At 43.2% G+C, this 133719-nt stretch overlaps 1 protein-coding gene across 4 annotated transcripts; it reads left to right on the top strand.

The window, feature by feature from the left end:
• Nucleotides 1–26356: 26356 nt before the first annotated feature.
• On the top strand, nt 26357–100856 carry TENT4B (terminal nucleotidyltransferase 4B). Of its 4 annotated transcripts, none has more exons than XM_075008738.1 (12): nt 26357–27072; nt 53161–53284; nt 65660–65706; nt 74547–74667; nt 75994–76101; nt 88214–88342; nt 93733–93946; nt 94581–94707; nt 94792–94895; nt 96001–96047; nt 96582–96746; nt 97994–100856. In XM_075008738.1, exons 1-12 carry the CDS (start codon nt 26558–26560, stop codon nt 98171–98173), a joined length of 1881 nt encoding a protein of 626 aa, XP_074864839.1. In that variant the 5' UTR covers nt 26357–26557; the 3' UTR covers nt 98174–100856. The 4 variants fall into 4 exon arrangements, with proteins under 4 accessions (XP_074864839.1, XP_074864837.1, XP_074864836.1 ...); XM_075008735.1 differs by having other exon boundaries at nt 26361–27072; nt 95860–96047; nt 97994–100855; XM_075008739.1 differs by lacking the exon at nt 26357–27072 and adding an exon at nt 38345–38396 and having other exon boundaries at nt 95860–96047; nt 97994–100854.
• Nucleotides 100857–133719: the final 32863 nt, after the last annotated feature.

The raw sequence follows: 133719 nt of genomic DNA, 5'->3' as shown, positions 1-133719 counted from the left end.
GGTGCCACAGGACTTCTTATTCTTCCTCTTTATAAACTCACTGTGATTTCTATATACTTCATGATCCAACAGTAGCTGCTAGCAAACTCTTCTGGGCTCAAAGACTTGGCCTGTAACTTCCTCTTCAGATTGCTAAAGATGTTTTCTGTCATTTAATAGCATTAGACACAAAAAGAAGTAAAATGTATCTGGTGCCGTTTAATTTAATTTTATAGCTGTAGGTGAGGGAGGTGCTGGTAAATGTCTAATGTCACTGATGTTAGAAATATTGCAAAGATACTGCATAGGAAAACTGAAAGAAGCCAAATATTCACTTGGAGAGCTCGAAGGACAGCCATTGTTATTATTAAATGTCCAAACTGAAAATCCATTGGTTAATTGGATTTGTGATGAAATAAGGAAATTATCTAATGCGTTTAGGTGGTGTGAGTGGAAACAGGGAACTAACAAATCTGTAATTGTTAGCTGGGGTCCTATCATCTCAGTTTAGTTGGGGTTTATATTTATTCCTTCTCCCTTCTCTGAGAGTGGGACGTAGTGTGTAGTCTTATAGTATTGTATACGACAGCATTATCAGAACTAAATATTAAAGCAATTTTGTAGTTATACATCAGTTAATTTCAGTTTGATGTTTAATCACTTGGCTGAGAGGAAAAATAGCTGAAATTATTGCTTCCTTGTTTTGATCAGTCTGTGTGCTCATGGCAGTATTGTACTGAAAAGTTTTATGCCTTTTGATGGCAATCACTCATTGCCAAGTGTGATCATCTTGTGTAGCAGTTGTGGATTCTCAGGTGTCTAATAAGGCCTACCTTGAACCACAAGTTCAATTGCAGCGAGGACAGGTGTTTCCAGGTACTGCACATGGCTGTTGACCATGACTGACAGCCAGTCTCTCCTTCCTCCTGGCCTTCTTGTCCTCCTCAGCTGGTTTCTGGGTAGTTTGAAAATGTAGGGAACCATCATGTAGTATTTCTCTCTATTTTGAGCAATCCTGGGCTAATATCTCCCAAATGTCAGTATCAATATTGTGCTTCTTCAAGTTAGCCTTTTACTGCATGGATTAGACTAATCAATGTGCACACAATTTCTGTTCCTCATCTCATCAAAGCTGTGTTCACATTTATTTAATAAAATATTAGTGTTAAATGGATGATTTACTGCCTCTTTAATCCTTCCTTTGCCTCAAAGTTAAGCTGTGACCACATGAGAGATTTTTTCTAACTTTTTAAGTAGGAGTTGGAGGGGGTGGGATCTCTGTGTTCTTGATATTGTTTTATGTATGTTTTGCTTCTGACCTCCTTTTTTATCTCTGTATTTACTTACCCACTCCTCCTTCCCTCCCTTCTTTCCCTCTCCGATTAATATAATTGTCACTGCTTGGTATTTGCTCTTCAGATTCTCCTTCATTAGCTGATAGAGCTTTAGTCGTTGTTCCTCCCTCTACCTTTACTATCTAAAGAAGCAAAAAGTGGAATTGCAGTAGAGTGCTGATACTCCAGGATAATGCACTTTCTGGATTGGAACAAAGTATTTTAAACTTTGGTCAGATTCTTTTTGAGATTCCTTAGATGAGACCTGTTCACGATATAGGCCTTTCTACAAATCATGTTGTTCAAGAGTAAAATTCAGTCCTTAGTTTCCTTTTAAAAGTTTATGGTGGCACATGTACCAGCTTTCATGCTGTGCTTTTTTTTTGCTCCTATTGAAAACAGTTTTTAAAAAGAATTGTTCAGTTTTTCAAATCTTTGTAACTACAGCATATCTACTACATCACACATACATGTTTCTGTAACAAAAACACCCCTGCATGTGTACATAGCTTCTTCAAATGAGGCTTCCTATCCCCATCTTTAGATATCTTTTCATCTGCAGTTTGTCTTGAAGTTGGTGATATATCACTAGTTTTATTTATAAATGTGTTCCTTTGTATCTGTTTTTAAGTTCTAAGCCCCCATCAGCCCGATAAATGTGTGCTATTTTCTGAATTGAGTGTGTGTCCATTTGGGGTTAAAGCACCAAAAAGTACATGTGGGTTTTTGGAACCTGGAGCTGGGATTCTAAGTTGTGGCTTCCTATTCTCACTTTGGCCTCAGCAATTGTTTAGAAAGACCTGATCTAGCAGTGCAAATATATCCATAGAAGTGTCCACAATTCAGATGTTAAGGATGTAGTTTGTCTCTCAGAGGTATTATCATAAATGGTGTTTGAATCAGGAGTAAGAATACTCTGAATATTACCGGCATGGGTGTCTAGTTCAACACACAGTCGGTCCATAACAGAAAGAGGGTTTTTAATAGTCTGTGCTGCCCCCCATTGCTGTTAATTTGTAAGTCTTCCAATTAGCATGTAAACATCATTATTTGCCCACTTTTATGTGTGGAATAGTAGTATGGTTTTGAGGTATGAAGACAAAAGGTATCTGCAGAACAAGGAACTACTATGAAAATAATGACTGGTACCACCAGAAAAAGAAATTAATGCGCTACTTCCACAATAGCGTAGCCTGCTCCTCCCAGCCTTCACCATCTTCAGTCTTACCTTGATGCTCTAATACCTGATACAGTTTCCACTTTGTTGTTGTAGGACTGATGAGCTTCTAGAGTTTCTCCTTCCAAAAAAGCATCCATATCTCTCTGGGTGAGGGCCCAAATCAAGGGTGAAGACAAATTGCTGAGGCAGCAGCTTTTGCCTATGATTTCTGTTCATCTTTCAGCTTCATAGCCATTCTTCCCATTCCCCCGTGGAGGGTCCTGCTGCCCTTTTCCATGTCCTCCCATGTAAACATTATCTATGGTCTTCTGTGCATGTCCTATATGTCCTACACATCCCCATTTCTGTCACCTTTAGATCCTTCATATGGTCTCATCACTATCTATGGGCTAACTGAACTCTGTCCCCCTTCCTTCCCCTGCAGTTTAAAATTTTTGTATTCAGCAACCCAGAGACTTGCCTTTGATGTTGCACTGGATCAAAGTGTTTGTTTAATCAAATACTGAATATGTGTTCTGGTTTTGTATCAAGATTGGAGGTTTGAACGTTAGAAAATGTGGGTTCTCTCTTTTTGATGGACATTTCAGATTCTATTGGCAACATAGTAGAAAGAAAAGAAAACCATTTATATGAAAGGTCCTATATGCTTTATTATTTGTTGCCCTGAGAAAGAGCAGATTCGTTGACAATGTTCAGTGTTTTACATTTAGATAGTGCCCTTCATTCCAATTCAATTAACAGCTATGGTGGAATGCATGTTTAAAGAGTTGGCTAACTAGTTCAAAAGTTCACCAAAATATTGTGGTGTTTTTGAAGTAAAATTCCATGCCAAGTAAGTGCCTGGGATAGAGGAGAAAGTGAACCTGATCCAACAGAGCTGATCACAAGTTCCTTTCCTTCCTACTGCTCAGAAGAGAGGAGGCAAACGAGCTTTGTGATGCCCCATTAACAAGGGAAGGGGGAAAATGAGAAGGTTTCCATGGCAGTTGAGAGTAAGGTGGGTCTGAAGGAAGTATAACTGACTGAGGAAAGATCCTCTGTGGCTGGGAGAAAACAATGGGAAGTAACAGAGATTGTATAAATGTGGAAAATTGAGGAAAGGATGGCCTTGTGTTTAAGGCCGAGAGTGTGTGGCAGGACTTTGGATTTCAATCCCAATCTGGACACGCTTCCTGTGCAATTTGCCTAGCACCCTATGCACCACTCTCCTTATCCTAGCATATAGAGAGTGGATGTTTGTAAAGTATCCTTAAGTGTTCCAAACACAGTAGTAATTGAAGCAGTGAGGGGAAGAAAGGAAGAGGCTTGGAGAAGAAGCTCACAGAGAGAAATACTAAGAAATCCCCGAGTAGCAAAGTGAGTTTCTGCTTTTCTCTGGACAGACATGCACATGACCACTTTGACCTAGAACTGGCAGTGAACTGTAGCCAGAAAGTCAGTAAAGGAACCTGTTTGCAAGATATTTTGAAACTGCAAAGCAGAACTACGTTAATGACTTTGCCTGCTGAGCTCCCCATATGTTGCTTCTGTCAGAAATGATTTAACATTTCAGGAAGGTGACCTTCTGTAATAACTGCCCAATAAATACTGATATTTAAAACTGTACTACTTACATTTTGAAATGCAGTTAGCTCTTTCCACAACCCTGCCTATAAGCAATGCTTGAAGTGGGCCATGCTACCAAGAGTGTACTTCTGCACCTTACTCCAGACTCTAACCCTGAGCAGTTAGAATGCTGAGCTGAGCAAAATCAACATAGCTTTCTTTTATGTAGGTCACTAATTAAAAGCCATACATGCTACCTTTAAAATACAAGCCTTCCAAGCTATAACTAAATCCGCAAAGAGAACAAAATTACTATCATTGCAATGAGCTACACTGGTAGATTGTGCGCTGTGAAAGGAAGTAATACTTCCCTAGGTTTTTTCTTAAATCTGATGACTGAGAATTTCATTGGTGAACACCTAGTTTTTTTTATTATGGGGGACATAAATACTAATTTCCTAATCATTTTCTTCATACCATTAATGACTTTATAGGTATGTCATATCTAGGGTGACCATCCATCCCATTTGGGTGGGACAGCCCAGTATTTCAGGCTCCGTCTTGGCATCCCAGTTTATTTTGCCAAAGGGGCTATTTGCCCCTTATTCCACTTTTTTACAGGGCAGGTGGCTTCCCCCAGAAGCTGGGCCTGCACAGCTGTCACCTGGGTTCCCCCAGCAGGGGGAGCCAGGAGCCCCAACCTCATGGTGGCGTGGCTGTTGCCCAGCTTCTGCCGTCTGGAAGGAGCCTGATGGCTGGGGCTCCCACACGGCTTCCCGCAGCTGGTGGAAGCTGGAGCTGCGCTCATGGGGCAGCAGCCCCGTTCCCGGTGCCTCAAGTCGTGGGGCAGCTAAGAGCTGCAGCTGTCCCCCATCGCCACCCCAGGAGGGTGGCAGCCCCCACAGGGCAGCCACCGCCTGACTCCCAGGTAGGGTGACCATCTGTCCTGTTTTGGCCAGGATGGCATCATCCCCTGTGTCCCATATTTGGCAGGGGGAGATATGGTCACACTTAGTCCCTTTAGTTGTGGCTTTTCCACACTGAATATTATAACTTCTAAACATTCCTCATATGGAAGTTGCTCATTTTGCTACATGTTTTTCCAATTCTAATATCTTTTTTCGGGTGGAACGATAAGAACCGCACACAGTATTCAAGATGAACACACACCATCAATTTCTACAGTAGTGTGATGATTTCTGTTTTGTTATTTGTACCTTTCCTAATGGTTCCCAGCATTCTTTCAGTATTTTTGATTGCTGCTACAAGTTGAGCATCTGTTTTCAGAGAAAAATCCATGATGATCAAAATGATCCGGGCCTGGGTTTCTCAAACTTTATATAGTTCGGACCCATGGTTTTTTTTTTCAGTACCTTTTTTTGCAGCCCAAAAATATAAATGCATGTAAAAATGAAAAATGAATAAATTTTCACTGTTTATTATATATTCACAATAATAATAGCACATAACGATATTTTGGATATTTTCTAAGGACCAGTATTTTTATCCAAGGGCTGGTACTGGGCCATGGACCACACTTTGGGAAACGCTGATCTGGACAAACTGCAGAAATGATCTGAGATAAATAGGGTGATATCCAACAAGGACAAACGCAGAGTACTCCACTTAGGAAGGTAAAAACAGCTACCTACCTTTTGTAACTCTTGTTCTTTGAGATGTGTTGCTCATGTCCATGCCAGCGGGGTCAGAGGGGGCATGCATGATCTCCAGGAAGCTTTTACACTAGCAGTATTCATAGGATTAGCTGTTGAGCTCCCTAGAATGGCACTGATATGGCAGTGCATATAAGACGGTGCTGACCTTCCTTCCCCCACCCTCTCAGTTCCTTCTTGCTGGAATCATCTGACAGAAGGCATGCGGATGGGATTTGAAATGAACACCTGCAACACATCTTGAAGAACAACAGTTATGAATCTAGTTAACCATTTTTTCTCTTGGAGTGATTTGCTCATATGCGTTCCAACAGTTGACTTACCAGCAGTGCCTTCGTAGGAGGACTTAGAACTCAACTCATGGTCAAAGCAAAGACGGCCCTGATGAAAGCTGTGTCATCTCTTGCGTGTTATGTGGTGGTGTAATGTGACATAAACGTATGCACAGATAACCATCTCCCTACTCGGTGTATCTCCTGAATTGAAACACTCTCCAGGAGTGCACCCACTGAAGGCTGGGCCCTGGTAGAGAGTGCAGTTAGCATCTTCACTAAGGTTACACATCCTGATACAGGAGGTGAGCCAATGGAAGAGGCACTGAGAAGCGATAGGAAGAGCTTTCATCCTCTCTGTGAGTGTAATAAAGAGCTATGACGTCCTAAACTGCTTTCTTTGTTCTGTATGAAACACAAGGACATGCTGAATGTCCAGAGCATGCGGCATACATTCTCTGTCATTGGCATGGGGCTTAGGGAAGAAGACGAGCAAAAATGCAGTTTGATTAACATTAAAGTCCAGAGGGACCTGGATAAATTGGAGGACTGGGCCAAAAGAAATCTGATGCGGTTCAGTAAGGAGAAATGTAGAGTCCTGCACCTGGGGCGGAAGAATCCCAAACATTGTTACAGGCTGGGGACCAACTGGCTCAGCAGCAGTATGATGAAAAGGGACCTAGGGGTTATGGTGGATGAAAGGCTGGATATGAGTAAACAGTGTGCCCTTGTAGCCAAGAAGGCTAACGGCATACTAGGGTGCATTAGGAGGAGCATTTCGAGCGGATCTAGAGAAGTAGTTATTCCTCTTTATTCGGCACTGGTGAGGCCACATCTGGAATATTGTGTCCAGTTTTGGGCCCCCCAGTATAAAAAGGATGTGGATTTGCTGGAGCAGGTTCAGCGAAGGACAACAAAAATGATTAAGGGTCTGGAGCACAAGACCTATGAGGATAGGCTGAGGGATTTGGGCTTGTTTAGTTTACAGAAGAGAAGACTTAGAGGTGATTTAATAGCAGCCTTCAACTTCCTGAAGGGGAGCTCTAAAGAGGAGGGCGAGAAACTGTTCTCAGTGGTGTCAGATGGCAGGACAAGGAGTAATGGTCTAAAGTTGAAGAGGGAGAGGTGTAGGTTAGATATTAGGAAAAACTACTTCACCAGGCGGGTGGTGAAGCATTGGAATGCTTTACCTAGAAAGGTGGTGGATTCTCCATCTCTTGAGGTTTTTAAGTCCTGGCTGGACAAAGGTCCTGGCTGGGATGACTTAGTTGGGGTTGATCCTGCTTGAAGCAGGGGTCTGGACTAGATGACCTCCTGAGGTCCCTTCCAGCCCTGTGATTCTGTGAAAGTGGGAGGCCACTTACAGCCAAAAACATAGGACCATAACTGTACTTTATCCTTATGAGAAGCAGTAGTGGGGGTTCAGAGGTGTGTGCCCAGAGCTCTGAGACTGTGTGCCCAGAGCTCTGGCTGAAGTTATAACCACCTTTCCCGACAGGTATGAAAAGGGGCAAGTGGCCAGAGGTTCAAAAGACAGTCCTGTAAGTTTTGTCAGCACAAGTTTCAAGTCCCACGGGGGAAGGGGCTGTCTGACCTGAGGGTACCGTCTTTCTAGCTTTTCTAGAAAACAGGCCACAATTAGGTCAGTAAATACAGATCTACCTTGGCCTCCTGAGTAAAACACAGAAATGGCAGCTAAGTGAACCCTTATGGAGGAGAGTGCCATCCATTGCTGCTTTAGCTGTTAGAGGTGGTGTAAGATTACAGATATGGAGGTCACCTGGGGCTGGAGGCTCTTGTGATGACACCACAAGGAGAACATTTCCATTTCACTAAGTACGTAGCCCTGGTGGACGGTTTCCTACTCCTCATGAAGGCTTCACAGACTGGGCTTGGGCACCACTGCTCTGTGGGGTTCAACCACAGCTCATCCACACTCTGAGATGGAGGGAGTCCAGGTTGGCATGAGGGCCTCACAGAGGAGTAAAGTTAGAGTAATTGCTGTGGAGAGGCTCAGCAGCAGGTGACTGAGTCATGCCAACACTATTACCGGGTCACGCCAACCTGTATCTCTTGACTTTGAGAGAGACTCTGAATTAGAGGGAATGGTGAGAGGGCATAAAATGTGTGTGGTGTCCAGAGGAGATGAAAGGAGTGCTGCCTAAGGCGGTGCGATACATTGGGCACATACTGTTGGCCCTAGTGTTGAACAGATGTTCTAGGGGAAAACCTCACCTTTGCAAGCTGGGTAACAGAATGTCCAGTTTGAGAGACCATTCATGGCTGGAGAACAAGTGACTGAGTTGGTCCACTGCTTGTTGTGTCTCTTGGCAGTCACTCAATCATGAGTAGGACATCTGCATGCCATCTTTGTATTTGGGAGTCCATTGATAGCTGATCATCCCAATTCTGGAGCTGCATGTCTTATCACAGAAGAGGCAGGTGCTGGTAGCTGTTGGAGAGGCACGGGGCAGTTTTTGCTGCTCTTTTTTTCAAGCTTGTTGTGTACCCCTGGGAACAATGATGCTTGCAGGGTTATGTTGTTGGCAATGCAAAATTCGCACAGCGCCAGGGCTTTGTGGCACCAGGGAGAGAAGTGATTACCACCCTGTTCATTCATATAAAACATTGCTGTGGTGTCATTTGGGAATACCTCTAGGCACATGCCCCTTAAATGGCCTCTGATGACCTGGCAAGCCAGACACATTACCCATAGTCTCCTCATATTTATGTGCAGGCAGATTTTGTTTTTGGATTAGAGACCCTGAGTTTGCAATCGGCTGAGGTGTGCACCCCACCCCAAGGTGGAAGCGTCCATCACTAGTGACTGTGAGGGTCTTGGTTTAGAGAAGAGAACCCCTGCACATATTACGTGGCGATGTAACCACCAGTTCTCTGAAGAATATGGGAGGAAATGACTACTATCCTATCCAATTGGTCCTTTCCCGGTTTTGTGCCTTTGCTAACCAGGTTTGAAGGAACCAGAGACAAAGGCGAGCATGCTTCACAATGTGCTCATGCTACCATGAGGCCCAGCAGCTCCAAGCAGGGTCTGGACATGTTGGTAGGAAATGGCTTGAGGTTTTAAATGAGGAGGCCAAGGACCTGGAATCATACCTGTGGAGTGATGCTCTAGCAAGTTGTGAGTCCACAAGGGTCCCAATGAACTTCGTCCTTTTGATTTGGGATTAGAGAAGATTTGGGCATGTTCAGAATAAGGCCCAGCCTCTGGAACATACAGTACGGTACAGCCAGGTGTTCTGTTGCCTGAGTGCATGAGTCAGCCTTGATGAGCTAATGATCCAGGTATGGGAATAGCTGAACATGATTGTGCAAGAATGCTGCCAAAACCAACATGCATTTTGTAAAGACTCTTGGGACAGTAATTGTAACCCCGCTCTAGCATAAACATTGTGCTCAAAGACGTTGAGTTTATTGGGCTCCTTTGCTTTATGTACAGGTCATATCTGACCTCGGTGCTCTTTGTGGTTAGCTGCCTTCATAACTGATGCACCCAGATGTGGGTGTGTAAAAAAGGCATTCATGGCTGGCAGTGAGGTTGTGGCTGTGCCTGCCATGATCTCATGGCCAAACTGCCAACCTCTGTCAACAGTGTGTGGCCAGACTGCCCAGCCACTCTGTCGGCAAAATGGCCTCCTGCCTCCATCACAGCCCTAACACCTGCACTCCACTCACTTGCCCTCCATCACAGCCTAGATCCCTGCACCCCTTCTCCTGCCTCCATCACAGCCCTAACACCTGAACCCCATCCTCCTGCCTGAGGTCACAACTGCCTCCTGCAACTAAACTCCCTCACAGATCCCTGTATCCCAGTGCCTTACCCCAAGCTCTCTTCTGCATTCAGCTTCCATCCCAGAGCCCACATTTCCTCCATTAATATCCTGGAAGAGTGCAGCCCTTGATCATTTCTCAAATTCTTGGAGTGGCCACCCAACAAAAATTATTGCCCACCCCGCCCTAAGGAATTGCTTGCCACAGCTCTCGCAGGCTTTAAAGCCTTGTGAGCACAGCAAGCCCCATGGAAGGGGAACTAAAGTGGGGGGAAACCCCAGTAACACCCAATGTATTTAGACTATACTACAGAACTATTAACAAGCTATCTACAGCTATATTACACTCAGGCACCAAGATGCTTGCGAAGCAAGAGATCGGAGCTGTTCCCACAATAGGCAAGAAGGAATTGGGGCTGGGGATCGGCAGTGTCTAATATGCACTGCCAGCTCCACAGCCAACCCTGCGGGCACTGCTAGTGTAAAAGCTTTCCAGTGATTGTGCTCATGTACACACCTTGTTGGAATGAACTTGACCAATCCCTCGAAGAACAGTCAGTTCTTTATTATAATCCCAACCAGTTTGCTTGGTACTGAAGTTGGGTTACCAGCCCGTAGTTGCACAGATCACTTCTGAAGGCTTTTTAAAAATTCACTGTTAAATTATCTATCTTCTAGTCATTTGGAACAGAAGTTAATTTAAGCTACAGGGTACACACCACAGGAGTTCTACAATTCCATGTCTGAGGCTATGTCTTCATTACCCCGGAAAATCGACCCATTCAGTCTAGCAAGGATGTGTGAAGTTGACCCCCTGTACTCCTCACGAGAATGATGGGAGAAACTCTCCCGTCAACCTCAGTAGGGACAGCCAAGTTCAGTGTAGCTACATCAGTTCTAGTTATGCAACTGCAGTAGCTGGAATTGTGTATCTGTGATTGATTTACTTTGCCCAGTTGTAGCTGTAGCCTATGTTCCTTCAGAACTCTGGTATGAATAATATCTAGTCCTGGTGATTTATTACTGCTTAGTTCATCAGTTTGTTCCAAAACTTCCTCTACTGACACTTCAGTTTTGGACATTTCCTCTGATTTGTCATCTAAAAAGAAGGCTCAAGTGTGGGAATTTCACTCATATCCTCCATAGCGAAGACAGATGAAAAGATTTCATTTAGCTTCTCTGCAATGGTCCTGTCCTCCTTGAGTGCTCATTTAGCATCTTGATCATCCAGTGGCCTCACTGATTGTTTGGCAGGCTTCTTGCTTCTGAAGTACAGGTTGAACCTCTCTTCTCCAGCACTCTTGGGACCTGACCAGTGCTGGATGAGAGAATTTGCCAGATGACAGGAGGTCAGTATTTTCTAGGACATTATCAAAACTTCCACTGTTTGCTGGGCTCTTAGACAACATTTAGGGGTAAATTACAGCTAAATAACAGCATAGAATACTGAGAGCCAGGACTGGTGGCTGGAAACAAACTTTATGGGACCACAGGAAACTTGGCCACACCCATGTTTAGTGGTCATCTGACTAACTGAAATCATGCCGGATTGCAGAGTTTGCAGGATGAGAGAGTTCCTGATTAGAGAGGTTCAACCTCAAGTTAAAAAGGAAGGTGAGGGCAGACGAGGGGGTTGGGTGGGAGTTTGTGAGTGGGGGGGAGGTGCAGGATGAGGGTGAAGGAGTGGGATCTGGGCATGAGGGAGGGTGCAGGGTTTAAGCAGGAGGTAGGATGTAAAAGGGGGTGAGGGGTTTGGAGGGGATGGAAGGATGGAGCAGGAGATGGGTGGGAGGGAGAGTACAGCAGGAGTGTGTGTGAGGGGTCTGAATGGGAGGAGGTGTCTGGTAGGTGGTGCAGGAGCGGAGCAGGGGCGGAGAGCCTGGTGGGTGGGTGTGCAGGAGCCAGCTGCAAGTGTGGATGCAGGATCTGGGTGGGAAGGGGCCAGGGATAGGAGCACCTACTTGGTAAGTTCCAGGGTGTGTGTGGAAGAGGGGGTTGTATGCAGCTCCGTGTGTGGCAGGGAAGTGCTTCCGGCCAGCACCATCCCCGGCTGCTCCCATTGGCTGCAATTCAGCAGCCAGAAGCTGCTTCCTCCCATTATGCAACTGAACCAGTGGTCCAGTTTGTGCGTGCAGCAGGCAGCCAGTACTCGTGCTCTAGCCACAGCACTCCCCAGCCTGGCTGGAGCACCAGCTTGTGCCCTTAGAAGGGCTAGAGGGTTCCCTGTGCCTCATGTGCCTGATCCAGGCTGTAGGTCCTCCCCCTCCTGCCCCCTGGCGGTTTAAAATTTGTCTTAAAAATATTTCATTAGTGTGTTGCTGAAGATTATAATATCACATCACTAAAACATCACCCCCTCCCCCATGCTGCCATCAGTCCTAGGGGCTCCAGTTTAACAGTACTATGTAGACCCCCATAACTCATAAGAACATCCATACTGGATCAGACCATCAGTCCATCAAGCCCAGTATCTTGTCTTCCAACCGTGGCCAATGCCAAGTGCCTAAGGACGACCTCACTCCTCTTTGCCCTGCTTACTCCCAGCCATGTTGTCAAGGGAGGTGGCTTGGGGGAAGCAGAATGACGTGGCTGAGGGTTGGAGGAGTGGTGCATGGTAATCCCCCAGGCTGCATTGCTCACGGAAGGAATCCAGTGGAGGCACGGCCTGCGGCAGAGTTGGGGCACAGGGGTTGTTTGCGACCTCCTTGGGGTGGACCTGTCTGCACTTGATCCTGAGGTGGTGTACCCAGACAATCCAGGGGTTGTTGAAATTTCCCATTATTACTGAGTTTTCTATTTTCCGTAGTCTTTCTGATCTCCTGGAGCATTTCACAATCACCATCACCATCCTGGACAGGTGTTCTGTCATACAGGATAGTTCTGCTATTACAAGCCTTTGCTCTTTTCTCCAACCACCTCTACATTCTGCAATCACCATTTTGTAACCAGGTCATGAGACGCTCATTTGACCTAGTTACAACACAACTGAGTCCACACAGCAGCTTTTCTCATAATACAGTCAAGCATCAACTCTACTGGTTTTCCACAGCTAGTGTGCTACTGAGCTCTACTTGTATTTGTGCATTGGAGAAAACCTGGACAACTCTCCCTCAATACCACTACTGCCATCAGAGAAGATTATGGATATGTATTTCATAATGTTTTCGCTCTCCCCCCATTCAGCTTGTGGAACTCGGGGCTGGTCCTAGCCAATTGGCGGCCCCTTGAAGATGGTGGCCCCCACACATAACCCTGAGCCCAGCGCTCAACCCCCACTCTGCACCCAGCAGCCGGCCCAATCCTGGAGCACACAGCGTAGCAGTGGCTGCCCAGGAGTGGAACACCTGCCCAGGAGTGTGTGCAGCATGGTGGAGGCTGGCACAGGAGCAGAGTGTAGGCAGTGTGGTAGGGGCTGGCCCGGAGCAGAGCGCCTGCCTGGGAGTGCAGGCAGTGCAGCAGAGGCTGGCCTGGGAGTGGAGGGCCCACTTGGGAGTGTGCAGTGCAGGGGAAAGCTGGCTGCTGACATAGCAGCAGAGCCCAACATGCTGGACAGGGTTTTTGTGGCCCCCTTGAAAGCAGCAGCAGCACCAGGCGACTAATGGGCTCACCAGCCCCTAAGACCGGCCTTGGTGGAACTGATAAGGTAATCCCCATTATACTCTCTTCTCTTGGATACCAGGTTGCACTTCAGGTTCCTGAGTTTTGGAGTTTCTGCTTAAAGTCAAAGCATGACAAATGTTGGTAGAAACCAGGGAAATGAGCAACATGGGAGTTGCATTTCAAGAGAGTTTTGTTCAGTTGCAGAAGCAAACACAGCAAAGAAGGTTTCTGGGCTGAGCAGACCCAGCATTACCCAGTAGTGGTTAAGAAACCTGAGAATGACAAAGTTCACTTTCAACTCTGGTGACATTTAGAGCATCAAACCACTCCTGTGAAATAGAATCCCTGCATTAGGGAATGAGTAGCTGCACAACAGCACTGACTAGTGCTCCCTGGCAGAGCTGTTAGGTGTGGGGAATGTAACATTCTTTATAGAACCCAGACCTGTAAACCATTATGTTAGCCTTCTCTCTCAGCAAGAGTGTAGTCTGCCCAGTTCATCAGCAGACTCAAGAGTCTACCTGTCTTTTCTTTGTCCAGTAACAATCCATAAATCCCTGATCCTGACTGCCCCAGAGACGTCTTTCTGTCGTGTGTTGTCTCTTTCATTGGCCACTTACAAAAATCTATTACATTTGCAGCTCCTAAATTTTCCCAAAGTCCATTGTTTCTGCCTCAAGAACCAAAAAACTTTTTGGGGATGCAGACTCGGTCCCCCCAGTGTGTTCACTAAATTGTCCTCCATCACTTGTTAACTTGATTGTTTTGTTTATCTTACACATAAATATATTTTAGTGTCCTCTGTTGCAGTCAAGTTGGCCTGACAGGTAAATCGACATTCCTTTGTTTAGGGCAGACTTCATTTAGGTACTATTTCCAAAACACACAAACATATTTCATGCACTCATACAGAATTCTTTACATATGCATACATCAGTCAAAGATATTCTGATCAGTGTGTCACCAGGTACAGATGATACCTTGATAATATCCCCCCTGACTGAACTGACTTGATTTCTCTTGATGTTCACAACTACACATTAACTGCTGATAATGGGCCACATCCTCCATAACTGAACAGACCTTGTCAATTCTGGCCTTCCCCTTGACTGAGACTCTCTCTTTAAATTCTTCTCTGAACACCCCCCTCCCCATTCATGCACGTGATGAGGCAGATCTTTGCCCATGAAAACTTATGCTCCAAAATATCTGTTAATCTATAAGGTGCTACAGGACTTATTGTTTTTGAAGATACAGATTAACTCAGCTGCCTCTCTGATACTTAAAAATATGTTTTAGATGAATATTTTGACAACAATGTGTTGGAGCTGGTGATCATGTCAGGTCTGACATGAGTTAAAGTACAATGGGCCTTCTCCTAATAGGCACATAGGGGTCATGGGGAAGCTCATAGTGGCTACGTCTACACGTGCAGCCAACATCGAAATAGCTTATTTCGATGTTGCGACATCGAAATAGTCTATTTCGATGAATAACATCTACACGTCCTCCAGGGCCAGCAACGTCGATGTTCAACTTCGACGTTGCTCAGCCCAACATCGAAATAGGCGCAGCGAGGGAATGTCTACACGTCAAAGTAGCACACATCGAAATAGGGATGCCAGGCACAGCTGCAGACATGGTCACAGGGCGGACTCAACAGCAAGCCGCTCCCTTAAAGGGCCCCTCCCAGACACAGTTGCACTAAACAACACAAGATACACAGAGCTGACAACTGGTTGCAGACCCTGTGCTTGCAGCATAGATCCCCAGCTGCCGCAGAAGCAGCCAGAAGCCCTGGGCTAAGGGCTGCTGCCCACGGTGACCATAGAGCCCCACAGGGGCTGGAGAGAGAGCATCTCTCAACCCCCCAGCTGATGGCCGCCATGGAGGACCCAGCAATTTCGACGTTGCGGGACACAGATCGTCTACACGGTCCCTACTTCGACGTTGAACGTCGAAGTAGGGGGCTATTCCTATCTCCTCATGAGGTTAGCGACTTCGACGTCTCGCCGCCTAACGTCGAAGTTAACTTCGAAATAGCGCCCGACGCGTGTAGACGCAACGGGCGCTATTTCGAAGTTGGTGCCGCTACTTCGAAGTAGTGTGCACGTGTAGACGCAGCTAGTGAGTGCAGTAGAATTATGTGAAAAAAAGCCATTTTTGATTTTCTTAAGTTCATTGTGAATTCAAGATGAGGTGGAGGGATATCTGATGAAACATACCCATTCTATGCCAAGTTTTAATTCCGGCTTCCAGTTAGTACCCAGCACATTTTTTTACCTGGGGTTGGCTCTGGACTGAAATCCATTCCCCTGATTTATACAGGTCCTTGAAATTTGACCCCACTGCTCCTGCTAGGAGCTGTTATTGACAAGTCTCATGGGGGTAGCCATGTTAATCTGTATGTCCAAAAATGATGGGGAGTCCTGTAGCACTTTAAAGACTAACAGATTTCTTTGGGCAGCAGCTTTTGTGGGTAAAAAACACTTTGTCATTTGCAGCTGATGAAGTATTTTTTCCCACAAAAGCTTATGCCTAAATAAATCTGTTTGGCTTTAAGGCACCACAGGACTCCTTGTTATTTCTATTGTTATTGTTACTCCTCCCAGTTAATCTGGTCCATCCATCTATTGTGCCCTCTTACGTAGGTTGTAAGATCTCTGTCACGTGGTCTGTTGTTTTTGTTGCTTCTCCATATGACGTCTAGTGAATGGGGTGCTGATCTTTATTGAGATTCCAAGGCACTCCTGTAATATAAATAACCAGCCAAGTGTGCAGTTTGAAGTGTACATAGGTGTTTTTTTTTAAATAAATGAGAGACTTGAGATATCATCTGCATGGCTACTCCCATTGGATGGTGTGTTGTTGACCTGATAGAGGTGGCATGGAAGAGAATGCAATCGTGACTGTGGCAATTCATGTGGAGAGTATATGTCATGCATATAGGTTAAGATGGAAGAAAACATACACTTTTCTCACTTTACACATCAGTGAAGCGGCTGCTCATTTCTGGTGGAGTGAATGGAGTGACCCAGTGAAATAAATGACTAGATAACTAAGGAGGAGCTAATTCATAAAGGAGCTTTGAGATCAGGATTAGAAGTTGGTTTAAAAGAGGGAATGGCACAACTGGATCCATGAGACAGGGAGATAATTTTTGAAAGCAGCTTTTTAAATAGATTTAAAGTGGTAGGGCTTTGTGGGGACTACAGTGTTCAACTGGTTCCTATATATACTGTGGCTAGGAAAACTAAATTTCAGCATTTAATTTTACTGACAAAAATGTGGGTTTTTATTTTTAATAGAATGTTTTTGTATCACAGAAAACCAGGATCCAGTTAATAATAAGTGGGTCCCCTACCCACAGGAAAGTGGCTCATGAAAGTGAATGTCTTGCTTCGCACGCTGTTGAGCTGTACTAATATAACCAGTACTTGCTACTTTTCATCCATGTCTTCAGTCTGGACATTAGCTTGCACAAATAAGGAACTTGATTGGCTTTCTTCCCCAGACCATAAAAACAAAATACCAATCGGAATCATTCAAAAAATGTTTGGTAAAATACAATTAACTTTTCATGCTTTGACAAACTCAGAAAAGGCTTCACTTATGTACATTAAAGTCAAAGCTTTAACTGATTCAACTGCACATTGCTTCAAATGGCCTAACTTTTAAGTAATATTGGTTGGTTTGTTTATAGGAGCGGTCAACAACCTTTCCGAGGCAGAGTGCCAAAATTTGACCCTTTGACCTCTATGTACGCCCGAGTGCTGGTGATACTTTTTAAAGTCACTAACAGTCCTACTTACACCACCTTCATTAATAAATAAAGACACAGACCTTTACTGTTTAGGTGGTGGTTGTAGCATTAGCTGGTCTTTTGTTAATACAGGGTGACATGGCTTTGAGCAAGTTCATGGCTGCAAAGAGGAGGCGAGGCAGGGCTGAGCGTTCACCGTACATGCTGATAAAAATGGGCTTGCGTGCCACTGTTGGCACCCATGCCGGGGGCTGGTGACCCCTGGTTTGTAGCACGTAATGCACTCTCATTTAAGATATAAAAGTGAGAGCAAATTCAGATGGGATGTAAAGTGGGAGAACACCTCTATTGTTATAAAACTTACATTAAAAACAGAATTTGTATGCAACTGCAGTTCACTGTTATATTTATAAATGAAACACACACCTTGTGGAGCACTGACATGTTACAATAACAAAAGCCTTGTGCTTGAAATTCAAGTTACCTCAATAACTTATTTTCAGTACAGATATTCATGGGGAATTTATAAGGAATACAGATTCTTGTACCTGTTTGTTGCAAATTCAAATCCAGTTCAGGATAGTATCTGATGGGTCTTATCAGATATGAAAGGCTCTCGGTCAACATCATAAAAGTCATGACATTTGACGCAAACAGGAAACTCTTACTGGTAGTCTCAAAAGAGGCAAGAGGACTGACTTGCTGGCTCCCAGAATGCTTCTGCATCAAGATCAGAGCTGAGGCACAATGATGAGTCTGTGTGGGAAAACTCTGTATTTATTCTCTGAATAATACCCTAAGTCAAGGGTCAAGGTCCTTTCAGAACTCCTGCAATTCATCCGGAACACCTGATCTGCACCAACCAATAAGTGATTTCTGAAAACTAAAAACAATTTAGTTTCATTTTGATTCTCTATTTTTTACCCTCATTGTTTAAATTTTGTTTGGTGATAAACAAGACAAGCAATCAAGTACTTTCTGGCTAGGTAAAATAAAATGCGATATGTTTCAGACCCTACTTAATTGATGATATGGAAATTGCAAATCCTACAATATTAGACTTCCACTAATATTTGGATCATGTGAGTCCTGTTCTGTGTGTGTGTGTGCGTGTGTGTGTGGGGGGGGTGTTCACGGGAAAATTACAGAAAACTAATAATAGACCTTATTACCACAAGCAGTAAGATTCATTATTACTTTTCTGTGATTTTCCATGGCTTTTCCACAATTTCAGATGCAATTTTTGGTCCATCATCCTACAATTTAAATAAAGCCTTGAATATGTTTAATTTGCATGCTACTAAATACTTTCTCTTTTGTTCAAGCTATATATGTAATCAAAAAATAAAAACATTATAGGAATTTTGATATACAGAGCTCTTTGAAAGTGTAGCCTGCATTCCTTTGCCTGGAATATGAAAGAAACTTTGGCATAGTTCATAGCGTTTCAGTGAGTTGTGTTGTATAATCTTAAAACTTTGCGTCAAAGAGACCCATCTGATTTGCATGAGACACCTCTTCTAAATAAGGTAAGCAATACTGAGCTGTTTGTTATGATTTCCGACCAGAAAAGGAGTTTTCAGTGGCCTGCAGCAGGAGTAGATGAGCTGAGGATAGGAAGGCCAAAACTTGACAAACAGTAAGAGAGAGGAAGAGTGGCATCTTACTTTAGGAAAGTCAAAGGAAAATGATCCAACTCCTGTAGTACCATTCCAGCTACACTCTGGCTCTGGTTTTCTATTTATGATAGACAGTTCAGTACATTTTATTTAAACGGGGATTGAAGCGCTCTTTCCCTTGTGGAATGTAAGTACTAAGACACCTCTCCTTTGCCTCTAAACAGCAGACACACACCATTTTAAGTATTATATATACGATTATAACTTTTGTGACTGCTAAGAGGATTTTGCTACCTCGAAGGGGCATTTGTGAAGATAAATCCATTAATGTTTTTGAGGCACTGAATTACTATGGTAATATTGGGGGCAGGGTATAAGTGCTTAGATAGATTTAAATGGATTGATGGTGGTTCCATTTTCATGCCTCTAACTGGCTGAAAATTCTCTGGGACTAAAACTTTCCATTCTTTGTTTTATTCCTGATGTGTATCATGTAACATGCCAGCATGCCTGTCTGCCGGCCTAAAGGCCTTAAAGAGCAGCTTGCAGGCCTCAGGGAGCACGAGTGGAAACTTCCATTCTTATAGTGCAACCAAGTTCCCATCCCTCTGGTACAGCCTTAAACCCTGTAAACATAAACCCTGGTTAGCCATATCAGCCCTGACACCTGCATTTGCACTGGGAACCTAGGAAAACAGTAAAAAGGGCAATCTTGGCTTCAGCCTTGTGAGAATGCTAACTGTGGCATTGATCCAGTATGCACATACCCAGTAAACAGCAAAGGGATTAAAAACTTGGGAAGCCCTGCCCTTAGCTGAGTTTCACTGGAGACCTCCAGCCTCAGTAGTACCCCTGCTGGAGCCAGATGCACCAGGGCCCCGATGTGAGGTACTCTGGGACAGGGACTCCCCATGGCAAAGGGGACATAAGCATTCCAAAGCACCTTTTATCCTGTTGAGTACATTGTCCTGTTGCACTTTCTGTTTGCTAACATTTACCTTGTAAATCTGTAGTAGCATGGAGTAGTCGCGCTTAATAAAGTACATGATCCTTAATCAGCTCTATGTTAAAGCGAATCCCAAAATCCTTTCTGTCCTTGGCCTTGTGAGTTGACAAGACAAGGTGAATGGGTCTCTTTAGTTGTTAAAGAAAACTATACTTGCCTTTTTTTTAATTATTTTACAGTGAAAGACATTTTCAGCATTTTTTGCTTTAACTGGTTAACTTAAAAATGGCTAAAACATTCTGCATGCCATTTTGCAAGTAAATCATCTTTACTGACAGGTTGGTCTTGTACTAGATTTGGAATGTGGGTGGGAGTGGGGATTAAAACCTGTGATTGGAAAGTCAGTTCCAAGTGTACTCAGTTTCTTGTATGGTGTTATGTGTTTTGTTTTGTTTTTTGAGGGGGTGGGGGGGAAACATCCTAATGAAGTCTGCTTCCTTTGTGACACCACACTTTTTGGACATCCTGGCTTCATTCTTCCAGAAATAAGGGTGTACTGCTGGGACACCTCTCCAGTGATGGATTTAAAATGTTTTATTAAACACATACAACATTGTTTTTCAGAAGATGCAGTTATGTCCCACTCCCACAAAGGCTTGGGCACATGCATAACTTTATGCATATGAGTGTAAACCCAATTAGTTTGGTTTCAGTGTAAACAAGACTGAGGTCTAAAGGTGCAATTTGTTGTTGTTGCTTACTGGCCTCTTACCAGTAACCAATGATGGAAGGATTCCAAAAGACATCCTGTACGGTGAGCTAGCCTCTGGCAAAAGACCTCCCGGACGCCCCCAGTTGCGCTACAAAGATGTCTGCAAGAGAGACCTCAGAGAGGTAGACATCAAGCTGGACAACTGGGAAGAACTAGCAGACGATCGCAGCAGATGGAGGCAGGGGTTACACAAGGGCCTTCAGAAGGGCGAGATGAGGATCAGACAGCTAGCAGAGGAGAAGCGAGCGCACAGAAAGCACACTAAGGACTTGCCAGACACCCACCACATCTGCAAGAGATGCAGCAAGGACTGTAACTCTCGTGTGGGTCTTCATAGTCACAGTAGACGCTGTAAATGAAGTCCTCAATTGAAACTATAAAGGGCGCGATCCATAGTCTATGCAGACTGAAGGATGCCTACACCCCCTACACCAGTAACCTCAAAGAGTTTGTTTTTAAATTAGGCTTGTTCCCCCTTTTTATCACATGGAAAGAGGGTGAAAGGCGAAGGCAATTTAAAAAAATTCATAGACTCATAGAATCCTAGGGCTGGAAGGGACCTCAGGAAGTCATGGAGTCCAGCCTAAAGCAGATTAACCCCAACTAAATCATCATTGTCAAGCTGGGACATAAAAACTTCTAGGGATGGAGATCTATCACCTCTCCAGGTAATGCATTTCAGTGTTTCACAACTCTCCTGGTGAAATAGTTTTCCTAATATTCAACCTCCACCTCCCATTCTGTAACTTCAAACCTTTTTCTGCTATCAGTCACTACTGAGAACAGCCTATCTCCATCCTCTTTAGAGCCACTCTTCAGGAAGTTGAAGCCTGCTATCAAATCACTCCTCAGTCTTCTCTTGTGCAAACTACATATGCCCAAGTCCCTCAGCCTCTCCTCACAGGTCATGTGCTGCAGCTCCCTAATCATTTCCATTTCCCTCTGCTGGACCCAGAATAATAACTTCTTTAGATCTGCTGGAAATCTTCCTCCTAATGCACCCCAATATGCCATCAGCCTTCCCGGCTACAAGGGTACACTGTTGACTCACATCTGGCCTCTCATTCACTGTAATCCCCAGGTCCTTTTTTGCTGTATTGCTACTTAACCAGGCAGTCCCCAGCCTGTAACAATGCTTGGGATTCTTCCATTCCAAGTACAGGACTCTGCATTTGTTGTTGTGGAACTTCATCAGATTACTTTTGGCCCAATCCTCCAATTTATCTAGGTCACTCTGGACCCCTTCCCTACCCTCCAATGTATCCACCTTTCCCCCTAGCTTAGTGTCATCTGCAAATTTGCTGAGGGTACAATCCATCCCCTCATCCAGGTCATTAATAAACATGTTGAACAATATTGGCCCTAGAATTGATCCGTGGGGCACTCCACTTGAAACCGATCGCCAACCAGACATTGAGCCACTGATCGCTACCTCTTGGACCTGACCATCTAGCCACCTTTCTATCTATCTATCTATGGTCCATGTGTCCAATCCATACTTAATTTATGGACAAGAATATTATGGGAAACTGTAACAAAAGCTTTGATAAAGTCAAGGTATATCACATTCATTGACTTCCCCATGTCTGCAGAGCTAGTTACCTCATCATAGAAGCTAATAAGATTGGTCAGGCATGACTTGCCCTTGGTGAATCCATGTTGACTACTTTTGATCACTTTCCCCTCTTGCAAGTGCTTCAAAAGGACTCCTTGAGGACCCCCTCCATAATTTTCCCAGAGACTGAGGTAAGGCTGACAGGTCTACACCCTGGATTGTTTTTCTTTCCCTTTTTAAAGATGGGCACTATATTTGCCTTTTTCCAGTCACTCGGGATCTCTCCTGATCGCCATGACTTTTCAAAGATAATGGCCAAAGGCTCTGCAATAACATCTGCCATTTCCCTCATTACCCTTAGGTGCATTAAATCCAGACTTATGGATTTGTGTATGTCTAGCTTTTTAAAATAGCCCTTAACATGTTTCTTCCACACTGAGCGGTGCCTATCTCCTTCCCATACTGCATTGCCTAATGCAGTAGACTGGGAGCTGATCTTGTCCGTGAACACACAGACAAAAAAAGCATGGAGTACTTCAGCTTTTCCCACATCATCTGTCACCAGGTTACCTCCCTCATCTAGTAGTGGCCCCACACCTTCCCTGATCACCCTCTTATTGTTAACATGCGTATAGAAACCGTTCTTGTTACCCTTCACATTCCTTGCTAGGTGCAGTTCCAATTCACTTTCCTGATTATCCCCCAGCATTCTCCAGCCATATATTTATACTCCTCCTCATTCATCTGTCCAAGTTTCCACTTCTTATATGCATCCTTTTTGAGTTTAAGCTCACCAAGGATTTCCCTGGTAAGCCAAGCTGGTCGCCTAACATATTTGCTTTTCTTACTGCGCATCAGGATCATTTGTTCCAGTGCTTTCAATAAGGCTTCTTCAAAATACTGCCAGTTCTCCTGAATTCCTTTCCCCCTCACACTAGCTTCCCAGGAGATCCTGCACATCAGTTTTTTGAGGGAGTTGTGGGTCTGCTCTCCTGAAATCAAGGGTCTTATTTTACTGCTCACCTTTCTTCCTTTTGTCAAAATCCTGAAATCCACCATCTCATGATCGCTGCAGCCCAAGTTGGCAACCAATTCTATTTCTCCTACTATTTCTTCCCTGTTTGTGAGCAGCAGGTCAAGCTGCACATGGCCCCTGGTCATTTCCTTCAGCATTTGTACCATGACGTTATCCCCAACATGCTCCAAAAACTTCCTGGGGTGTCTGTGTGCTGCTGTATTGGTCTCCCAACAAATGTCAGGGTGATTAAAGTCTCCCATCAGAACCAGGGCCTATGATTTGGAAGTTTCTCTTAGTTGTCTTCAGAAAAGCTTCTCTACCTGATTGGGTGGTCTACAGCAGACACCAACCAGAACATCACCTCTGCTGCTTCCGTCTCTAAGCTTAACTCAAAGACTCTCAACTGGTTTTTCTCCCTCCATGTACTGGAGCTCTGAGCAATTGTACTGCTCCCTCACATAGAGCACAACTCCTCTGCCTTTTCTCCCCTGCCTGTCCTTCCTGAACAGTTTATGCCCTTCCATGACAGTGCTCCAGGTATGCAGGTCATCACACCAAGTCTCCGTTGTTCCAATCACCTCTTAAACATTGAAATATTGGAAACAACACCTCACTTCTATGATTTTGTTGAAGAACTTGTTGTGGGCGTCACAAAATTTATATTATTAGCACTTGTATTTTACAGGAATCGGGGTATTGAGTATTTAACAATGTCTTCCTTTCTCCAAGATGTGCTATGCTAAAGTCCCTGCACTAGCTCTTAATCAGTTTTTAATGCCAGTTTAAAGGGTTTGGTCCTATTTTTCAAAGCAGTTAATGCATCATGTCACAGCTACATCAGACTAAATTTTGATCACAGTAGCTGTGCTCAACTGCAATAATGTGGATTGCAAAGCTCAGGACAAAACATGAGAGCTGGGGACAAAGCATTCTCTGTTGAGGGGATTCAGCTATGGAACAAACTGTTAGAGGACATCATGTGAAGCCAAAGTCTGATCATCTTTAGGAAATGTTGCAAAGCCTTCCTCTTTGAGAAGGTCTTTTTAGCCCAAGTGACATTTACAATTTAAACACTTCTTTCATTCCCAGACTTCTTCCATCCCCCCACCAAAAAGCCCTAACCTGACTCAAGCAAAGATCTGAGGAAAAAGTGCCAGTAATTCCATTAAATCCACTAAGGTTTTTGCGACTGATTTTATGTGGAAGGCATTACTATAGTGATCGATGATAGCATACAATCCTGTTAGCAGTGTCAAACAGAAATGTAAGGATCGCCACAGCCTCCTTTCCCCTCAGATTCAGGCACCCCCCCTCCAGAGCCAAGCATTCCCCCCATCTTCTCGCACACACTACCAGTGGCTCGCCAGCTGTGCCTGGAGCCGTCATGCCTGGAGCTGTGCTATCAGCTGCCAGAGCCACCACATGTTTGTGCCACCAGGTGGTGTGATGTGTGCACGGGGTGGGCAGAGAGGGCTCTAAGAAGCTTCATTTCGACACACCACGGTTTCCAGTTTGCCACATGTGGTGAACGGAAAGCATACTGGACACCACAGTTCTATGACATATTATGTATAAAGCAAAAATACAGTTAACTAACTAAAAATCTGCTCTTACAATTGCTAAATTTTTGTCCTCTTGACTTTGTGATATTTAATTTTCCAGTCTTCAGAGACCATACAATTTGGCATCCCAACCCACTTTTAGTCACCCAAAAATATGAATCATCTCCAACCAAAAATTCAAAAGCAGCAAAGGTATGAACTTTATTCTATCCCAGGCTTTATCTACACTAAGAAAATATTTTATTGCTAACAACAGGTGTCAGCAACAAAGGCAGTTGAACAGATATTTTACAGGGTTTGGACCAGTGTTCCCGGTAAGCTGCAAGCACTTGGATGACCTCCAAGGAGAGATTTGTGTGCAGCCCAGCTGATCAGCAGGGCACCCACAGTTGGCAGCATGTGTTTCTACTGTTGGTGTACCTCTAAACATGCCTTGCTGTATATAACATTTATTCTGCCCATGGAGGGAAAAAAATAGAGGCAACACTTATTTGGACCATGAAGTAATACTTACAAGGCTTAAGTGAGGGGTAAACTTCATTACATGGTTGGGATCCTACCAGCACGCTCATGCAATACTTTCCTGCAATTTAGCAGTGCGATATTCTGTATTGCCATAAACTGGATTTGTCTGTGTTGAAGATGGACTCAAAAGTTTATGGTTCACATGCAAGGCAAGGACTGGAGAATTCAATTTCTATCTGCAGAGATGCTGTTATAGTCCTATTTGGATCTGGGTTCAGACTGGTTAAAGTATTTTAGGAATGAGAAAGATAGTACTTTCAAAAATCTACCAATCTACATGTATTTACAGAATTATAACAAAGGAGAGATATGAAGTAACTATTAAAGCACATCTTCCTGTATTACCAAAACCAGCATGGCTATAACTCAGCAGTGAGACTGGACACTAAATGAGACTGGAAGGTAAAATAAATATTTTTAAAGGTATTCAATCACTTAAAACAACAAAATACCTTTCTCCTGTTACTGATAACTTAATGAATTATTTTCTTTACAATGTTTTTGCAGTTTGTTTACTTTTCACATTTCATGCCCTTTGTTTTTAATCAGATTCACTTTCTCCCTTTCAGACACTACGGCCTACGTGCCAAGACGGGTGATAGTAACCCAAATAAAGATCTTGATTCTGAGACTGCATCGCCCACGTGGCCCCATCTGCTCAGGGAACCCCATTGTTCAAGGAACCACTTGGGCGAATGCCGTCGGAAGATGAGGCTCACTTATTGTTTTCACTGCAATTAGGCATTTCCTTTAGCGCCTTCTCTTTACGCTATCTAATTTGTCACCTGAACGCCCTAAAAGTTCCGCGGTCTCGGGTCAGGTCAGAGGACAGCTGTTTAAGGAATTGATGGGAAAAAATACCGAGTAACTCGAAAATACAACAGCGGGGGCAGGCTGGGAGAGCAGGGGGCCGGGGCAGGGTGAGGGGTACCGGGGAGCGCTGGCTCTGTGAGAAGGGCTGGGGTAGGGGCGGGAATGGGAGAGGGAGTGGGGTGGAAGGGCCGCGGCGAGGCACATGCAGATGGGGAGAGGGCAGAGGGAGCCCCAGGGCGGGGGGAGCCCGGATCACTGGGGTGCGGCCGGGGATGCTGGAGGCAGGGGTGCAAACGCGCCAGAGGGGCCGCCAAGCCCAGGCCTAACGCGGCTCGGCGCCCCCTCCCCTCGCAGCCACCACCGCCGCCGCCGCCGCCGCCTCCCCCTTTATTACGCGCGGCCCGTGTGCTTGCGGCCCACCGGGCCCCGCCTCGCCTCGCTCGCTCGCCGGGAGGGGCGGGGGCTGTGTGGAGCGCAGGCAGCAAGCAGGCAGGCGCGGAGCTGCCCTTCCAGAGCAGCCGCCATTAGCGCTGGGACCCGGTGACAGGGTCTCGGCGACGGCGGCCGGCGCAGAGCGGGAGCGGAGGCAGCCGGGGTGGGTCCCCGTTTGATGGATCCCCGGATCGCCTGGTTCCAGCCAGAGCAGCTCGGCCCCTCGAACCGCCTGTGGATGCAGATCTGGGAGACCACGCAGGGGGTCCGCAACCTGTACTTCCAGCAGCAGCAGCGACAGCAGAGCGCCCCCGCCGGGGTGGGCCCGGCCTCCCCGCCCGGCATGTACCGCGGCCCTCGCACCGAGCCCCAGCCCGACTTCCTGCCGCTCGAGAACGCCAACAACCAGCACAACCACAGCCGCCACCAGGCCCCGCCGCCCCCGGGGCCCGCCGCCTGGGCCCGGCCTGCGCGGGGGGCGCCGCCCGCCGCCTCCGTCTCGGCCGCCGGCAACAAGCGGAAGCGTGATAATAAGGCCAGCACCTTCGGCCTCAATTACACCATCCTCCTGGGGCCCCCCGAGCAGAACGGGGGCCCCGCCCCGGGGGACGGGCCGGGCGCCAGGGACCAGGCCCAGCCGCTCTTCACCGGCATCCCCTGGAAGGAGCGGAACTACAGCCAGGGAGTCGTGGGGTGAGCGCCCGGCGCGGCCGTGAGGGGCGGCGGAGCGGGGTAGGGGCGATGCCGAGTGCCGCCGGCGGGGGCGGGGAGAGGCCTAGGAGTGAGAGGAGGGACGGGGGCGGAGGGTCCTGCGGGCCCAGGGAAACCGCCTCTGTGAGGAGCCGCGACCCCTGTGAGGCCGGGCCAGGCCCGCTGCTTGGGGGACCTGCGTGGGTGGCGGAGGGCAGAGCATGCTCAGTCCCTAGCTCCCGCTGCACGGGCACGTATGGGGGTGGGGGGCTCTGCCCGCCCTCCTGCTGCCATTGCACAGGCACCCACATTTATTGGGGGGGCACCTCCGGCTGCTGTCACCTCTCAGGTGGGAGGCATCAGTCCCCGCTGCCGTTGCACAGATGGCTATGGGAGAGGAGGCACCTTACCACTCTAGCATCTTGCTGTCATTGCCAGAGGCAGGCTTGCCTTTGGGAGGAAGAGTTGTTTCAAAGGCATCCTCTCTTGATCTCTTCTCTCTTGCATACTGAGGGCATAGGCTTGTTAGAACTATCTGGGAGAAATGAGCAAGAAAAAGTGGGGCTTGGACTGCACAACCAACATTTTGTACCCTCAGTGGAGTCATCACCTCTTCTGCTGCTAGGGAGCATATTGTACATGTGAGACTAAGGGCCTTAGTGGACAGAAATCTCCTACTATGATCGCAGAGCCACAGAAGCAGGGAATAATTTCAGAGTACGTAAAAGAAAATCTTAAGTTACAACAAAATGTGTGCTGTTCTGGAAATACCCCAGGGAGGTGTCCATATGCATACTAATGTTGCAGACACGCCTGTATGCAGGAGGGAGGAATCGCCTTGCGGATGCCTCTTGTTGTCACTGCATGTGCTCATGGGTTTCACGCTTGGTTTAATTAATGCCTGCAAAGTACTTGGGAGATGGGGGGCAGAAATGCTTTAGTATATTCATATTTTATTTGTTGAGACCCTTCCTAATGTCAGTATGAACACTCACGTGAGAGAAGTGAGGAATACTTTTCTGACATCACCTGTCATAAGTATGGTACTTGGTGCTGGGGGGAACACAGCGAAATAGTCTGCTCCACCAAGGAGACTGAGCATGTTTTTCAGAGTTCTAGCTCTTTGCATATCTTCTACTAAAATTGCATCTGTTCATATCCACTTGGTGAGACATTTTGCTTTTGCTCTCATTGCTTTTATGTCCTGTTGCATTAGTGCATGTCCGTGCATTTCACAGACCTTTCCTTCTGAGTTTACTCCCTAAAGAGCAGATATTTTGCTGAGGTCTGATGGTACAGATACAAGAATGCTATTTTGGCAGCGCTCCCCAGCTGATAGCATTTCCCTGTCTGAGGCAGAAACCCATATTTTGGGGAAATATTAGTGTGAGGTTGGGTAGGGTTTGTATAGCCCTCTTGTGTATGTATGCCAGGCATACATATGCACTAATTGCCTTCTGTGCTGTATGTATGTTTAGTAGTATGTCTAACACAGCCCTTACCATCTGGTGACTGGCAAACGTATGTTGGGTCAGGATGATAAACACACATCACCTACTGTCATATTCTGATTTTTCTAAAGGAAGGGGATACTATTTAATGTTGTATATGTGGGCTTGTGGTGAGAGACCCAGAGAGAATCATTTTTTGCACCTTTTACTTCACTTAGATGTTCACGTACTCTCTGGATGGAGACTATGACAATTAAAGCTAAGATTTGGGCATGGCTATTTTCAGTAAAAGTCACGGACAAAATTCACAGCCTGGGACTTGTGCATGACTTTTACTATGTACACCAATTAAAACTGGGTAAGGGGAAGCCGGGACCACCACAGTTACTGGGGGGATGTCCTGGGGGCGGGTTTGGGACAGGGTTCCTACCCAGCCCCTGAAAAGCAGCAACCTGCACTTCCTAGCTCCACAGGCTGCCTCTGCTTCTCCCCAAGCCCTGACCTGGGATGTGCAGCTAATGAGAACTTCAGGGGGAGGCAGCATGTGGAGTTATGAACTGAGCCTTCTCCCTCCTTTGGTGGGTATCACCATGCATCACAACCCTGGACCCCTCCCCCATCCAACGTGTTTGGGGTGGGGCCTGAGACTGCCTCAGCAGTAGCAAGTGTGCCTGGCCAATGGGTGCCCAAGCTGCTCAGGCGGCCCCTGGACCAGGCACGCTAGCCACCGTACAACTCTCAGAGGTCATGGAAAGTCACCAAATCCATGACAGATTTGGAACCTTGGTGGTAATGGGTGGTTTGCCCTCAGTTGAAACTATAAAGGGCACGATCCATAGTCTATGCAGACTGAAGGATGCGTACTACTAAAAGAAAAAAAGAAAAACGAAAGCTTGTGTTTTTGCACCATATAGTACCTAACTTCGAACAATTGTCTTTTTAGTTGTGAGACAAGCATGTTGGTTGGGGAGTGTGTTTGGCTTGCCAGGTATGACTTGCTGAGGTTGTACACACAATTTAAACAATATCCCTACTTCAATTTTTTGTACAAAGTGAGGCTTGGTCACATGATGTGGAAAAAATGAAGTGAGGATATTGCTGAACTTCTGTGCTTGAGGTAGTGTGAATGGCTTTTCTTAAGGCCAAGGTACATATCTTTTGAGAAGCTGGCTTTTGAGCTTAGGTGTCTTGCAGGGGCTCCTTGAGATGAGCCTATATTTTCAGAAATTTCCAGTGCTTTTGGGTGCTTCTGTTTTTATAAGCTCCTCTTGAAATGTCACAAGGGCCCTGATTTTTTTTCACAAAGCTGTGAGCATTGGCTTGTTCAAAATAAAGCCCTTTCGGGGTATCTTTTGTGTTAAGCCCCTAATACTGGTGACTTGAGAAAACACTGTGTGACCACGAGTTTCCTACTTTGCTGTCAATTCTTGTATTGCCCTCTACTTCTAATCTTAGGTCACTTAATTAAAATACTATGCTGTAGGTGATGGGATACCGTTGAAAGTTCTGTCATTACAGAATTAAATCTTCGATAACCTGTGAAGAGTTTTAAGTGCTAGGTAGTTTTAGCTGTGGACAGACTTTTTTTAAATTACTTGGTCAGATCGTGTCAGACACTTAACTTTGGAAAATAGCTTTTTTTTGAGTTTTTCCTGTTGTCATATATTTACTTTGAGACAGAAGAAATTTTTTCAAATGTTTTTGTCCCCATAAATCCAATATAACAATTCCTACTTTGAAGTTGCATAAAACATTGGGAGTTTTATGGAGATATAAAGAAGTTAGTACAGGTTCAATCTCTCCTTGTCCAGCACCCTTGGGACCTAACTGGTGCTGTGCAAGAGAATTTGCTGGACCATCAGAGGTCAATATTGTGTAGCACATTACTAACACTGTCCCTGCTTACTGGGCTCTCAGAAGACATTTTAGGGGTAAATTACAGCTAAATAACAGCGCAGAATGCTGAGAGCCTGGTGCCTGTAAACAAACTTCGTGGGACCACAGGAAACTTGGCTTCACCCATAAGTGGTTGTCCAGCTAGCTATGGATGTTGACGGATGAGAGTTCCAGATTAGAAAGGTTCAGCCTGTATTTAAGATTGATGTCACCCATAAGACCCAAGAGGAGAGCTCCAGTTGAATAATCAGTATCACTAGAACTCCCAGATGGAAGTATTGTAACTGCAACCCAGGGTGGATCATACTTTTTGTTATATGAATTGCAAGGGCTAGTTGGGTTTACTGTTTAAATGCTAATTAGATAATGGTGGTTTAGTTGCTGTCAGGGATTTAAAAAGATGCTGCCAGAGGTATAAAGGGTCCATGCTGAACCTGTCCTATAAATAACCCTGTGTGCGAAAGGGTTCCAAGACACCCTACGACATCTCCTGCACCAAACTGTAGCTTAGGTTAGCAAAGATAACTGTAACCGAAGCTAAGCCATTGTGTTTGCTTATGATTATCATACCCATGTGTACATCATGCCAACCTTCTCCTTTCCCTTCATTCTGCTTTGTGGACAGGACAAAGTACAGTATTGGTTTTTTCTGTACAGTCTGCTCTGGCCTTGATAATAGTACTCAAACTGTTGGTCATTTAAACTCAAACATTCAGACCTGTGTAACTGATACTTCATGAATTTTCAAAAATTGTCTCACCATTCTGTTTGTTTAATTACTTTTTTCTTCAATAAAGGCTCACTAATCAGTTACCACTATTAATTACATTGTTTCTAAAGTTTGCTTAGTCTTTTAAATAACTTTTTTTTTTTAATTTCATACACTAACTTGCTTTCATAGGTCAGACATAGAAGCTTATAACTAATAACTGCAGACAGCTGTCAGTGTCTCGTCGTGAAATGCTAGATAGTAATGTTGGTCAGAGAGGCCTGTGATCTTGTTCTAAGTGAGGTATCTGCTGAGGTAAATATATAGAGTTCATTAGTTTCTTCTATGAACGCAAATACATTTTATCCTCCTCTTGTGGCTAGTCTACACTTGCCCCCAACTTTGAAGGGGGCATGTTAATCAGGGTGATGGGAGATTACTAATGAAGTGCTGTGGTGAATATGCAGCACTTTGAAGTTGCCACGGGGAAGAATTAGCCTAATGAAGTGTCAAACTTCGAAGTGCCGGGACGCGTATGTCTGGGGACACTTCGAAGTGCCCGCACTACTTCAAAGTGCCTTTACTCCTCAAAAAATTGGACACTTCGAAATTGCCGCGGGGGAGGATTAACCTAATGAAGTGCTGAATATTCATCACAGCCCTTCATTAGTAATCTCCCATCACCCTGATTAACATGCCTCCTTTGAAGTTTGGGGGTAAGTGTAGACAAGCCCTAGGGTAGTACTGACCAATATGGGTATTGCCTCCAGATGCCTGCTAATTTTGTAAATAAAATGTCAGTATTGGTGTTTCCAGGTCTTAAACTCACTTCCTAGCTTGCTTTTGTCATGCAAATTATTAACATAAAAAAGTAGAAAAGCCCTGATTTGACGTTATAAAAAATATGTGTAAGTTAAAGCTTTCTTTTAATTTTTCACTTGTGTCATTTCTTTAGTATGAAATTATGGAATTACATAATCTTAATTTTTAGAAAGATTCGCTCAGTTATTTCCAAACCTCCTTTTACTTATACATTTTCCACATTTGCAATTGTATTTACATTCTTGATGGGGTGATATGTATTGCTTGTACCAAATGGCGTACAAATGTGAATACCAAGAAATAAGAGTGGACCTAGAGTTTCAGCATTCTGAAAATCAATTCTGTAATTCTAATCTGCAAGAACAGTACAGGTAGATACTTAACAGTGGCTGTGTCTACACTACAAAAATTACTTCAAAGTTGCTTACTTAGTAATCTTCGTTAGCCACTTCAAAGTACAGCGTCTACACATACCCTGCTTCGAAGTAGGGCACTACTCCATTCCTGGGAACAGAGTAAGGACTTCAAAGTTGGGCTGCCTACTTCAAAGTTAACTTTGAAGTAAGGGAAAAATGCGTGTAGACTCTCTGCTGGCTACTTCGATGTACTGCCCAACTTCGAAGTTAGTACCTAGTATAGAGACAACCAGTATGTAATAGCGACCACTGAAGTTTAGCGTGCTAAATTAAATTAAACATGTATATTGAAATATTAGAATACTTTGGTATACAGATAAACAATCGTGTTCCATCAGGTTTATCTGAGTTTTTGATTTTGGATTTGGGGCGAGAAACATTATAATTGTGTTAAAATATTTCACATATGTAATGAGTTTAAATGTATTTAAATTGATACTAAGATTAAGAAATTATTGTGGCATTTCATCACTGTACTGGTAGTTCATACAATTTTTTTTTGCATTACCAAAGCTGAAATACTAAGCACTCAAAAGTCAGTGAATTCTAAAAGTTAGTGCTGCTCTTGCAAAGTTAAATGAATGGTTGTGTATAGTTTTGTTTTATGGTATTTGTTATTAGCAAAAATACTATATTAAAGCTTGCATTTATCAAAGATAAAGGGAATAGAAAATATCACATGGTCTTATCTCTTATTCCTATTGTCCATACTTTGCAATCCTTAAACTGACAATTTCCTAAATGTTCTTGTAAGTTTCTTCATATTAAAGTGTCCTAAGAAATTAACAAGTTGATTTACACCAAAGATTCAGCTTGCATAGCTTACCTGCTTTTATGGTGGTGATAAAAAGAAAAAAGCCAAAAATTTGACTGAGAACTTGTAATGTATATGGCCATTTCTGCACATGCTCATTCCTCTGGAAGGATCATGGTAATGAGCAGCCTGGAAAATGCTAATGAGGCATGAATGTAAATTTCCAGTGCCTCATTAGCATATGGCCATGTGATTTGGAGCCTGGAAGAAGTTCTTCCAGACTCCAAAAATACGTGTGTAGACGCGTGGCCCACAGGGATCTTCTAGAAGGAAACCCTCCTTCTGGAAGCCCCCTCTTCCTCAAAATTTTGAGGATTCCTCCAAAATCATGTTGCCATATGCTAACAGGTATGGGAAGTTTACATCAGGCCTCATTACCATCTTCCAGGCTGCTCATTACCATGCCCCTTCAATGGCCTGTATGTGTGAGATTAGTGTATATGGCAAAAATAGTGCCACAGTACCCTTAGTAGAGTAGCATGTTGTTTTGAGCTACTGTAGCAAGATAGCTCTAAAGTAATCTTAGTGATGTATCTTTTTAAAAAAAGTGAATACATTTAGGTGTTTTGTAGATTTCAGTGAATTTTAATCAAACAAAACTAAAGCTGGCATTTTTGGTTTATGCGGTTCTTAAATGGTATTTTAAAAAATTGAAACATACGAGAAGGGTATTTTTCCTGTGTTAGACTAGCTGAAATAGCTCTGCCAACATTTCAGATGAAAAAGAATGGAGGTAAGGAATTAAACTGATGATGGAATTCATTCTGAACTTCAGAGGCTGCTGCCACTATTGGGGTTCCATGAAGTTTGGTCAATGTTCATAAGAATGAATCTGCTCCTCCTAAGTCCCTATCTGATCATCTAATACAATGGCATAAGAACTAATGCAGAGAAAGTAACTGTCTGAACTGGGCAGATCTGTTAGAGCATATGATGCCCGTACTTCATTCAAATGGACTGAAAATATACTTTTGTGTGGAATACAAGCCTCTGGTCTCTGTTACAAACACTATTCAGTAATGTTTTTCAGGACTGAAGTTGTGAGCTAAAATTGGGACTTCCTCGGTAATGGTCTTACTCCTTCAGAATTCACTCCTAGTCAGAATTTGTATAACCCCAACACTGGCCACATTTGAGAATCTGAGATCTGAATTTGAGATCTATCTTTGTCTAGACTTTCCAGTGTCAGTTCTGAAGTTTTGGCCATTTATCTGATTGTCTAGCTGTTTCCTTTCCAGAGGCTTGTTGTATAGTGCAGTGGGTTAGGTCAGCCCCATCTGGGATTCATCAGTTATTTCTCAGCTGATGCTGTGAGAGCAGGGATCTTGAAGAGCACCTAGTCCACATAAAAATAGCAGGTAACTAAGTTGAGGTGGAGAACTACAGGGTGTAGGAACTAACTACATTATTTTGAAAATATATTTATTGTTCGAGCCAACTAGCCATACTCAGCCAGCCAAATAGTGTGTGTCACTAGTGGCTAGTGTGTTGGATACCATGGGAAAGAATGTGATCCTAAAGGGAGCAGGCTAAGAAGGAGAAAAGAGCAGAGAGGCTCATCTTCGCTGCCAGGCATACAACATTCAGAGTGTAATCATGTTGGGAGTAGATCCGTGAGGAGATCCTGGATCAAGGGGGGAAAAACAAGCTTAATATACTGAATATTTTGTTTGCTTTAAGCAAATAAAACTGAAGCTGAGAAGAACAGTGACATTTTGCATCTGGAGAATGTTCTTACACATGTGGACTAGTGAGTGCTCATGTGCTCATATGGTGTATTTGTCCTTTGTTACGAGATGTTAATGGATTTCAGTTTAAATGGAGAGCAACATATAAATGTGAGCAATAGTGATACTGTCAAAAGGGAGTAATTCTAGACCAGAATGGGGAGCCTTTTATTGGTCTGTAGCCATTGACCCACAGAAATATCAGTCAGGAGCCACACACAAGTAAGAAGCAAAAAACAACCCCCCGCCACCCCCAAAAAATCCTCACTGACTGGGCCCCCAAGTGATAAGCCTCCCCTCTACCCCCAAAAATAAAACAACACTCACCTCACTCATGTTCAACTCGGGGCTTTGCTTATGCTGTGGACCTATGGAGGGGCATTGTGGCTTGGATACTTGCTGTGGAGCTGGTACATGAATTTGCTGGCTTGCCCTGTTGTGGGGAGGAAGCCCCAGGCTCAATGCAGGTCAGATCAAAGTAAGCCGGCAGTCAGATCCAGCCTACAGGCCATAGGTTCCCCATCTCTGCTCTGTACTCTAGACAAAATCAAAATTAGAATTTTCTGATTTCTGTCACAAAATAATCCCTATCACTGTCATACTAAATTATATACTCTAAAATCCACATTGTTTAAGAATTTTGGGGATCTGGTGGCATAATTCTTGATCTTAGTGGATTACTTTGGAAGTTCATTGTTATTTGTATTTGTGCATTGCTTCTTTAAGAAAGGTGACCAGAAGGATTAGAGACTGCTTAGTGAAGTATGGCATCTCTAATCATAAAAGGTTCCATATTTTCTGCAACCATTTAAACAGATGACTTAAAAAGTTATTGGTGATTTAAACATGATGTTGGATGAGCTTATATGTTAGAAGTTTGGAAGTCCTTGATTTTTAGTAATAAGCAAATATGTAGTAACTTTCTCAAATTAAAAAGTAGTTGCATTGTTTTGTTGGATATGTGGAAAAAGTGACTGCAGATTATTAAAGTTGCAGTGGAATGTATTGTGTATGTTTTAATGTATGAGAATAAATTGTTTAAAAAATCCACAAGCAGTAATTTATGAGCTCCTTAAGAAGGCTTCACCCAGTTTTTGGTAATCTGACAAATATGTACTAAAAAGTAAATAAGTTCATGAGGGAAAAGAGCAAGAATGTCTGGGTTACAAATCCATTTCCTTCATACATCTGACAAGATTCACCATAATTTTTGGTTTTGTCATTTCTCTGCTATTGGAATTAGTGTTTTCACACTAGCTTGTATGCGAACTTGGGATAATTTTGACTGCGTAGACTTCTTGGGGCTTGTCTACACACAGAGCATCACAGCTGTGCCCTGTAGCACTTCACTAAAGCTACTACTATGCTGATAGGAGAGTATCTTCAGTGGGCTTGGTTAATCCACTTCAGCAACCTAACACTGGGGAGAATAAGTTTGTATAACTGTGTCCCTCACAGCTGAGGTGGTTTTTTTTTTGTTTTTTGTTTTTTATCCTCAGTGGTGATGTTCTACTGATGTAAGTCTTTAGTTTAGCACTGACTTCAATCTGTTGGCTGAATTTTGTGGGAAGTCAAAATTGGATCTTTGCCCATTATATCAACAGGCATGTGGATGGTGCTGGTAGTGTTTCAAAAAGTGAGGTAAAACAGATAACCTTTACCTCCAAAACGTAAAAGGGGCAAGGTTCAAAACGTAGTGCTAAAGGCAGTTTGAGAAACCTTTTTGAAATATAATGTTAAAGGTATGTAATGATATTGCTTGGCTATGCAAATCTTGGAGTGTGGCCAAAATGTTCAATATGTTTATGTAGATGGCTAAAGAGGTCTCTGAGAGTTTCTATGCATGCAAAGAAATGGTGGGTGTGGTTGGTTTCTTCTTCCTACACTTCTCTGTTCATAACTTGGGCATTTTATTCTTGGGGATGATGTTAGATACATGATGTCTTAGTTTAAAAATATAAAAAGAAAAAAGAGAAAATGAGCATTACTTTTTGTTTTGTTTTGGTTTTTTTCAGATCAATTCTTTTTACATAAGCAGAGTTTTAAGGTTACAACTCTTTGTGTACTTTGATTCCTCAGACTTCTAAGTGTGGGCTGTTTCCATACAATGTCTGATTTGAAAGTGAATTGTGGGACTTTTATTCCCTCAATCTGTTCAACCTGAATCCTCTGCGACTATCAGGGTCGGGGTCTTTCTTTGGCCAGTTTTTCTTATAACACATTAAAACAAAATCCATCTTGAAGTTAAGCATATAATTTATGCCCAGACAGCTACACTAAAATGGATGAACAGCCATACTAACGTTAAAAATTAATAATGATCTGTTCCTTTAAAGAAAAAGGAACCACTGGGGGGGAAAAAACATTTAGTTTAGAAATAACAAAGATCAGGAATCGCTGGTTCAACTCTGAAGCTTTTTAGAAGACAGCTAGTTAATTTTAGGAAGATGAACATGTGATTTTTTTTTTTTTTTTTTTTTTTTTTTAATATATAATATACACTGATAAAATGTGCAGCTTTATATTTCATACTCATTTTTAAACTTCTCACTCTCCTAACAAAACCAGAACAAATCTTGATTTTTTTCAAGTTGGACAGTTAAATATGTTCAAAAACCGTTAGGCCGTTTCTACACAGGCATGGTAATACATGGCCCAAATGTGCTAATGAGGTGTGGATGCAGATTGCCCACGCCTCATTAGCATATGGTCACGTGATTTGGAGTCCGGAAGACCATTCTTCCAGACTTCAAAACACCATTTAGAAGCGCGGCCCCCCCCGGGGGTCTTCTAGAAGGAAGTCCTTCTTCCGGAGGCCCCTTCTTCCCAAAAATTTTCGAGAAGAAGGGCCCTCCGGAAGAAGGACTTCCTTCTGGAAGTTTCCCCAGGGCTGTGCTTCTACATGGTGTTTTGGAGTCCGGAAGAGCAGTCTTCTGGACTCTAAATCACGTGATGTTTTGCTAATCAGGTGTGGGGAATTTGCATCCTTGCCTCATTAGCATATTTCGGGCTGTGTATTACCATGCGACTTTTGAAGAAAGTGGCCTGTATAGAAACGGCTGTAGTGTGCTATAAAATGTGGATTTGGCATAAACTTTAGCCTTTGTTTACATATGTGCATGATATAGAACTTTTAGCTATAACTAACCAGATTGAAGACCCTCTATATTTAAAAAGAATGATAGTAACACCACTTTTTTGTTCTTGATGTGAAAACTGGGTAGCATTTTAATTGCACGATGGCTTCTTAAATTAGAAGTCTTGTCATCTTGGATGACATCTTAAGAGAGACAAGGTGATGAGATAATATCTTTTGTTGGACCAACTTCTGAGGGTGAGAGAGACAAGCTCTCAAGCTTACACAGTTAGTCTAAGTATGTTTCATCTGACTTGTGTAACATACTCAGAGTGTCACAGCTAAATACAGGATGGAACTGTCTCTCTAGTATCTGGGGCTGACATGGCTACAGCAGTATTGCATACATGTCTAATGTAAGTTGTCTGCAAGGAACAGGAATTTTGTCCTGCCTTTACATTACGCTCATTTGATTTATCTGCATGTTGCTCTGAAGACCATCCCCTCATCCTGGTAAGGAAAGATTTGTTAAAAACTGGTGGCCAGATGTGCTGCCTTGGCATCTTGTCTCAAGTTAAGCAATTTTACAGAAGTAGCAACTTGACCTTAAATCATCTAGCAACTTGGACCTGCAATAGGAATCTTTCTCAAGAATACCATATTCTTCTCACCTTCTGCACTGAGGTGGAGAAGCTCATACTTTTTCAGGTACGGGTTGCTCCTCCCAAAATGACACTTTCTGGTCCAGAAGATCCCTGGTGTGACAGGACCAAGGATGCTCCTGAACCAAAGAGCCTGGGCATGAGGGCAAGCTGGAGCTGATGTGTCGCACCCACCCGCAGCTCTGTGTAGAATGGCTGGGTGGGGCTGGAGGAACTGTCAGGAGCCTGAGATTGGCTGGCTCCTACAGCATCTGGATGGTCAGCCCAGTGTGATGGGGGAATAAGGCAGAGTGCTTGGGGGCCTATGCAGGGGACCTCCCCAGTCTGGCAAATTCTCTTGTTTAGGACTGGTCATGTCACGACCATGCCGGATCCAGGAGGTGCAACCTGTGGCACTATAGGCAGCATTCCTCTGGCACAGTACAGGAGTAGTGGGACTTGCATGATCTGTAGTTGCAGTAAAATGGTATCTGTTCTGGGCTTTGTCATGCAGGAGCCTTTACCCCCAAAAGAACTTTCTGGTGACCTTCCAATGTTAATCGTTTTGCTAGTAAATGTGTAGCCTGAATTGAGTGAATCTTTACTTAAGGTTTACTAATCACTCCTACCACTCATGATGTTGTTCCTTGTCTAGTCAAGTGAGCCCTAATGTGTCTGGTACAGGAAATCCCTTGCTTTGGCAAGGTAATTTTTTAAAAATTGTCACTAGTTTTATAGTGCTTGTGGAGGCTTAAGTGCTGGCTTGTCTGTTTTTGGTGGGAACTTCCAGCCTTTCTTTGTGAATTCTGTAGATGTATGTGCATCCAGACAACAATTTTGTTTACTTTGCATGGTTTTGGTCGAAATTTGATAGTAACTTAACTCTGTTAATTTAGTTTTAGTTTAGTTTTCATGTGAACTTTAGGCCTTTATAGAAGAAGGACTGTCCGTGTGGCATCAGATATTTCTGGAGAAGTGAAAATGACTGAAGCTTACTAAACTATTGAAGTGAACCTAATGCAATGTGGAAAAGTGTCTCAATGTTAATGGCAGTGACTACAAAGATTCAGCTACAGAACTGGGTGAACATTTGGACCAGGTTTAAAACCATTGCCTATACAGCTGGATTTTTCTCTGATTATTTCACAGGGTTTTTTAGTCATACAGTAAATTCTTTCATATCTGGCAGCCCCAGGACCAGGAGGTTGCCAGATAGTCAGGTATTCTGGGTAATAGAGACGTATACCTAGCAATGCGTAACATAAAGAAATTAAAGATTAGATATTAAGAAACAAACAAAAATGTATGCAGAGTATTTACAAACAGTAGTAGTGTATAGTGTAAACATATACTGTATTTGCTGTATTTATTTATATTTACTTTCACGATACTGTACTTAACAAGAAATGTAATTAAAAATTAATTGTGGTTAATGCTGGTTATTTGAGAGTTCCAGATAACAGAATGCCAGGTATGAGATAGTTTACTATACTTAATGTACTTCAAGATGTCCACACAGAAAACCTGTTGCTGACTTGGTTTGATGTTGACTTTGTGGTTTGTATTTCAGTATCTGTTCTTCCACAGTCTGTATATTCCACTCTTGATGTTGGTGGGTGCACAACCACTGCAAACTTTGTCTGTTAGTAACACCTTGCTCTCTCTTGATGTGCATCTTGAGCTCCCTTTTGCTGCTGTAGATTACTGCGTGCAGTTTTCAAGGGCAGAGCCATTCTAAACCCCGCTCTCTTCTCTTTTTTCTGCCTGTGATTGTTGTTGGAATCTATATGGTTCTATAACCAGTTAATTCTCTCAGCCTTTTTGAACTGTGTGTGATTAGTCTGATCTGAAATGCTCGGAGAAGGAATATATGAAGAACCAGTACCAGTTATGCAGGGAGTTCAGCCTTTGAATGAGGAAGGGTAGCGAGGCTAGGGCTGAGCCAGATGATGGAGGTGATGCTCCAGCCACTGTTGGAGCCATCCTGGTCTGACTCTGTGAAGTGCATCTCCAGCTTTAAGGGCTGCTTTACTGTTATACTTCGCCTGAAGAGAGGAAGAAATGCAAAGCTTCCAAAGAGGGCTCCACTCTCTAAGACTGGTAAGAAGGTTGAGAAGAAGCTGAATAGAGTGCACCTGAAACATAAGCACTTCCAAATAGGTGCCATAGCACAGCTGGATTTGGGTCTGCAAAGGAGCGCTGGCTCAAGTCCTATGCCAGAAGCAGTACTGTTGACTTTCTTGGCACCAAATGCCATGCCACTGGTACATACACATGTGGCACCCTGAAGCACTTGTTGGAATAAATAAAGTAAACAGATGCAAGTATGTTTTAGCTTAGCATAGTTTTCTGCTTTAGGGCAGCCAATGTGGGATAATATATAGATCCTGCCTACTGGTCTCAGGATTGCTGAATGCAGATATGTGGGGCATATCTGTAACACAGCCAATAGGACAAGGGGATGTTCCTGGAATGGGATTGCTTCTCAGAAGACCATACAGGGAAGAGACAGAACTACCAAGCAGGTGAAAAGGATTGGCGAGGGTGGCCCCCCCCCCCCCGGCAGCCCTGAGCCTCTCGTGAGAGTGTGAGAGATGCTCTGCTTTACCACATCCTTATGGGAACATTGCTGGCTGTTTCCCTTGTCAGGGAGAGAAGGGAATGTGCACTGCTCACTCTGGCTGGGGAGCACAGGGGTCAGGCAATCCTGGACCTGCCCTAGCTGGGGGACATGCTGCCCCCGCCCCCCGCTTTGTTTGCTGGAGCTGAAGCAACCGTGGAGTGGCACTAGCCTATAATATAATATAATATATAGGAGCTGTAAAAAGACATCACCATACTGAAAATACTAGTTTTCCTGAAAATTGTTGTGAATTGCTTGTGATTTTTTTCATATTGCTACTGAAGCTTAAGAGGATCAACATTGTTGTGACAGTCTGAGTGCAAAGGCTATGTCTAGTTAAATTAGTTCCGCAATGTAAATAAGTTTAAATGGTGTCTGTGTGTGTGTGTCATCATGACTCTAAACAGTATTTGAGTGAAGCTGAGACTTAAAAGCTGTCTTCATATTTTTGGTCCTTCATATGGCTGTAAAGTAGACCGACTGTACAAGCATACATGAAGCTGTCAGTATGAGACAGTACCTTCTGAGATAGAACACACTTTAGTTTACAGTAGTAACTATCCAAGCAATAGCATTTGAATAGCTTTGGGAAACAGGCATTGGTATGTTAATTATGAATACTCTAAACCCAAGACTTCAGTCATTTACTCATTTTCAGTCCCTGAACTGACTAGCATATTTCTGAGCAACTTTTTTATAGGCTCTTCTCACAAGAGATTTCTTTGGTGTTACATTTGAGATCCCTTTCCTTGATGGCAAACAGGCCTCTGAGGCTAAACCAGTCATTTGTTCTTGTAATGCGTGCCCAGACAGAGTTTACAGACTACTTGTGCTTTCGTGTGCATTCTTGTTATCAATAACAGCGAAAACAAATCTATCCAGAATTTTTTTTATCGCAAAGCTTTGTATGTGATATTTGGAAAAAAAAACAAAAAACCCTCTATAAATGTGGAAACTGCCAGTACAATATACTGGCAGAACCAGATACATACTGGAAATGTTTTGAAAGGTATCTGTTCAGGCATAACTGTTGCAGTATAAACTGAAGTAGCTGACAGACAGTGCATCGGGTGCGTTCCTCTTGAGCCGCCAGAACTGTTGTCTGTAGATTAGTAAGGATTATTGTCATTGCTTTTTCTTGAAATGTGCTGGTAGTTCAAAATATTTTTCTCTTTGGAAAAAAAGAATTTCATTAATGGACATTGTCAGAAGTACCCCCACCCTAGCCTCACTCTTGCTTGTTTAAAATATATAGCCAGTATTTCCTGGTATCCCATTCCACCCCCATAAAACAGGGGCAACAGAAATCACTTCCACAGTGAGGCTGTGTCTACACTTGCATTCCTCTTTCAAAAGAGGCGTGCAAATGAGGGCAATAGAAAATGCAAATGATGTGCAGATTTACATATCTGGTGCCTTATTTGCATACTCTTATTTCGAAAGAGCTTCTTTCGAAAGAAGAAAAGCAGTGTAGACGTGGCTCTTTTGAAAGTAAACCCCACCTTTGAAAGAACCCTCCTTCCTCCTAAGCACATCAGAATAACTTCCACAAAAATCAGAAATAGCTGTTGGATAAGGACTAAAAACTTCATTAGTCAAGTTTTTAATTCTTCCCTAGACAATGGCTTTGGCAATTCTGATACTAGTAGCATATATAATATATAAATGCTAGATTAATACAGGCAGTTTCAGTGCCATGTAAGACTGTGTGCCTACACACAGTGTTGAAATGAATGATTAAAAGCATAGTTATTTTAAAATTATATTTCAAAAGAGTGAACTTCACTATAAATATTGTCTTTCTGCTTTTGTATATTGTCAGATTTTCAATTTATTACAAGAAAGCCTTGTCACTCAGAATTTTTTGTGGAAGACCTGACATGTTTCAGTTGCAAATCCCTGTGGCTCTCAGGTGTGGGCACAATACAAGATGCTATCTGAAATAAACTCTGGGTCTTGTTATTGGTTTGTCTCTGCATCCAGAACTATTTGCTAAGGTTTTTTAGGATGTGTGTTTGGTTTCATTATTGCCCTTTATTGTACCTTTGGCTATTTCTACACATGCCACTTTCCTCCGAAAGTGGCGTGCTGATAAACGGCCTGAAATATGCTAATGAGTCATGGATGCAAATTCCTGGTGCTTCATTAGCATGAGGTAACGTGATTTGGAGTCTGGATGACATTCTTCTGGACTCCAAAACAATGTGTAGAAGTGTGGCCCCCAGACGCCCCTGAAAATTTTTGGGAAGAAGGGGCCTCTTCCGGAAGACACCTCCCCCCACACCCGGGGGCCACACTTCTACACGTTGTCTTGGAGTCCAGAAGAATGTCTTCCGTACTCCACATCACGTGACCTCATGCTAATGAGGCACCAGGAATTTGCATCTGTGCCTCATTAGCATATTTCGGGCTGTTTATTTGCTGTGTAGAAGCAGCCTTTGTGTGAGATCTAATGTTTTGATAAGCATCTCAGGAGAGACTTAATTTAATTGACTACCAGCCAATATTGAGCTGTAGCTGACCTAAAGTTATTATGGACTAAATGTTTTGGTAAAAGGACTCTAGCCTATGGCAGAGGCTCAGCCTGGGGGGGAAGAAGTCATCTTTTACTTTTGCAGATCATAGAAGAGTAGGACTGGAAGGGACCTCGAGAGGCCATCGAGTCCAGCCCCCTGCCTTCATGGCGGGACCAAGCACTTTCTAGACAATGCCTGAAAGCCATCTATCTAACCTCTTCTTAAATATCTCCAGTGATGGAGATTCTACTACCTCCCTTGGCAATTCGTTCCAGTGTTTGATCACCCTGACTGTTAGGAACTTTTTCCTAGTGTCCAACCTGAACCTCCCCTGCTGCAATTTAAGTCCATTGCCTCTTGTTCTATCCTCAGAGGCAAGGAAGAACAAGTTCCCTCCCTCTGCCTTATGACACCCTTTTAGTTACCTAAAAACTGCTATCATGTCCCCCCTCAAGCTTCTCTTTTCCAAACTAAACAAGCCCAATTCTTTCAGCATTTCTTCATAGGTCATGTTCTCTAGACCTTTGATCATTCTCGTTGCTCTCCTCTGGACCCTCTCCAATTTCTACACATGCTTCCTGAACTGCGGTGCCCAGAACTGGACACAATACTCCAGCTGAGGCCTAACTGGCGCAGAGTAGAGCGGGAGAATGATTTCTCGCATCTTGTTCACAACACACCTGTTAATGCATCCTAGAATCATGTTTGCTTTTTTTGCAACAGCATCACACTGTTGACTCATTTAGCTTGTGGTCCACTATAACCCCTAGATCTCTTTCTGCTGTACTCATTCCTAGGCAGTCCTTTCCCATTCTGTATGTGTGACACTGATTGTTCCTTCCTAAGTGGAGCACTTTGCATTTGTCCTTATTAAACTTCATCCTGTTTACCTCACCCCATTTCTCCAGTTTATCCAGATCCTTTTGAATTATGTCAGAGTAAAAAGAGGGCCAGGAAAAAACTGGGGGGCAAGTTCAAATCAATATCTGAGATGCCTATATACCAATGCAAGAAGTATGGGTAATAAGCAGGAAGAACTGGAAGTGCTAATAAATAAATACAACTATGATATCATTGGCATCACAGAAACTTGGTGGGATAATACACATGATTGGAATGTTGGTATTGAAGGCTACAGCCTGGTTAGGAAAGATAGACAGGGAAAAAAGGGGGGAGGTGTTGCCTTATATATGAAAAATGTACACACTTGGACTGAGGTGGAGATGGACATAGGAGATGGACGTGTTGAGAGTCTGTGGGTTAGTTTAAGAGGGGTAAAAAACAAGGGTGATGTTCTGTTAGGAGTCTACGACAGGCCACCTAACCAGGTGGAAGAGGTGGATGATGCTTTTTTTAAGCAACTAACAAAATCATCCAGAGCCCAGGATTTGGTGGTGATGGGGGACTTTAACTATCCAGATATATGCTGGGACACTAATACAGCGGGGCACAGACTATCCAATAAGTTCTTAGACTGCATTGGAGACAATTTTTTATTCCAAAAAGTTGAAAAAGCCACCAGGGGAGAAACTGTTCTGGATTTGATTTTGACAAATAAGGAGGACTTGGTCGAGAATTTGAAGGTGGGAGGCTGCTTGGGTGAAAGTGATCATGAAATCATAGAATTCACAATTCTAAGGATTGGTAGGAGAGAAAATAGCAAAATAGAGATGATGGATTTCAGGAAGGCAGATTTTGGTAAACTCGGAGAGCTGGTAGGTAAGATCCCATGGGAGGAAAAACTGAGTGGAAAAACAACTGAGGAGAGTTGGCAGTTTTTCAAAGAGACATTATTAAGGGCCCAAAAACAAGCTATTTCCCTATGTAGGAAAGATAGTAAATATGGGCAAAGACCGCCTTGGCTTAACAAGGAGATCCTACATGATCTCAAACTAAAAAAGGAATCCTATAAAAAATGGAAACTGGGACAAATTACAAAGAATGAACACAGGCAAATAACACAGGAATGCAGGAGTAAAATTAGAAGGGCAAAGGCACAAAATGAGCTCCAACTAGCTACAGGCATAAAGGGTAACAAGAAGGCCTTTTACAAATATATTAGAAACAAGAGGAAGACCAAGGACAGGGTAGGGCCATTGCTCAGTGAGGAGAGAGAAACAGTAATGGGGAACTTGGAAATGGCAGAGATGCTTAATGACTTCTTTGTTTCGGTCTTCACAGAGAAGTCTGAAGGAATGCCTGACATAGAGAATGCTGGTGGAAAAGGGGTAGAGTTAGTTTTTGAAATAAAAAAAGAACAAGTTAAAAACCATTTGGAAAAATTAGATGTCTGCAAGTCACCAGGGCCTGATGAAATGCATCCTAGAATCCTCAAGGAGCTGATAGAAGAGGTAGCTGAGCCGTTAGCTCTCATTTTTGGAAAGTCATGGGAGACAGGAGAGATTCCAGAAGACTGGAAGAGGGCAAATATAGTGCCCATCTACAAAAAGGGGAATAAGAACAACCCAGGAAATTACAGGCCAGTAAGCTTAACTTCTGTGCCAGGAAAGATAATGGAGCAGGTAGTTAAGGAAGTCATCTGCAAGCACTTGGAAGGTAGTAAAGTGATAGGGAACAGCCAGCATGGTTTTGTAAAAAACAAATCATGTCAAACCAACCTGATAGCTTTTTTTGACACGATAACGAGACTCGTAGATAAGGGAGAAGCAGTGGATGTGGTATACCTAGACTTTAGTAAAGCATTTGTTACGGTCTCGCATAATATTCTTATCGACAAACTAGGCAAGTCCAACTTAAATCACGCTGCAATAAGGTGGATGCATAACTGGCTGGCTAATCGCACCCAGAGAGTAGTTGTTAATGGTGCTCAATCCAGCTGGAAAAGCATAACAAGTGGGGTTCCGCAGGGGTCTGTTTTGGGACCAGTTCTGTTCAATATCTTCATTAATGATTTGGATATTGGCATAGAAAGTACGCTTATTAAGTTTGCAGATGATACCAAGCTGGGAGGGGTTGCAACTACCTTGGAGGATAGGGTTATAATTCAGAATGATCTAGATAAATTAGAGAAATGGTCTGAAGTAAACAGGATGAAGTTTAATAAAGATAAATGTAAGGTGCTGCACTTAGGAAGGAATAATCTGTTTCACACATACAGAATGGGAAAACACTGTCTAGGAAGGAGTACAGCAGAAAGGGACCTAGGGGTTCTAGTAGATCACAAGTTAAATATGAGTCAACAGTGTGATGCTGTTGCAAAAAAAGCAAACATGATTCTGGGATGCATTAGCAGGTGTGTTGTGAACAAGACACGAGAAATCATTCTACCGCTCTACTCTGCGCTGGTTAGACCTCAGCTGGAATATTGTGTCCAGTTCTGGGCACCCCAATTCAAGAAAGATGTGGAGAAATTAGAGAAGGTCCAGAGAAGAGCAACTAGAATGATAAAAGGTCTGGAGAACATGATTTATGAAGAAAGGCTGAAAGAATTGGGCTTGTTTAGCTTGGAAAAAAGAAGATTGAGGGGGGACATGATAGCGGTTTTCAGATATCTTAAAGGGTGTCATAAGGAGGAGGGAGAAAACTTGTTCTTCTTGGCCTCTGAGGAGAGAACAAGAGGCAATGGACTTAAACTGCAGCGAGGGAAGTTTAGGTTGGACATTAGGAAAAAGTTCCTAACTGTCAGGGTGGTCAAGTACTGGAATAAGTTGCCAAGGGAGGTTGTGGAATCTCCCTCGCTGGAGATATTTAAGAACAGATTAGATAGATGTCTATCAGGGATGGTGTAGATAGTGGTCGGTCCTGCCGTCGGGGCAGGGGACTGGACTCGATGGCCTCTCGAGGCCCCTTCCGGTCCTAGTGTTCTATGATTCTATGACCCTATCCTCCAAAGCAGTTGCATCCCCTCCCAGCTTGATATCATCTGCAAACTTAATAAGTGTACTTTCTATGTGAATATCTAAATCGTTAATGAAGATATTGAACAGAACCGGTCCTAAAACAGGCCCCTGCGGAACCCCACTAGTTATACTTCTCCAGCAGGATTGAAAACCATTAATAACTACTCTCTGGGTATGGTTATCCAGCCAGTTGTTCACCCACCTTATAGTAGCCCCAATCTAAGTTGTATTTGCGTAGTTTATTGATAAGTTTATTATGTGAGACCATGTCAAATGCTTTATTGAAGTCTAGGTATACCACATCCACCACTTCTCCCTTATCCACAAGGCTCGTTATTCTATCAAAGAAAGCTATTAGATTGGTTTGACATGATCTGTTTTTAACAAAACCATGCTGGCTGTTCCCTATCACCTTACCACCTTCCAGTTGCTTGCAGATGATTTCTTTAATTACCTGCTCCATTATCTTTCCTGGCACAGAAGTTAAGCTGACTGGCCTGTAGTTTCCCGGGTTATTCTTGTTCCCCTTTTTATAAATGGGTACTATATTTGCCCTTTTCCAGTCTTCTGGAATCTCTCCCGTCTCCCACGATTTTCCAAAAATGATTGCTAAAGGTTCAGATAGCTCTTCTATCAGCTCCTTGAGGATTCTAGGATGCATTTCATCCGGCCCTGGTGATTTGCAGACATCTAATTTTTCTAAGTAAATTTTAATTTGTTCTTTTCGTATTTCAACTTCCAAACCTACCCCTTTTTCACTAGCATTCTCTATGTCAGGCATTCCTTCAGATTTCTCAGTGAAGACTGAAACAAAGAAATCATTAAACATCTCTGCCATTTCCAAATTCCCTGTTACTGTTTCTCCCTCCTCACTGACCAATGGCCCTACCCTCTCCTTGGTCTTCCTCTTGTTACCAATGTATTTGTAAAAAGCCTTCTTGTTTCCCTTTATGCTTGCATCTAGTTTGAGCTCATTTTGTGCCTTAGCCTTTCTAATCTTGCTCCTGCACGCTCTTGTTGTTTGCCTATATTCGTCCTTTGTAATTTGTCCTAGTTTCCATTTCTTATACGATTCCTTTTTTATTTTGAGATCATGCAAGATCTCCTGGTTCAGCCAAGGCAGTCTTTTGCCATGTTTTCTATCTTTCCTACGCAGTGGGATAGCTTGCTTTTGGGCCCTTAATAATGTCCCTTTGAAAAACTGCCAACTCTCCTCAGCTGTTTTTCCCCTCAGTTTAGCTTCGCATGGGACCTTACCTACCAGCTATCTGAGTTTACCAAAATCTGCCTTCCTGAAATCCATTATCTCTATTGTACTGTTTTCCCTTCTACCCTTCCTTAGAATTGTGAACTCTGTGATTCCATGATCACTTTCACCCAAGCATCCTTCCACTTTCAAATTCTCAATAATTTCCTCCCTATTTGTTAAAATTAAATCTAGAACAGCTTCCCCCTGGTAGTTTTTTCAACCTTTTGGAATAAAAAGTTGTCTGCAATGCAATCCAAGAATTTATTGGACAGTCTGTCCCCTGCTGTATTAGTTTCCCAACATATACCTGGATAGTTGAAGTCCCCCATCACCACCAAATTCTGGGTCCTGGATGATTTTGTTAGCTGTTTAAAGAGAGCCTCATCCACCTCTTCCACCTGGCTAGGGGGCCTGTAGTAGACTCCTAGTAGGACCTCATCCTTGTTTTTCACTGCTCTGAGTCTAACCCAGAGACTTTCAACCCGTCCATCTCCTACATCCATCTCCACCTCTGTCCAAGTGTGTACATTTTTAATATACAAGGCAGCACCTCCTCACTTCTTTTTCTGTCTGTCCTTCCTAAGCAGGCTGTACCCTTCAATACCAACATTCCAATCATGAGTATTATCCCACCAAGTTTCTGTGATGCCAATGATATCATAGTTGTATTCATTTATTAGTACTTCCAATTCTTCTTGTTTATTTCCCATACTTCTTGCATTTGTATATAGGCATCTCAGACATTGATTTGGTCTTGCCTCCCAGTTTTGCCCTGGCCCTCTTTTTACTCTCCCAGTGTAGCCCATACTCCCTCCCATTTCAAGTTCATCTCCCAGATACCTTGACTGTTTTGGTGTTTGGTCTTTATTTGAGATAATTACTTCTGTACACAAGATTAAAACTAAAACTTCTGTCTTGTTTTATCTACATATGTTGAACAGTGAAGTGGGAGCAAATACTGTGCTGTAAGATAGATGTGAATTCATTAAGCTATTGAAACTAATGCTGAAGCTGAAAGGGGAAATAGGAAATTCTCTGATCCTCTAACTTTCCTGACTTGCACACTGCCAGTATTAGTTTAAAGCTGAAACAGGATGCAACTTCTGTCAAATTAGATTCAGAGGCAACCCAAAGAAAAAAGAATTTGAGTGCTGCCAGTGCACTTAGGAAGTGGGGTGGTATATTTCTTAGGCCTGATGGAGCTATTCCTGTTTAAACAGGCAAATGGGGGCAATGAGTGACACCAGTGGTGTTAATTTGTATCTTCCTTGTTGTTTATTTTGCAACTGTTAATGTTAACTTTTTGTGTAAAATATTTGCCTGTCCTTCATTCTGATAGCTTTTAGTGTGTTTTTCAGCTTTCCTTCAGGGACCCTACTCATTGCTGAGTGTAAGGTTTGCGCATCACTTCTTCACCAAGTACCATACTGCAGCCTCTAGTTTTCTCATGACAAATGGGGTTCCCTTTTGAAACATATGATTTTTGTTTCCACCCATTCAAATCCATGGTAAAGCTTCCTTTGATATGAGTGGATACAAGGTTGTGCCATTTGCAAAATCATTCTTAAAAGTCCGGATTTTTGTAAACTGGAATCTTCTAAATTTATTTTTAAACTAAGTGCCCCAGAAGAGATCTTTAACAAAATTTAAAAACCTATATTATATCTTTTAATAATAGAACACAGGCTTTCCATTGTGTAACAAGCTATTTCTGATCACCCCTCTATAGTGAAGTTTTATGTGGGGGTGTTTTTGTTCTTCACCCAGGGACTTTCATCTAGTCTGCCTCTTATCATCTCTTTCTGAACCTCAGTAACTAAATCTGACTCAGTTACCAGATTTGCACAACTATTTGAAGATGAAAAACTGATAAGGATATGGCTACTTTCTACAAAGTCAGCTTAATCTCTGAACAAGCCAAGTTGAACTTTTGCATAGCCCCAGGATTCGGGTGTCGAAAAAAAATTTCCATCTGCAGTCAGTATCTTCATTCTCTTTTCCTGAAACCAGTATAGTCCTTAATGTTCCTGCTAACTTTCACTGATCCCAATGCTGGCTTTATAGAACTGTGAACCCATTGTATTCCTTAAACTTGTGTTTAGGGTAATAGGTGAATTTCTGGTGTATGTGAATATACCTCCAATTGAAAATACAGTAAATGTTACAGTAAAATGTTCTATTATTACAATAATAGCAATTTCCTTATAGAGAATTGTGACTGGGTTTGCTGCTCCTTTTTGGCTACATCTGCTGCAAGAGGGCTTTTCCAGCAAAACCACGCTTTTGTTGGAAAAACACATGGAGCGTCTACAAGCAAAACGTGCTTTGTCAACAGACTGATGACAAAACCTGGCACATCTGCTGACAGCATTGTGCGTTCCTGTATTCAGGTGCAACACATTTGCCGACCAAAAAAAAAAACATGTAGATGCTCTGGGGGACCCTCTGTGGACAGACGAGGCTTCCAGTTCACCCAGAAGCTCTGTCTGCTGAGGTTCCAGTTGGCTGTTATGTCAAGAGAGTGACAGGGCAGTCTAGCTGCTCTCTGTTGATAGGTAGAGCAGATTGCTCTTTCTATTCACTTTTGCGTAGACACGATCTGTTGACAGAAGTTCTGCTAGAAGATCCCTTCCGACAGTAACTTTCATCGACAGACTGCTGTATTGTAGACGGAGCCTTTCACCCGTTGCCAGAAGCACTGCCACCCAAACACAGGGTGCTCATCTGGAGAAGAGGGACCACTGAACAGACTGTTTTTTATTGTGCAGTTTAGGCATCTCTATATTTTGAGTTGGATTTCAGTTAATTGTTACTGCATTAGCAAGAGACTTGTTGCACAAGACTCCTTCCAGTGAGAGTGTTTTGTTTTGGTAGTGTAAAAGTTTATTTTCTTTTCTCTGTTCTCCTTTTTTAATATACAAAGTTACTTAACAAATACCATGGACTTAAAAAAAGAAGAAAATACTGTCATACTGCTAAAACTAATTTGTGGATGCTTTTCATCTTTAAATTAAAGATTTAGAATTCCTCTCGAGACACTTGTAAGCAAATTTCTTTAAACCAAGTGAACAGTGTTTCAAGAACTTAATTGATGAAGCCATTGAATACAGCATGTATAATGTTGAGTTTTTCAGTGCAATATTAGTTATTTAATTTTAATTTGAACTGGATTTATGCAGATGAATCACTTTGTTGCACTGAAACTTGAATCTATCTCATTCTGTTTGTCTAGGTTTATCCAGTTTAGTACTTTTTGTAGTAGATATGGGATGGGTGGTAGGGGGATAAGATCTAATGATTCTTAGACCTTTGCAACTCTGTGTTTGACGTTTGACTTGGAATACTTACAGTCTGTCTAATTATAGGGGATGTCAGCAGTATGAACTAATTGTTGGAATGACTTAGTTACAAATAGAGCTTTACTCACAGGGAATGCCTATCAACCCTTTAACAGGACAGTAAGGGTACATTTACATTGCACGTCACTGGCTGTGGCATGAGTCCCATAAAGTTTGTTTACAGCTACCAGTCCTAACTCTCAAAATTATGTGCTGTTATTTAGCTGTAATTTAACCCTAAATGTTTTCTAAGAGCCCAGCAAACAGTGGAAGTGTTGGTAATGTGCTAGACAACACTGATCTCCTGTGATCCAGCAAATTCTCTTGTTTGGCACTGATCAGGCCCCGACAGTGCCAGACGAGAGAGCTTCAACCTGTACTAAGCATTGGGAAAACAAGTACCTAAAACTGAGATGCCTTCAGCTGCAGACAACTGTTTACATTATTTCACATTTGTTTAAATGTCTCAATTGATTTGGCGTGGATTAACAAATTACTTGTGCTGACCCAGGCAGTGACTAACTGATGACAAGTGTGTAACCAAAAGGTTAGTTTAAAAGGCTTTTGTTTAAATATTTGGATAATCTGTGTACTGTGAATTCATCATTACAGACATACTTGAAGATTTTAAGCCTTTATATATCACTCTGATGTTAAAATACTTAGTGGTGCTGTTTCTTCAATTTCTAGCGTGAACAAAAGAAGCTTTGATTTAACTTCCACATTCTTTGTAAATGTGCTGTAAAAATATCCTGCGTTTTGTAGGTTAATGTATTGAAATTAAACTCACATAAATGCAAATTTAGTTTTCTTGAAGGCAAATAAATAATAGTTTAAAGTTAGTGTTCAGTGTCTTTGAAATATTTCAAAACTATTTAAGATATTAGAAGCTGTTTTAATTTTTTCTTTGTTCCTAACCTTTTTTTTTTTTTTTTGTCCTCCTCTCCCCTTAGTCTACACGAAGAAATCATTGATTTCTACAAATACATGTCTCCCAGACCCGAAGAAGAAAGAATGCGAATGGAAGTGGTAAACAGAATAGAGAATGTTATCAAGGAGCTCTGGCCAAATGCAGATGTGAGTAGACTTTGCATGCTCTAACAAAAAGTTGTGTTTTTGTTTTGTTTTTTGTCTTTGCAAGCAGTCTATTTTTTTTTTTTTTTTTTGGTGTGGCATTATCACTTTTCCCCATTATTGCAAAAACACCTTTTAAGCTGAAATTGTGATATACGTGCTGGGACTGGCATATTATTTTTGTGCTGTCAAGTGATTAAAAAATTAAAGATGATTAATTGCATGGTTAAAGATTGATTGTGTGACTAATTGCACTATTAAACAGTAATAGAATACTATTTATTTAAATATTGGATGTTTTCTAGTTTTTCAAGTATTTGTATTTCAATTACAACACAGAATACTAAGTGTACAGTGTTTATTTTTATTATAAATATTTGCTTTATAAGAAACAAGAAATAGTATTTTAATTCACCTAACACAAATACTTCAGTGCAATTTCTTTGTTCTGAAGGTTGAACTTACAAATGTAGAATTATGTATTAAAAAATGACTGTGTTCAAAAATAAAACGGTGGAAAGCTTTTGTGCTTTAAAGTCCACTCAGTCCTGCTTCTTGTCCATTCAGCCAAACACGTTAGTTTACATTGCAGGACATGATGCTGCCTGCATTTTGTTTATAATCTTACCCTGAAAGTGAAAACAGTTGTTTCCATAGCATTGTTGTTATAGCCAACATTGCAAAATATTTACATGCCAAATGGGCTACGGATGGGAATGTGTCTTCAACTTTAAACACCCTTCCAGGGAACGTGCATCAGTGATACTAATGGGTTCTGCTCGATAATGATCCAAATCAGTGTGAATCAACGCATGTTCTTTTTCATCATCTGAGCCAGATACTACCAGCAGAAGGCTGATGTTTCTTTTTTTGGTGGGTCAGGTTCTGTAGTTTCTGCATCAGAGTTCTTCTGATTTAATACTTGTGAAAGCCTGTTCCACAGCTGGCCCCTTCAGATTTTGGAAGGCACTTCAGATTCTTCAACCTGGGTCAAGTGCCGTAGCTGTCTTTAGAAATCTTACATTGGAACCTTCTTTGTGTTTTGCCAGATCTGCAGTGAAAGTGTTCTTAAAATGAACATGTCCTAGATCATCATCCAAAACTGCTATAACATGAAATATATGGCAGAATGTGGGTAAAAAGGAGAGCAGCACACATACAGTTCTTCCCCAAGAAGTTGAGTCATAAATTTAATTAACACGTTATATATATTTAATGAGCATCATCACTATGGAATCGCATCCTTTGGGATGATGGCCAAAACAAAAAGGACACACAAATGTTAAGTGCCACTCTTATGCTTGTTCTTACTTTCAAGTGACATTGTAAATAAGAAGTGGGCAGCATTATCTCCTGCAAATAGTATTGTTTCTGTTACATTGTGTCTGCACTACCCCTCCCTTTCAGAAGGGGCATGTAAATGCAGCTGTTCAAATATGCAAAGGAGGCTCTGATATGAATATTCAGTTCCTTGTTTGCATAATGACAGCCACTTAGGCCGTGAGAAGTGCTGATTTTGAACTAAAAATAGCTGTGTAGCTGGGGTTGCTTTGAAAGGGTTCCCCAATTTTGAAAACGCCCTTCTTCCCACTTTGGTTCAGCACTTTCACCCCAAGCGCTTGGAAAGAACAGTATTATTACTCCTGCAGGGGGCTCAACCAAAGTCTCCAGATCTGCTTTTGCTCATGAATCCCCTAGTATGCTCCAGTCAATAGCAGCTTCCAACATGACTTCCCATTTTTGGAAAAAAAAGAAGCAGCTCTGCGCAGGATTCCTAATATCAAGAAATCTGCGGTACCAGAGAAGGATCTCAAGCCAAAGCAGATATGTCCCATTGGACATGGCACCACAGCTATTCCACAGGAGCAAACCCTTTTTGATCAAGGGACCCCTGTTTGAGGGGGAGAACTCGGTGCAGAAAAGGGCTGAACACCTGGAGCATGCATCTCTTCTGTTTTTCTCAGATCCCAGACATAAGCACCATGAACAAAGAAACAAGCTGGTATTCTGCCATTGCCGTAAAGGCAGTTCTCTGTTCTGAGTCTGTGGAGCAAACTGCATCTGCTGTAACTGTAGTAGGCCATATCCACCATGCAGATCTGCAACCACAATTTGTGTCAGTTTTTTAAAGAGATGATACTAAGATGGAGAAATCTGAAGAAACCCTCCCTCTCTTTCCAACTGGTTATGCAAATGAAAAAAAGGAAGTTGAAGGAATTTCATTTGTCTCTGGACCATCTCCAGCTACCTTCTAAAAGTCCTAGACTTATGCCTACGCTAGCCCTCCCCTTCTGAAAGGGGGATGCTAATGAGACACTCTGAGTTTTGTTAATGAGGTGCTGCAATGAATATTCAGCCCCTCATTAGCATATCCCGAAGTGTCTCATTAGCATCCCCCTTTCTAAAGGGCGGGGGCTAGTGTAGACATAGCCCTAAAGTTTTACCTATGAAATATTTTTCCCTTTCCTGTTTTGCACCTGAATCCCTAATTTCTCCCATGATTTTGGGGTCAGAGCTAAGGTAGGGTCTCCAATCAGACTTGGAATTTGAACCTAACAGACCCAATGAGTTACCACGTTTTCCTTTTATACAGATAAAGCTACACTGCTCTTAGAGAAAAGACCTTTACCATAGCAGATATTGAGACAGCCTGGCATGGATTATTAGTTAGATTGGCACATATCACCATGAGGTAAATGTCCCTGATTGTCTTTCTGTCAGGCATTACTGTAAGGTATACCAAGATATTATCCTATCCCAGAGGCCTGGGATGGTTTCACCCATCTGATCTGAAACTTCTGGGTCCATCTACCATTCCTAGGGAAGGAGTACAGGCCCCAGTTGTTGTATCCAATATACTCTGGGAATAGAAGGACCCTGTGGTGCCAGAGGAATATCAGGTGATATACCATCTGAAGGAACAGGTCTCTCAGGACAGGAAATGTGGAGGTTACATCTTAGTCTTCTTCAGAGAATAGTCTTGTTCTTCGAGTGTCCCCGTGGGTGCTCCACGTTAGGTGTCGGGCTCGCCCCGGCGCCGCAGGTCGGATCTTCCAAGCAGTTTCTGGCAGACCGCGCATGCGCTAGTGTGCGCTGCTCCCTTGCGCGCTCCTGGCCACTTGCGTGATCCGGTCCCCGCCAGTTCCTCTTTAACCGCCATCAGCTGCAGACGGAATCCGCTCAGGCTACAGCCAGAGTTAGCGTATTTAACATTTTTAATTGTTTTAAAGTTTCTTCAGTCTTAGATTAAGTTAGTCGGTGGTTGTTTTCAACAAAAAAAAGAAACAAAGAAAGGGAAGGAATTCAAAGCTTCCAATCCCAGTAACAAGTGGAGCACTGGAGGCCAGGAGCCTAGGGCCATTAGCCCTCTTGCCGTGGCAGGCTTTATCCGAGAGGGGAACAAGCACAGAGAAGGTGCTAAGTACCCTATTAACAACTCAAAGACTCACCACAATGTCCTCTTCAGGATTCAAGAAGTGTGAGTCGTGCCGCGAGGCGATGCCAGCGTCTGATGGGCACAGTCAGTGTATAAGGTGCTTGGGGGAATCCTATGTCACTCAGAAATGTTCCTTCTGCGCCAAGTTAACAGCCAGAGCAAGGAAGGACAGGGAAATGCGGCTGAAAATGCTGCTGTTCGACAAGGCCCTCCAGCCAGACGTGCCAGAGAGGCCACAGCAGGAGGGACCCTCCAGGGCCCATAAAAGGAAAGCCGCGTCCCTAACCCCATCAGCGCAAAAACGGCGGAAAATCTCCCCAACCCAATCCTGCCAGCAGCAACAGCGAGCGGGACAGGTGGAGCGCACAGCCCCCAGCCGCAGCTACAGCTGATCGGTGGCGGCGCGGAGACGCACGTGGCGGAGGTTCAGCCTCCGATGATCAAACAGCCGCCCCGCACCGCGGGCAGGGCGGCAGCCAAGCAAGCGCCGGAACCGGCAGCTCCACAAACAGCGGCACCAACCCCCGGGGAACCGGCGGCGCAGGGCACGCAGCCTGCAGGCACCGGGGGAGACCGCCCGCGTGGCACCGCTGAGGAGCGTGCCGAGCGCGGTGCAGACTATGGGGCCGGGGTCCCCGACGCGTCAGGGGGCGGAGCCACCCCCACAGGGAGGGGAAAGGCAGCACAGAAAACACGGCACCGCAGTCCCTCCCCAGACAGGGCTGCAGAGCTGCTTTCTCTGAGCTCTCCGCTTGTGTTGCGGACTCCAGCGAGAAGGCAGGGGTCACCCCTAGCCTATCCGGAGCCCCCATCGCCATTTCTACAGCCAGCCTCCCCATGGCTTGGACCACCTTCGCCCTTCTTGGGCTTCGAGCCACTTGAGTACTATCACAAATTGGTCTCTCCAGCGTCCCATGTCTCCAGAAGATCTCGCTCCCCCAGACGTAGGGGGTATGCACCAAGGGAGTGGTCCAGGTCACCATCCCAGGAGCAGTGCCCGTGTTGCCATGGTCGCCCCTATTATGCGGGGCATAGACACCATAGGCATACTACCAGGGACAGATCCCCACAGACGGTTCCGTATCCCCAAGGGCAATCGCGAATGGGGACAGAGACTCAGATATCTCAGGGGGAGTTGGTTCTGGAACCCCGGGTTTTCCCTCGCAAGCTTCTAGCGAGCGGCTGTGCCACCGTCAACAGGACCCGGAGGGGTCCAGAGAGGCATACCCTAGCGGTTCCTCGCTGTCCTCCCCGGATGAGGCTACGGCCCTGGGGGACGTCCATCCTCCGGACGATCTCAAACAGTTCCAAGAGCTGTTTAAGAGGGTGGCCTTCACGCAAGGCATCCAGACAGCAGAGGTGCAAGAGAAGCACCATAAGCTCCTTAGAAATCTGAGACCTCCGGCCTCCTCTAAAATAGCCACACCGCTTGACGAAGCAATCTTGGAGTCCGCCACCACGATATGGCAGACCCCTGCGAGTATTCCGCCTGTCCACAAGAGAGCGGACAAGAAATATTTCGTGCTGGCGAAGGGCATGGAGTTCCTATTCAGCCACCCACAACCAAATTCTCTGGTGGTAGAATCGTCTCAACAGAGATCAAAAACGTCTCAGTTCAAAACAGGGGGAACGGACAAAGATGCCAAGAAACTAGAGCTGTTCGGCAGAAGGGTCTACTCCTCCCCCACCCTACTGTTGAGAATGGCGAATTATGCAGCGCATCTAGCGAACCACAATTTCAACAACTACTCTAGGTTAACCTCCCTCATGGACTTGCTTCCAGAGGACAAGAAGCCGGTGCTCAAGGCTATCGTGCAAGAAGGCTACGCAGCCTCGAGGACGGGAGTTCAGATCGCCCTGGATGTTGTGGACATAGCAGCACGCTCAACAGCTACGGCAGTGGTAATGCGAAGGGAGTCCTGGCTCCAAACATCGGGTATACCGAGGGATCTGCAGGCGGAGATCGTCGATCTCCCCTTTGACATGCAGAAGCTGTTTGCTGAATCAACTGACTCGGTCCTTCATTCCAGTAAAGACTCAAGAGCCACTCTTAGGACCTTAGGGATCTACAGGGATCCCTCCATACAGAAAAAGTACTACCCTCAGCAAAGACGGTACCAGTATCAGCCACAGCGTCCCCAGTACCACAGGGGTTACAAGCAAGGGCGACATCAACAGCATCGACAATATAGAACTCCCAGGCGATGTTTGTTTCCAACAGAGCCGTGCGTCCTCGGGGCAGGGCCAAAGGCCACAAGTTTGACACATAGATCCAGGGGTGCGCCATCACTACCATCACACAATGTCATCCGAAGCTGTTATTCCACCATCGCCTCCGACCATTCTACGACCAGTGGCAAACGATCACCACAGACAAATGGGTGCTGGAGATCATAGCTGCGGGGTACGCGATCCCCTTCCAATCGCTTCCACCGCCATGACCTCCACCCAGGCCCCACCTGCAGGATGCCTCCCATGAAGCGAGACTCAAGCAGGAGGTACACCATCTTATGCTCATAGGGGCAGTGGAAAGAGTGCCAAAGCAACTGCAAGGGAAAGGGTTCTACTCCAGATACTTCGTCACAGAGAAAAAGACAGGAGGCTGGAGGCCCATCTTAGATCTTCGAGGCCTCAACCGGTACCTGCGCAAGCAACGCTTTCGGATGATCACAATCGCCTCTATCCTTACGGCACTGGACGATGGAGATTGGTTTGCAGCCCTCGACTTACAAGACGCGTATTTTCACATAACTATCCATCCAGCTCACCGACGATTCCTCCGGTTCGTGGTAGGCCAAGAACATTTTCAATACGAGGTCCTACCGTTTGGCCTCTCCTCGGCCCCCAGAGCCTTCACCAAGACCTTGGCAGTGGTGTCAGCCTACCTGCACAGACAGGGGGTATTTATATTCCTGTATCTGGACGACTGCCTACTCAAAGGGGCCTCGAAGGAGGAGGTACTACGCATGATGCGTGTCACAGCAGGCACGTTCTCTTCGCTCGGCCTGGTTATCAATCTGGCAAAATCAAAGATAGACCCCACACAGGACATAGAGTTCATAGGGGCACGCATAAATTCTATTACAGCGAGAGTATATCTACCAGAGACTCGCTTTCGGGCCATCGGCTCCCTTGTGCAAGTCATCACCTTCAGCCCTACGGTGCCGGTCCTGATGTGCTTACAGCTGCTGGGCCACATGGCAGCGGCGACGTTCGTAGTACAGAACGCCAGGTTACACATGCGCAGCATGCAGCACTGGCTGGCGAGCGTATACAAACCGGCAGCACACACCATTCACAGGGTGGTGTCGCCCACAGCAGAGGTGCGCAAATCCCTGCAATGGTGGGTAAACCCCAAGAACTTGCTGACAGGGGTACCTTTCCACCAACCACAAATATCGGTTTTTCTTACTACAGATGCCTCCCTCATAGGGTGGGGAGCACACATGGGCGAAGAGGTGACTCAAGGGCTGTGGTCCTCCACGGAGCAGTCACTGCACATAAATATACTGGAGCTCAGAGCAGTGTTCAACACCTGCAGACACTTTTGAGACCATATACAAGGCAAAGTAGTCGGGATCAGTACAGACAGTACCTCCACCATGTTTTATATAAATCGGCAAGGAGGAGCTCGGTCCTGTGCCTTATGTGCGGAAGCAGTCCGGTTGTGGAACTGGTGCATCGCCAACAATATAACCTTGAAAGCCTCATACTTACCAGGTGCTCACAATGTGAAGGCAGACCAGCTGAGCAGGCGATTTGCACTCACGCACGAGTGGCAGATCCGTCCCGATCTGCTACGACCGATTTTTCACGCATGGGGCTTTCCCCAGATAGACCTGTTTGCCACTCAACACAACAAGAAGTGCCCACGATACTGCTCCAGGGCAGGACTGGGACGGGGGTCCCTGGGGGATGCATTCGCGATCTCCTGGAGGGGCCCCCTGCTTTACACTTTTCCTCCCACAGTGCTGATCCACAAAGTCTTGCAGAAAGCCAGGAGGGAAGGAGCCCGAATGATCCTGATAGTCCCAACGTGGGATCGACAGCAATGGTTCCCCCTACTCCTGCGCATGTCGGACCATCCACTGATGCCCCTCTCGGTGGCGCCGGATCTGCTCACGCAAGCCCAGGGGTCCATAGTGCATCCGCACCCCCAAGGCCTGTGACTACAAGCGTGGTTAATCCATGGCTCAGCTCCCTAGAGAGCACATGTACGGAGGAAGTGCAACAAGTCCTAAAAAGTAGCAGGAGGGCTTCCACCAGGAAGACCTACAAGCAGAAGTGGACTTGCTTCACGGCATGGTGTTCTACCAAACAGTTAGCCCCCCTTTCGGTGCCTATACCTGTAATATTAGAGTATTTACTGGACCTCAAGAGAGGAGGACTCTCACTATCCTCGTTAAAGGTCCACCTTGCCACCATTTCGGCGTTGAGACACGAAGAGGAAGGGCACACGGTGTTCGCCCATCCCATGGTTACCAGGTTCCTCAAAGGGTTGGTAAACCTATACCCCCCTCGGAAACCGCTTCCACCTTCGTGGAACTTGGACCTGGTGCTTAATGCGCTAACGGGACCACCGTTCGAGCCTTTAGCCACGGCTTCCCTCCGCCTCCTTATGATAAAGACGACCTTCCTTCTCGCAATCACGTCAGCTCGCAGGGTGAGCGAGCTTGCGGCAGTTATGGCAACGCCACCCTGCACAGTATTTTCCATGGAGGCGGTAACCATACGGCTGCATCCCGCCTTTGTTCCTAAAGTTTCTTCTGAGTTTCATGTTAACGAACCTATTGTTTTACCCTCATTTTATGCAAAGCCTCATAACTCTAACAAAGAGGCGCGCCTACACCTCCTGGATGTGAGGAGGGCGCTAGCCTTCTATATAGACAGGACCAAGTCCTTCCGGAAAACGGATAGACTCCTAGTCTCTCTCGCTCCCAAATCGAAAGGAGAAGGTCTCTCTTCGCAGAGAATCTCGAAGCACATCGTATCCTGCATAAAAATGTGCTACGAACTCAAAAAGACTCCTTTACTGGCCACGCCCAGGGCTCACTCCACTAGGGCGGTGGCGGCATCAACAGCCTTTTTCAAGGGCGTTGCGCTAAAAGACATTTGCAGAGCGGCGACCTGGTCATCCTATGACACCTTCGCCAAGCACTATGCCCTTCACAGGGTATTCCACGAGGATACCCAGCTCTCGACAGCAGTCCTCTCGGGGACAAGCTGCACATGATCCGATTACCCACCTCCTATTTTGGGTTACTGCTGGGTAGTCACCTAACGTGGAGCACCCACGGGCACACTTGAAGAAGAAAGAGAAGTTACTCACCGTAGTAACGGTGGTTCTTCGAGATGTTTCCCCGTGGGTGCTCCACCACCCGCCCATCCTCCCCGCTTCGGATCTCTGCTTAGTGTTTTGCAGGAGCATCCGAGGTGGTTGGTCAAGGAACTGGTGGGGACTGGATCGCGCGCGTGGCCAGGAGCGCGCAAGGGAGCGGCGCGCACAGGGACATGCGCGGTTCGGCAGAAACTGCTTGGAAGATCCGACCTGCGGCGTCGGGGCGAGCCCGACACCTAATGTGGAGCACCCACGGGGACACATCTCGAAGAACCACCGTTACTACAGTGAGTAACTTCTCTTTCCAAGAGTTAGTTGACTGAATGGCAACTACTCTGACAATGGAAGATGTATTGCATCCCATTACAGAAAACTGTCTCTATAACCTTACTCACCCTTCCAGGAATAGGATTATATGCCGTGAGTGAGCAATGCTTACCACCAGCAAGAGAATCTACTCCTGCATCTAGCTAAAGCAGATGCAACTTCCGCGCCCACCCCTAATACATACATCTTGGGTAGAAATATATTTTCATCCGCAACCTTGGGCATAAGTGTCAAATTATCAAGCAGTTATGGCACACTTCCAGAAGTCATCTTGTTGAAAAGATGATGGCATTTGCAAAATCCATTCCTGAAGGATCAAAGGCTGTTAGCTGATGCCCTGATTTTTCTGAGGAAGAACTCCTTGTAAAGCATGTTCTGTGAATTCTATTTAATTCCTCCAGCATAACTGCAATGGCAGTAACTTCAGCAACGTGTCTGGCATTATATTTGTTTCAGTTCCTAATGTGTCATCCAGAAACAAAAGCAAAGGTGGAGGATTTCCCCTTGAAAAGAGATGGCTTTGTCAGTTTTTCCAAGGACACTGGTGGAAAAAGGACACTAGATCTAAAAGCAGCTCTTTGCGAGTATGGTAGCTATCCAGAAGTAGGTGTGGTGTTCCAGTGTTAGGATTTCTCAGGCCACAATATCCATCCATGTCGCTTTCATCCTGATCCTCAAAGATGCTGCTGCCCACATAAAAAATATCCTTCTCAGTAACATTAGCAATAAAGGAGAGTGACCTTTATATCGGGTATAAAACAAAAACCCAGAATCCTCTTCGTTGTCAAGCCTTAGACCTCTAGTTTTCGTTAGGAAACCTGAGAGCTGCAAACCGTTTTTGAGCCAGACCTCCTCAAGCTTATTTCCCCTCAGCTTTCCTAACTCAAGACATGCTCAGTTTTTTAACCTTTCATCTTGGGTTGGGTTTTTTAAACAGAAACTTTCCAAATGTTGATGTTAGGTTAGCTAGTCTGTAATTACTTAGATCTTTATTTACCTTTTTTAAAGATAGGCTCTGTGTTTCCCCCTGTACTATTGTATGGAGATCTCTTCAGTAACTGAATGATTGAGGTTGTTTCAGCTAGATCCATAAGTACTGTAGGATGAATTTCTTCAAGTCTATCTGACTTGAATAATTCTAGTTCAGCAAAATATTCTATAATCTGGTTGTGTACCTTCCCCTTTCTTGTTACTATTGTGTTCAATATCAGGTCACATTTAACTTTTTTTTTTAGTGAAGACTGAAACAAAATAGGCATTAATCACTTTACCCTTCTTGATGTCATTAATTATTAACTCTGCTTTTCTTCATGGTTGTCTTGTTCCTAACATAGTTACAGACCCTCTTTTTGTGTTCCAACATGCTTGTGCCGTTTCTTTAAACTCATACTTAGGAATTTTTCCACATTTCCATATTTTATAGAACTGTGTAACCCAAAAGTATTTTAAACTCACTGGTAAAGTCTGTAATTGGCGTGAATGATTTAGACTCCAGCTTCATTGTCTAGTATCATCCAAAAGGTGAATGTTGGTTACTGCACAGGGACAACAGTAGTATAGATAATAGTACAATGCTGTCACTCGTGACTCACATTATTGTTGTAGTTGTTGTAAAATGTGCTTTCAAATTTAAACTGTTGTTTAATTTTAAATAAAGCATTACTGCAGTAAAATCACTCCATATACTGGATTTCTAAATTACATTCTAGGTGGGGAGGGGCTGGCCCACAGCCAGTGGACCCAGAGCCCCTGAGGGACCTGGTTTCTGCAGCAGGGGTCTGGCCCCCCTGCACTCATCAGCAGGGGCAGAGGAAGCAAAGCAACGCAGCTCCACCTCTCTTTGTTCTCCTGGTGGAGGGTGCAGGACTGCCCCCGTGTCACCAGGGCAAAGTGCAGTGACGTGACCAAGGGAGCAGAGTGAGATGAAGCCACATTGCCCCTCTTAATGTGCTTCTGATGTCTGTGTTTGTGGGATGGGGAGAGAGACCTTTGGTGCTCATGCAGCTCCCACCCTCAGTCCTGCTAGTCTACCTGGCCTCATTGGTTGGGAAGAAGAGGTGGGGAAGAGCAAGGGTAGGGGAGAGTCTGGAGCAGGGAGAGGCAAGGTCTGAGGCAGGGGTGGGCTGTCCCAGCACTTTCCTGGACAAGTTGGAGGAGGGTCACATGGCGTATGTCTTCCCACATACACCCATTTTGTACCTCAGCACTTGCTCCTGCTTATATTGTCTCTCCTGCATGCAGGATGTTAGTGCTGGGTGTTTTACTAGGAAAGGAAGCTGAAGTGATGCTTTGTTTCTGTCCTTGGCTCTAGCTGGTACTGTTCCTATTAAACTGGGGGCAGGTGTATATGTTTTTCAACTCTAAGTCTCAGATGTGAAGTTACAATGTAATTTGAATTTAAATGAACTAAGATGTAAGTGTTTATTGTATATTTTGACACCAAAATACACAATTGTTGATGCCAGTTATGTGCACAAATAGTAAAACATGTCCCCATGAATTAAACTTCAAAACAAGACCTGGACATACCTTCTGTGCTTCCCTGCATTCAGGAAAGGGTTAAAAAGGTGATGGGTAACACTATGCTTCTTAAACTGTAACTTTATTTATAGACTTTGGCAATAGTCATTTTGCTCTCTTACTTGAGGGGGTTGTGCTTAGAAGGAAACATTCCTTGAAAGTGAGAATTGTTCTTGGCACACCTCCCCATCCACCAGAAGAGAGGCTTTAATTACACTGAAAATGAACAACGTTTAGTGTCTGTGGGGTTTTTTTTGTTTGTTTGTTTGTTTGTTTTTAAGTGAAGTCATTTAAAAGAATTTGACAAAGTGAACATCAAATCTTACTATTGTTGTGTAAACAAAAGTTGTCCCACAATGAAATTCGGGGAAAAACTTGTCACATTATTGTTAACTTTTACATAGGAACTATACAGTCCTCCACATTTGGAACAGTTGATGCTGCATACTTTGTGTACTACGTAATTATGACAATATCATAGTTGGACACAAGATGGGAAGTAGTAAGCTGAAGTCTATTTAAATTGGCCAACACAAATTCAGTATTTTTGGTACATTGCTCTACTTCTAATCTTCTAAAGTTAGAGATCTAAATACTTGAATTTGCCGAAATTCCTGTTTTTATGGTCCTGTTAAACATTTCAGTAACACCTTAAACTACCAGCAGAGGGTAGCAATAGTCAGACTTTTAGTCACACAGTAGATAATTGTTCAGCAGTTTAAAAGATGCACTCTGATGCCTTATTTCTCTGTTACAGGTGCAGATATTTGGAAGTTTTAAAACTGGTTTATATCTACCTACTAGGTTAGTACTTTTTCCTATGTGTTTTGAAGTCTCTTGCTCTTCTGTTTATGTTCATCCCGCACTGGTATAGGTTAAATTTATGTGCCCTGTGGTAGAATAATATTCTTGGGATGTAATATGCAAATGTTGTCTTATTCTCTTCCTAATTACTAACTTAAGTATTTCGTATAAATCTATATGTGACGCTGATGTGTATGCAGGTATTTTTGTAGAGTACCAATTTCAGTGACGTTTAAGATAATCTTTTTAAAAGACTGTCCCCTGCTTTAAAATACTGGACTAAATCTGAAAACTGCTCAAGCCTAATAGTAAGTATTATACTTTTTATTCAGCCTTCCCAAGACAATACATTGTGAAAGTGTAAAGAATGAAATAGGACACACACACCTGTTTAGATCCTTCATGTAATAATTTAAAAATTGACTCCCTGATAATATTACCAAGAATAGACTTAATTTTGTAATTCAGCCTCATTACAAGATTAAATCAAAGTAAAATCTTAAGTATCTCCCACTTCACTTGAATTTTTTCCAGCATGTGATACCATTTAAACCTGACTTTTGAGGTGAAGTATTAAGCTACTTTATTTTATTAAAAGAGAGTCTGAATTCAATTTCTGGAATAAGAAATTAAAACATTAGAATATTATGAAGTCAGTTTGGTTGATATTTTTGTCCACTTAGACAGGAGAATAAAGTCTTTTTAAGAATCCAGGCTTCTCTTTTTATAATATAAAATGAGCCTTCTGTAGTGCAGTGGTTATCACATTTGTCTGATGTGCAAAAGCTCTTTGGTGGGAGGGATAGCTCAGTGGTTGGAGCATTTGCCTGCTTAAACCAAGGGTTGTGAGTTCAATCCTTGAGGAGACTATTTAGGGATCTGGGGCAAATAGATTTAAAAAAAAAATCTCTCGGGGATGGTGCTTGGTCTCACCAAGAGGGCAGGGGACTGGATTCCTTCCAGCTCTGAGATGTGTATCTCCATATATTTTATCTTTTATTTTATAAATAGGCTTTCTTTTTTTGGCAAACTGCTTCAACTAAAAGAACTCTTAAAGCTATTAACATCCACACTAATCAGACGTTGAAAACGAAGCATGTCTTTTTAATCCCATTCAAGTGTCTATCACTGACAAATCTAATGTAGCTAACTGTGGACTTAGCTAAATCCATTACTAATTTCCATCTAAAGAAAAGCTCACCATGAGATCACTTAAGTTGTTTTATGTAGGAATTTGAAATAATTTTGCCAGTTAAAAATGGTGAAATAATAAGGAAGCTTCAACTCTAATAAAGGTTACTGGATGAAGTCGTATAAGCAATTCATAGGCTGTGGCTAATATGTTGCTTTAAAGCCCTTGAAAATGTACATTTCCCAGAAAACATTTCAGAATACATTATTAGTTGATTCTCAAACCTGACTACAAAATTATTCTGTTTGTAATTGTTTTTCATCTCCTCATAGAAGAAGAATGCTTAATTAAAATTAAGGATCAAATTAAAGAAAATTCTTCATATATTGGCTTTGACTTATTGAGCAGCAAGAAAGAAATCAAACCGAGTTGCTAAATTTCTGACTCTTCGGCTTCTCAGAAGCATAGGTCTTGAAGATAACATGTTCCCTCCTTAGATTTGGCTGCCTTCCTTCTTCAGACTACTTGGATTAATCAAAATAGATTAGGTGCTGACAATGCCAGAAATATATTCATCATTATCCACATGCGTAATAGATTTAACCCCTTTATTGCTCTTGTTTTAAGGTTTCACATTCTGAGCCCGTCAGCGGTTCAGATTTTGATTAAAATGTGTAAAGTTAGTTTTTATTCACTATCAAAACTCAGTTGTAAGAATGTAATTGAAATCTGTCTCAATACTTTGTGTAGTACTAAGAGGTGCTTCTGTCCTGCCTGCCTTCTGCATTTAGTGGCAGTGTTGCTGCTCTGGAGCTTGCCTGCCATGCTCTTCATAATAATTCCAAGGCTTCCAGTATTTGATTTAATAAAACAGAATTTAGGTTAGCATGATATACTGTGTCTCTTCAGTCTGTGTTTCGCCTCTAGTTATGCAGTTTGCCTAGAGCTGAGGTTTGCCTGTTAAACACCCTTTGCTGGTGATTTCTGATTCTATTATTCTGAAAGAGAATCCCTTGGATATCCAATTATTTTAGTGCTGAGGACTAAGTAGGTGCTTATTGCGCATGTGATGGAGTCAGCTTAAGTTGTGCTGCGGGTAATATGTGTTCTCATGGCTGTTAATATTTCTCTCTCTGGCTGGTGCACACTAGAAAAATTCTGTCCAGCTGCCAAGTGGCATAAGCAATGAGTGTAGCATTGAATTAGGTTCAAGGGTAGTTCAGACCAGAACAGTGTTTTGCACCATATCAAGAAGAGAATGTTTTTAAAAGCAAGTTCCAACTATAGCTTTCTGAAATGTGCTAAATCCTGCTTGTTCTGGTTAGTTCTGTGGTATATAATTGGACTGATATGAAACCTGGCTGTTGCTAACACTGGCTGTCTGAGTACAAATCCTTATGTTCCTAGCGTGGTTTCTGTAAATGAGCAGAAGTCTAAAATCTGCAGGAGAATAATGTCTGAAAAAAGGTATATTTCCCCAGTATTCCCATCCCCCCAGTAGTTTACCTATTCTGCTTTGCCAATCAGGGTGCCATTTCTGATTTTTGGATGGGGAGGGGAAAGTAATTTTAACTGTGATCCCAGAGGCTATTTAGGCACTTGAAAACTCCAGTTTTCTAGCAGATAATTTAGCAATTACCTGACAGGAGCCCTGTGTCTAATTCCTATATAAAGGAAGGACAAATATTGGAGCTGCTCAGCTCTAATAATAATAATGTGTTCTGATATCTTGTGGCACGTCACTTAAGGGAAAATGTCAGGTTTAAAATATTTGAGGCAGTCCCTATGCAGTGCCCTGTGCAACCCAGTACTGGCAATTCCCACCATTCCCCAGTGTGTGAGGGCTGCAGAGGCAGAAACTGTGGGGGACAGGGCGTTGCCAGATCTCCTCAGATCGGAGGCAGTTTGCTACAATAGTGTTCGGTCTGGAAGAGTTGGCAACTCTGGAGCAGGGCAGTGCAGGGAGGGAGACTTACTTGTTGCTGGCCAGAGAGAAGTGGCACTTTGAAGGGCAAAATGTCGCTTTTCTCCAGCTGCCCCTGCTACTGTGGAGTCCTCCAGCCCATGCTGTCACATTGCCTGCCATTACCTGGTGAGCAGGGGGTGGACACAGAATCTACAGGGGCTGGCTGGGGTGTGTGGGGTGCTGGAGCCAGTGCAAAGCCTGTGTGTGTGTATGTGTGACTGGGGGTAGAGTAAGCTGGGGGGTACCTGTGGTTTGTAGCTGCCAGAGCCAGTCCCTAGACCATATGCAATATGGCACCACTTGGTGCTCCAGATTTAGTGGTGCCCTCTACAGCTGCATATGCTGTGCATGTCTGAGGAAAGCCCTGTCAATTTTAATATATATTCTTCTTTGTTACTAGCTGCAGAGAGTTAGAGAGAGAGAGACCCCATCAGAATTCCTGGGTTCCATCTCAGCTCTGGGAGGGGAAGTGGAGTCTAGTGGGCTACAGCAAGGGACAGATACAACTGTGTGTTCATAAATGCGAAAATAAAAATGGCCCTTTTGGGTTAGATCAAAGGTCCATCTAGCCATCTTGTCTTCTGACAGTAGCAAATGCCAGGTGCTTCAGAAGGAGTTAACACAACAGATAGCCATTGAGTGAGCCTTATCACCTATTCCCAGCTTCTGGCAATCAGAGGGGAGTGACATACAGAACAAGTCAAAACAAAAAGCAGTCAAGTAGCACTTTAAAGACCAGCAAAATAATTTATTAGGTGATGAGCTTTTGTGGGACAGACCCACTTCTTTAGACCTGAAGTGGTCTGGAGAAGTGGGTCTGTCCCACGAAAGCTCACCTAATAAATTATTTTGCTGGTCTTTAAAGTGCTAGTTGACTGCTTTTTGTTTTGATAGTGTATAGACTAGCACGGCTCCCTCTCTGTTACTATACAGAACATGGTGTTGGATCTCTGCGCTCATTGGCTAATAGCCATTGAGGGACCGTAACTAATTCTTTTTTTGAACCCTGTGGGAATCTCGGCCTTTCCAACATCCTGTGACATAGTTCCACACGTTTACAATGGAAAAAATACCTTGTTTTATATCTGCTGCCTATTAATTTCATTGAGTGATTCCTAGTTCTTGTGTTGTTTGAGGGAGTAAATAACACTTCCTTATTCAGTTATTCCCTATCATTCATGATATTATCTGTCATATTTCCCCCTTAATCATCTTTTTTCCAAAACTGAAAAGTCTGTCTTTTTAGTCTAGCCTTATGTGGAATGTGGTCAGTACTTCTAACTTCCGTTTCCCTTCTCTTTTATCTTTTTTGTGATGGGGGCGATCAAATCTGCACACAATATTCAATATGTAGATGTACCAGATTTCTATAGCAATATGGCAATATGATATTTTCTGTGTTATTATCTAACCCTTTCCTAATGAGTCCCAATAGTGTAGGGTTTTTTTTATTGTCACTATAAATGGGGCAGATATTTTCAGACGACTGTCCACAATGGCTTTCAGATCTCTTAGTTGATGGATAATCAGAGACCTAGCCATGTTAGTCTGTATCGTCACAAAACAAAACAGCAGTCCTGTAGCACTTTAAAGATTAACAAAATAATTTGTTAGGTGATGAGCTTTTGTGGAACTGCTTCAGATCTGGGAAATTCTGATAAATGAGAACTGAGGAGAAGAGAAACAGAGGGGTAGGAAAAAAAATGAAATAAAAGCTGATGAATTGGCTACATATGACAGGAGGGAGGGAAGAAGAGGAAGAAAATTACTTACTGCAAGTGTCTATTAAGTTGAGTGGGCAGCATGGGATCACAGAATATCAAAGATGGGGAAACTGTCCTTGGACCCATGGTACAGAGGCTCTAGAAGACTTCCACAGAGACTTTAACAATCTACACCCCACCATCAACTTATGCCTCGATTACAACATGCAGGAGAGACATTTCCTGGACACTACAGTACTAATCAAGGATGGCCTGATCAGTACCACACTGTACCAAAAACCTACTGATCGCTATACTTATCTACACCCTTCTAGTTTCCATCCTGCACACGTGACTAGATCCATTGTTTACAGTCAAGCTCTTAGGTACAATTGCATTTGCTCTGATCCAACTGACAGAGACCAAAAACTACAAGAACTTTACCAAATATGCATAAACCTGAATTACCCACCAGGAGAAGTAAAAAAACAAATCCACAGGGCCAGACGCATACCCAGAGACCAGCTACTCCAAGATCGGCCCAAAAAAGCCAAGAACAGAACACCACTGGTCATCACCTACAGCCCCCGACTCAGACCACTGCAACGAATTATTAAAGACCTACAACCTATTCTTAATCAGGATGCTACACTCCAGAACGCCCTGGGTGACATGCCTGTTCTCTCCTACAGACAACCTCATGAGGATCCTCACTAACAGCCACAGTCTCTACCCCAGGAACACCAGTCCTGGAACCTTTCCCTGCAACAAAGCCCGCTGCCAGCTTTGTCCGCATATCTTCTCTGGAAATACCATCACTGGACCTAACCAGGTTACTCACAGAATCACGGGCACTATCTCATGCTCCTCTACTAACATTATATATGCCATCATGTGCCAACAATGCCCAGATGCTTTGTATATTGGACGGACTTGTAACTCCCTTAGACAAAGGGTCGATGGGCACAAAACAGACATCAAAACACTCAAACAAAAAGCAGTCAAGTAGCACTTTAAAGACTAGCAAAATGGTTTATTAGGTGAGCTTTCGTGGGACAGACCCACTTCTTCAGACCATAGCCAGACCAGAACAGACTCAATATTTAAGACAGAGAGATAGTGTATAGACTAGCATGGCTTACTCTCTGTTACTACAAAACACTCCACATCCACAAACCAGTTAGTCAACATTTTAATGGAATGGGTCATTCTGTTAATGACCTAAAGGTATGTGTGTTACTGAAGAGGAATTATGGCACCATTCTGGAAAGAGAAACAGCTGAGCTGGCTTTTATATTCAAATTCGACACATTAACACATGGTTTAAATCGTGATGGGAACTTTCTGAGTCACTATAGGGGCTCGTCTGCATACTTGGCTCAATCTAATTCTTGACCTCCCCCCGCCCACCGCTCCACTCTCTGATTTGCTCACCTTGATTATCTTTTTCTGATTTGTCCTCCTTACTTACTGGTTTTGGTTCTCTGTGCCTTAAATATTGAGTCTGTTCTGGTCTGGCTATGGTCTGAAGAAGTGTGTATGTCCCACGAAAGCTCACCTAATAAACTATTTTGCTAGTCTTTAAAGTGCTACTTGACCGCTTTTTGTTTTGATAGTATATAGACTAGCACGGCTTCCTCTCTGTTACTAAGGTAATTGATGTGTTTGTTGAGGCCGAGGTGTAAAGTATTGAACTTGAGAATGAACTCCAATTCAGATGTCTTCCTTCTTTATTGATGGATTCAGCTTATTTAGACCCCTTCATTTTATGTGATTTTTTTTTTTCAGGATTATATTTTGCCATGTGTGTTACTCTGCATTTATCAACACTGAATTTCATCTGCTATTGTGCTGCCCAGTCACTCAGTTTGGTGAAATCCCTTTGTAATTCTGCACAGTCTGCTTTGAACTTAACTATCTGGAATAAATTTTGTGTGATCGGCAAATTTTACCCTTTTTTTCCAAACCGTTTATGAATGTGTTGAACAGCATGGGTCCCAGTACAGACTTCTCTTCATTCTAACCATTTATTCCCTTTCTTTGCTATCTTTTGAGTAAAATACCTGTGAATGCTTTTGGGATCATCTGATGATCCTTAGTTTACTTTAATGACAAATCTTTTGTTATTTTGATCATTCTGCCTCTGTTTATAAACAAACTCTCTTCTGCAAAGGATGTGCTGCTCTGTTTCCAGATTCTTAATGTAATTACATTTAGGCTGTGTTGCAGCTATCTGGGCCTAGGGTGAGTAGACCCGGATAAAAAATTCAGGGCAGCCTTCAGCTCTCTCTTAATGGTGCCTCTGTTGCCAGTCTGTCAAGGCCTGAATTCCTCTCTCTTTACCTAAATCAGGCTAGTCTATTGTGTGATTGGAAAGCAGACTTTAAACTATAAACCAAAATATTTATCTTAGCTCCTTCAAAACCTCCAAAAGTGGTTTCCTGTTTTTAAATTTTAAAGACTCTTTTGGACCCTAATAAAATTGCATAATTGTGTAGGCCTGCAGTGTCCGATATACTCCCCATTCACCACAAGTGGCAAATGGGGCAGTGTAGTGTGGCGATATGCAGCTCAGGAGAGCTGCACATGTGGGGTGCCCCTCCAGCTGCTCTGCACATGCGCCCCACCACATAGTGGGATAGGCGTGTGGCAGCAGCAGCGGAGACTGCTCCTCTGGCCCTGGCAGGCTCCAGCAATGGGGCAGCTAGTGTGGCATGGCTTCAGCCCAGGGTGGCTTGTGCAGCGGATGCTCCAGCCGCAGCACAGCTTAAGCCCCAGGAGGCTCGCACGGCCCAACTTCAGCCTGTAGTGGCTCATGCAGCTCTAAGTGAGTAATCTTGCGGGGGAGGGAGGGGCAGCACCTAACGGGGGCCTGTGAAGATCGGTTAAATTTCTCTTGGACCCCACTGAGGCACCCCTAAAATTTCTATTAAACTGTTCACAAAGGCTGTGATTGCCAGTAGATGGACACCATCCTTAATGCCACTGAAATCTGTTCTTTCTGAGAACACTGATCGTTCATGCGCACAAAGAAATAATTGTTTTTCTCCAACTTGTAATCTAATACTGGATGGTTAACAAGTAGTTCTTTGTTTATGGATCCAGTCCTTTTAATGCACACATCAGAGAATAATCATCCTGCAAACCTCATCTACAGCTCAAACTGGACTCCTATGGATCTCCTCTGTTTCCTTTAGCAAAAGGGTGCTCTGAATGTTAATTCTAATCAGCACTTGTTATTTTCAAATTCAAGGGAAAACTACCCAGGCATAGTCGGAAGTTAGTGTTAGTTAGAACACTTCAAATAGCTACTTAATCTTTTCAATATCCTGCTTTGATGTTGTTTAGTGAATAGGTGCGTAATCTCTCTTGGTGAAAATTTTTGATATTTCTTAGTTCATTGAGGGTGGTGGATGTGGGGCAGTCAGTTTCATTCAGAATAGGGCTGAAAGAAACTGCTTTCCTCTTTCAAGGTTATTCTATATATTTAGAATTTATTCTGATTTAATGTCCTCATTACCTCAACTGTTGTCATACGTTAACAGATCATTGCTCTTCTGAACACTTTTATTTTCATTGTTCTTTATTGGGAAGGGTGGCTTCATCTGTCCCACTTCACATTATCAAATTGTCCAGATGGTGGCTTGCTGTCTGATTTTTAGTATATTTACAGTGTTGTAACTGTTTTGGTCCCAGGCTATGAGAGACGAAAGAGTGGGTCAAGTAATATATTTTATTAGTCCAACCTCTTAATAAAAGAAACAACTTTGAGCCCATCTGAAGCCTGAGGTCACCTGAAGAAGAGCTCTGTGGAGTTCAAAAGCTTTTCTCTTTCACCAACAGAAGTTGGTCCAACAAAAGATATATTACCATCTGTTGTATTCTAATTCTTATCTTCCTGCTTAAGACAACTTAGTGTACTGTTTTACTAACTTTACTTTCTCTTGGTGTTTCTCCTGTTATCTACTTTTAAAAGCAGCCCAAATGTAGCATCAATATGTATTTTAACTCTGCTGTTTACATTCCCTTTCAATTTCAGTGATATTGATTTAGTCGTATTTGGAAAATGGGAGACTTTGCCTCTGTGGACCCTGGAAGAGGCTCTTAGAAAGCACAATGTAGCGGATGAAGATTCAGTAAAGGTTCTAGACAAAGCAACTGTAAGTCTTCTCTTTAGTTTCTTAAAGTATATTTCTACTGTGAAAAGTACACATTGTGTCTCCTAAAATTAGCACTCTCTCATCTGGTGACATCCCTCATCTGGCAGGACCGGAGATGCTTCTGGACCAGAGAGCTGAGTGAGGATGGCATGCCCAGCCCACCTCCTGGCAGCCCCATAGGGCTGGGGCTGGAGGCAGTGTCTCCTGGCAGCACCACAGGGGCTGGCAGCCAGGGGCTGGCTGCAGTGGTGAGCCAGGGCTAGAAGGCAAGGGAGCTGCATGTGGAGGGCCTGTTGCGGGGGCCAGGGACCAGGGGGATTTAACCTTTCCAGGTATGGTGCTGAGGGTGCCAGACCACGGACGTGCAACCTGTTCTCTGATTTTGCTTAGTGATGTTCAAAATCCAATCCAATTTATAAAAAATATAAAACTGTCACTAAATAACATGTTTTGTAAATATTTAAAATTCATGGACAGATGTGCTGTACTATTTGTGGGTTTGTCTAAACTGCATTGCAAACCTGGGTCTGTGGACCCTGCCTTGTGTAGTGGGTGTTCATGAACATGGTCTTAAGCTTCCATGCTGCATTGTAAAACTGGGCTTACAGTTACTGGACCTGGGTCTCACATCCATGCGTCACTCTGCAGGCCTTCTGACTCTGTGACTTCAGTTGCATTCCCACTGCAAAACAGCAGAGCATGGACCCCAAGCCACAGCAAAACTTGGGCTCTGACCTGTCCCCTTAGCAATGTTCTAGGACATGGTGTGCCAGCAAGCACACAGAAGTCAAGTGAGATTGACTTGTGTGTGGATGTAAAGGAGGATTAGCACAACTGTGAGTGAGAGACCCAGAATTAGTGGGCAGTGTAACTCTACACTGGATGTCTCTTTCCTCTTCTCATTAAGAATGTGCGCTTGAAGTCAAGGATCTTTGATTGATTGTTGAACATCTGTCTCCCTCCCATGTTTGTCACTAGAAATTGTACTGTTTTGATGTCACAATTACTTGCCTTACAACTTTTTAAAAACTTTCAGAGCAATGTTATACATCTCAGATTTTAAACTGAAAATCGTGTCAGTATGAATTTTTTAAAAATTCCCAATTAAATTATACATATAAAAATGGGCAAGATCTTAAATTTGCAGTTCTCCTGTAATCTTTCTCTCCTTTTTCACTCACTAATTTCCTTCTACAAATTTATAAAACCATTCACGTTTGCTAGTGTAGGTATGTGCACATTTATATTTTATTAATTAAGCCAAGTGTATCTTGGAAAATTAATAAGTAGCTAAATATTAACTTTTATTTCTTGCTCTTTTGTCAGGTACCTATTATAAAACTGACAGATTCTTTCACTGAAGTAAAAGTTGATATCAGCTTTAATGTACAGAATGGAGTTAAAGCAGCCCAACTCATCAGAGATTTTATCAAGGTTAGATGATGTTTTATGCTAACACTATGGAGATGTACATTGGTTATTAACTTGCAATAGGGATGGGCTAAAGTAAAATGCAGAATCAAATATTCTAACACTGCTTCTTTCAGTTTGATACCAAAATATAGCTGCTGTTAGGGCTCAAAACAGTGATGAACATGTTGCTGTTTAAACAATCTGGAATTAAATATTCATGGAAAACATACAGAGAAATTCTAATTATGTGTTTGCAAGAGAGAGTGCATTAGCATCAATTTTGAGTGTTTTGTTTTAACGAAAGTTCAGTTTCTTTATTACTCCAGGTATGTCTTTACTACCCAGAAGATCAACCCAGTCAGGTTCAATCTTCTGGGATTCGATTTCATGCACCTAGTGGGAACACATGAAATTGAACTATCGGGGTCAACTGCCGACCCTTGTATGCCTCAGTCTCACGAAGAGTAAAGTAGGTCAACGGGAGAGTTTCTCCCATCGACCTCCCTCAGTGAGGACAGCCATGTAAGTCAATTGTAGAAAAGTCAATTCCACCGACACAATTTCTGTGGCTGGAATTGTATATCTACAATCAGCTTTAAGGTCTAATGTAGACCTGACCTCAGACAGCACATAACCAGTCTTTCTTAATCAAAGATAGAGCGGTATAATATAGAGACATTTATACATTGCCAATTTGGAAACAGACTTGCAGCAGTTACATCTGCACTCTGTTCCAAACTGTGATCTTAAATGTGCTCCTATTTTTGTTTCCCCTTTATTAACAACAAATCAAACACTCCTTTTCTTTTTCTAGGTATGTACATATGTCAGACATTTGTAGATGGTAGAGTACAAGTAGTCACCATTGAAGTATTTGCAGTAACCATATCTCATACACTGTTCAGACTCAACAAAATTTAAGAAAGCATACATTTTGCTTCTAATGGATTCTGCATGTACGAAGAAAAAAGTCAACAGTTTGGTAGCAAATTCCCAAGTAAAGCTTAGCGTGCATGTAGGGGATTATGGGAATCAGTTTGTAGTTATACAGCTTAACGTAAATATGAAGCATTCTTTAAAATATGATACCAGTGACAGTTCTTAACAACTTCAGTTATTCTAGTCAGTCCTCCTGGCAATGATTAATATCATAGCTTAGTACAGGAAGCCAAAATAATTGGCAGGCTTATATACTATGAGTAAAATTGGCTTTAGTTTTTTAAGTAAAAATAACATTTTAAGTAATAAAAATTATGAGAACAAACTTATTGCCTTTATTTTTTGGTTTTGATTTATTCTGTAGACTAACTGGTAGGCTTAATAGGCTTGTATATTAAAACCTTGCACAAAAATATTTGAGCTTACTTCCTCTCCCCTTTTCTTTTAATCAGACTTTTAGACATACCTGGTAAGTCTTTTGGGAAGGCCAAAAAACGCCCCCGCAAACCCCAAAAGCCCTCCTAGTTTGTCCTATCTCTTCTATGTAGTTACAAAGAGAGAGACACTTCAGTCTCTTTAGCTGTGTCTACACATGCCCCCTCCTTTTGGAGGGGGCATGTTAATGAGGCACTGCAGAAGATGTTAATGAGGTGCTGACCTGAATGTGCAGTGCCTCATTAACATAATGGTGGCTGCCTGTTTTTCGAAAGTGCTGATTTTGAAATGCCACCGCCTGTGTAAATGGCGCTTTCTTCCTAAAACCAAACAGGGAGAAGGGGCTTTTGAAGTCAGGGGGGTCCTTTTGAAAGGCCCCCTTTTACACAGGTGGTGGTGTTCCAAAGGCGGCACTTTCGAATCACACGTAGCTGCCATTATGCTAATAAAGCTCTGCATATTCATGTTGACTCTTCATTAGCATCTTCTGAAGTGGCTCATTAACATGCTCCCTCTGAAAGGAGGAGGCACATGTAGACAAAGCTATTGAGTATCGCTTATTCCTTCTCTAACGGTAACTGCTTTGATTTTTATTTTATTTCTTTAGTCAAAATTTGTTAACCATGGCAACTGGTGAAGTGGATACTTCTGCAGAGACTAAACTTAAGTATTTTTGTATGTGGTGCTGTAACCATGCTGTTCCTGTGATGTTAGAGAAACAAGTTTAAGTGAGAGAATATCTTTTTATTGAACTTTTTCTGTTGATGAGAGAGACGAGCTTTCAGTCTTATTCTCGTGTAAACTTGAAAACTGATTTCTCTCAACAACAGAAATTGGTCCGATAATAGATATTCCCACATCCACCTCGTCGATAGTTGAATAGTTAAAACCTCAGAGCAAAATTCTTACCTTTACTGAGTTGAATAGTCTATTTGTATGAGTACGGTAAGCAGGAGTTAACCCTTCATGTTAAAAATTCACAGTTTAGCTCTGCTGTAGTACAAGATTATGAGCCATATTTTTCAGACCTCAGGGGTTTCAATAGCTGACCAGAATGTTAGCATTACCCTTCACTTCCTAAGGCTCCAGTGTTACAAACCCTTAGGTATGCGCTTAATTATGAAGCATACGAGAGCCTCATTGGCTTCCACAATACTATTTCAATTAGTAAAGTTATGTGTGCTTGTTATTAGATAGGGGCCTTGTCTTTATACCAGGCAAAGAGCCTAGAAATGTATCTAAACACCTGTTCTAAAGCTGTTCACAATCTTCCACTGGAAGAATTATTCTGTGAGTAAAGTATTAGTCTACATGGATCACACTCTTAAGGGTGCATGTGCCACGGGGGCACAAGACTGGATTAGTTGGCCAGTTGCGTCAACTGGGGTTGACCTCTGACCAGCACATCCTCAAACTCCATCTCTTCCTAGGGCTCAGATACAACTTTACTTAACAATGGATCTCAGCTGTGTCCACTTGGAACCCTGTAGTTCTCCCCTACTAGAGTTAGGATTAATGTGTTTTTAGTTTAGTACTATTAGCTTGTTGATGGAAAATACCAACTTATGTAGAAAATCTGAGCTTCCTCTATACTGAAGTATTGACCTCATGGATGAAGCAAATCCTGAGCTTTAATTCATCCCCTTCCTGTGAGCTGTATATGCCAAAATGTATAGGAGTTGGAGAAGATGGTATTCCTGACAAGTGTTCCATCTGTAGATGTTTCTTGAAAATAGAAACCTAAGATGGTTACTTGAAATTATTTCTACCAGAGCAATCAATGAAGGACACTTCCGACTCAAAGAATTGTGAATCAAAATGTGGTTATGCTGCTGATAAACATTTAATCTGCTCTCCAGGAAACCAGGATTACGCCTTTGGTACCTGGGTCTCCACAGCTATCAGAAGGACTTCTGCTTTGTCTCTAGGTAGGAAACAATCAGTGCAGGCATCAAGGGATAAGTCAGTTCTCTCTTGAGTAGTCCCTGCAGGTGTTCCACTTAAGTGTCAGTATGCCCCAGCACTGGAGATTGGAACGCTTTTAGAGCAGTGCCCCCTCCATGCCCTGTTCCACACGTGGGCACTGGCCATCTTGAGCTGCCGCTGCTCTGAGAAGTGCACGTGCACCATAGCCCTCCTCAGTTCCTTTTCTACCATCCTCAGCCTAAGATGGATGCAGAGCAGCTCCTCTCCTTACCTGAAAAAAACATCAGAAATCCTTAGTTAGCCTCCCCGCTTACCTCATAGTTTTTATAATTACATCTTTTTATCTTGTTTTTCCTTTAAAAAAAAAAAAAAATGCAAGCTGTCGCAGCGCCACAGAAGCAGCTCTTTCTCTCTCTCCACAATGCCAAGCTCTGCAGCAACGAAGAACTGTGACTCATGTAGGGGCTCTGCCTATATTTGATGGTCACACCTCCTGCATAGAATGCCTTGGGTAAACCAGTAATGCTAACATATGCCCCCATTGTCAGGGTATGCTGGCATGGAAAGAAAGGGAAGTGTGACTAAAGGTACTGCTCTGGCAAAAGTCCCTGTCATTCAGGATAAGCCAGATAACACATGAGTGCAGGAAAAGCCCTCAGACAGGGTAGCTCTGTTGTCCCGCAAAGGCTGCCAAGCTATGAGAGCTTCAGCGTGCCATGGAGAGATGCAGGTCCCCCTCCACCACAAGATCTGAGGGTGAGACCTGGTGCACCACATCAGTGGGTGTCATTGAGGCATCGGCTTCTGGAAAGCTACATGTCTCCACTGGCAACACTGTACTACCTCTGCCACCATGCTAGAACAACCTGCATGACAACATCAGAAAAGCACAGCAAAAAAACATGGCATCTCCAAAAATCCCCACAACCCTACACATCATTAACTTCTTCACCACACTCCATGGAGCAAGGGCGTACTAGCTCCTAACAAAATACCCCACGTTCTTCTTCACCGATATTTGACTGCGGTGGCAGGCATTCATCAGCCCATTCATCTCCTTCCTAGCATTCATATAAAAACCATCCTTTTCAGCCTTGCCCTATCTGGGCCAACCAACTGTGGTTATACCCCACACACCAGCTTCCACCACAGTGGGATCTATCGGATGCATGGTATGCATACCATCCACACTCATCCCATGCTTATCACTTCAGATGCACTACTCCTCAAGGGGAATACAGGCCCAGGTGTCCTCCCATAACTTCGGTGCGTTCCTCACCTGCCAACTCGCCTTCTGTAATCCCCAGGCACTTTCTAATGGAATTGAGGAATTACTTTAGTCAGACTCTGAAGGTTCATCCCAGGGAGCCAGATCTAGACAGGATGAGCAAGTGTTTCAGATCTCTGCCTCTCCTTCTACTGACAAGTTGAAGCAGTTTCAAGAGCTGTTCAAAAAGGTAGCCCAATCCCAGGATGTCCCCCTGCAGGAAGTGCAGGAAAAATAATATTGAGTGCTTACTATATTACAACCATCTGCACCTTCTAAAATAGCACTGTCTGTTAACAAGGTTATCCTCGAGCCCTCTGAGGCTCTTTTGGAGAAAACCAGCTTCTATCCTGCCGATGAATCGTAGGGCAGATAGGACATGGATTTTCTTTTTTCGCATCCACAACCAAACTCCCTTGTTGTGGATTCTGTTAAACTATGCGTCTTTGGATTTATGATTAAATCTACACCTACAGATAAAGAGCATAAGAGGTTAGATTCTTTCGGCTGTGGAGTTTACTCCTCAGCTACGCTGCAGTTTTGCATAGCTAACTATACAGCTCTTTTAGCAAGTTATGATCAAGCGAATTATAATAAACTACAGGACTTAGTTCAGGGCCTACCAGATAATAAACACCCTACCCTGCAGTCTGTTATTGAAGAGGGCCTCTCAGTTGCAAAGAGTGCCCTCCAGGCAGCCACTGCAGTAGTTATGTGCAGGGTGGCTTGGCTACAAACATCTGGCATCCCACGTGAAATCCAAGCAAAGGTGAAAGACCTCCCCTTTGATAAGAAACAGTTATTCTCCAGTAAGTTAGTCTCCAGTGCCACTGATACTTTTTTTTTTTTTTTTTTGTAACATGCCAAGAAAGATTCCAGAGTGACACTGCACACATTGGAAATGTACTCTCCACAAAACAAGAGGCACAAGTACATTTCCTATCATAGAGCCAGGGAGCATAACTATACCTGTTATAGACCACAACACAAGCCATACGATAAAAAGGCCAATCATTGATCTAACAGGAAGAGGGCACAGCAGGGCCAGTTCTCAGCAGCCCACCCTACCTCCCAAAAACAACACATTTTGCAGGTTTGGTTGGGGGTCAGAGCAACCATGCCACAAGTCTAGTGCATTCTATGGCTATCCTCCATTATCATTTAAGGCCCTTTTACCATCAGTGGGCCCAGATCACATCAGATAAATGGGTCTTAAAGATTATCAGAGAAGGCTGTACAATTTCTTTCACAACCATCACCCCCATCCCCAACCCTATCCCTCTTCAAGGACACATCTCACGAGCCCCTTCTTCAAGCAGAGGTGCAGAGATTACTTGCTCTAGGGGCAATAGAACCTGTCCCCAGCAAACACTGTGGCAAGGGTTTCTGTTCCACCTATTTCCTTAAAACCAAGAAATCAGGGGGATGGAGGCCTATCTTAGACCTTAGCAAACTAAACAGATTAATTCTCAACTCAGAGTGCAAGATGGCAACCTTGCAAACTATCATTCCAGCACTAGACAAAGGGGGTTGGTTCTCAGCCCTCAACCTCCAAGATGTGTACTTCCACCTGACTGTCCACCCATCCCACAGGAGCTTCCTCAGATTTGTTGTGGGCCAAGATAATTACCAATACAGGGTTCTCCCTTTCGGACTTTCTATGGCCCCTCGAGTGTTCTCATAGACACTTGCAGTTGTCATAGCATTCCTCAGAAGGCAAAACGTTATTTTTCCCTTACCTTAGTGACTGCCTGATCAAGGGTCTCACTTGTCACCAAGCTACCCTTATGATGAATAATACCAGGGAATGTGTTTACCGACTTGGCCTCCTCATAAACTTACAAAAGTCCATTTTAAGATCCATGCAGCACAAAAAGTTCATTGGAGCACTGCAAGATTCAGTCACAGTGAGAGCCTATTTACTGTTACACAGATTCCAAGCAATATGCAATCTCATCCGTGTAGTCAAGCAGGCCCCTCTTACCATGGTTTGGACCTGCCTCCAATTATTGGGGCACATGGCTGCCACAACATTCGTAGCCATATTTGCAAGACTGCATGTACGCTGCTTGCAACATTGGCTTGCTTGCAATTACACTCCAACCTGTCACAGCTTGACAAAGGGTCTCTCTTTTCCTCCATTCATACTGCAGTCTCAAGAGTGGTGGACACCCTCAGCAAACCTCCTGGCTGGTATTCCTTCCACCGCTCGGATCCTTCTGTGACTATAACAACAGATGCATCACTCATGGGCTTGGGGAGCCCACTATGGCACAATGCCAATACAGGGAATATGGGCCCACCATGAGAGCTACATCCATATCATAGAATCCTAGGGCTAGAAAGGACCTCAGGAGGTCATTGAGTCCAGCCCCCTGCCATATCAATATCCTAGAGCTCAGGGTCCTTTGAAAACCTTGTGCCCATTTTTTTCCTCTGATAAGAGGCATAACTGTCAGTGTCCTCATAGACAGCACACCTGCTATGTTTTATATCAACCAGCAGGGGGGTGTCTGATCACACTGTCAATGTACTGAAGCACTCAGATTTTGGAACTGGTGCATCAGGAGTTGGGTAACCTTGACAGCTATGTACATACTAGGAGAACAGAACATCAGGGCAGACAGACTGAGCAGGCATTTCTCAGACCAGCACAAATGGAAGATCAGTACTGACTGACTCCTTTCCATTTTCCACAAATGGGGTTTCCCAACAATAGACATCTTTGCAACACCTCAGTCTCAACTGTCACGGGTTTTGCTCCAGGGCAGGACTAGTTAAGAGATCACAAAGGGATGCCTTCACAATTCACTGGACTGCCCGCCTTCTCTATGCCTTTTCTCAGATCTTGCTCATCACCAGAGTGATCAACAAGATCAGGTTGGGTTGGGCCACTGCAATATTAATGGCTCCAGCCTGGCCCAGACAACCTAGATTTCCGTACCTGCCTTACCTATCGGTAGATCAACTGATCCCTCTTCCGACGGTGCTGAATCTTCTGACACAGCAGCACATGTCACCTCAGTATCAAGATGGTGAAACTCACAGCATGGCTTCTTATGGTTCCAAAATGAAGAACTTACCTGTTCAAGCAGGGTCAAAAATATCCTCTTAAACAGATGTCATCCCTCCCTCAGAAGTACCTATGAAAAGAAATGGGCATGCTTTCAACAATGGTGCACAACACAACAATTTACATCCCGATACCACCCCCATACCTACCTTGCTCAATTACATTATAGGCCTCAGCGATGCAGGCCTCTCTGTTAGTTCCATCAGAGTTCATCTGGCTGCGATTACGGCTTTCCATGAGTTGGGAGATGTTTCCTCTCTCTTCGCACACCCCATGGTGAAGTGTTTCCTAACAGGGTTACAAAAAGGGCACCCAAAACCTGGGCCCCCTACTACCACCATGGGACCTGAATTTAGTGTTTAGCTGCACTTACAAAACCACCATTCAAACCTCTTGTCATGACAATCCCCTCAATGTTTCTGTGAAGGTGGCATTCCTAGTAGTCAGAATTTCTGCCAGAGGGGTTGGGGAAATTTGTAGCCATCATGGCTGACTCACCTTTAACCATTTTCACCAAGGACAAGGTGATACATAGGCTGCACCTGAACTTTCTCCCGAAGGTCATATCTACTTTTCATGTAAACGACCCTATATACTTACCTTCTTACTTTCCCAAGCCTCACACCTCCTCTGAGGAGGCCATATTACACACACTCGCTGCAAGACGTGCAATTGCATTCTACCTTGACAGAACTAAATCAATTAGAAAGTCAGGCTCTTGGTAGTGTGGTCAGGACCTCATGCAGGAACAGCTGTTTTGGCACAATGCCTTTCCAAGTGGATAGCAGGTTCCATGCGCACTGCATACCAACTCGGAGGCAAACATCCAACCCACAGACTGTTAGGGCCCACTCCACATGGGTGATGGCTGCAACAACAGCCTTCCTGAGCAATGTCCCTCTAATAGACATCTATAGAGAGCCCACTTGGTCTTCACACTATATGTTTGCATGATATTATGCTTTACAAAAAGGGCCAATACCTGCCACTGCTTTGGCAGCTGCGGTTTTGCATCAATCCACATGAAGACTCCAATACCCACCTTCTTCAAGTAGGTACTGCTGCAGAGTCACCTAACCAGAGCACCTGCAGGGGCTACTCGACAGAGAAGGAGAGGTAATTCACTTTCATGTAGTAGTGATGGTTCTCCGAGATATGTCCCTGCAGGTTCTCCACGGCCCTCCCGTTCCCTCCCCTGCTTGGAGTCTTGGAACTTGAAGTAGAAAAGGATCAGAGGAGGGCTGTGCCACACATGCACTCCAGCAGAGTGGCAGCAGCTTGAGACAGCCTGTGTGCACGTGTGGCACAGAAGGGAGGGGCACTGCTCAAAGAGGATACCAATCTCTGGTGCTGAGGCACACTGACACCTAGGTGGAACGTATGCAGGGACACATCTTGGAGAACCATCGTTACTGCACAAAAGTAAGTAACCTCTCCTTTTTCCTGCTGAGCCTGGTGGAGAGGAGCATCATTGTAAGGCCACCCCGACACTGTCACAGGAGGTCAAAGAGTCGTCCTACTTGCCGCTCTACTGCCGCTCTACCTTCAAAGTGTGATTGACACTGCCTAATGCAATGGTCAGCAACAAAAATAGCAAGAAGAGCCATTTTTTCCTGATTCAGTAAAAATGCAGTAACTGAAGAGGTGCAATGCATGTGAATACAAGATGGTCCTTAACAAATAATGTCAAACCATACTTTTTATAAGCCCTGTTTTAAGAACAGTGCACACTCAATGATTTGTAACATGATATATGTTTACTGCAGGACATTCACAAACTTTTTATGTATTCTATTTCCTCATGCATTTAAAGTGTAACTTTTTATCGCTGGTTTCGTGACTTTCACTCCCGAACCTTCTCTCTCTGGAGGACGCTAAGGGGAGTTAGTCAGCATTTTGAGATCACGTATTGTTTGCTGTTTAGATACCAGTTGTTCATTTTTGGATTTTTAGATGTTCACCATTGATCAAAAATCATCAGGAGGGGTGTGTGTTTTTTTTTTTTTTTTTTTTTAAATCTTTGCGATTATATCATTGGGAACCAAAAAGAAGACCTTAAAGAGCTTCAGGCTGCAGATCCCTGGCCTAACGCATACCCTACTGCACTCGACTAATCAGTCTTTACAGTATCACTTCTCTCTGTATGCGCAGTTTCATACAGCATACATTTATAATTGATAGACACTTAGCTACTATAGCGTAATCACAACTTTCTCCTCTCAAGTTGACTAGAAAACATGTATAAGGGCTGTATCTGGGCTGTAAACTAATGTCCCAAAAATAAAAATTAGGGAACATTGGTCTCTTTTGTATGCATTTCTGATTGAGTGAAAGAAATGTTTGTATGCCTTCCTGATAACCCTACTAGTCTCCAGAAGAAGAAGATGGGACAATGGCAGGCTAATACAGAAAGGAATGTGAGTTCTGGTATTTGGATCATTTGCATGGACCCTGGTCTGTACATCTGACTGCATGGATGCTAGCTGGTTAAGTGCTATAGGCAGGAGCTCCTCCATATTATACAAGGTACAAGATATTATATTCAAAGCATAAAGGCTCTTACAAGACTAATGGAAAAACTTTTTTCACTCTGGGATGTTCAACGTGATCTTCAATCCCTGGACATCTAGTCCTGTTGTTGGAGGCTTGGAAACATTTGGGACATTGTGCCAAGTTGATTTGGGTTCATTTAGCCACAATATATGCTTGGCACTCTCCAGTATATTCTGACATTCAGTTATGTCTAAGTTTTTGAAAAGGTATGATTCATATATTTCCCCCAGTAATGGACTTTTCTCTTTCCTGGGACCTAAACGTTGTATCCTGGCCCTAATTAATCCACCCCTTTTAAAGCTTTAGTTTCATACTCTTTATCCCACCCTTTTATGAGACAACATTTTTAGTAGCAGTAACCTCTGCTCAAAGGATGAGTAAGATTCAGGTGTTAATGGTAGAACCTCACAAAGACAAGGTAACTCTCAGGCCTGCCAAACATGGTTTTCAGACTTCCATTTGAATCAGTACACAAACCTTCCAGTGTCTGTGTCCCTATCCAGGTACAAAAACTTATTAAACTCCCTAGAGGAGGAAAACTTTGTATTATTCTGTCTTGTGGGTGCTTGCCAGCTACAAACCATTTCTGTAAGTTACCTAGGCTGTTTGTGGCACTGGGGGACAGGTCTGGAGAATGGACTGTTATGACCCACACGCTTTCATGAAATGGGTATTGAATTGCATTTGTATCTCCTGTAAACTAAACTAATTGCCTCCACCATCTCATATTACAATACCTTCTGCTAGGGCCCAAATTATCTTGGCATGCTTGAGGAATATTCTTATTTCAAAAAAAGTGCAGGGCAGCAGCTTGAAACTTAGTACATACTTCTGTCCAGCACTACTCAATAGTTGCAGGTACCTGGTGCCTGCTGTGGGAGGGGAGTCCTGTAGTCTTATTTAGACAAGACCCTGAAGCCCAGCTCCATGGAGAGAGCAAACTGGTAGCCAGAAACTCAGAGTTGGATCCTTGCATATAAAACACTTCTAAGAGCCTCAGTTGCTCACAGGTAAGTGACTGTCCTTTTTGAAATAGTTTGTAGATTTAATGACTTTATATTTAATAGGTACTTCAGTGAGCTGCAGGTGCAACCTCTGTAGTCTGGGCTTTAGTCTAGCAACATCTGTGGTCTGTTATTCCCAGGGTGCTCCTGAACTGGAGCATTCATGGGGAAAAGCTGGACCCCACGCTCAACAACTTCTCCTCCACCCTCCCAGATCTTCTGGAGCACTGCAAAAAGCTCAAGGTCAGGAAGGACGGGGAGGAATGGAAATGGAGGACTCAGGGGGAAGAGTCAGGGTAGGCATGGAACTCTGTAGCCACCTTGCTGCTTCTCCCAAGCACCTCCCTTTCACCTCAGTCCCCACTCAGTCAGTGCCAGCCCCTTTACTACCATTGATGCAAATTCCCTGTTTGGGACCAGTTAGGTCCTGAAGGTGCCAGACCAGAGAGGTACAGCCTGGACTCCAAAGATACCAAGATAAGCACATCTAAGGGCACAGTTTGTTTTGAATATCAACTGAGAAGTGGGGAGCTCTGTTATGTGTTAAGTGTCCTGCTACACACTGGACCAACTTTCCCTGAGTTCTCAGTGCAAAATTGTCTAATCTTATAAGAAAAGAAGTATGTCTGTGAGTCTTTCAAAAATAATCAGCTCCTTTCCTCTTCACCATTTTAGTAACTGAAATAGATACTAGTAATGGAAGACCTCCGCCTTTATCACTTTATGTGCAAAAACTGTTTTGCTGATGAGCAAACTGCTTTAAGTCTGCCTCTTCTCCATTACACAGCCAAAAAAAGGCTAACAGATTGTCCTTTTACCATTTTGTATAGTGAGTCTTTGTTTATATTTTTACCTTGGTCTGAATATTTATGAGAAGTGTAGCAAATGTGTGCTTATGTTCAACATTAGCCTAACATCCATGTTGTTCTTTTGCAGAAATATCCTGTATTACCATATCTAGTTTTAGTATTAAAACAGTTCCTGTTGCAGAGGGACCTTAATGAAGTATTCACAGGTGGAATTGGTTCTTACAGTCTCTTTTTAATGGCTGTCAGCTTCCTTCAGGTAAGTTAAATGAGATTATTGATGACATTAGGGCAGAAAAGTTTTTTTTGTTTTTGCTTTTTTAAAGTTACTTAAGCATTTTAATTTAAAATGAATTTTTGTTTTAAATATTTCCTCGAAAGGATTTATAGTATAATTCTGCTCTGAAAAGTAACTGTAAAAATGGCATCATGGCATTGTAGGTTTGTCGCTCAATTAGTTGCAGATTAAAATAGCTCAGTTTAGAATTATTAAAATAATATAACTGCTGTCCATGCCCACTTAATATTGCTCTTCAAATCAAGGCTTATGTTACTGCTCATGCAATATCAGAAATATTAACAGTGAAGAATTAAATTAGTTGAAAATTCCTATGGAATAAAAATGTACCCACTAATAATGCATTTTAAAGCTGTATCCCATTGAGACATTTGACCATCATATGGTCAGAAGTAGTAAAGCACAAATGGTTTGTTCATATTAACAACCCCAAGATCCAATAAAAGTATTAATACTTAAGATATTGGCAGAATTTATTCTCTTCTCTGCTTCTTTTGCTTTCCTCTGTTTCATGTTCTCGGTACACAGCTTTGCCAGCTGTACAAGATTAGCCTAAATTACGTAGTAATGCTTCCATTGTGTTATGAGGAAGATTCAGGTGGCATTGTAATGTGTCAGAGAAGAGTGTATTTTGATGGTACTTGACTCCAGAAAATAGCAGTATACAGGTGGTTCCCAACTTATGAACACATCGATTTACAACTATTCATACTTATGACCAGCCTCTCATTAACCCCATATTACTGTACTGTATAATATTTTTGAGTTGAGAACCAGGTACATTTAGTTTTTCGAACAGTGCGGGCAATGTAGTATGAGAACTACAGCTCAGTCATGGTGGCAACTGACATGTTGCCCCCCCCCCCTTATTTTGTTTTGGTTCTCAGTAGCATGTTGTGTTTGTGTGTTTGCGGTCAGGCAGCATGTTTACATTTTTCACTCATACATTTTGCCTTCACAGTATTTTCCGTGTTTGCTTGTGGCCATCATGGCAAGTAACAGGAAAAGTGCTACTGATAAGGGTAGTGAGAAAAGAAAGAGAAAAACTATTGATTTAGAACAGCAAATAGCGATAGTGAGGCAATATGAAGGGGTCAAACAGTGTCGTTCATGGTGCGTAATTTCGACGTATTGAAATCCACCGTAAGCACCATTATAAAGGATAGCGATCGCATTTGTGAAGTAGTGAAAGGGTCTGCGCCTATGAAATTTAGCAGTTATAATAAGGAAAAGAACAGGTCCCATCCATGATATGCAAAAACTCGTAGTGCTTTGGATGGAAGACCAAATTCAAAAATGCATGAAGTTAAGCATCAAGATACAGGCTAAGGCTTGTAGTCTTTTTGAAGACTAAAAGAAAAAAGAGCGGTATGGTTATGACCAAACTTTCAGTGCTAATCATGGTTGATTCAACCATTTCAAGAATTGTGCAGATTTTCACAATGTGAAAGTAAGTGGGGAAGCAGCCAGTGCGGATTCAAAAGCAGCAGAAGCTTTCATAGAAGAATTGGATAAACTGATAAAAGAGGAAAATTATTTGCCAGAACAGATCTTTAATGTTGATGAGGCAGGTCTCTTTTGTAAGAAAATGCCCAGCCGCACTTACATACATAAGGAGGCAAAAACTATGCCTGGTTTTAAGGCTTTCAAAGACCATCTAACAGTCTTGTTAGGAGGGAATATTTTGGGGTATAAACTGAAACCCTTCTTGATTTTTCACTCTGAAAACCCTAGAGCCTTCAAGAATATCAGCAAGGCTACTTTACCAGTCCATTATCATGCTAATAAGAAAGCATAGATGACGCTTGAACTTTTTGAAGATTGGTTCATGAACTGTTTCATCCCTGAAGGCAAGGCATATTTTCTGGAGGAAGGGATTCCTTTCAAAATTTTACTGATTTTGGATAATGCTCCAGGGTCACCCATAACACCTAAATGACTCGCATCCCAATGTTAAAGTGGTGTTTCTGCCTCCCAACACCACATCAATTCTCCAACCCATGGACCAGGGGCCATAGCTGCTTTCAAAGCGTATTATCTTCGCAACACGTTTGCAAAGAAAATAGCTGCCACAGAATGTGAAAATGCCAAAACATTATGTGAATTTTGGAAGGACTACAACATTCTGCATGGCATAAGGAACATTGCTACTGGGTGGGAGGAAGTCACTCAACAGTGCATGAATGGCATATGGAAGAAAATCCTAAAAAGATATGTCAACAGTTTCAAAGGCTTTGAAAAAGAAAAGGCAGTAGAAGAAATTTCCAATAAAATTGTAGTGCTGGCAACAGAAGTGGATCTGGAAGTGGATAATGAAGACATACACCAACTGGTTGAAGCTGTTGGGGAGGAGCTGAGCAATGAAGATTTAATGGAGCTGGAGGCAGAGAGGGTAGCACAGAGACAAAAAGCCCAAGAAGAAGAAGAAGCCCCCCCATAAAACTTGTGATGAAAGAAATGGCTGCAGCCTTCAGCAAAATAAATGAAGGAAAGCACATGTTTGAAAAAATGGACCCTAATGTTGCAAGATTCTCAAAAGTGGATCATTTAATTCAGGATGCCCTGGCTTGCTATTAAGAAATTTCTAATGAGAAGAAAAAACAAACTGTCCAGTCCAAAACTGATATTTTTTTGAAGAAAGCCCCCAGCACTGCTGCCTCCCCCACTGAACCAATGCCTTCTACAAGCAAAGGCACTGCTGAAATAGATGAATCTGCTGTTGATGATGATGTTCCTGTAGTATTGTCACTTACCTCCTCCAATTCCTCATCCAATTAATTCAGTTCATTCACCTTCCTAATTATCAATTCAAGTGTGTATGGCAATACCAGGGATAAAGGTAAAATTCATGTACACTATTAACATTATTTACATCACAATGGCTGTGACCACACTTGGCCAAACTTTCAAAATGGCCATGCTAATGGCCAAATCAAAGAATACTAATGAGGTGCTGAACTGAAAATTCAGCGCCTCATTAGCATTCACACACTTTTGGCCATGGCGCTTTGTAAATGCCTCTTCGAACGCGTGTGGCTCAGCACAGCTATACGGGGGTCCTTTTCAAAAGGACCCTGCACATTTCGAAATCCCCTTATTTCCCCCATTTCAAAGGTTTGGCCAAGTGTGGCCACAGCCTCAGTGTTTTGAATTGCATGTTCATGTTCATCAGCATCAGTTTGCTGTCACGGCAGTTGTGGGTTTTTTGTGTGTCTCTGCCCTCAGTGTTCCTTTTTTTTTTCCCCATTGTTGATTGTTGTTTTGTAGGTGCTTTGTTATGTTTGGAGTGCCAGTGAATTCATATTATAAGCATTACTGGTAGTGGGCAGTTGATAGCTACCTGTATAAGCGTATTTACAACTTATGACCAAATAGACTTACAACCAGGTGTTTGGAATGTAACCCATTCATAAGTCGGGGACTATATGTAGTATTACTTTCAAGTTGCTTCTGTATACCTTTTTATTTTTAAAAAATCCTCTCTCCTGTCACTATTTAATTTCCTATTCATTTCTCCCATTTTTTCAGTAGTGGCAGGGATATGTTCATACACTACAGTGATAATGGTATAGCTTCAATTTCCTACAGCCCATGTACTTCTAATCATATGTAATTAAAGCATAATATCTTCAGTACTTTTTACTGTTCTTATTTCACACCTACAGATTGAAGCACTCTAGTGTATCAGTATCACACATATCATTCCTGGTAAAGTAGACGTAACTCCATAAGTTTTTTGTCATTTTATTAGAACAGGGTACATAGTCAGGTCAAACTTAAGATACAAGTATTTTTATATTACTTGTTCATTTCATAATGAGTATGTGACGCATGGTTTTGTTTCCTTTGTCTTTTTTTAGTTATTCCTAAACAAACTTACGTGGGACCACCTATGATACATAATTTTTAGAGGCTTCAACTAATTGTAATATATTTTGCACTAATCACATAAAGCAGAAATATCTTCTTATAGAAGTATTATGGTGCTGATAAGAAGTATTGCAGAACAGTGAATCAATCACATTGTGATTTTTCTATGTATGTAGTTCCCTACCAAATTCACAGCCGCAAAAATGTGTCATGCACCATAAAATCTGACTTGGGGGGGCAGGGCGCAAGGTGCAGGGAGATGAGCATTTATCAGATTGGGGGTCCTGAGTCAAAGAGGGTTGCAGGGGAATCACAGTGTTATTATAGGGTGGCTGCCAATCTTTTTAACTGCACTGACTTTGGAGCTGAGCAGCTGGGAGAGCTGTGGTTTTGGACCACATGCCTAGCTGTGAAGACAGCACGCCATCAGCCGCAGCACAGAAATATGGGTGGCAGTACCATACCATCCTTACACATGTGCTGCTTGTAGTGACTCTGCCTTCAGAGCAGGGCTCCTGGCCTGAAGCCACCACTCTCCAGCTGCCTAGTTCTGAAGGCAGCACTGTCACCAGAATCAGCACAGAGGTAAGGATATAGCAGTTCTATAACACACACATACATTCAGTAAGCTTGGGCTCACTCCCACAACTTTTTTTTTGGGTCAGGACCCTTGTAATTACAACACCATGTAGTTTCAGATTTAAATACTTGAAATCATGAAATTTACAATTTTTAAATCCTATAACCATGATATTGACCAAAATGTACCATGGTTTTGGAAGGCCCTACATATGTGTTTTGACATTGAACAAATTATATGCTTTAATAGTAAATATTTTCATATATTCATAGTAGTAGAATAGTTTGTTGATCAGGCTTTTTAGTCTGCTCCCAGAATTGGAACCCCACAGCAACTCTGAAATAACAGTCAACTAAAAGAATATTCTGGGTATTAAGTAAATGAACTGAGCAAGCATATGCCTTTTAAGAACATTTAGTCACAATCAACCCTCTTTTTGGTGACTAATGACATATTTGTGATCAGTGATTAATATCCATGTAAGTTTTTTTTTTTACATATTGAAAAAGGTAGCTTCAGCCAGTTATTTGTACTTCAGATTCAATATACAGTAGCATGTGCCTCATGTTTAGACAGTGGGCCAGGCTAAATTATGCTTGTGTTCCATACACAGGTCTGGAAATTAACTCTGGAGTTGTAATCCATGCTCTGATGGAACTCTGGTGGTTGGCTTGGAAATGCACTTAGCTTTGGCATTTGTAACTGGGGAGTACATGCTTGCCTCGCAGGGGTGTTGTAAAATACTTTGATCAACTATGAGATACATCAAACAGTTTAAATTGAGACAGATAATTGTACATAGATGTGTTATTTCTAGTCCATAAAAAGAAAAAGAAAAATATTTGAAATCTGGAATCTTTAAGACAAGAGAAAACGAGTTTTTTTTCCCCTTGTTTAATAGCTACATCCCAGGGAAGATGCCTGCGTTCCCAGTGCCAACTATGGTGTCCTTTTAATAGAGTTTTTTGAATTATATGGACGTCACTTCAATTACCTGAAGACTGGAATCCGAATAAAGGATGGTGGTTCATATGTGGCTAAAGATGAAGTGCAAAAGAGTATGCTGGATGGCTATAGACCATCAATGCTATATATTGAAGATCCGCTACAACCAGGTATCATAGCTTAATCTGCAAAAAGTACAACATGGCACACTGACTGTGGTTAAAATTTTAACTCAGAGGAATCAACCAGGAAAGTAAAATCATCAGGTTTTGAAGACAGTGTTTGTGAATTCCAGGAAGAAGTACTCATTTTATTTATAAAGCATTCCAGAAATATGGGTTAGCCTGTCATCTCTAACTCGCCAGTATACCTAGTGATTTCACTGTGTGTTGTAACAGCCCTTATATTTTTTATCTCCGTTAATAGGATTAAGTTTTTTGTGTAAGTTGATTGTTGCTATTACAAGGACTTATTATGTATCTGAAACCTCATGGAGAAGATGCCATTAAGAATAAATGTTGTATTTATGGTTTATAAAGTGCACCTATTTCATACTGTGCTTGTGGAATTTCCAGATTTGACATCTACACGTATCATAGAGTCCAGTTATCTCTGGGCTTTTAGATTCCTCTGTGTTTCTTAATTCGTTAATTTTTTAAATTTTATCCCCCATGAAGAAAGATTTCAAATAAAGCAAATCTTTTTTTTCTAAAAGCTCACTTTCCTATGAGCTCTTACTCCAGTGTTTCAATGTCAGTGAACACTGCATAGAATTAATGGATTATCTGTGTATTTATTTTTAAGGTAATGATGTTGGGAGGAGTTCATATGGTGCCATGCAAGTGAAACAAGCATTTGATTATGCATATGTTGTTTTGAGCCATGCTGTATCACCCATTGCTAAATATTATCCCAACAATGAAACTGAAAGGTAAAAGTTTAAATGTCAAGTCAAATCATTAGTTATGTATATTCCTGTGTATTAAAACTAATAGAGGGTTTTTTTCTTTCACAGTATATTAGGTAGAATAATTAGAGTAACGCAAGAAGTGGCCTCCTACAGAGAGTGGATATCGAAGCATTGGGGAATGCAGAGTAGGACTGAGTCTTCGTGCAATGGTAAGATTTGGCTACTCTGTGTGCTGCTTTTGACCCAGATCAAGTAAAGGGCATAGGTCTAACTGTATGGAAGAAATAGGAAAAAATCAGTTTTATACAACAGTGAGAATTGCCTTAAGATAGTCTACCTGATTTTACTGTGACTGGCTTTTCCTTTGCTCTTGCTCCTTATTTTACCACTTTTCACAAAAACACCCTGGGCCAGATTTTCAGAAGAGAGCTGCACCTTATATTTCCCATTAGGAACCCAAATAAAGAAACAGATGAGCACTGGGAATGTTAAGCAGTAAGCCTCTCCCTAAATGGATGAGGCTTATTGGTTACGGTTAACTGGTGGGGGCTGGAGCAGCCTCTTGCATGCCGCTCCAGTGTGGGGGTGCTCCGGGGAATGCCATGGGCAGGGATGTTCCAGCCCGGCCGGAGCAGCCCCCATCCATGGCATAGCTAGGCTGGAGCAGCACCCTTCCTCCCCCCTCCAGGCATCCCCCAGCTTTTTAATTGGTTAACCAGTTAAACTTAGCATTTATCTGCTTAACTAATTACATGGGATTTTACATCCCTATTGAGTGCCTAGTGGTTTCCTTTGAGGGAAAATTTGGGAGCTGTTAGGCCCTGGGCACTTTATAAATCAGTGCATTTCATTTAGATGTGTAGATAGCTGAGTACTCTTGAAAATCTTTCTCTGAATAACCCTATCCTAGGCAAGGAAAGGTAATTGGTAGACCACAAGAATGGTTTTTCACTTTTTAAACTTCCATGTAGTTAAGCTGTGCATTGGCTTTGGTATTTTTCATCACATACACTAGTGGGGTTTTTTGAGTATGGGACCAGTCCTGAAGCTTTTACTCATGTGCAGTTCATTGACTTCAGTGAGATTATGCTGAAGAAGTATTGTATTGCATTTACAAAATGCAGCACTTACTAGAAATTAATACGCTTTCTCCCATTGACTCTCTTTTTCCAGCTAATGGAGTAACTTTGATAGTAGATACTCAGCAACTAGATAAGTGTAACAATAATCTCTCTGAAGCAAATGAAGCACTGGGAAAATCTAGAAGTAAAACATCAGAAGCACTCAGTAAACATTCTTCAAATTCTTCATCAGGTCCATTGTCTTCCTCATCTTCTACATTATCCAGTTCTAGTGATGTGGTAAGTATTAAAAGGTTTTGGTTGAATGTGATTGTATGTAGAGCCAATCATTTCCTCCATATCTCAGATTTGCATAAGGGGAAGCCCTTCATATAATTCCTATTTGTTCTAATAAACTGTTTTTTTGCCAGAGAGCACACAACTGACATAACGTACTTCTGCATCTGTATGAAAAGCACTTATATGAGTACAATCACTTTCTTTGCCACCTTTTCCTCTGTAAAATACCTGTGCTTCAAAGAGATAGGTAGCAATAAATACAATGTAGGAAAAATTTTAAAAATACCTGGTAAACAGTTGTTTGAATAGACTCTCCAGTTTGATTTCTTTTTATCTGGTTTATTATATACTTACTTAAAGATCTCGTGGAATGAGTACATACACGTCAATGTATGTGCAAACCAGCACTCACTTGGTTGTTCTTTGAATCCTGGATTAAGAGGTTTAATATTTAGCAGGATCAGCATGTTTATCTCTTTAATTTTGTTTACTTTTTAAAAATATAAATTTACTAATACTTATATTTCCATAAAGGATTCTGATGGAACACCGTGCAAAACATCTAAACAGTTGAATTGCCATCAATCTACTACAAACAGGGTGGGATCACAAGAAATAGCACTGGAATCTACCCAGCCCACTGGGAAAAGGCAAAACAACCAAACAGCTAATACATCCAACAGCACAAATAAATCTCAGGTTTGTAAAATATTTAAAAAGAAGTCTTAAATGTTTTAATTACTTTATACTTTGAGGAGAACAGATACTATTAAAGGCCTTTTGGAAACGACAGCTTGTGTTGAAAATGTGGAGTCTTTTTTTCCTTCTGCTTACTTTCATTTCTGCTTTTAAACCAAAATGGAATAAGAGGCTGCTTTCCCTGTAAAGGTATTGCACAAGTAGTTTTGTATTATTACCCCAGAGAAAATGAGCCTGACGTGTTAACTGTCACATGCTTTTAGCTATACTAGAAGGATTTATAATCAAATTTAAATTCTGCCTACCAAATTAAAAACTTCAATTTTTATGAGAGAAAAGCATATTTCACTAATTTAGCATGAAGATCAAACTCCTTTCATCTACCTCTCCCTCCCAAAATATAATCAAAAATAATCTGACCAACTGAAACTCCAAAAGGGCAGTTAGTCCCTATGACAGTACAGTTTTCTGGAAAAATCATTATTTCAAAGCAATTTTTGATTGGCACAACTTCAGTTTCTGATGTTTCATTTTTTATAGGAGCGCTGTTTAAAACAGCTAAAATAGTCTGGAACTTTATTCCTGAATAGTGGAGGAGTTTCAGAATTATTTTTCTATTTCTTTGTGTGTAAAAAAAAAAAAAAAAAAAAAAAAAAAAAAACTTTACTTCTGTTAAACATTTCCATCGAGTAGTGATTAGATGCTTTTGAAACTAGGCTCTAGGATGTATTTGAAAGGGTGCACCATAAAGCACTTTCCATGCATTGTGATGTGGGTAGATGTTGCCCTGTCTTTGTGCAGGAAATACCATTGGGGGATCCTCATTTGTCCTTTCTTGACTCTGAATTGGTCTTAGTAAGATATGGTGCAGCTGTTACAATTCTGGCTTGCATGTGGAGCACACAAGTAACACCAGTCTTTTCCATTTTAAAACATGGGGGTTAATACTTTAGTTTGTACGTTGAACTAAGTCCTGCAACCCTGCCTCTATCATTTTATTGTGTTATTTAATGGCTGGAGTCCAGCATGTTGTTTTGCCCTTCTTCTGAGAATGTTGAAGTGAAAGAGAGCTTCTTGTGCTGCAGTCTAAGCACAGACATGATCCTTCCCTTCACGTTAGGTTCTTTTCAAGTGCCCTGCCTCTTGAAGCTGTAGTGTTTTTATTGATTTAAACCACCAATACAAGTGTTGTAACAGCCTTATTCTATTTACTCTGCTGTTAATTTACCTTGTCCTTTTTTTTACAGCATGGACCGGCAAGGTTATTTCGCTCTTCCTCCAGCAAAGGCTTCCAGGGTCCAACAAACTCAAACCACGGTACCTCAGTGACAAACAAACAGCATCAAGGCAGCAAATCACATCAGTATTACCATGGCAAAAAGAGGAAACACAAGAGGGACATGGCCCTTTCCGACCTTTGTAGATAGTTGCCTATTTTATGACTGTTCTTCTGTGTGCAATGATCTCATGCTACAGAATAGTTTGATAGTGACTCCTTGGATCTCTTGTGGAGCTTCAGACTGTTCAGACATTGATTAGCAACTGCATTTTTTCCCAGCTCGCCACGGAACAGATCATGAAGATTGATCACTGCAAAAAGAGGAAAAAAAAGGCTGATCATTTGATAAGTCATATGCTACAACAGGGTCATTTAGCATATAAAATCTTGAATGTAAAATAAATATATCTCCCATCAGCTCATGCTGAACTGTAGAGGTAGTATTCAGTGTGTTTGGCAGATTACAAACAAAACAAAACAAAAACAAACAAAAAATAAAAAAGGTGAAAAATTGTATTTTGAGGGAAATCCAGCCTTTAAAGATGAAAACGTAATTTGTGCATGTTTTTTTATTATTTTTGCATATACCATTTTATTGTGTGTATATATAGATGACCATATAGGAAAATTGACATTTGTAATAGTGGATTTAATACTTTTTACATAACATTACTGTTTAAATTGTAAACAGAATTTCTCAGGATTGGTTTGGAAAATAATCCGAATTGTCATCTTAACATCCATATAAAGATACTGCTAGCTATATTGCTCAGAATTGCTTTTTGTTCACATGGTAATGATTTACTAGAACATTTATGATCTTCAGAAGTTGCTCCTCTAGAAAGAAAAAAGGTTTATGGTGGCAAATGAAGTCTCATTTTTGATAAAGTGAACACGTACCTTGGAGTAAACACTGAACTTTTGGTCATTTCTGACAAATAATCTTCACCTTGTTTTCTAGAGTTCCATCGTTGTAGGTAATTTTTTTCCTGGTTTGTTTGTTTGCTCCCTTCTTCCTCCATTCCCCTACCACTGCCACCAGCAGTCTCCCATTTTTAAAGAGGAGAAAAAAATCATTTGGGATTTTTGTCTTTTTAGTTGCAGTAAAAGCCAACTCCATTTGTTACAAATGTTTGCATTCCTAGGCTGCTTCAATCCCACATCTTTTATTTGTGCCTTTTTTCCCTCAAAGTCTGTTTTTTGTCTTTTTTTTATATATTTTTGCTAAACTTACATGGATAGGAATAACTGTTAAAGCTATAAGTAAATTTTCTTATTAAAATATTTTTTCTCATTCCCCTTTTATGCATTTTTATATTGACACTAATAAAAATTAGTCTTCAAATAATGGAAATATATTTTGTATTGCCTTAAAGACCCAAACCTTTCATAGCCTCTTAATACTACTACTTGTTACCTTTAATCAAAAGTTAACATTGTCTGGTTCAGTTACACTTTTGAATTTTGGTTACAATTCATTAATGTCATGAAAGCAAATTAAATGTATGATTACATTCACATGTACAATTTGAAAAAGAAATTGGGGGCACTTTAATGATAGAATGTTAAGTGGCATTTACTTCAACATTTTTTCTTTAAAGAGGAAGGAGTTTGTGTTTAATATACCTGCATGCATTTAATGCAGCTGTCCTGGGGATGATGTTTTTATAAAGTACTGTTAGCTTTTAGAACTTTTTTTTTTATCTACACATACAAACCTTGCAGACCAACCTGACCTTCAGTGGGCACTGATCAGTGCAATGACTTTTTAATAAAATAATGCCAAAACAAGACCCAATCTGGTGTCATCACTGAAATACACATTTTCAAAAACGTATTGGTGTTTTACTTCAAAAAGAAAAAGATATATTCTAAAAAGATGGACATTCATACTCATACAAACATTAAAAGCTTAAAAGGTGATGTTAATTTGACAATGTTTTAAACTTGAGATTCACATTTTTAGTCTGATCTGATAATTTTATTAACAAGATACTACGCTTTTGTTCCTAGAAACTAGTACACGTACCACATTATGCATAATCACAGTATTTATTTTGTTTTAGATTATTGTGAATGTGTAGATTTATGTTCACCGCTTAGGGAACAATTATTTATAAATTATATTAATCCAGTATTGTTAGCTGCTATTAGCAAACTGTTCCAAACACTTAATACTTGCAAAGATCTGTATCGCATTTCCCACACTGAAGTGTTTTTAAAAAAGAATCACCCTCATTGTTGAAAGCAGATGAACTCCTAGGGTGCAGATATTGATGTTCCAATAAGCATGTGATAATTTTAAGGTGGTGGTAGCGGGAAGATAATCTTGATTCCGTTGGGAATCTTAGGTTTGCCTCAATTTATGGTTTTCATAAATTTAATGGAAAATAGCTTTTCCTGGACTGCAAGTTTCTTTTTGGTAAACAGTATCTTTCTAAAAGAGAAAAGAAGCATGAAGGAAAAATTGAGGTGTATTTTACATGGCCTCAAATGACCAGCATTGTATTAATAAAATACTGTATATCTTGCAAACCTTTATTTAAACAGAACAGTTGAACTGTTCATTTTTCAATCTGAAGTAAAATACTTTCAAGACCTTTTAGTTTGCCTGCTCATTTGTCTTGTATATTTCATCTCTGTATTTGATTCAAGTCTAGTTCCTTTTTGAGTTTCAGTACTTTTGTGAAGATTTTGTGACTATATGAAAAAAAAAAATAAATGTTTAATGTAAATACTCCAGTTTATCAGCATTCTTGACATACACACATTTTTCCCCCTTCGGTATATTGTAGATAGAACAGGATATTTAAAAACTCCTGTTCCTATTATGACTTTTTTCCTCATTCATTTATTCCTGATGTATTCACTCTTCGAGTGATTATATATGGCCCATTCTACTCTAGGAGTGTGCATGCCCAGTGCAGTAGCATTGGAGACTTTTTTTTCCCTCTGCAGCACCTGATATTGTGGCACATGTGAACTCTGCTGCCCCCTGCTTCTGAGAGGAGGTATAAAGGGCAGAGCCCACCCCTTTCATTTCCCATTTACTGTTCTGGGCAGTTACAGGATTATTCTACCTTGCTCTTGCAAGTTTTACTTTGTATATAGTTGGTTCTTGTTTATTAGTTGATACTTGAGTATGAGGATATTTTTACTATTAAATTTCCTTTCATGTGATACTTATTGGGAACAGAAGAGTATATAGTTCTGGTGCTGGTGCTCAAACTCCAGGCTCCAAGCCTTGAGGTGGAGGCAAGAAGCCAGTGCTGGTTAATGACACACTTCAGGTACCGAGCAGAAGCTCAGATCTGGGCCAGGTGCTAAATCTGCTAGAACTTTAAGCCCAGAACTAAAATAGATAGTGACGTCAGGTTAACACACGTTCTGATGAAGGCAACTCTGCCATCCTCAGGGCCTCCTTGTTCAGGACAGGCAATGAACATCCTTGCTTTGGTTAGGAACTCTCCTCTGGTTTTGTCAGAGGCCTGATATCCATCTTTTCCAGTACCAAAGGAGAGGCACCAGAAGATGGCATCAAAGAACACGAAGTCCAGAACGTTGGGGTCCCTGCATCGAAGTCCAGCAAATATGCTGAAAAGACAGTAGAGTACATTCAACGCTACAGCTCTGCCTACACATGTAGGACCTCAGACGGAGTTGCTGACTGCGGCCCTTGTTTGTATCCACCTGCTGAGATGAATCTCTTCAGGTGAAACCAGTTGGCTCAGCTATGCTTTATAGTTCAGCAACAGCAAGAGCCATTCAACATTTGAGGCATATGTCATGGCATGTAATCTGTGGCATATTGGACCAGAATTGATGGCAAATCAAGAGTAGTTCCACCTGCTATGGACCGTCGTTCACAAGGATTTGCAGATACTAGAGTTCAGCAGCTGGGACCATAAGCATCACTGGGCACTCCAGTATCCTTGTACAGTGATTTCACCAATGCTATCCTCACCAAATCCCTGGCACCAACAGGAGCTGCAGTTCCTTTGTCAGAGTAAGCTGGTTCATTCTAGAATTGGAACTGGTGCCACAGCTGCATCATGTTACTCATGTATTTCAGTAGCAGCCAGAGGCCCTATTCAGGACTGGGGCTCTGCTGTGGTAAGTATTGCACAAAGATGATATAAGCATAATTTTATAGTATAAATGGTCATTATATTAAAGCATTTATAACTTTAATTGAAGCACTGACTTGCCCTACTCTCAGACTTTTCTTTAAACATCTATTTGTATCCTGAAATAGAAACCACACTGGCAAACACTTTCTATTTCGAGCACAGTGTTTCAATCCCGGTAACCCTTGTTGTACAACGGTTAGCAGGAAGTTCAAAATAATCATGTATTTTGAAACCCAGTGTAATATAGCCTGCACCGGGTTCAAAATAAGATGCCTTAAAATGAGTTACGCAATTTGTGCAATACAAATAGTGTAATGTATTTCAAGCTATGGCTACTATAGGATAAAAATTTGAAGTAGGCCATGATATCTGCTAAGAACCACTGTTCCAAAATGGAATCTGGTAAGCGCCCCACAACGCCAGCCATGTGGGGAGGGCATCCCAGTTGATGTACAACTCCCTAGGCAGCCACAGGAAGGGACCCTGTGGGGAGGGTAATTGGACTATAGTTAAAGGGTGACTGACACGATTCTTTCACTAACTTCTGCTTTGATCCTGTATTGCCCACTTGCTTTGATTCTGTAGAGGTAACATGAATGATCATGTCCCTATGAAGATTACATCAGGATGCCGGACGAGACATCACTGCTTTTCACATCAGTGTATTACAGAGGAGATATCACTTTATACGTCGATGTTGGGGGCTGCATTCTTCAAAGGACTTGTTGTTTGTAGATAAAATGTTCTGTAAACTGTGCACAGAAACTTTGTAACTCCCAGATTGTGTGTTAATTCACATGGATTGCTCATTGATTGTTCATTGATTATGCTGATTTCCTTACAGTCTGCTCCTATCCTTTCCTGTCTATCAGATCTCTATATAACCCATCACAACTTGATGCCTGTCAGTGCATTCTGAAACTCAACCAAGTTGAGAATCACTCTGCCAGCTGGTTGTAATAAATTACCTTTGTTGCTTCACATACAGTATCCAGACTTTATTCCAACAGCTACATACTAGTTCTAGCCTCAGTAATTTAAAAAGCAGATTGATGACATTAGATAAAAAGTGTTTTGACTCCAGCTTTAGACTCTGCTGCGTAAAAGTGGATAGCTAACTCTAGAGTCAAAGGCTTTGATACTTCTGCATTGCCCTTCTGCTCTGTTCTGTGCTAGCTGCACAAAAGTATCTGAAATGTTTGGTTCACAGTCTGTGCTTTCCTGTTGTGTTTTTTTTTTTTTTTTTTTTTGCATACAGACTGCTGCCATTTTTGCTTTTCTGTTTGTCGTATTTTTTCTTACTAATGCATGACTCACCACTCTGACAGCTTACTTCATGTCTGCCAGCCTCACAGTGGTTAGTCTGTATTCAGACAGATTGAGTGGCAGAACCATACTGTCCATTTACCAACAAAAGCTTATACCTAAATATATTCGTTCGACTTCTAAGGTGCCACAGGACTCCAAGGGTTTGTTTTTCTTTGTCTAAAAGACACTAACATGTCTACCCCTCTGAATCATTTAATCTTGGGTTTCCTCAGACCACTGCTGGACCCTTCTCTCAGGAGGGAGTGGGCAAGTCTAAATCTTCTGTATTTCAAAGCCCAGCTACTGTAATTTATTTGTGGGTGAGGTGCGATTGTTTAGAAACTTAATGCTGTTTCTTTGGTATTGGTGTGGATGTTGCATCTTTGAGAGACTCCTCTGGATGTGTGTTAGGCAGGCTCCCAAATGGCTGCTAAGACAAATGAACGAGCAAGGAGAACTTAGCAGCAACATGCTTGCAGCAGAACCCCTTCTCTATTTACATAGCTACTGCTTTAAATCAGCGAGTGGAAATGGCAGCCAGATATATGCTGCCATTACTTCATAATCTTACTCCTCATAGTGGGTTTGTCCCACCTGCATAGTTCATGTTCAAATGGCATTGCTGTTGGAATAGATGGCTATATCTTCAAATGTGTGAAATCTATCAATAAAAACAGTAAACTCTTTTGTGTCCGGCAGCCCCGGGACTGGGAGGTTGCCAGGTCGTCGAGTATTCTGGATAATAGAGAGGTACACCTAGCAATACATAACACAAAAGAAAACAACATTAGATATTAAGAAACAAAAATGTAATGCAGAATGCTTTATTTACTAACAAGAGCAGTATACACTGTAAACTTATCCTGTATTTCCTACATTTTATATGTATTTACTGTCTCTATACTGTACTTACAGAAAACGCAGCTGAAATTTACTTGCTGTTAAAATGCCAGTTATTTGAGAGTTCCAGATAATAGAATGCCGGATATGAAAGAGTTTACACAAAACCTAGTATTGATTTACTTTGTGTTGTCATGGTTCAGGGGCTACGTCCACACTACAGCAATCTTTCGAAAGATCTTCCAGAAGGTATTTTTCTGGAAGATTGCCTTTCTAGAGAACATGTCTACATGCAAAAAGTGGATCGAGCTTCCAATCTGGTCTTTGGAAAGCGAGTGTCCACACCGCCCCAGCTGCTCTTTCAAAAAAGGAGTCAGGAAAGGCCACAGATGGGACCGCATGGCTGGCAAGCCCTTCCAGGAGCCTCAGCCAGCAACTCTCTTAAAGGACCCCTCCCCAACACTTCCACGGTGCACATGCTGAGGGCTGCTGAGCTGTCCACAGCACAGCAGACCCCATGCAGGGACCAGACGTCCAGTGGCAATCCCTAGCAGCTCCCGGATGGGGAATTCCATGACACCGTGGTCTACCTGTTGGCCACAGTGCTCATTGCTGCTCTCCAGCTCTTCCAGCAGGCCAACCCCAGCTGTGGTCCTGCGAACCTCCACGGGGCAATGTCTGTGCCACTTTCCCCAGAAATTCTGCCACCTGTGGAGCTATCCCATGAGCTCTGAGTGGTGGGACCAGTTTGTGATGACCAAGGGGGATGATGACCGCTGGCTCCAGAACTTCTGCATGACCAACGGGATGTTTCTGGAGGTATGTCACTGGCTGGCGCCCTTCCTCCAGCACCTGGACACCTGCATGCAGCCCAGCTTCTCCTTCAAGAAGCAGGTCACCATTGCGATCTGGAAGCTAGCCACCCCAGACAACTACTGATCTGTGGGGCACCAGTTCGGGGTGGGCAAGGAGACCATCGGGCTGTCCTCATGGAGGTAAGGCACGCTCGGGTCAGACACCTGTGATGGGGAGAGGAACTCTGGGCAAGGTGAACTGTCGGGGACAGGGGGCGGGGGTGTGCGGGGCCCTGGAGAGGAAGCAGGCAGAATGGGCTTGGGATGGAAGGGCCTGGAGCATCTCATCATGCACTCACAAGCGTGTACACTCTCTGTACCTTGCAGGTTGTCGGGGGATCAACACAATCCCCCTACAGCTGGTCATCTGTGTCGGGGACCTTGCTGTCACTGTCACAGGAGTCATCACGCTGGTGTCCCCCAAATGTTTTGGCACACTGGACAGGACCCACATCGCCATCTGGGCCCCAGACCACAGTACAGGTCACTCAAGGAACTCTTGGGAGGCCCTGCTGGAGAGTGCCAGGCTAGATGACCCACACAGGAGGGCAGTTACTAGTGTGCCATCTGTAGACTCATCCTCTTTGGATGTTGGCTCCTGCTTCTGGGAGGTGATCCAGACCCAGGGTCCTGGCAGGTTCTCTGGCTCTGGCTGGGGCTCCAGCTTGGGCCCTGTGGTGTCCAGCACCATGATGGAGCCGGGCTGTTTCTTTGGCCCCAAGGAGTTGGTCAAGATCCCCATAGTTGACCATCCGCTTAGGGCAGTGCCCATGAGCTGCCTCATGTCCCTGGCCCTTACATAGGCCTGCCACAGTTCTTTAACCTTGGTTCACACTTGGTCTGGGTTGCTAGGGGAGAGCCCCTGGGCAGTCAGGCCAGCAGACAGCTGGACAAATGCTATGGCATTCCGGTGCCTGCAGTGGTCTGCAGCAGGACTTCCTCATCCAGACCAGGACCAAGCCTATTTTTTCGTTGCCTGTGTGGGCTCCTGTGAGCCCTCTGCCAACTTGGTGAGAGGCTCCTGGAGGGGTGTGGGGCTCCTAGCTGCTGGCCAGGCACAGTGGTGTGGCTCTGCTGGCTGGAGACTTGGTAGGAGGGCATGCTGCTGTGGGCTCATGCCTTTGCTGCTGCTAGCGTGCTCTCAGCATCCTGCCAGGGGGTTTCTGGGTCCCTGTGGCATTAAACGTGGCTGGAAGCAAGGAGCATAGAGCCACACTTGCACTGGCCGGAGTGTCTCCGTGTGCTGGCTGGCCAGCGCCAGGGAGGACTGCTCTTTCGAAAGGTGCGGCCTAACTGTATACAAGAAAGGATCTAAAGGAACATGGTTGAAACCTGAACTACTCTGGTTGTGCCCCCCAAGCTACCTGTCGGGGAGCGTGGATAAATCTGTTGCTTTACTGGCAGAATTGGAGACCTGGAGAAAATGATCTGGTGAGACATGAGGGTCCACCCCTGTCCTCTCCCAGTCCTGCTGGCACAGCTTTTAAACGCTACATTGGAAGGTGGGCATTGTGTGTCACCACCTAAAAAAGCTCTGTTTTGTGGTACAGGCCTGTGCTTTGGGGTCAAAGGTTATGAGTTCTACTCCCAGGACTACATATGTGGTTTACATTACAGGGGGCTTCTTTACACTAGCTCCCTACTTCGAAGGGAGGATGGTAAGTAGGGTGTCAGGGGATTATTAATGAAGTGCTGCGCTGCACGTGCAGACTTCATTAAGCTAATTCTCCCCCCGCAGCACCTCCAAAGTGTTAAATTTCAAAGTGCCAGCTCGCGTGTAGCCACGGCTCACCCACCGGTACTTTGAAATGCCTGGGCAACTTCGAAATCCCTTTATTTCTCAAAATTTTGCGAGCTGGCACTTCGAAGTTGTCGCGGGGGAGAATTAGCTTAATGAAGTGCTGAGCTGCATATGTGTAATCTCTCAACACCTTACTTACCATGCTGCCTTTGAAGTAGGAAGCTAGTGTAGACAAGCCCAGGATCCCCTTTAAATCCTCCTCTGAAACCCCACCCCACTCATGCCTCTGATGAAGCAGGTCTTCACTCCAAAATATCTGTTAGGGCTGCTTGTTGTTTCTGAGGATACAGACTAACTTGGCTACTTCTCTGATATATGCAGCACTTGTTCACTAAAGATTATACTGGGGAATTTAAAGCATAAATTTGGAATACAGGCCCATGCTGGGGTATGTGCCCCATCCCAGCCCTGAATAGATTAGCGTGGACCTGTGGGGCCTGTTGTGTTACTGTGTGGACCTGGAGGGACAGCCAGACTTACCTGGCCATGAAGCCTAGCCGGATAAGTGCAGGCTTGTTATTGTAAAGAGAGATTTTTTGAAACAGAAAGGAGCTGCAGAGAAAGTGTCTGTAGTCACTTGGCTCTGCCTCAAGAGAAGGAAGCTCCAGGAGGAGGGAGGAGAAGTCAGCTCAGGAATTCTAGGCCTGAAAGAAGCATCAATCCAGGGAAGCTGCAGGAAAGTAATCCAGGCTTGCTAAGGAGGAGCCCAGGGAAATGACACAATCCAACTTTTTTGCTGCCAACTTTGGCTGCTAGTTACAGGGCCCTGTGCTGCCAGGGGAAGACCCAGTTTTCCCTACTTGCCTCTGGCCATGTTTGTGGCATAAAGCTTGAGAAAGTGATAAGGATACTAGAAAGCCCTGTGGCTGGTGTCTGTGGAACAGGAGCCAAAGATCCCCCATAAGGACATTGGGCTTCTTTTGGAGGTGGGGGGTCTGTCAATCCAGAAGGGGTGGAGTAAACTGTGAAGTGGCCAGTGGCCTGATTACTCAAGCGAGACCCATCCAGTCAAGGAGCAACTGTCCGCAGGAGACAGCTGAGTGGAAGAGAGCTGCAATGCCACAATTGGCCATGAGGAGGCACTCTCGCAACGAGTGAATTTATTTACACAGCTATTTAAGATCAAGATAAATTATCAGAGATCTTCAAACAGTTATGAATGGCCCATGAAAAGCTCTTGTGGAAACTCTGCTCCTGAAATCATATCGTCATATTCTTATCTTAATTTTATTTGTGCAGATTCTCTCATAAGGTTCATCAAGTGCAAAATCCTTTGAAATATGAAAGACCTTAAATACCCTGAAACGCTTGTGTTTTGTTGTAACTGAAGGCACTGAGCCGTGGTGGAGTCAGATTTGCTTAATGAAAAATGCAACATAGTTTCTAAAAGGTTACAGATGCATCTTTTCCTCCAGCCACACCACTGTGCACTGACTGCAGGGTTCGTCTGCTAGGACTGGAAGTGTCATTTTGTAGCTAACTAGTTCTTCCACAGAGCTGTAAATAATGTATCTCAAGAATGTTTTCCAGTTATCAGTGACGTAAGCATTGCTGGTTTTGAGCATATTTCCACGTGACTCATTTTTCAGTGGTTCTGATTCATAGTTTAGTCTACATTAAGTTCAAAGTTCTGGGGCTTTGATGGTTTTCACATACCAGTAACTACCAGTGTTCTCTGGAAGCTAGGCACTTCTGTGGTCATTCAGGGCAAATTCAGATACAACCCAGCTGACTATCCAAGCACCCATAGACGTGTTTGTTGTTTCCATTGATGGTGCACACTCAGATGCCTCAGTGAACATAAGAGAAAATTTTGTACACATGGATGGGAAAAATCTGTATATGCAGAAAAGATTAGAAGGAACATTCGTTACTGCTGTAGATTTTCTTCAGAGACACATCCATTTTTTTCTCCCTAAGCTTGCGAGCTCTGCGCTGGATCTCGTTGAGGACAGTGGGTGGCTTTGCATTCAGACAGGACGGCAGCAGGGCTTTTTTTCTGCTGGAACACCCTGGAACAGCAGCCTGGCACCTTTTTTCCCCAGCGCTGCCATTTTGGAAGGCAGCTGGGCTATGCTCCCCATTTGGGGCAGCAGGGAGTGGCGAAATGTGATGTGGTAGAGCCACACATGGAGGGCCCCTCCTCCTGCTCCAGGCAGGTGTGGCACCAGCTGGGAGCTGTGTAGCTCTTCCAGGCCTCGCGTGGCTCCTACGCTCTACCTGGGAGCCGCACAGCTCCTGCCACCTGCCTCTGCCTCAGCGGCTGTGGCCTGGAGTAGTGCATGCTGTCTCAGCACCTGCAGCTCGGCCCAGCCCCAGAGTCCCGGTGCAACGCCTTCATCCCTGGCTCCATCAGTGGCTCTGGTGAGTTGGGTTGAATTACAGGGTTGGGGCAGGCTGGGGTTGCCTGGTTCTGAGGGAGGGCATTAATTTAGAGCTGATAGTGGGGCTGGGGGTGCCTGGTTCTGAGGGTGCCTGGTTCTCGGGGAGAGTGAGGGCATTCATTTATAGCAGAGAGTGGGGAGCTGTGACTGCAAGGAGTGTGTGTGAGGCCTGGGGCAGTTTTGAACTGTGGGGGGGGGGTTAAGCCTGGGGGGTAGGGTGGGTAGGCTTGGGGATTGAGACCCAGTATCTCTTTTTCTAGAAAAAAAAAAACCACTGGACTGCAGCATAGCGATTCTTTCTCTTGACAAACATAGAATCATAAGCTAGAAGGGACTTCAGGAGGTCATCTAGTTCAGCCCCCTGCTTCAAGCAGGATCAACCTCAACTAAGTCATCCCAGCCAGGACCTTGTCAAGCCAGGAGTTAAAAATCTCTAGGAATGGAGATTCTACCACCTCTCTAGGCAACGCATTCCAAGCTTCCTGGTGAAGTAGTGTTTCCTAATATCCAACCTACACCTCTCCCTCTCTAACTTTAGACCATTGCTCCTTGTTCTGCCATCTGACACCACTGAGAGCTTCTCACCCTCCTCTTTAGAGTTCCTCTTCAGGAAGTTGAAGGTTGCTATTAAATCACCCCTAAATCTTCTCTTCTATAAACTAAACAAGCCCAAAATCCTCAGCATGTCCTCATAGGTCTTGTGCTCCAGCCCCTTAATCATTTTTGTTGCCCTTTGCTGAACCTGCTCCAGCAAATCCACATCCTTTTTATACTGGGGGGCCCAAAACTGGACACAATATTCCAGATGTGGCCTCACTAGTGCCAAATAGAGGGGAACAACCACTTCTCTAGATCTGCTCAAAATGCTCCTCCTAATGCACCCAAGTATGCCATTAGCCTTCTAGGCTACAAGGGCACACTCTTTAATCATATCCAGCTTCTCATCCACCATAACCCCTAGGTCCCTTTCTGCTGTACTGCTGCTTAGCGAGTCGGTCTCCAGCCTATAACAATGCTTGGGATTCTTCCGCCCCAGGTGCAGGACTCTGCACTTCTTGTTGAACCGCATTACATTTCTTTTGGCCCAATCCTCTAATTTATCCAGGTCACTCTGGATTCTCTCTCTACCCTCCAGCGTACATACTGGGGGAACTGAAGAAAATTATACTATTCATTGACCCAGCATGACCTCAGTGGTCTTCGGTAGTGCAGCCTCCAGTACTGTGCATCAGGGCCTCAGGTTGTCTGGCTTACTCGCATCCTACTTATTCAGTGTCCATGCCTTCACTGTAGGCCGGGGAAACAGTCTCTAGTGGCTGGGAGACTGAGCATTCAGATGTCAGGATCATTATATTTACTAGGCATCTAGTCACTTCCCAAAAGCCTCTCATTCGTTGAAGAGAGTTTGACTGTGCTTGGCCAATGGGAGCTGTGGAGGCAGTGCCTGCAGGTGAACAGGGACAGGTCACTGTTTGTGGTGAGCCTCAACTTCACTCATTGAACATTAGATGTGATCTAGTGCTGTATACAGAAAGGACCAAATGGTTCTATGAATCCACCCAATTATTCATAGCAGTAGATGAAAGGATTAAAACACCTCCACATCTTGGCTGAGAGAATTCAGCCTTGGATCACTCACATTTGCACATTATGAGCACGCAGGTGTTCCATCACCAGCCATCCTATGGGCATCATCAGTGGCAGAGCTAGCATAGACCCTAATTCAGGACTTTTGCAGAACAGTAAATTGGTTGTCAAGGCATATGTTGTCTGCTCCTTATGGCCTCCCTCAGTGGTCTAAGGATGATGCCATATTCAGCTGAGATGTTTGCAGTCAGCATGTCCGTGAACACTGATCCCATCTCCAGCACAACTGTTTGGGAGTAACCTACAGTGTAATGGACATGAGTACCACATTGTGAAGAATTAACATTTCTGTAGATTTTTTTACTTTTTAAACTATGGCCTACATCACAGCCTGAGAAAAGGCTTCCACAGAAGCTGAATAAAGCTGCCACATTGTGGTTTTTATGTATAAGGCACGTCAGCCTTGCCTGCAAGTGCTGAATACTGATGCTTTGTGGAGACCTTTCCCTCCAGAGTTGAGAAGCCATTGAGAACTGCTACATGGAGCCTCTTCATCCAGAGCGTTAAATGAATCGAGGTTGGAAAGGGAAGACTTTTTTCATATACCATCTATAAATCTTGTTTCTGCAACCAATCATTCAATAATCTAGAACCTCCGCAGACCTTCATATATGGCTGCCATTAGTTATTTAGCAGTTAGGTTTATTATTCAGAGGAACATTGAAAAACCTAGTCTGCATTCAATAGGTCTGCTAGTTTGTCTCAGAAGGCACAGGAATAAACTGAAGAATGTGCAGAAGCAAGTTTATAGAGAGGGTACAGCTGGGTAGTAGTGGAGGAAATCTGAAAAGCTGGTCAGTATATCTAGGAAATTCAAACTGCAGTGGGAAACCATTTGAACCAGACTGGTTAATGCTTTGTGTGCAGACAAACAATTCACAGGTAAAAAAATGTCCTTTTTCTTCAAATCGATGGGTGGGGGCAGGGTTTGACTCCATACCCTATGATTGCTTAACTAATCAAAGAGTGCTGACAAATTCTGACATTAAGATAATTAACCGTCTACTGCAATTCTCTTCTCTGGTTGACACTTGTAGCACATGATTTTCAGCTATCACCAAAATATTCTTGCTGAACTGATTGTTTATGCAGACTTGTCCTCCAACAGCACAATTACCTCTCTCACTCAAAAGCGTGTTCTTTAATTTCTTTTGCTATCTGCATAAGGGAGGTTGCTGTTTAGGATTACTGTGCAAGTACTTTATTGCTTTTGATTAGAACATGGCTGCATTTCACACCGTATATTGTGAAGTAAAAGATTTGAATTAATAATTGCTGCTTATGTTCCCTTTCACCCATTTATAACTTTCCAAGTTCACCATTTCTTTGCAATTCGCCTTTAACAGCCTTTTCGCAAACTAAGTGTTTGTTCAGTCCCACACTATCTGGAGACATTAGGATTTTTTTCTCTTCACTGGAGTGGACCTTGAATCAAAATTGGCTGTGGTTGCCTGGCAATCAGTAGCTGTGAAAAGACCACAGCAGGTCAGAAAATCTATAGATAGCTAATCTTACAGCAGCTGGAAAACTCAACTATATTTCCTTCCTCCACTGGTAACCGTATATACATTTTGTTTTCAAACTTTTTGATAACGCTTGATCAGAAGTTAGCATTAGCTTTGTTATAATAAAATCACATTCCCACAAAGATTTCCATTGATACTAGACTTTTCTTCCTGTGGTATATGTGATCAGCTCATGCTGAGAATACTTAATTATGTTACCTTGTTTTGCATAATAAAGTCCTGGAAATCTTATTTATCAGTCTGTACAATCATCACTGGAACATTTTGAGATCTCAAAGGCAGTGTCTACATGTGCCGCTTTTTTCAGAAGAAGTGGCACGGTAATGCGCTATCTGGAAGATGCCAATGAGGCACAGATTTAAATTTTCCATGCCTCATTAGCATATCGGCACATGGTTCGGAGTCTGGAAGAAGCTCTTTCTGACTCCAAAGTACACGCACAGACGCACAGCCCATGGGGATCTTCAGGAAGGAAACCCTCCTTCTGGAACCCCCCTCTTTCCCAAAATTTTGAGGAAGAAGAGGCTTCCAGAAGGAGCGTTTCCTTCTGGAAGAAGATCCCCATGGGCTGTGTGTCTGCACATGTACTTTAGCATCCAGGAGAGCTTCTTCTGGACTCCGAACCATGTGCCGATATGCTAATGAGGTGCGGAAAATCTGCATCTGTGCCTCATTAGCATCTTCCGGATAGACGTAGCCAAAATGAATTAAAACTATATCAATAAAAAACTACCTAGGTACAGACAAAGACTACTGCATAATCTTAGATGCAGTATTACCAGCTGCAACACCCAAACATGAAACGTGCTATTTAGAAGAAAAGAAAATATCCACATTTTGAAATGTTTTTCATTCCCACTCATTTCTGAAGCTTTAGGATGCCCTATGCATTCATGTTTTCCAGCTTTCCTGTATAACCATGAGAGCTAGAACTTTCTTTTAATGAAAAGAGAGGCTCTCCTCAAAAGAAATGCTTCCAGAAGTTGCAACCTTGAGATTACAGGAGTCAATAAAGACCACAGCACTGCCAACTTCAAGGGATCAAAATTGGTGAGCCAGACCACCAGAAATCATGAGCTTGGCGCCAAATATCCTGACATCATATATAGAGGCAGAGCTGGGGGTGGTGGTGGCGGTTTAGCCCTATCTCTTGATTTTTGAACAATTAGTGTTGCCCACTTCCCCACATGTACTAGATAAAGTGATTTTGGCCCCTGCTGTAGGAGGGCTCACCCCAATAGCTCATGCCTAACAATTAATTCTGTGCCGAACTCCCACGAGTTGAGTTGTTCACTCTTCATCAACTACCACTGCCCTAATTCATCTCCCTGCAGTCACCTATCTTTCTGACTATTTTTACATGATACCTCACATGGCATACTTTGTAAAGAGGTTATTAAAATGATGTGTAGGGTGTAACTACAAAGATATAGTCTATCACACTTGGCCCATTATAGCAATGAGGAACTGAGATTTTCATGGCAAATGTAGGATGGAACTTGGGGAGGACAGCCCCCTGCCTAAAGCAGGATCAACCCTAAGTAAATCAACCCAGCCAGGACTTTGTCAAGCTGAGACCTAAAAACCTCTAAGGATGGAGATTCCACCACCTCTCTAGAAGACCCATTCCAGTGCTTCACCACCCTCCTGGTGAAATAGTTTTTCTAATATCAGATCTAGATCTCCAACTCATGACTGCCTGAGGCTGACACTTCACAACCTCTATGTTATGACCTTGCAACCTCCAATTTAAGAATGTCAGTGTAGTGGAGCCTATGCTTGTATTCCTTATATATTCAAACATCCCAGTGATGGGGCATTTACCCCCACACTTATCTTGAGAGTTAATTAAGCTATGGAAGGGTCCAATTAACCAAACAGGCCACTGCTGAGGAGAATTGGGTATTTTAAGCCCTCCTCTGGCTGAAGAGTAATGAGCTGGATGAGGTTTATGAAGACAGGAAGTTGGCACTAGAAAAGAAGCTGTTGTGAATTAATCTGCAGTCACTCCCTGGGAGAAGGGAGGTAAGTTTGAGGGTGATAGAACCAAAAGAGTTTACAGTTACTTCCTGGGAGGCTGGACTTTTGGGGCTGGCAAAACTGATCAGAAGCAGGAGCCAGAAGATTAGGATAGGATACGAGCCACGGTTGTACGATCCAGAATGGAACAGACTTTGGAAGGCCCTTTTGCTGGAACTCAGAGTAGAGGGTACAAAACAGTAGAAAATAAGTGATTCTTGGAATAATACTCATCTTAGCGCTTTTACTGTATTAATTTCTGTTATAAGCACTTTGTAGTAAAATTGTGTGGGGAAAAAAACAATACTTCATCCATGTTTCACATACTAATTAGAATATTTGTACTGTATCTTTCAAAACTGTCTGCTGAAATGTTACTGTAAAAAAATTATCACCATCTATTTTTGAGAGCAGCCGTAGTGACAAGTAAGATTATGAAGTATTAGACTAGCTTGTTGCACTTTAATTTTATGGTCCCATTATTAGAAAGTGAGTCTAATTTCATTATTTGTCCACATTGAAAACCTGATTCTTCTTCCTGCTTCCTCTCTCCACTGACTCCAAGTTGTCATGGAATATCATATTGCCCAGGCCTATATTCTAGCTGTGCTTCCCCTCACCGACACTATGTCCTTCAGTCCTAATCACCTGAAAAACAAGAATTCAGTTTTGCAGAAAATCTTGAGGTTTTGATAATTGTTGCCAACCCAAAGTGGAACAAAATGAAGACCTTTTCAATTTTGGCGGTGGAGATGGAGGAGAGAAGTTACTGGTTACTCCACAATAACCAGCAGTGCAATGGTTAGGGTATTCACCTAGGTTGTGGGGAGGCAGGTTCAAATCCCTTTTTTGAATCAGGCAAAGCATCCCTTTTAAGCCCTCCAGGTCAATTTAGACAAAACTTTTGTCTGGAAGTTCTCAGGTCTACAATGAAATTTCTGGTCGAAACCAATAAGAGTATTCTAGGGCCATAGTCAAACAGTAATTTCAATAGTTAAGATACTCATATGGGCTGTACCAGCACCTGGTCCAAACCAGTTCACAGCACATGGATGTGGACTCCTCCCCACTAAGTCAATTCTGCATCTCAGAAAGTTTAGTTGGACTCAACACTTTTCACAGAAGCTTTGATTTGGATGAAGACATATATTTTAACAAAAACCTTCTGCCAAATGCCATAACTAGCTCTACTTCTTTAAACAGCTGTTAATGAACTGGAAGTATCCAGGCCTTAATCTTATTTCCAGCAAGACAGTTCCATCTCCAATTTCTCCTTCTTCTTATGCCTTCTCTAGAAAGTTCAACAAGCAATGGCAAGATAGTTACATCATCATAACGCCCTCACAGACACGCTCTTATTATGGTATACAAATCACTTTTTTTTTTAAGTTTAGCTCAGCCTCTTTCTTACACAACACAAGGTAAACTGAATAAAGGCATTTTTATATTGGGATAAGATGTGTATGGCTGACGGTGGGAGTGATCATCTCTGTATCGGTTTAAACTCACAGCGTAAGTTTATACATAAACATCTTTCCTTTATAAACAGGACCTGTGACTCATCACCTCTGCTTTGCACACAAAGACTACAGTGAAGAGCCAACCACACCTTTCTTATCAGCTCAGCGCCTGTCATGATCATTTCAGACACACACAGCCCTTTTTCTTTCTCTAAGACTTATGGACAAAATCCTGACTGTTGAAGTCAATGGAAATTTTGCCCTTGCTTTGATGGATCCATGATTTCATCCTCACTCCCACCCCTGGAATTATAATTTTTCAATTTCTGTTCTTCAGTGCTTTGAACACTTGTAATTTATTGATAAATACAGCTTGATGGATGGCAGAAGGAATAATTGGAAGTACTCATACCCATTGGGGGGGTTCTACATGAACCATGACTACTCAGGAAAGATGAATGAGCTGTCCTATGGACAGTGCACTGGAAAGGTCAGTAAGCAGTAGCAGTCAAAAAGCAAATGAAATGTCAGAAGCAATACCAGAGCCAGGAATTATTAATCAAAGAATATCCAGTGATACTAAGTTACCTAGACTAATTATGTAATCTATTAACTATTTTCATAAGTATTAAATTATACACCTCTCAGTTATGTGCCCTTGTATTACTGAGGAGGGTAAATAAAGGGGATGGTCTAACTTACTCATAGTATAATAAATATCATAGTACTCACAGCAACGAAGGGTCCTGTGGCACCTTATAGACAAACAGAAAAGCACAGGACCCTTTGTTGCTGTTACAGATCCAGACTAACATGGCTACCCCTCCAATACATAGTACTCACAGGACTCAGATATTCGTAGTCTACTATATACACTTATAGTATAGTATATATTTTCTTTTAGACTTCTATGCTAGTTTCTCATTCTTGATTGTTGAGATTTTCGTAGCAAAACAGATTTTGATGCATATTTCCATGTATGGCTGAATCTTTCCCCTGGCTTTGAAATTAAAATGTACCTGGGCCATCTCTTTTTGCCCATGTTACAAAAAATCATCTAATTTGGCTCCTTTGTGGCAGCATCATCAAAAAAACAAGAACTGACTGGACAATCCTCTTATCTCTGGTACTTCAGTGTGTTTGACAATGGACATGGCATAGATGCCAGAGACCCTGCCTCAGCAGCTGTTGTATGATAGGTGTAAGCCTAACCTTGTTGTATATACAATTATCTTTAGGGATTTTTTGAAGACCAAAAACTCGACATGAACCGCTAAGAAACCAGAACCTTTCATGAGCACTATAAATTCACACACAGGGCCTGACTCTCAGCTGATAGAAAATCAGTGTCCTTATGTCATTTGCTTTATTTTTTTAATGGAGCTATGTTGAGGTACAGCAGGTGAAGATTTGGTCCACTTTTAAAAAAAGGATTAAAATAAATTAATCAAAGCTTGCGCATTCACATCAGCTAGTAAGGCTTTCACTAAGGCTGCGTCTACACTAATGTTGTTTCAAAACGTTTTTTTGAAAGAAGGGGCTCTTTCGAAATAGCAGCCCACAGAGCATCTTTTGAAAGTAATTTCGAAAGAGTGTGGTGCTCCTTTCGAAAGTGCTCTTCCACTCTTGTTTCAGGAAAAGCAGCAAGCACCACAGTTTTTGGATGCCTCTCAACCGGCCTGACTGCTCAGTGACACCCCCACCTGCATGCCTGAATAAGTGCAGTCCAAAGTGAAAGAGCTGCAGCAGGCCTACTGCAGGGCCAGAGATGTGGCCAGCCACTCTGGAGGCAGTGCCCACAGTCTATCCCTTTCCTATAGGGGTAGTGGTGATGCAAGCATGCCTTACCTCCATGAGGACAGCCCCAATGGTTGCCTTGTCCACCCCAAATTGGTGTCTGACTGATCAGTGGCTGTCCAGGGTGGCCAGCTTCCAGATGGTGATGGCAACGGTGACCCGCATATCAAGGGGAGATGCAGGCTGCATTCAGGTGTCCTGGTGCTGGAGGGTGGGGGCCATCCATTGGCACATCTCCAAAGATGTCTGCTTTGTCATGAAGAAGTTCTGAAGTCAGCGGTTGTTGTCCCACTACCCCATGATGAGCTGGTCCCACCACTCAGAGCTTGTGGAATAGCTCTACAGGTGCCAGATAGTCCAGGGGAGGGGGCACAGATGTTGCCCCAAGAAGGCAGCCTGCAGGACCATGGCCAGGTAGGTGGCCCCTTGGAGGTGCTGGAGGACAGCAATGAGCACCATACTAACAGGCTGACCACAGACCCGAGGAGTTCCCCATTGGGGTGTTGCTGGGGATCCATCTGCCAGTGGAATGGGTGTGTGGTCCCTGCACTGGGTGTGCTGTGCTGTATGTGGCAAGGCAGCTCTCAGCATGTGCAGGGTGAGAATGCTTGGGAGGGGCCCTTTAAGGGAAGAGCTGGCTGTGGCCCAGGAAGGCCTGGGCAGCCATGCCATTCTGTCCATGGCACATCCTGGCCTTTTCTTTCAAAAGAGTGCCTGGAGCTGCGTGGATGCTCTCTTGTGGCAGAGCAGACTGGTCTTTCAAAAGAGCTGATCAAAGGCTCGATCTGCTTTTTGTGTGTAGAGGCTCTCCTCTTCCGGAAGTTCGCCTTGCGAAAGCATGAAGTAGGGGAGACGCAGCCTAAGAGTTTTCTGCATAATTCTGACTCGTGAAGATTAAATAAAAGTATTTTACACTAGAAAAATACATACAACCACTTTGTTTCTTTCTGATTATCCCACATTGCTGCCTAAAAAATGTTTTGGATTTTATTATGTGTTGCTGGCTGCTCACTCAAAGATCTTAGAAGTCTAAAAAACCATGTGTCATACAATTTTGTCATTTTGTGTAAAAATACATCTTTTCTTGTCTCACTGTTACTTAAATCCACAACGTCTTTCATTTTGTAACAAACTTTGTCTTAGTGTTATACAGCTAAATGGAAAGTTTATTTTCTCTTCTAACTTCTTCCTTCTGTGCCTATGTCAGTTATTCTCTTGTTTAACACGGGCTTCTTTCAAGGAAATTAAAGAAATAGCCTTCAATAGGAGCGGATAAGAGTTATTTAGACAGGGAAGGACTAGCTCTTCAGCAGTTAGAATTGCTGACAAATATTCAGAGATCAAAAGAAAGTGTTACATTTTAATACAGTCAAAACAGCTTTAGCATCCTCAGTTACTGAAAGAAAGGGATGACATGGTATTTACAGTTCTCTCTAGGAGCACAATACTTCAGGTGAAAACCTGTATTGTTTACTAGGCAAAAATCACGTATATAACAGAAACAGAGGGGTTTATATGATTAGCCAGGCAGCCTCCATCAATGTACAGTACATGAAAGAGCAAAGAATCATTTTTTGTTTTACCTTTCAGCCTGACCATGAAAAGGAATGTTAAACATGAGTGGGAGAGTCGACAGTGAGAGTTTTTGGTTCTTAAATCCAAGTAAGTCAAACAAAACAACCCACTCAAGGCCACAGTTAGAGAACAATATTTTAAGATCCAAACATGACCCAGATGCTCAACACTGTCTCAACCACCTTATGGGTCAAAAACTGATTCTTTCTAACCAATGCTATAAACGTAATTTTTCTTGCTGTAATAGTCACCAGTGCACCTTTGTAGCCTGGAATAGATCCATCATGCTGATTAAGGACAGCAGAGGCACATGTCCCAGCTTCCTGGTATTAGGTGCACTACAAAACAAAGATGGTGGCAGGTCATATCTTTCCTAGCAGGTCAACAAAACCCTGCAGCAGAGCAGTTTGCCATCTAGAAGCTTTGCCCATGTTTGTTTAAACAGTGCCCTTTTCAAAATTGTGGTCTAGATCCGTTTGCAGTATAATCAGAATAATTGATGGGAACCACATTAAATAATATCTGCATGTCTGTGAATAGATTAATGTGGAAGTGGACTTGTTGAGACCCATTTAACACCCATTAGTTTTACTGAAGTTAATACCTGAGCTGTGCCAGTTCTGAAGGCAAACTGAACCCACACTGAGGCTGTCTAGATTACAGCGATTTGTCGACAGAAGTTTTTGTGAGAAGAGATCTTCCCCCAAAACTTCTGTCAACAGAAGTCGACAAACTCTTTAGTGCGCACACAGCGTGAGTTAGCCAAAAGGCTTACTTTTATCCATTGAATTTAGTTTTCATTATTAATATGGTTGCAGTTGGAGGGTTTTTTTAGATAATGGACCTGTGTCTCATTCATGTTTAAATCTTTGGTATTTGGTATTCCATCAGTTTAGTTTTGAGCAGAAATGTCCATAAACAAAGAGTGTTTTTTGGCTGTTTCTTTTTTTAACATTCTAATTGAATTTTTAAAATGACATAGTTTGCTTTTAGAATAAAACAGTATCGCAAGAAACTTAGTCGGAATTTTAAAAGTAAAACTTGCTGGTGTTTGCTGTAATTAGTAAAACAAAGTTATCTAAATTTCAAATAGCATTTTAAAGGAAATTCTGATTTTTAAAATCAGAAGTTAGTTACAGTTGCTTTTAACAGCAATGAAGGGTCCTGTGGCACCTTATAGACTAACAGAAAAGTTTTGAGCATGAGCTTTCGTGAGCACAGACTCACTTCATCAGATGCTGGTCATGGAAATCTGCAGGGCCAGGTATAAATAAGCCAGAGCAAGGCTGAGGATAACAAGGTTAGCTCAGTCGGGAAGGGTGAGGCTTACTACCAGCCGTTGATCTGGAGGTGTGAACACCAAGGGAGGGGAAGCTGCTTTTGTATTTAGCCAGCCATTCACAGTCTTTTTTTAAGCCTGAGCTCAGGGTGTCAAATTTGCAGATGAATTGTAGCTCAGCAATTTCTCTTTGGAGTCTGGTCCTGAAATTTTTTTGCTGTAGGATAGCTACTTTTAAGTCTGCTACTGTGTGTCCCGGGAGATTGAAGTGCTCTACTACGGGTTTTTGAATATTGCCATTTCTGATATCTGATTTGTGTGCGTTTATTCTTTTATGTAGAGGCTGTCCAGTTTGTCCGATGTATATAGCAGAGGGGCATTGCTGGCCCATGATGGCATAAATTGTATTGGTAGATGTGCAGCTGAATGAACCCACGATGGTGTGGCTGATCTGGTTAGGTCCTGTAATGGTGTTGCTGGTGTAGATATGTGGGCAGAGCTGGCAACAAGGTTTGTTGCATGGATGGGTCCCTGAGTTAGAGTGACTGTGGTGCGGTGTATAGTTGCTGGTTAGGATTTGCTTCAGGTTGGCAGGTTGTCTGTGGGCAAGGACTGGTCTGCCTCCCAAGGCCTGTGAAAGTGGGGGATCATTGTCCAGGATGGGTTGTAAATCCCTGATGATGCACTGTAGAAGTTTTAGCCGAGGACTGTAGGTGATGGCTAGTGGTGTTCTGTTGGTTTCTCTCTTGGGCTTATCCTGTAGTAAGAGGCTTCATGGCCCATGTCTGGCTCTGTTGATCTGTTTTTTCACTTCCTGAGGTAGGTATTGTGGTTTCAAGAATGCTTGGTAGAGATCCTGTAGGTGTTTGTCTCTGTCGGAGGGGTTGGAGCAAATGCGGTTATATCTTAGTGCTTGGCTGTAGACAATGGACCATGTGGTGTGTCTGGGATGGCCACATCAATACCACCCTGTACCGTAAACCCACTGACCGCTACACCTACCTTCGTGCCTCCAGCTTCCATCCCAGACACACCAAATGATCCACCTCTCACTTTGCTCTGGGGCCCACCATGGCTGTTGGCCACATTGTGCCAACCATTAATAAAATTAGTTAGAGCATTCCCATTTGAAAATAAAGCCTTAAATGTACAGCAGGTGCCCTTTGCCTGGAAGATACGTTGGCAGCAATAAACAGGAAAAAGTAGAAGACAATTTCAGAGTAATAGCTACAATGGAATGGCTCTTCTGCATTACCTAACACACATATGTTTAGCATTTCCTCTTTTTAATTGTCAGCTCTGACTGGATAACACATTTTGTTGTGGAGACTAGTAGAACACAACCATTACGTATTTGTGGTTTTTGTTTAGAGACTGTTTTACTACCAGTGACAGAGCTATGCAAAGACAGCACTATACTGACAGTGATGTAAGTAGATGACATTGCGGCTATGCTTACACTAGTGAGTTTTGCTGACAAAACCAGTGGAACATTCACTCAAAAATATGTTGTAGATGGTTTATTGACAAAACTTAGCACTTTCGCTGGCAGTGGTCTGCCTCTCAGCCATGAGTCACAATGCTGCTGTTGACAGATTCTGTTGATATAAGAGCTGTGTGGATGCTCTGGGGGACTTCCTCTCGACAGGCAGGGCATGGAGTGGTAGGGAATCAATGGGCAGCCCTGTCTGCTGCGCTTCTGGGTGCCTGTTTTGTTGCGAGAGCAGGTGGGCAGGCCGGCTGCTCTGTCGACAGAGCAGAGAGCTCTTTCGATTGGCTTTTATGTGTGGCTTTTATGTGTGGCTGCACTCTGTGGATAGATGTTTTGTTGGGAAATCTCATCTACCAGTGACTGCTTTTGACAGATCACTGTAGTGTAATTATAGCTTTAGATTTTTAGTTTACAATGGCTCATATAAACACTGTCTCTATGTATGTATATGGTTCTGCACAGTCTGACCACTCTCAAGCGCCTCACAATTTTGCTACAGTAGTAAATGGAGTCCATGTGTTCTGAAACAGGGCCACATATGATCTCAGGATAGCAATATACTTTCCATTTCCTGCAGTTTTTAATCTAGTAATCTAATCCAAGATTCAGTAAAAGAAGGGAGTTCTTTTTTTGCAACTTCTTCACTGTGAAGCTTTTGTTTTTTTTTCCTTGCAGTGATCAAGTGACAATAAAATGGATACTTTTCAGCGACACTGAATAATACTGTGCATTTTATGCAGTTTCTTCTGGCTGAAGGTTTTAATCTTTTTCTAATGCTTTTTTTGACATTTGATGTATGGAAGTTTAATCAAGCCCATTTTAACAGAGGGGAGGCAAAGTATACCAAGGGTAAGTGATTTACCCTAGCTTGCATATGAAAACTGTAGCACATCTGGGAATATACTTATACCTCTTTAATCTGGCAACCTTGGGAAATAGGCTAAAATGGATGATTCCAGATCATGGATGTTCATATATATTTTTTTGTTTTGAAGGTGAAAATAAATACATTTTGCAAAGTACTGAATTTTTACTTCCCGTGTAACTGACAGTAATAGGTACGGGGCTGGGAAGCAGGAGTGCAGGAGTGCACTGGGTGGGGGGAGTGACGGGGTCTGGAAGGGACGGGGCTGAGGGAGGGAGGGCACAGGAGTGCATTGGTGATGGGGGGGTGTGGTCAGGGAAGGAAGGGGATGTGAATGAGGTGCTTACCTGGCCTCCTGCTCCCAGAGATGGTGGCTTTGGATTCCCTACCACTCTCAAGCACTGCCCCACACCACTATGGCAGCAATGAGGGAAAATCTCTGGACAAGCCCTTTGCTGCACTCCCATTCCCACAGCTGGGAGGAGGAGCAGCGGCACACACAGCTGCTTCCTCCTCCACCTGCCAGGGTCCGAACCACAAGTGTTCCTGAATTGCAGATACCGAGATTAGGGAGGCTCAAGTGTATATCCGTTCATTTGATGTCCACTCCTGTGCTTATGCTACATAACCACACTTTCTCCTCTATATCCTTATAATAGTCACCTAAATAGGAAAAGATTATCATAATTTTTACAAGATAAATTCCAGAAATGCATTAGTTATTGGGCATCCTCAGAAAATACTTGATTCCTTACTTGCCCACCAGACCTTCAATGAGACTCAGAGATTTCAGCCAAAACATGAGGGTAGCATGTGAGTTCAATATTAACCAGATTCATTCTTTTGATGATAAGCTCATATACATGATACTGGCCTACAATATTTTTATCTGTTGGCTACCATCAAGTGTACTCTTCAAGAATGCACTATTGAGTAGCACAACTTTTGCAACTTGGGCGGCATAAACAGAAAAGATACCTTATCACTGCATTAAAAGTATATTTTTACCTTACTAACATGGTTTAACAAGTCCCACTGTCTTTTGTGGTTTTCTTCTTATCTGTGGTAGGGAGTGGAGGTGCCTACAGCATTTCTGATGCCTGAGGGAAACTTGCAGATAGCCACGTCTCATAGTCTGAGAGCAATCAATTCTGACTAGTAAACATTTTAAGATATCTAATATTTTGCTACTCTGCATGCTCTTCAAAGATCTGAATCAAAGCCCACTGAAATTAATGCAAAGACTCCCAATATGGCAGAGCCAGCCTTGGTCTGAATCAGTTCCCAGATGTCCAAAGTCCATCTAATTAGGACTGCAAAATCCACTCAAACCTCAAAATAGTGTCTACTGACTGGTCATTTGCATAGGTGCCTGCTGAGTAAACAAGTGCTCCTTTGGCTACTGGAATAGAAAAGCAGCCTCCGATTATATTACAGCCCATCATGGTGACTTCATTTTTGTCTCTGAGAGAGATCCCAGAGCATAGATTTTGGTAATTGCTATGCCACATGGAATGTTATCATTATGAGTCTCCCGTGGAGGGTTCCATCTTTCACCCCATATCTTCAAAATTTAGGTATGGAGCTAATAACGTGTGAAGAGGCATGGCTTAAAGTATTTTCAATATACTGATGATACTCTACTTCTTAATTTTATCTGAGTCAGAAAATGCATTTGCACCTCTTTATCAAGTCTCTGGAAGAAACTGGGAGTTGGCAACAGCACAGTGGCTGAGAGTCAGACCAAAGACTGACTTGATGGTAGATTCAGAGAAGCAAACAGAAGATTCGTTTTAGGTGTCTAGTTTCTCTAACAGCAGGTTGGAGCATATTGCACAATAGTTACTGGTTCTGCTTTTATTCCTTCTTCATCTAGGGAGGGTGTTGTAACCCTTTCATTCAGATGCTGACCTCACTACAGCCATTCGTGCTCTGTCATTTCAAGTTTAGATTGCTACAGTGTGCTCCAGACAGGGCTACTGCTTAAATCTACGGCGTCCAATACAGTCGCCACATGGTGAACAGGACACCGCAGTGTGGTGCTTCCGGCTCTGGAGCCACATGCAGCTAGTGGAGCCTTTAAATGTGGCTCATCCTAGAGCCATACATGAGGGCTACCTGCCCATGCGTGTGCCTCATCCCTGGTGGGGAAAGTGTGTGGCAGCCCCAGTGGCATCAGTAACCCCAGCCCCAGCAGCGGCTGCAGTGGCTCTGGCCCCAGCCACTCTGGAGGCGGTGGTCCTGGCAGTCCTGGGGTCTGCAGTGGCCCCGATGGCAGCCCCAGTGGCAGTGGTGGCTCTGGTAAATCGCCAGCATTAATTTAGAACGGGGAGACTAGGGATGCCTGCTTCTGGGGGAGAGGAATGGAATTTATCTGGGGAGGAGCTTAGGGAGCCTGGCTCTCAAGGAGGGCATTTATTCAGAAGTGGAGGCTGTGGGAGCCTGGCTGTGGGAGTTGGGGCATTGATTTAGAGCAGGGGATGCTGTGGTAAATATAGAAGGCTGACAACCACAAGTGTCGTGATATTTCAATTTCTATTGGACACCACTGCCTTAAATCAATTCAAAGCTATTGCAGAATGTGTCATTCAGCTGATACGTGCTCTGCGTAATATAGCTCCTGATGCCAGCGCATTAACTGTCTGTAGTGACTGCCTGTCTGTTCCTAGAGAGGTGGCTTTCCCTTGATTTCATTGGACTTTGGATCCAGCCCTACATGCTAGACTGATAACTCAGGGTAAGTATTATCACTGAGTGGCAACATGTTTGACCCTATGCAAGACAAAATGAAAAGAGTTCCTGAAATGAATATTGATTCAAAAATCATGACAAAAACTGCCCAATAAAGAAAAGTTTATTTCTATCATCCTTCATAAGCCAGGAAGCATTGCACTGCACAAGGGTAGAATGACCAGGTAACAAGTACAAAAATCTGGATGCTTTTTTTCTGTGTGGGCTATAATTGTTTCTCCAAGACAAAGCCCCCAATATTAGGACATCTGGTCATCTTGCAAAAGGGTCACAGAGGCTAACATGAATAGTAACTTGTCACTTTTGCAAACCCAATACCATTCGTTATTCTACAACCACACAATACAATGGGACTGGGCACCATGAAGTATGTATTTTACAAGTGAAAATAAAACTTTCCTTTAGGGATCTTCCCTGGACTGCTGTGACATCAAGGTGCAGGAACTTTGTGAATTTGACATAACATTTACAGTTTATGGAGCAACACTATATCGATAAGGGATCAAATGAATCCGGGCTTTCCTCAGGGCTCTGCTCCTTGCTCCCACACTGACTCACTGTGTGGATTTGAGCACGCCTCTAAGGATAGTATTTTCACTCCTCACTAAATTTATTCTTCTTAAGCCTATTTCAAAGACACTGTGCTCCTTTCTCCATCTGAAACCAATGGGAGCTGTGGGTGCTTAGCACTGCCGTGAAAAAGTAAGACCCGCTGAGTATGGGCACCCGCAATCAAAAACCAGTTTTGAAAACACCTGTAAAGTCCCTCTGCTCTCAGAGTCTGATCCTGTACACAGTGGGAGTGAAGTGTGCTCAACCCTGGACAGGATTAGTCCTTTGTTTTCCCACCTGTAAAAGGGAGAAAAAATATTCAATGTCTTCAAAAGGGAAGGGTCTAGTGTAAGTCAGCGGTTTTCAACGGGTGTGCCCCAAGAACAATCCAAGTATGCTGTGAAACTTCATCAGTTTCCTCTCACTGTGGCTCTTCACAGAGCCACCATTGGGCAGAGGGCACTGACCCTGCAACAGCTGGGGCTCAAGCAGCAAGGTTGTCTGGGTCCCAGCTAGCATGGGGTTTGCGCCCCACCCCCCAGGGCTCTTTGAAGAGCCAGGGTGAGAGGAAATGCTGCCCCCACAGGACCCCATTTGTGCCAGGAGGCACATAAATGCTGCTCCCTGGCCCAAATGAGCTGGTGGGGAGCCCACCCCCAACTCCCTGCTGTAGCAAGGGGGAAGGAGGGAGCAGGGGAGCCTGTGGGAGCTGGGATGTGGTTTAAATGCTGCATCCTGGCTCCAACAGACTAGCAGGGAGAGGAGCCTGTTTTCAATGGCTACTCATTTATCCAACATCCTAGCATGAAACTGAGCAGATTTTGAAAATGTGTTGGTGCTCACTAAAACCGTGTATTCTGAGGTGGATTTGAAACATTAATGCATTTGATCCTCATTTGGCTTGTTGTATGCACTGCTGTGTTGCAAACATCTCTAGTAAGACCATAACCACAGTAAATGTACGTAAATAACATTTATGATCAATCGATCATAGATACTCATAGATCAAAGATCATAGATCAAAGATACTCAACTGTGTATCACTAGAAAGGGAAAGAATATACTATTTCCACCTGTAATATCTGTGCCTCTAGTTATGTTTCCTGAGGCACCTGACTTCCATAAAAACAAAAGAGTTTTTGAAAAGCCCAAGTTGATGAAATCATGTACTCCGTCAGCCCTAGTAGCAGAAGAGCCCACTCTGCAAAAACAGAAGAGTAAGAGAGCAGGTTGCAAATGCAAAGGTCAGTAGATAAAAGAAATCTGCGTTTAAAACACTACAGCCTTGTTGGGTAGTGGGGGAACAGAGGGGAGAGGATTAAGGGAAGCAGCATAAAACAGCACCGAGGCACTTGTAGTTTTGTGTGTTTTTAGAAGTGCAGCAAATCAGAACAGACAATAAAGTGTTTGGAAGCACAAGGCATGAGATAGTAAATAATGCTGAAGTACAATACCCCAGATAAAGCGAGGGAACACTGTGCTCAGTTCCGATAACCCGATGACAACAGGGATATAGCAGAAGTAGAGGGGAGTCATAAACCAACGGCTAAAGTGATTAGCAGCCTGGAAGAACCGCCTAGGAGAAGGCACTGGCCACCCCAAGACTGTTCAGTTCCGAGGGAGGAATACAAGGGAGCTCTGATAAAGGCGGCTGGAACGGAGAAGGCCCTGGAGATGATGGATCGGGTGTCCCTGTGCCTTCCCCCACCAGCCGAACAAAGGCCACGTGGTAGAACTGCCAGGCGCTGAGCGCGCGCCTCTGAAGCCCTAGAGCTCTTCACCCAACGCCCAGGCAGCCTTGGCAGGCCCAGCGCCAGCCTCACAGTCCCGCAGCCGGGCGCAACTCTCGGCCGCGCACGTGGCCAAAGAGCTGCCGGGGCGGGGTAGAGAGGGGAGCCCACAACCAGAGGAGAGTGGGAGAAAGCTGCGCCCTTCCGGGCACGAGCCGGCTGCTCGCCTAGACTGCACTGCCCCGGCCGGCTGCTACTTCCCCTCCAGCCGTTGGGGCGGCTGCTGACCCCTGCTGGATGCGGATGCCGCGGGGAGCGGGCTCTGCAGAGAGCGACTTCCCCCTCCGCCCCCGCAGGCTCGCGGGCAGCCCCGGTCGCTCTCCACAGCCCGGCCTCGTGCGGGAGGGGTGCCTGTTCCTCTCGCCTCCACCCGCCCAGCCCGACGGGTTCCCGGGCCGCCCCGCCCCGCGCTCCCCCTAGCGCGTGCCCCTGCCGCGAGCCGTTTCGCCTGGCCCCTGCCGCACGCACCTGGCGGAGGCGGCGCCGCTAGGGGGCAGGGCGCGCGCGGCGCCTCCCGGCTCCCGCTCTCTCCGGGCAACCCGGCGCGAGCCGGGAGGTGCGACCCGCCGCAGGTGAGTGGCTGCCCCGGCGGGAAGGGGCTCGCAGGCAGCGCCCCGCAGGGCCGCCACCCCTTCAGCGAGCGCCCCCGCCGCTCCTTCGCCTGGCCCCGGCAGCAGAGCCAAGGCAACAGCCCGCGCAACTCACTTCCTCTCGCGCCCGGCTCCTGCCCGTCCCGCGGGGCCCCGCCAGCGCCGGCCCGGCAGGTGAGCCCCGCTTCGGGTTCTGCCCTTGGCCGTCGCCGGGCAGGTCGGGCCAGCCCAGGCGAAGGGGCCGGCAGCGGCAGCAGCGCCGCCGGCTCAATCACGGGTTGGGGCGGTGTGTGTGGGGGGGTCTCTGCTCGCGCCTGGGCGCTCCTGTGCTCGGTGGGGTGGGGGGGGTTCCCGCCGCTTCACACCCCCCTCTCCCCAGTTTCTGGTAATGTCTGTTCTCGGGGGGGGTGTGTGTGTGTGTGTGTGTGTGTGTGTGTGTGAAGCGCCTCGCAGGGGCTGTAGCTTCCCAAGAAACAAGCAGTCCTGTAGCACCTGACAGACCAACCCTTCTATTTATTAGCTAATGAGCTTTCGCCCTGCGAAAGCTCATTAGCTAATAAATAGAAGGGTTGGTCTGTCAGGTGCTACAGGACTGCTTTTCTTGTTTCTTAAACTCACCCCGCTGCCTCTACACTTGAGTTCCTCTTTCGAAAGAGGAATGCCAATGGAAGAAATCAGAAGTGCAAATAAAGCGCTGATTTACATAGCTGACCTCATTTACGTAATCTCTTTTTGGAAGGATAGAGTCTTTTGAAAGAAAAAAAAGCAGTGTAGACGTGGCTTTTTTGAAAATAATCCCCATTTTTGAAAGAACCTTCATTCCTAAATTTTTTAGGAGTGAGGGTTCTTTTGAAAACGGGGTTTAGTTTTGAAAGAGGCACTGCCACACTGCTTTTTTTTCTTTCTTTGGAAAGAATCTCTTTTAAACAGATTATGCAAATGAAGCACAAAATGTAAATCATTGCTTTATTTGCATTTCTGATTTCCTTTGTAGATGTACCGGATCAGTTAATTTCAGGTAGTAGGGGTGAGTTACTAATTGGACTGAAAGGTATCCTCTCCCCACAGCAACTCTCTTCCAAAAGGGAGTGCAGTTTGAGACAGCTCTGGCTCTCTGTATGTCTAGTTTTTTTCATTCCTTTGCTCTTTGAGGGTTAAAGACAAATCTTCCAGTTCTGGGTCTGGTTCTCCAAACACACCCATGCTTCATATTACCGTGGTGAGTTGTTGCTCACCATCCTGCCTTGGTCAGGGGGCTGGACTTGATGACATCCTGAGTTCCCTTCCAGTCCTAAGATTTTATGTTTCTGTGATTTTAACAGGGAGTAAAGTTAAACAAGTGTGTGTTTGTAGGATGGTGACACTTGGAATAAGACTCTGAGCTGACCTAAGTCACAATCTCTCTGGCTGTGTCTACACTAGCTACCCCTTTTGAAAGGGGGACTAATGAGGCACTGCAATGAATGTGAATCACCTCATTAGCATAATGGTGGCTGTGGCACTTAGAGGATTTTGACATCTGTGGGGTCCTTTCAAAAGGGGGTTACTAGTGTAGACACAGTCTCTGAATTTCCTACAGAGAGAGCTAGAACTGGTGGGGTGTATCTACACTTGCCCCAATCAGCCCGATGGGAGAACACTAATGAAGTAAGGGCACTTCAAGTTGTGCAGGTACTTAAAAGTGCCCACAGCTACATGTCATGCCAGCACTTCAGTTTGCAACTTCAAAGTTGCTGTAAGGAGAATTAGCCTAATGAAGTGCTGCTTTATTAATTTTCTCCAATCAGGGTGATTACCATTCCTGGAAGGGGGCAAGTGTAGACATAGTTCTAATGACCTGAATGTACAATATTAACACACACACACACACACACACACACACACAGAGAGAGAGAGAGAGAGAGAGAGAGAGAGAGAGAGAGAGAGAGAGAGCGAGCCATATAGCTTTCCACTAACCCATGTGGGTGAGTGAGTCAAGCTGTCTCACCATATGACAAATAGCAGAGCAAACTGCACCCAAGGAATCTGAATAAAGATGACGTAAGACTTGCCAGAACCTGTTTTTGAACTTGATGCAGGCAACTTATACTAAAACCAATTTGTGAATTTGTGGGCAAAAAAAAAGTGGCAGCTTATGATTGAGAACAGAAAAATGGAGTGAGCCAGATTATACATTTTAATATGGGTTCACAACTTGCTTTGAAGTCAGTGGGAATTTTATGGGTGTGTTGCGCAGCAGAAGTTGTCTTGTGTGTTTAAATATTTTCTTGATGTTAATAATTCTCAATCCATAATCAGTGAAAGGGTGGGCCTTCCTCTGTAGAGGAGGACAGCAGACAAACAATAACAAGAAGCCCTGCAATTCTTTTTAAACTAACAGATTTTTTTGGAGCACAAGATTTTGTGGGCAAAGATCCACTTTGTCAGATGCATGAAGTGTATCTGACTAAGTGGATCTTTGCCCACGAAAGCTTGTGCTCCAAAAAATCTATTTGTTTGTAAGGTGCCACAGGACTTCTTGTTGTTTTTCCGGATACAGACTAAGATGGCTACTTCTCTGATACTGGACACCAGAAAAACAGTCTTAGCTTCTGAGAGTGGAAGTTGAGGCTGTCAGTAAAGCTTACTTGGGTCAGGAAGTGCTAATAAAACACTGATGACATAGCACCTTTTGGTCTTAATCAGTGATTCAAAACATGTATCTAGTAGATATGTGTGAACCAAATGTAGATTTTGCAATCTATGGCAGGTTGTTCTATAAACTCTTTAGAATTCATTTTTGGAAGGATTTACACCTGTGCTTAAAATTATTGTATTGTAAGTAGGGCTACTGGAACTACTTCCTGTGTGTGAAGCTAACCAGGTGTGTAAATCTTTGCAGGATCATGGCCTTTGTAAATGTTGACTCGTTTAAGGTATAAGTAGTCTTGAGGGGAGATAGCTTGTAAAATGTAATTAATGCTGCAGCAGACAAAAAAAGCCTAGATGCTTCTGATAATAAAAAAGTCTTGCTTTTGCAGATGTTGCAGATGTGAGGAAATGTGGTAAACTCGGGTTAATGACTGTTCTTTGTTTATACAGTCAAGATGACTGAAAACATAACTTACTGGACTTGTCTTTTGCACTTCAGAATGACGCAGGAAGCCATCTTAACTGTAGTGGAGTATTTTGGGTGCCTTTTTCTAGTATTTCTATGTAATAGGGCCAGATAGCATTGAAAAGGGTATTAGGAAATGAGAGACAGAATTTGCAAACATTTCTGATGTGAATGGTCAATGTTTGCTCGGCTAAAAGCATCATATATGGGTGATTCACTTCTAATTTCCTTGGGAAAGTTTTATGCTACGGAGACTTATGTGACAACTTAAGCTTAATTACAGAATAAAAACATTCTAAAATGTTTACCATGGCAATCAAAATCTATTGTTGGTACTTTGTTTGAAATAAATCAAATATAACATTTTAAATATATTATCGTATTATGAACACTCAAGATAGTGACCTCTCAAAAAATCTGTCAAAGCTAAAGCTTATTTCATAAGTATGTCTCTCTAACATTCTGTGGCTTTCTCAAGTAATTTAGAATCTGTTGAGAAACTTTGACTTGGGTCAGCAGGGTTGCAGACAATTGGAAAATAAAACAATCCAAAATTGCTTTAAAATGTAAAGTAAATACTATGTTATTTGAATTTGTCTCAGTAAGGAAGAATCTGCTGTTTCCTAGGCAGATGTAAAGAGAGAAACATTTAGGTAATGTTTTATGATTTGCTACAGGACAAAAGTGTTCTGTCTTGTAATGGCGTGCTGGAAGATGAGCAAAAATTGTGAAGATATTTGATTAGAAAGAGAAATAATTGAATGTCTTATTGTCTTCATACCATGATCTGTAGCTCAAAATGTTGATGTCTACTCTACACTGGGGATATACATTTATCGATGTCAACACCAAAATACAAATTTAGAAGACCTACAGCTATTAGATAAAATATCTTTTGAAGATAACACTGACAATTTTATAATTTGTATTTATGTTTTAATAACATTTTAAAGTGCTGAGAGAGAAAAGAAACTTTCTAAGAGGCTTAAATTATGTCAGAAATCAAGAAATCTTTTATTTAAGTCATCCTGATTTATGAGCATTATTTTAGGAACGTTTTATTTGCTCTTTCTATCTCCTTTAATCAGAATATTAGATTGGTGTTGTCTGCTGTTGACACATAATTTGTTTGTGTGGTGACACAAGTGCTTGGGTTTTGAAGATACACTCATCCCTTGTTAAACGAGTACTTTATTTAAGAGACACATTTACTGACCTTTTGTTCACTGGATGAGTGAACTCCCCCCGCTAATACGAGACTTACCCCCACCCCGCGTCTCCAAGCCGCTGCAGCCTAAGCCCCCCGCCAGCCCCGCAGACTGAAACTGTGGCAACTTAAACCCCCTGCTGACCTCCGCACACACAAACTGCCAAAACCTACCCTCCCCCGCCAACCCCTGTACACCCAAACCGCAGCAACTTAACGCCCCCTGCCGGCCCCCGCATGCCAAACTATTGAAACCTAACCCCCCTGCCGATGCCTGCGCACCTGAACCGCCACAACTTAAACCCCCTACTGGCCCCCGCACGCCTGAACTGCTGCAATTTAAACCCCCTGCAGGCCCCTGCATGCCTGAACCGCTGCAACTTAAACCCCTGCCATCCCTGTGCACCTGAACCACCGCAACTTAACACCCCTCACCAGCCCCGTGCACCGAAACCACTGCAACTTAACCGCCGGCCCCGTGCACCCGAACTGCCACAACTTAAACCCCCCATGTGCCCCAACCACCGCAACTTAAACCCCCTGCATACCCGAACCACTGCAACTTAACCCCCGCGCCAGCCCCTGTGCACCCAAACTGCTGAAACTGAAATCCCTCCCACCACCCCGCACACCTGAACCACTGCAACCTACCCTTGTTGGCCTCTCAGCCCAAAACTGTCGCAGACTTAACTCCCCCACCTCACAGACCCAACCTGCAGCATCTTGAACC

The sequence above is a fragment of the Carettochelys insculpta genome, chromosome 14 (genome assembly GCF_033958435.1).
Source record: "Carettochelys insculpta isolate YL-2023 chromosome 14, ASM3395843v1, whole genome shotgun sequence".
Taxonomy (NCBI): Eukaryota; Metazoa; Chordata; order Testudines; family Carettochelyidae; genus Carettochelys; species Carettochelys insculpta.
This window is presented reverse-complemented; position numbering and strand designations above follow the sequence as displayed.

Coding starts and splice junctions, on each gene's coding strand:
- TENT4B (XM_075008735.1), top strand. CDS start 26,558: ATGGATCCCCGGATCGCCTGGTTCCAGCCAGAGCAGCTCGGCCCCTCG. Junction 27,073..53,160: donor TACAGCCAGGGAGTCGTGGG/GTGAGCGCCCGG, acceptor CTCTCCCCTTAG/TCTACACGAAGAAATCATTG. Junction 93,947..94,580: donor TGAAGATCCGCTACAACCAG/GTATCATAGCTT, acceptor TTTATTTTTAAG/GTAATGATGTTGGGAGGAGT.